We start from the raw sequence: 144179 nt of genomic DNA, 5'->3' as shown, positions 1-144179 counted from the left end.
TAAGTACTGCAGCAGGAGAGAACAAGGAAATAAACTTTACTATCCTTCTATGGATACCCGAATTTCAAGACTATTACTCCCATTATCTTTTCTTCTTTGAAGAGCTGTACTCATGTAAGAAAACTTTGACAGAAGATCACATCTAAAGTAAAAATTTTCAAATTTAAAATGTGATTGTAGGCTTTAAAATTTTTATTATTAATTATGTGTAATTATGGTGTAGACTACTAAATAAGAAAAGCAGTTAGTGAAACAGTTTCTCTTTTGTTAAAAAGCTGCTAGTTATTCACACTTGTTGTAAACATTACTTGGTACTAATAGTCTCTTTTTCAAAATTTTTTTAAATACAATTTAAAATAGTTACACTCCATTTACAGCTATTACAAAATATTGGCTATATTCCCTCTGCTATACAATACATTCTTGCAGCCTATCTTATACCCAGGAGTTTGAATCTCCTACTCTCCCATTCCTATATTGCCCCCTCTCCCTCTCCCCATTGGTAACCACTAGTTTGTTCTCTATATCTGTGAGTCTGCTACTTTTTTGTAATATTCACTGGTTTGCTGTATTTTTTAGATTCTACATATAAGTGATATCATGCAATATTTGTCTTTCTCTGTCTCTGTGTTATTTCACTTAGCATAATGTCCTCCAAGTCCATCCATGTTTTGCAAATAGCAAAATTTTGTTCTTTTTTATGACTGAATAGTATTCCATTGTATATATATATATACCACATCTTCTTTATCCATTCATCTGTTGATGGTCAGTTAGGTTGATTCCATATCTTGGCAATTGTGAATAATGCTACTATGAACATTGGGGTGCATGTATCTTTTTGAATTAGTGTTTTTGTTTTGTCAGATGCTTTGTAATGTATATATTTATATTTTATATATTTATAGATAAACTATTTTTATAAATATATAATTTATATATTTATTTTAAATACTTATATTTATATATACAATCTAGAAGTAATTGAGGTATATTAAGAACCAGAAAATCTAAAAGTGTGACATATTTTGTTTATTCTTTCTAGTTCATATTGGTTTTAAATGATACTGAGATAAATCAATTTAAGTCAGTATCCTTAGCTCAGAGAAGAATCATCAGTTTAATCAGATAATCAAGCTATCAGTTAAATCACTCAGCATGTATTAAATACTGTATATACAAAAATGTGCCTCTAATTAATTTCTATTCTATAGAACTGAATGAAATATTCTATATTTTGAAGATAAGTTAAAGCTACAGCAATGTAAAATAAATTGTGTTGTTACTTAGAAAATAATTCATTTTGTACTTAACATATAGCAATTTCAGGGTTACTATTGGAGGTTAGGCTTTATCAGAGAAATACACAAAAGTAAATTCTCAAGTTTCTTCTTAGAGAAAGGGAAATGCAATTAGGTACCTAGACTACTTCTGCAAAGTCAAAATACTACAGTCTAGAGAAGCTATTATCTTGATAATATTTATGAGAAACACTGTCCACTTTCAATTTACTTAAATTATCCAGGTAAAGTATGGAAGAATCTTTATATGTCTATCAGTATGCTGACACACATGAGACTTCTGACTTCAGATGTACCAAAACAAAAATGAGCAGTTATAATAAATATCCTTCCCTGTTGAATAAGACAGAGCAGTCAAGTGCATTGCCAGTGTGAGATGCATCAAACATGAAAAGTGCCAAAATGTCAGGAAAGGAAAACAAACAAGCACAAGAGCATGAATCAAGGTGATAACAGTAAGTAGCAGGGAGGTTTCCCCAAGTGCTAAAGAACAATTCGGCCTCTGCTGAGGAAAATTCTCAGAGTGATAGCTTATGTGAACCCAGATTTCTATGAAACTGTAGTTCCAAGAGTTTCTCTTCCCATGACCCTTTGACTCCTTATGTCAATTCTTAATAAGGTAAATAATAGCAAGCGTTTTATCTACGGTAAGCTAATACTTTCATGCATCATTTAAATTCATATGAAACACTGTGTTATACATATTATTATTATACTTAGTTTACAGTTGAGGAAACTGAAACTTAGGCTTAGTAACTTGTCCACAGTCCCCTAATAGTTAAGTTGTAGAGATAGAATTCAAACCCGGATACAAATAGCTTCAGAGCTTTTGCCCTAATACACCCTGTTATGTTTCCTTTTTTCACAAAGGAAAAGTTCCTTTTCCTTCTCAGTTCCAAGTACAACTCACTTAAACTATTATAATAAGGAAGGCTCTTAGACTGTAGAATGAGATTCTCTCCTGATGAATCTTTATTTGCAAATATTTTGTGTACTTTCTGTGAAAATTATACAAATTTAAAATCAGAAGCTCAAGGTTTATACCTCTAACATTTACTAACTACTGCTTAGGGCAAGTTTCTTGGTTTTCTGAAGCCGCGATTTCTACAATATAAAAATAACACTCGTCTTAAAAGATAGTATTCAAAAGTAATATTAAATGAAATGGAGTATGAAGAATCTTCATAAACCTATAAATTATTTGATATGAGCTATCAAGTAGAGCTTAGTCCTGACCACTTGGATCTCTCTCCATATACAAGGTGAAAAGAGAAATTGACTCAGTATAGTCTAAAAGAAGACAAAATACCTCGCCTTGTATGTGCTATGATTTCAGGAAAGTCCTTAACAGCTTATCACTTTAAAAATAGGAAAAAAAAAAAACCCTCCAACGAGATAAGTCATACTTATAAATCCATCACACATCTTAAAATATTTGGCTCAAGACAAGTGAAACACAGTTCCTCAATATAGTTAATACCAAACTTACATTTCCCTGATCTATAATGATACCGAGTAGCTGTCATATCGTCATTGGCATTTTGCCTATCTTCTTTTGTAAAGTGTCTGTTCAAGTGTGTTGCACCCTTGTTTTTTGTTTTTTTTTTTTTGCGGTACGCGGGCCTCTCACCACTGCGGCCTCTCCCGTTGCGGAGCACAGACTCCAGACGCGCAGTACCAGTGGCCATGGCTCACGGGCCCAGCCGCTCCGCGGCACATGGGATCCTCCCAGACGGGGCACGAACCCGTGTCCCCTGCATCGGCAGGCGGACTCTCAACCACTGAGCCACCAGGGAAGCCCTCCCTTGAATTTTTAGTACCAAAATAGTAGCTCTTGATAGCAAAATGTCTTGATTGATTTTCATTTTAGTAGTTTATGCCCACCATGGTGTGAGATACCTCACTTCCTAGAAGCATGTTGATGAAAGAAAGAAAAGACCCATTATTCAGATGGTAAAATAGAGAGTCAAAGAAACTTGTAGGCATCTATCTCAACATTTTCTTCTTTCCCCTACTCTTAAATTGAGTTTTACTTTCTACCTTCACCCTATTTTTCTACAAATTATTTCTTAGCAACTCTCAGAGTTATAATTCATACAACAAAGTAAACTATTGTTGTTTTTCCATTTCTGTTTCTGATTTCTATTTTTCAGCTCAAATGGAAGTCCATTGGATTTTTCCACAATAATGCCCTTTTGAAATTTCCAATCAAACATTTTTATTACATGCTTTTTTCTCCAAACGTATCATTCTGGGTTTCCTACCTTGGCTTCCATCAGTAACTTAGACTCTAGAACTCAATCAACTTTCATTTTCTTCATGCCATTATTTATTGGGTATGAGGTTCTACAATTGCTAAAGTTTTTCTTTTATATCTATTCCTTCCTTTCCACTTTGTTACCATGACTTTTTTTCCAGATCCTTGTAACATTATCTTGGACTCTGATTTTTCCCTAATCTATTGCCTTGCTTCTGGAATGTATTTATTATTCTCTCATATTACATGTTTCTATGCAATTAAGTTCCAAGTCACTATTATAATTACATTTTACTTTCTGAAAAACATTAAATGCCAATAGCAAGGGACAGCAAAATTTTTCTTTAGAGTGCCTGATAGTAAATACTTTAAGTTTTGCAGTATGTAATCTGGTCTCCATTACAGCTGCTCAAATCTGCAATTGTGATGCAAAAGCAGTCATAGACAATATCTAAATTAGTGGGCTTGCATATATTCCAGTAAGATTTTTTCACAAAATCAAGAAAGATGGATTTGATCTGTCAGCAAGTGTGCTGACCGCTGCTTGGCATTACTGTAAAAAATTTTTTTTCCACCAAAATATCCTAAAGTAACTTGTTATGGTCTAGACATTTTTCTTGAAATCTCATGTTATATTTTCATATTTAATATATGTTTAAATGCACATTGCATTTCTTTCCAATATATATTTAAAGTTAATTATGATATAGAAAAATATTAATTGAAGCTTATGTGAAATATATAACATTTGGGTCCTTTTATACCCCATAAATTCAGGGATACAGGTATTCCATTTTAAGAAACATTAGCCTGCAGATTACATCTTGACTTTTTAATCCTGTATTTCAGTAATATTCATGCTCTTCCTACACTCTACTAAATACTTCCCTTTCAATCGTAGTTTGCTGATCTGACCTTCAGGTACTCTCTTTTCTCTGTCTGGATCATTGTCATAATCACCTTTACATTGTTTTTTAAGTGTGCTTTGGATGCTTTCTTGTACAAACCCTCTTTGATTCACCCAACCAGAGGTAGATTCATCCACCTCTGAAATCCTATGGACTTTACTTGTATTTCTCTTTTAACATATTATGCAGTAGTCAGTTATTGACATATATTGTTTGTTTGATTAGACTGTGTGATCCTAAGAAGGGCAGGATTTAAGCTCCACAGTGCCTTGTGAAGATTAAGGGGTTCCTAATTGCTTATTTTATGAGGGAAGAAAATAAGGTTTGCTCTGAGAGAAGTGATATCAGCACTGTGGATGCCCTTCCTACCAATAGTGGGATTATCAAGAGGAAAGCCTATTTCTATAGACTCTTTCCTTATTCCTCTTCTTACTTAATCAACATTTATAAAATATCCATAGGATATTAGGCATTATTCTAAACATTAGATTTAATAGGTATGAACAGACTGATGAGGTCTCTATTTTCATAGATGACATTGTGGTGACTGGGTCTTGGTATGGAAGTGAAAATTATACATATATACATAACATCCAGCATTTATATGTATTATAATGAGAAATAATTGATGTTATGCTATAGATAGTGACTAGCTGGGTATCTACTGTTAGATACTGTGTGGGTATCTTATCTGAGGAAAAGACCTGTAAAATAAGGAGGAATGAGATATTCAACATTTTGAAATAAGACGATTCTAAGAAAAGGAAACTGGTGAAAATAAGCATGATACGTTTGAAGGAAAGAAAGAAGACTAGTGTATGTGAAGGTGAGATATACATATGTATGTATGTGTATATATATGTATACATATATTTTTTTTTTCCTGTAAAGGAAGTGATGCTACTGCGCTTTCAGCATCACAGACAGAATGTGCAAAATAGACAATACAGTAATAAGCATGGAACAGTAGTACAGTAAAACATCAAGTTAACAGAGAAGAGGAAGCAACTTTTTCCTCTCTTTAGGTGGCAGGTACACAACACTAGGAAGAACCCTAGGGATAGCCTTGATATGGGAGTACTTGGATTTAGCTGTAGGGAGAAGTGTGATGCAGACCTGGATATAGGAAGAGACAATATTGTGGGCACATAGTTATATAAAAGGGGCATTATCTTTGAATAAGCACTATAGATTGTCAGTATCATAGGTTAGTTCAAGGTTAGGGCACTCAAGAAAGCTCTTTTATGTAGTATACAGCCAGGGAAAAATTCCTTCAAATCTTCCATAGAACCAATTCAGCTCCACTAAGAACAAGAGGAACTGCTTTTTTTTTTTTTTTTTTTTTCCCGCTTCAACTGTAATGTTGACAATTTAAGGTGATTCTAAAGCTATCAAAGCTCCCTGTTGGTGCTCAACACACATCAAATAATAATGAGAGGAAGCTTGAAGGTGACATCCTTTTAATCCAGTTTACAGAGACAAGTTTGTTCTTGCAATAGCACACCATGAAACTTTAATAATTTAATAACTTTGTAAAGAAATAATTTACTTATCTCTAGAGTTCTATCTTTCTCTTTTCCTGACATCTCCTGAGGGACTTTCAGAAAATGTATCCCTATTTTAAAGTTAAAACATGTTCCAAGATGATCCTGTGCAGAGAGTAGTAAGGGTGTTTGCTATGATTATCTCCAGAAGGGAATAGAAGTGTGGGGTTCGTGGTAACCTTTCTTGTCTCAGGAATATGTGCATTTCTTGCTGCCTTTAAGGTCGGCCCAAGAAATAAGGGCAATGATAAATTTTACTGTTATGAGTAAATGGATCAAATGGGAAGAGGATTATTATAAATAACTCCTACAAGAAAGCAGATTTTGTCAGTCTTACAGCTTCAACCCGTCTAGAATTCGTAAGACTGGATGATCTTGCTGCTGAAGGATGTGCTTTTCTAGCCACAGTGGTCTCTACATACACGAGGTGGTAGAGTAAATAAATCTTTCTGAGTATTTGCTCATGAAGGAAAGAAGAGACAAATTGAATATCATACAGATAAAAGGCTGCATACTAAAGATTTTGCTATATTAATATAAAACCATGGAAGCGCAAATCTATGGTTGAGAAGAGATTTCTCTATTTCCCATAAAAGGAAACTAAGGCCCTGGCTTGGTTCCATGGAACTCCAATGACAAGATATATCGTTCCAGGTATATAAATAAATACACACATATGTATATTATCTATTACTATGTATAAAGATATAGAAAGATTTAGTATTTTATAGTAATAGCAATAAAATAAATGGAGGAAATCTTAGTCTACTGTGTTTTTTTTTCTAGTATACGTTTATTATTTTTAAAGTGATGGACACTGTATTAGATGCCCCAAAACAACCAAGATGTCTAAAAACTGGTTTCTGCCCTCAGGGGTTTCATAGTTTACAAAACAGAAAGGTTTGGTAAAACTATATTGTAGAATAAAATGGACTTAATGAATCTCTGAAGAAATTGCCCCAGAAAAACAAATAAACCTGTAGGCAACTGGACCTATATTTTTTGTTTGTTTGTTTTTATGGTTATTGCTTTTTGCGTCCTAAGAAATTTTTGTCTAAAATGTCACAAGGATTTTCTCCTATATTCTCTTCCAGAAGTTGTATAGTTTAGCTGTTAATTTTAGGTATATGATCTATTTCATTGGTATAATATATAAATTCTTATAGCACTGAACAAAAAATACCCAAACTCCACAACTTCTAAAACAAAGACCAAACCCTAAAGGATAACTTTTTTAAGAAGTAGCACTCCTATATCTTAGTGTGTCACAGGTGTAAAGCTTTTTAAATTAAATGTTAATAAATTTTTCAATACTTAAATATATATATATATATACATATATATCATATATAGAGATAGAGAAAAGAAAAGGTCAAGACATTTTTATGTATGGATATCCAATCATTTCAACACTTTTTTTTTTTAACATTGTTATTGGAGTATAGTTGCTTTACAATGGTGTGTTAGTTTCTGCTGTATAACAAAGTGAATCAGCTATACATATACATATATCTCCATATCTTCTTCTTCTTCTGTCTCCCTCCCACCCTCCCTATCCCATCCCTCTAGGTGGACACAAAGCACCAAGCTGATCTCCCTGTGCTATGCAGCTGCTTCCCACTAGCTATCTATTTTACATTTGGTAGTATATATATGTCCATGCCACTCTCTCACTTCGTCCTAGCTTATCCTTCCCCCTCCCCATGTCCTCAAGTCAATTCTCTATGTCTGTGTCTTTATTCCTGTGCTGCCCCTAGGTTCTTCAGAACCATTTTTTTTTTTTTAGATGCCATATATATGTGTTAGCATACAGTATTTGTTTTTCTCTTTCTGACTTACTTCACTCTGTATGATAGACTCTAGGTCCATCCACCTCACTACAAATAACTCAATTTCGTTTCTTTTTATGGCTGAGTAATATTCCATTGTATATATGTGCCACATCTTCTTTGTCCGTTCATCTGTTGATGGACACTTAGGTTGCTTACACGTCCTGGCTATTGTAAATAGAGCTGCAATGAACATTGTCAACACCATTTTATAAAAGGATTACATTTTTCCCTTGAATTATCTTGGCATCTTTTGCAAAACTCTATTAACTATGTAGGGAATTCACAATTTCTTTATACTTCTCTATGTGGGGATATGTAGTCTCCTCCAGGAAGATACACAAGTCTCTATTTTATTTACCTGCTTATGGTCTGGATGGTATCTTTCTCATTTTGGATACGTGATAAAGAATTTTATACCTGAGACTTGCAAAGAGGTTTTATACCTAAGCAATGGAAGTTTGAGTATTTATTTGGTCCAGTGGGGAGAAGGTGGGGGACAGAGCAGATAATTATTGGCATTTGTTTTAATGATTGAGTCTGTCACTATGATATTGTGGATTTCAATGATTAAAAGACTTTAAATTATGTTTGATCACTCAGCAAATCTGTCACTTGTTCATTGCCATGGGGGGCTGATAATTCTGGGTGGCCATCTGGCCCTTATTTCCAATGCCAGGAAGCAGGAACTTGGCTGAGCTGAAGCTAAGAGCATTTTAGTTATAGTAGAAGGAAAACTGGATGTTGCCTTCTCAGTTTGAAGCCATGAATTATACAGTTTCACTTCAGAACTCTGACTGGGAAAATGTTTCATCATTTCATGTCAACTTTGACTTCTCAACTGAGATACTTAAAGCGCTTAGAGCTTATACAGTGAAAGGCAAACTGAATAGCGGTCTGATGTTCTTTTGTCTTTCTTCCCTAAATTTTTAAAAGTCAGTATTTCAAAAGTTGCATATGCATTATATAAATTTCTCATTTGAATGCAAATGAAAATAAGCTCTATTATATCTAGAGGCATTATCCTGGTATCAGTCTTATTAAGATCTTATTTAAAAAAAAAAAAATCCCACAGAAGAGTTCTGTGATTCTAGGTCAACTCAATTGTAATTTGATCCAAAAGTATTAGTCAAGTCCTAATGGTTCTACTGAAAATTTGGATACTCTAGCCCTTTACTTTAATACTATAGCAGCCTAGTATTAAAGACGTCAAGATCATTAGCTTGGAAATTAATTGGAATGCATACGCTTAGTGGCTGTCACAAAACTCAAGGCCATCTTTGCAGTAATGGGACTGTATCGGTTTTTCTACAGTGGATTTTCCAGTGCCCTTTGAGAAGAACTTAGATCCTTAGGTATCATCCTCTGTTCAGAAAACTTAAGTGTTCCACACCGTCAATGAAGTAAAATCTGAACTTTGAGTTTGTCACTTAGATCCATTTATGACTGGCTTCATCATCTCACCTAACCATCTTATTCTCCAAGCCCAAGCTTTACACATTTCACATACTGAAAATCTTAAACAATGTACTGGGATTCTATTGCAGGCCAGCTCATTTCCTTAATTCAGTATCATCCTATGTCTAGTAATACTTTTCCTGCATTGGGTTTATGCGACTAGATCTTAAAAGACCAAATGTTATGACTAACCAAATGGATACTGACCCCAAAATTATTAAGTTCATTTGTTTCAATAGCAAATGATCTATCTCAGTAGTTCACTTTTCTTATAGTATTTATTTTATTCAGCCTCAGCATTTTCATGTGGATATATATGTAATTTTTATCTGGATTTTTTGAGAGCATGATCCATAACTCAGTTATGAATCAGTACCCATCTCAGGACAGATCACAATACAAATATCAGGGTCTTGGATATAGTAGGTACCTACTGCAAGTTTAGTAGAATGCTGAAAAAAGATTATTGATAATTTTCCAACTTGAAAGATCCACACTAGAAATGTTCTATGTACTGCTTCAAACCTAGCTCTTAAATCTTTCTAATTCTAGCCATCAATCATTTCTGAAACTGACAGCCTCCCATTTTAATAACTCAATATTAAGTTCCTCTAAATGAAGTGTATGCATTAATTAGCAACTGATATGTATAACATCTGGCATGGCTTTGTAAGCGATTCAATTTACTGTTAAGGTTCAACACTCTAGAGTCTTAGTACAATAAAAATTCCTCTTGTAAAACACTTCACTGGGTCATGGTTGATAACATAACATTTCCAATCCAGCTCACTCTATCCAAGTGCTCCTTTCCCAGAAATATGTAAAGCTAAACATATGTTATCCTCCCTTTCCAAGCACCAGTGTTAGAGTCAAACACAACTTTATAGATATATTTCAGGTGGCATTTCTATATTGCCTTTTGAAAAAGGGATATCTCATAGGAATCCAAGATCTTGTTTTTTCTCTTGCTATGGACAGACACTCGGCAATTATTCATTCAATAGCAGAGAGGATTGGTGGCATGACAAGTGCCAATTATTGTCAAGGTTATCCATGCGCAGGAGGTTTCAGTAATTGAAATGGAGAGTTTAATTTTAATTGTTTGAACCATTATTTGCAGCATATACATTGTAGGCTATGAGGTTTGTGTACAAGTATTCTTGGAATCAGTTATCATCAGAGCATTGAGTGTTGAACACTCTGAAAAACAATTAGAATGGTGGTGGTAGTTTAAATATGTTGTTCTTTAGAATATTTGAAGGGAAGTTTTTATTGTACATAATGTATCATAAAATATGAAAAACACACAGAAATTCCAGTATCTGAGAATATTCATAAGTGACAGACATAAAGCCTCTTGTTTAGAGTGTAAAAAAAAAATAAACCCTTCTCTTTGGAGATAAGAAAACCTGATTTTTGCATGACCTTTTATAATTTTTTAAACAATAAATAATTAAATAAGGAATCATAGATATTTACAACCCCAAACCTTTTAATATTCAATCAAAAGTATTTTTCATGTGAAGAGGGGGAGGACTAGCTAGAGGGTGGTAGTGTTTGTAGTGAAGTACAAAGCAAATAATATGGTTTTTGTAATCAACGATAGAGTAAGTCAAACTGATCCCTGAACTTCATTTGCAGCCCCCAAGACATGCACACCAATGTACTGAAAAGAACGAAAGAGTCAATGGATTTTCAAGGCAAGTGTTTGCTTATTTATTTATTACAAGATCTATAGCCCCTGGATCAAGAGTTATTGACAAAATTCCAGAATTTACAAATAACCTCATGGGTGACAAAATCAAAGTTGTAAAGAGATTGCTTCTGTTATTTATATGCAGCTGACAATTAGTATATTAATTGATATTATTGCTTACTGGATGACTGACTCTACAATCCATAGAGCTTCTATTTTGCTCAAACTAATATAAACATTGTACTGGTTAACTTAGACCAAAAATATTAATTCTCCCCCAGCCACATAATTCTCATTCATGACATTCTTATATAAAGGTATTACATGGCATATTATTACCTAAAATGGGACAATTTGGATAGCGTTGCTCTGGTTTCTGGTAAAAAGTCACTTTGAGTCATGATGGAAAGAATAACTAAGGGAACTTGAGTTAAAAAGTCAAAAGTGCCTAATTATGTAACTGAGAAATGTACACAATCAAGAAGAACTGAGAAAATAGTGTATAACTTTTATATACATTTGACCCTTGAACAACAAGGGATTGAACTGCATGGGTCCACTTGTACCTGGATATTTTTCAATAAACACATTCTATTACAGTACTACATAATCTGAGATTGGTTGAATCAGAGGATATGAAACCATAGATACAGAGGGCCAACTATAAATTTATAAGTGGATTTTTGACTTTGAGGTGGTCTAACTCCTGTGTTTTTCAAGGATAAACTGTATATTTAAAATAGGTAGCGGCTTCCCTGGTGGCGCAGTGGTTGAGAGTCCGCCTGCCGATGCAGGAGACACGGGTTCGTGACCCGGTCAGGGAAGATCCCACAAGCCGCGGAGCAGCTGGGCCCGTGAGCCATGGCCGCTGAGTCTGTGCGTCTGGAGTCTGTGCTCCGCAACAGGAGAGGCCACAACAGTGAGAGGCCCGCGTACCACCAAAAAAAAAAGGTAGTGTGACTTACTTCTGAAGAGCTTACACATGAGAAGCTAGATAGAAACACAGTTGTCCCTTAGTATCCACTGGGTCTTGGTTTCAGGACCTTCTGCAGATTCAAAAATCCAAGGATCCTCAAGTCCCTTATATAAAATGGCGTATGTAGTATTTGCATATAATCTATGCACATTCTCCCATATACTTTAAATTATCTCTAGATTAGTTATAATACCTCATACAACGTAAGTGCTATGTAAATGGTTGCCAGTGTGTGGCAAATTCAAGTTCTGCTTTTGACACTTTCTGGAATTTTTTTCCGTATATTTTAGATCTGTGTTTGGTTGAATCTGTGAATGCAGAACCCATGGATATAGAGAGCTGGCGGTATATTTTAACAGACCGATTAGTTTTAATGTAAAATATATAAATTGTCATTCACACAATATTAATCTTTATTCTTTGGAAAAACATATAAATATATATATTTTGTACACTTTTTCAAATATTCGATAACAAAATGATTTCCTAACATTTATTTTGCATAAAGAGTTTTTTCTAAACTATTGACTTTTCTCTCACAGAGAATTTTCTGAAACTTTGATCCTTGGTTTTGAAGATAATATATACCTATGGATCTGAGAAAAAAACTTTTTTATTGATACCTAATATTTACTTTATATTTGTGCAAAGCAGACTGATATTTACATTTTCATCCTCCGTTTGGTATTTTCTTCTGGCAATTGTTATACATAACTTCTTGCATTCTTTCGAATTTATCTGAGTAAAGACGTTTCCCAACTAGACTTAAAACTGTTATTTCCAGTCACTTCATCAGATACACATAATAATGCAAAGTGGTGCAGAGTATAATAAAAATATGTATAAAATATTTATCACTTATTGAGTGTATACTATGGGCAAGGTACAATATTAGATGTATATATTTTATGTTGGATTGTTTAATTCTTAAAAGAAAACATTGTGAAATGGATAATAACATCCCCATTTTTTTGACTGGAATGATCAACTGATGCTTAAATGTCTAAACAAATAGTAGGTGCTCAATAAATATTATTTGATATGTGCAATATATGAATGAAGGAATAGATATATAAATGAATGAAGAAATAAGCAAATAATGAACGAATGGATGAATATGTAAGCTTGTTCATAGTACCCACCTAGAATGAAGTGGAATTAGGATTTGGATCTAATCTGTGTGACTACAGAGATCTCAGATTTTCTTTAGAAGAGCTTATCCTATACTTACAGTTGCTTGAAACAGCAGAGACTCTTAATTAAATAAAATAAATACCGACAGATTCTTCAGTTCAAAATTGGCTCTATCACTGTGTGTTACCTTGAGTGAACAATTAATCTGCCCTGAGCTTTTCATGTCATGTGTGTAAGGCTAGCAGCTTTTTAAGAGAATTCAATGAAGTAATTTAAGTAAATTAGTCAAAAAAAATGATATTATTATGTTAATGACTTTGATATGGATTAAACTGTGTTCCAAATGGGACTATAAAAATACTGGATTAGCTGGTAAGAACCATACCCCCAACTTTAGCCCAAAAGAAGTCTTAAAATGTCCAAATTCTCTAGAAATGTACACTCCAGAATAACCTGACTATAAAGAGCAAGGGTTGTATTTGCATGGTTTATGGCTTTCTCCAGTAACACCAAGGACCACATGGGTGAAAAAAGCAAGACTTGTATTTTATGGCTTATTCTAGTAAACTAAATTAGAGCTACTGCCTAGGTGCTGATTTAGATTTCCAAGGGCTTTCTGTTTATTCTTTTATTTTCACTTTCTCCTCTCTTCTTCTTTCCTCTCCCCTTCTCTTCCCTCACCTTCCATCCCCTTGCCTCTTCAACCCTCTCCTTTCTTTTCTTGAATTCGCCAGCTCCAGTGATGGCCGTCTCTACTTTACTTTCTAAGTACCACATTGTTCTTCAGACCTCCCCACAATGAGGGGAACTATTTTTTTCTACAAAATTCCAAAATCTTAAATATTAACCTCTGGCCAAGGTCCTATACTGCACCACTCTTGTCCTGTCCCTTCACTTGGACCACTCTTCATTCTCAATAAAGCTTCAGTTAATCTTTTCCAGTTGTTTCAAATCATTAGCTTCGCTCCCCTTTTACTTACCATTTTATCCAATCTGGGTCAAAGGTTCAAGAAATTTGACAACACTCTTATTCCTTCCTTCAAATCCTCAATTCCTTGACACTCTGCTGCTTTCTTCTTTCTACTCCTGGGTTCTGGTAATGCAGTTTTTATACTCCCTGATCTTAGGCACTGAGTGTTACTGAGGAAATTCACGCTATTATATTTCAGTAGGCTTCCATTATTGCTTGATTTTTTTAAAAAAATATTGTTCTAAAATGACTAGCACATTTCTCAGAGTGACTTGTCTAAGGTTACTCCTCTCGTTTAAACTCCCAACCTTTAAAATCCTGTCCATCTTCATTATTTTTGTTATACATGATATTTATTTCCTTACTTAATACACAAGACATGTATTCACTTTAAAAAACACTTCTCTACGTAAGATAATAGCTCCCATCACCCCCACAAACACATACTCTCATATAATGAGCTGGATTTAGGAATAAATAAAAAGAAGGACACACTTTCTTCTGATCTTTTATGTGCCAAAGCTGGGAGTTGTGTGGGCAGGATCCAATCGTGAGTAAGCAGTTCTTTCTTTCTAATGACTGAAATAGAAGGAAAACCCTGAAACCAACAAACAAATTAAAAAATACTGAGTCTAGACCACAAATGTGATCTGCAGTATAGCAGGTTGCTGAGACAGAGTTTGAACCTGGTCCTCCTTAGCTTTCTCTAGAACGAGAACTTTTACCATGTATCCAGAAAAGCCAATCCACCATTTAAGTGATAATTATATTTATTTCTAGCTGCGTCTTTTTTCAGGAAGGAAACTCAAAGACTGAGGGAGGAACATGGACATTTGTTGTTTTTCATTTCATTACAAATGTAAAAGTGTCAGCGTTAAAAGGCTGAGTTCCGTCACTCACTATGGTGGAGGAAATTAGCTGATTGAAATACTGAAACTGTTTAGGTTTTTTACTGATGAATCAGATCTAGAAAGTAAAGGATATTATGTCCGAAGGAAGACAAGAGCACACTGTCTAGTGAACTCTAAATTAAAGCAAATGATGCTAAGGGAAATATTGTCATGCGTGATTAAAGACTTGAATCTGAACTAGGATTAAATCTTGTGAATAGTAGTATAAGAAAAAGTATCTTGTAACCATGTTGAAGTTCCATGAGAGATGGCTTATATCAACCAGAGCTTGAATGAATCGCAATTTGCCTAAGCCAGAAATTCTCTCACTCGCTGCCTTGATCAGGGCGGGGTCATCTGAAATTGTGCTAAAATAGTATTACAAAAATACATTTATATCTATGTTCTTGTACACAGTCTTTAATCTCCTTAGGATAAATATCTAGAAATTAGATAATTAGGTCAAGAGTTTGCAAAATTTAGACCAACTCCTTCATTTTTAATAGGATAACTTTCTTTTCCTCCTAGTTTATTTAGAAGCTAGAGACATCTGAGGTGAATTTCTTCTATCTTTCTACAGTGCATGTCAGGAACAGTGAAGTCTGTTATCATTTCCTGTTTTCAAGTTGACAAGTTAATCTGCCATAGTATCATGGATACTGACAGAAGACGAGACTCCTGAGTCAGAGAGAAAAGATTTTGTTACTCCCAGCAAGGCAGGAAGCCTGAGCTTGTGCTTACATTCGTTTCTTTTGGCTCCCAAGGCCCGTGGGATGAGGGAGAGAAACCCAGAGGGATGCTATATATACAGTGTGTTTTGGTATATATGTTCTACCACTGAAGGGCACCCAGCTTAGGAAATCCCAAGTTTTAAGGGAGCTGCTAGCAAATCTACCCAATATTTGCCTTAGAAAGAGACATTATCTTTATTATGCTGGTCAGAAAGCAAGTCTTCCCTCTACCTAAGAAAGAGTTAGCATGTCTATCTAATACTTTTGTTTTACAAACATCCTTGAAACAATAGTCCAGAACAAAAGCTCACATAAGACCTGCAGCTTAGAGTTGTCTCCAAACTGTCCATTTTGGGAACGATTTGCTACTTTATATTGCCAAGGGAATTTGACCATTTGAGATTAAATTCTGGGACCAACAGTTAATAGTGTATAATTGTGGTTAAGCTAAACTCATGTCAGAATGTTTATTGCTTTTTTTTTTTCCCCTCATCTGCAAAATGGAGTAATCATAAAATCCAACTCACAGAGTTTTGGTGATAAAAATGAGAAAAGATTTGAAAGTGGTTTTGTAGTGTGCCACAATTGCAACTATATGTTAGGCATCAGTAATAATTATCAGTTGTTTTGTTTAAAACAGACAAAATAAGTCATTAGAAAAATAATAATTTAGAAAAAAATGGTTGTTTTGTTATATATATACATATATATATGCATATATATATAGTTGCTGCCTTATATCTCTGCAGGAGGGTCTCATTATTCCATTTTAAATACATACATTATTCCATGATTCTCTCACAATGTATTCTCAGACTATTGGGTAAGTTGAGCATATTTCTTTCCACTCACTGGTCTATTTCTGCACATATTGTTCACTTTGCCACTAACTAGGAAAATAATAATCATCTAACAATAATATATCTTTGCATTAAAGTTATCTTGTTAAATATCCTTGAATAATGAAGATGTTCTTTACCCTCTCCTCTCCTGCTTTGTACCTGGCACACAGTGGATCATCAATAAATATAAGGCACAAAAATAACTTAGGAAAGTAATTAAAGTCCAGAGTAGACTCAGATTTTATATATGTGTTGCTATATTTCAAAAGTAATAAGAACTAATATGATCTAAAATATACTAACTAGTCCTCATGTACCAGAATAGAAAAAAAATTTAATTCACTCAGAAAACTTAATATATTTTATCTTTCAAGCACTAATTTCTGTTGTGAATTTTATTTCCAGGAAAATCTTTGGAAACCAGATATTCAAAACTGGTTTCTCCTGTTGCCAGTAATCCTCGCCATTCTTTGGTTTGCAGCTGACTAACTCTCATCTCTGCCTCTGTGATCACATGATATTCTAGCCTGTACCTTCACATCATCTTCTTATAAGGACATATTACATATAACATATATGTATTACATATACATATAAGGACATATACATATTACATATGCATATAAGGACATACTCTGTATAACAGTCATATTGGAGTAAGGGCCCACCTTACTCCAGCATGAGTTCATCTTAACTTAAGTAATGTATATCTACAACAATTCTATTTCCAAATAAAGTCACATTCTGAGGTACTGGGAATTAGTAATCTAACATATCTTTTTGGAGGACACATCAACTCACAACAGGGGCAAATAGATGACAGGAATCATATAGTGAAGATTAGCTCTAAATCCCTTTTCAGCAGAAATTTTGGTTACCTTTCCAACCTCTGTTACATTTCTACACCATCCAGCCTTGATTGATAGGGTGGTGTCAACCACATTCCTCACCCAGGATCAGGTCCCTTTCGGTCTACTTGATCAGTAATCAGTGGCATCTGCATTATTATGGGAAACACCATATAGTGAGGCTTTATTGTCCTCAATAGTTTATCTTCAGTAGAGTGTGGGGAATAATTAGGGAAGGACAACTGATGAAGAATTACAACATAACCCTACATGTAGAAAAGAGGGAAAGCTGACTGTGACCCTTGAGTTCCCAGTATTCTCATTGGGCAACAAAATGAACTCTAATTCAGGAGTTTACTGGAATCTTTGCTTCTGTCTCTGAAGTCTTGGTCAGCCACAGCACCCAGAAACATTCTCTTTGCTGCTCAGCCTTTAATCGTTCCTAAGTAACAGTCAGAATTTATTCAGATGGCACGGTAGGCCTCTTGGATTTCTAGTTATTTTATTAAATCTGCAGTAACATAGTCCTCTATTTTTCACAACAAAATTGTTTTGGACCTGAAATCATGTGATAGTACTTATACCTTAATTTGCTTTGATCCATCATATTAAATTGTGCCTCTGTACCCTTTGGTATTAGGTGTGTCTCAAGTATTAGTAAACATTGTTCTCATTCCTAATTTTGAAAGGAATTCTAATATTTCACAAAAAATTACCATGTTTCCTGAGATAATCATAGCCATATTGTATAATCTAAATTTAGATTTCTTTTTTAGTTTGTTTAGTTTACTTATGTTTATTGCAATTACTTATGTGTTTTATACATTTGATTTATTTCTACTAGCCTAATTTGCACTAATTTTGTCCTATTTACTTGCTTTCTTTTGGATTAATTAATGGATCTCTTGTGTGTGTGCGTGTGTTTCTTTCCGTTCAAACTTTCGTGTCTTAAAACAACAAATATTTATTTACTCATAATTGTGTGGATTGGTAACTTGGGCTGAACCCAGCTCCATGTGGTATAACCTAGGCTCACTCAAATAAATTAAGTTTCTTTGTCATTTGGGACCAAAAGAAGTTGAGACTGCAATATTATAGTAGTGATAGGACAAGGTCTTGAACCAGAGTAGTTCTTTCAACCTTGTATAATGACAATAAAAACTAAAACAGCAGAATTTTGTAAAAAGAAAGATAAATCTGGGTTTGTTCTCAAAAACAAATTCAGGCAGCTCTCATCATACCCTACTCTGCTAAATCAAAAGTTCATAATATTTGAGGAATCTCCATATTTTTTTCCATAGTAGCTGCACCAATTTACATTCCCACTAACAGTGTACGAGGGTTCCCTTTTCTCCACATCCTCTCCAATGTCTGCTATTTCTTGCCTTTTTGATGACAGCTCTTCTAATGAGCATGGGGGGATATCTCATTATGGTTTTGATTTGCATTTTCCTGATAATAAGTGATGCTGAACATCTTTTTGTGTGCATTTTGGCTATCTGTATGTCTTCTTAGGAAAAATATCTATTTAGATCCTCTGCCCAGTTTTTAATTGGGTGTTTGTTTTTTTATTCTTGTGTTGCTTGAGTTATTATGTATATTTGAATATTAACCCCTTATTGGACACATGATTTTCAAATATCTTCTCCCATTTGGTAGGTTGCCTTTTCACTTTGTGGATGGTTTTCTTTGCTGTACAGAAGCTTTTTAGTTTGATGGTAGCTCTGTTTGTTTATTTATGCTTTTGTTTTGCTTGCCTAAAGAAAGAGATATATCCAGAAAGATATTGTGAAGACTGATGTCAAAGAGCACACAGCCCATGTTTTCTTATAGGAGTTTTACGGTTTCAGCTCTCACATTTGTCTTTAATCCATTATGAGTTAATTTTTATGTGTGGTATAAGATAGTGGTCTAGTTTCATTCTTTTGCACGTGACTGTTCCATTTTCCCAACACCATTTATTGACCATATTGTCCAGCTATTCCATTTCTGGGTATTTACCCAAAGAATACAAAAATACTAATTCAAAAAGATAAATGCACTCCTATGTTCACTGCAGCATTATTTATAATAGTCCAAATATGGAAACAACCTAAATACCCATCAACAGATGAATAGATAAAGACGATGTGGTATATATATACAATGGAATACACCCAGCTCTAAAAAAAAGTGCAATCTTGTTAGTTGTGACAACATAGATGGAACTTGAGGGTATTATGCTAAGTGAAATAAGTCAAAGACAAATACCATGTGATTTCACTTATATGTAGATTATTAAACAACAATGATGACAACAAAAACAAAATTAATGAACAAACCAAACAAAAACAAACACAGATACAGAGAACAGAGTAGTGGTTACCAAACAGGGAGGATAAAAAGGGTAAAGGGGGTCAGCTGTATGGTGATGGATGGAAACTAAATTTTTTGGTGGTGAGCATGCTGTGGTGTGCACAGAAGTCAAAATATAATGTCGTAGCACATGAAACTTGTATAATGTTATAAACCCATGTTACCTCAATTGAAGAAAAGAAGTTTCTAGTAACATCCTGCACCTCACTTCTTGCTAATTCTACTACATCATTCAGTAACTGTCATCAGTTTTTGAACAGATGAGACTAACAGCACATACACAGTCTAAGCCCGTGCACTCTGGATTTTGCCTGACAGATCCACTTTAAGATCCAGCCTCTAAGAATACATTGCATCTAAAGCGAGCACCACTTGTAAGTGAATATAAAAAAACAAAGATATGTGAAGATGGAGACTTTCTTAAAATAAAACATGCTGGTGAAAATAGTAACTAAGGGAACAGCAATAACAGGAAAACTGTTCAGTACAGTCTATAGATGGTCACCTTAAGGAAATATTCCAATTATTTTGCAACTGATTTGGCTAGGGCACATCCAGAGAGAATGAGTCGACAATTTATCATACTAACTGTTTCTGCCATGTTCCAGGATATTGTTTTGGATTATATCAACTTAAATCTGACAACTCTCTTTGTGCATGTATATATGTTACTATGAAGGGATTTATTATACATGGTAGTTTACTGAAATTTTTGTGTATATGTTCTTCTCTCCAACTGATACTGTAGCACGTAATAATTTCTGTTGGCGGAAGTCTCACTGTAGTGAGACTTCAATAAAATATTTCACATGTGCCTGATATATTGAAAGGACTGATTACATAGTGTTATTTTACGTCAGTATGTGTTATTTTAATTTGACAAGAGTTTTTGATATTTGCTAGGACAGGTTTTCATGTATCAGAACACTCTGAAGAACTACTAGCATTTTCCATCTTTGGAAGAATTCATAAATAAGCTGCCTATTTGCTGACAGTTAAACTGTAAAAGAGATTCCTATGTTGTTGCAAGATTGGACTAAATGGCTTCTAAAAGTTCTTGTAATTCTAAAAGTATCGGATATTTTTTAGATAACATAAAAGCCCAACATGCATTCTAAATGGTACAAGTAGTGAAGAATTTTGCAGTGGGAGAGATGAAGGGAGAGCAGTCCCACCACCTATTTGTTGTTTTAGCTTAAGCTGATGATATCACATCTTTCAATGTCTGCTTTACGGAGTTCCAATTCACCATGCCTTGGAGATGACTCTGGCATAGGTCAATTTCATGTGCCATTTTCTCTCCTATTTTACTCTGATATGATATCATATTTTATGCTAAATTCTCACTTAAAAGAATGATTTTTGTCATTATGTCTTTAAGTTCATAAGTACCTCTTACCAGTTTGAAGTTTGCATTTTCATGTTTTGCCTGTAATTTGGTTATTCAGACAATGACAGACTACTTAAGGAGAAACCAAAAATACGGGTTATATGGCCATACTTAAGGGAAATATTTCAGGTATAGAGTGAACATATACATACTACTATATATAAAATAGATAATCAACAAAGACCTACTGTATAGCAAATGGAACTTTACTCAATATTCTGTAATAACCTATATGGGAAAAGAATCTGAAAAATAATGGGTATATGTATAGCTGAATCACTTTGCTGTACACCTGAAACTAACACAACATTGAAAATCAACTATATTCCTATATAAAATAAAAATTAAAACTAACTGTTTTGAAGAAGTTAGTAAAATTAAGTTCATGCTTTCATTCAGTAAAAGAAACTTAATTGTGCAAATTTTATGTCAATTATGTCATTGCTGAGTTTAAATGTTTGACTCTTGATTTGAAATGAGTCAGTTTAATGTTCTCCTTCTCCCTCTACATAGAACAGATGCAGGGGAAGCTGAGGCTTGTGTTGTCCTGGTGTTGGAGAGGGGACATCCTGCATTGCCTGCTATTCCTTGTCCATCCTGGCCTCTGTTCAGATGTAAAGCAGAAGGCCTTTATCATTGTGCAATGTTGTCTTCTACTGATGTCTGTGGTCCAAGCATCTCTTTGCTCTTCAGATGCATAAATTCTTTTTTTTTTTTTTTTTGCGGTACGCGGGCCTCTCACTGTTGTGGCCTCTCCCGTTGCGGAGCACAGGCTCCGGACGCGCAGGCTCAGCGGCCATGGCTCACGGGCCCAGCCACTCCATGGCATGTGGGATCTTCCCGGACCAGGGCACGAACCCGCGTCCCCTGCATTGGCAGATGGACTGTCAACCACCGCCCCACCAGGGAAACCCCAGATGCATAAATTCTTCATCCCAAATACGAACTTCATTCAAACTAGCCTCCAGGCTAGGGTGGAGGTTGGGAATAGAAATGGTCACCGGGCTTATTCTTAGGACCCCAGTTTCTCATCTAATCACATTTTTACGACTTGTCACTCCAGCAGGTAGAAATTTAAGTCCCTTTGAGTTGGAATTAGCTGCATACCTTTTAGCTTCATTTTCACGTTCTTTTTCTCTTCAGTTGATAAACTTAATTTTGCTTTTCTTTAGGTTTTGACTCCTGAACTTCCCAAGCCAAACCATTTGGAATTCAGAAGAATAAAATACCATTTCTCTTTCAAGTTCCTATCTCGTATAAAATTTTTTAAGTGTAGACTGTAAGACACTTTTTTCTTCCTACAGATTTTACAAAGCCTACTTAAGAGCTCAAAAGCCTAAAATTAGACACTGTTACTCCTCTCTTAGTCTTTGAAACCAGGACAGAAAGAAAACATTTGCTGCCACCTGACTAATGATAAGAGATGTTAGAGTTAAAAGGAATTATCAAGATCAGAAGTTTGATCTAAAATTTTACTTTACTACATCCAAAATATGCAAAATACTAAGCAAAGGATAAGTTTATGACGCAGTATGAAGCTGAACTAGGAAAAGGGAGATTTCGATGACATTTCCAATCATAGAGTTGAAGAGAACAGATAATGAAGTCACTGTCAGTCACAAGGGAAAGGTAGAGGTTAGGACAAAAGACTCAGGTCCATGATGGAAGGATAAAGTTGAGTCGGTTAGACATCAACAAATAGAATTTCATTATTCTGTTATTCTTAGCTGTTTGTTGCAAAAGTAATTTATTACTTTTTTTTAAAGAATTTACAGGAAAAAACAATTTTTCTGCTTCCTTCATTCTAATTGAATCAGCCAATAATTAAATTATGCCAACATTGCCATTTATCCTCTTTTTTCCCACATTTTCCCACCTTTTGTAATATTAATTCAAACACCAGCTTGATAGAGCCAGCATCATCACTTGGTGCAACGTCCCAGTTTGATTGCAAGAAGTTTCTGGATTAAATATTTCTTCTCCTTCTCCCCTTTTCCTGCTCTTCCTCCCTCTTCTTTTCTGCATAAAATTATCATCAGGTTATAAGACTATCTATGGGATTGATAGTCATTCTGAAAAATATAAATATTCTGTTTTGTTGTCGTTGTTGTTTTGCGGTACGCGGGCCTCTCACTGTTGTGGCCTCTCTCGTTGCGGAGCACAGACTCCGGACGCGCAGGCTCAGCAGTCATGGCTCACGGGCCCAGCCGCTCCACGGCACGTGGGATCTTCCCGGACCGGGGCACGCACCCGTGTCCCCTGCATCGGCAGGCGGACTCTCAACCACTGCGCCACCGGGGAAGCCCTGTTTATTTTTTTCTTTTGAGGAAAATGTGAGATAAAGATGATTGCAGGAAGGTTACGCTTTATTACTGTGCTGTCAGGCCTAAAACTGAGACCCAGTATTATGTGTGACCTTGACATCTGGGGAAATGTGGGAAAGTCTGAAATTGCCTGACTTTAAGATCTCCTCTTCATTCTGTTCCCGTGTATAAGATGCCCCAGCAAAACAACACTTCCTACCAAATGGATCAGTTACACTTCCTGTTCATCCCTGAGTGTCAGGTCTCAGCTCCTTCCAACTGGCAGAATGAATCAGACAAGCCAATCACAGCCTCTTGCAAGTATCAGGGATACTTTACTTTCTAGTACAAAGCCTGTCTCCCAGATCACCTTGTCCGCTCTGTTCCCAGGTATAATCCTAGTGTGTTTTGCCGTGTGATATCCTCCTTCTCCAGGCTGTGAGTATATGTGACTAATAAACTGACATGGATTTTTATTTGCCCAGTCAAATGCTGTGCGTTTGGCCATGCTTAAAACCCTAGGGTGGGAAGTCCTCCATCACCAACAGAGGGCAGAGATGATTAAAACAATTACTTTGTTCATTTACTCAAAAACCTATTTAGTGACTCAAGCTGGTTAGGCATTGAGCCAAGTACTTTGTGATGGTATTTAATCCTCCTGACAGCCCTTCATATTGGTGCCATTATGTCCATTTCACAAGTAACAAAACTGTGTTTCAGAGAGGTTAAGTAATTTTTCCAGTTACAGAGAAAGTAAGATCGACCCTAGGTTTCCTTCTAAATTCCATACTCTTTCCATTACCTTACATGACCTCTATTAAAGGTAAGCTTACTTTGTCTAAAAATGCAAGGAAGTGTGGTATAACAAATTTTCCATGAAATAGAAAGAAATGTTTGCCTCTTAAAATGAACAAGTATCTCTTATCCTTGGGTTTCACTTTTCACTGATAATGCACAATTAAAAACTCACAAAAACATATTTTAATGTTACTGATTATAGTAGAAGGAAGCTGCTACACTACGTAAAATATGTATTATCTGTTAGCTTGAGCCTTTGTGCTAGGAACAGGGATACAAAATCTGACTTAAATTACTGGGACATTTCCTTTGATCTTGGACTTTCTTATTTTTCACCAAACTTCTCGAGCAGCTCTATGACAGCCTTGTCCAAATTGTCCGCATTTAGTTCTTTCAAGCATGACTGGTCTCTAACAATTCTGGGTGAAAGATCCAGAGGATGGAAGAGACTTAGGAGCCTCCCTGAGGTTAATATACTAACTGGACTAAAGGTACAAATGCTCTCTCATCCCTAATTCTTCTGTTTTTCATAAAAAGGCTCTGAGCTCTGAAACAAAGTTATCACGGGAAACGATTTACCTCTATCTCCAGGACTTAAAACTCCTTTCCTCACAAAGGATAAACTGAATGAAAACATGGTCTGAGAAAACTCTGTTTACATAGACACTTGTAACTAACGATATTCTTTTTTTTCTTATTTTTTTATAAATCTATCCATTTATTTTTAGCCACGGTGGGTCTTCATTTCTGCGGCTAGCTTTAGTTGTGGCGAGTGGGAGCTACTCTTCATTGTGTTGTGCAGCTTCTCATCACAGTGGCTTCTCTTGTTGCGGAGCACGGGCTCTAGGCGCATGCGTTTCAGTAGTTATGGTACACGGGCTCAATAGTTGTGGCTCGTGGGCTTAGTTGCTCCGTGGCATGTGGGATCTTCCCGGACCAGGGCTCAAACTCGTTTCCCCTTCCTTGGCACGCAAATTCTTAACCACTGCGCCAGCAGGGAAGTCCCATAACTAAGGATATTCTTAACCCATATATTCCACTCCCTAATCTCAATGTCTCTCGTGACTCATAATGTATTGAGTCTGATATGTGACAGACTCTGCATTGGTTGCTATACATATATCACCACTTTTCTGCATTGAATTACATCATCACATTAATTATTTCCATGGGTCAATGAAGAAATCAACGTATAGGTAATGTAAGAATATGCTTAGGTCAGGTTGCTAGTTGTGGAGGAGCCAGGAGTCAAACCCAGGTTGGTCTCTGCAGCCTAGTCTTAAGTCACATTAAGCTTGATTAGACTGATTGATTAGGAAACACCACAGCTTGCTTGCAAGGCAAAAGCTGCTTCTAAATACATTTTTGGTAGAGGCAGGTCTTTTCACTGATTTGCCTGCTGCCTACTTGATCCCTAAAAATGTACTGTTGACTGTTCATAGCTTCAGAGAAAATCACTTTTCCATAAAGGGCCCATTATAGTGTGTCAATGAATGTGATAACCTGTATAATTTACCTCTGGGAAGTATGTAATTAGAAAATTAACCTTTTACTTTTCTCCTGTTAATCAGTTAGAAAAAGCAATGGAAGGATAATACATTAGCAACTGTGTCTACTGTATTATTGTGCTTTTCATTTCCAAGTTGCTTGAAAGGAACAAAATGCTCAGAGCAAGGGTCTGAATGTGTCGAGAAGAAATAGCAGTTTGCACATACAGAAGGACCCACTTCCCATGTCTTTCATATGCCTGTAAAATTTTCTTAAAAAGATGATATATCTTGGGGTAGTATTTTACTCAAATGAGAAAGAAAATTCAGAATTGTCTTTTCACCTCTAAAATCATTCTTGCTTTTCCGAAAGCATAGTGTTTGTATAACGTACATGCTTGTGCTTCATGAAAGGATCCAGAACATGCAAAGTAAGAATGACAGGCCCTCTTACTTGAGTAGGGCCAGCAGCTCTACTGCCAAACCCTATCCTCCCCGATAGATGCTGATTTGCTTTCTCTGTTCTCAGAAGAGCTTGATTCTCTGAACTACAAGCAGAGTCAGCCTCATCAGTTTTGAAAGCTTTGATCAGTTCTAACCCTGGATCTCACAGACACTGAAAAGCAACATTTGTTTTGTGCCTTGAAATTTTTTTTTTTTTTTTGCCCTGCTTACCTTAAAGAATCTATAAAGAGGAAAGCTGATTTCTGTTAAATGTATATCCAACATTGCAGTTGTAATTTTAAGAGAATGTTAAAGTGAAATATTGTTATTCCTACCATCTGCTGTTTTTAAGTGACGAAATTTTCTTTTTTACTAGCAAAATGAAGGTCAAGGCAGCATTCCATATTTTATTCTCAAATTCTCTGTAAAAGTAACTTTTCATATTCTAAAAATATTCTGTAGTTCTTTTACTCAGGAGACACTCTTGAACTTGAAACCTTTATCTTTTCGAGATATTACTTAATCTAAGGTAGTCTGAATAATGTCTCTCAAAAGATTGGGTCCTAAGGCTTGGAGACTCTAAATGTTATATGGAACAAAAGTCTGTACAGATGTGACTAAGTTAAGGGTCTTGAGATGGTGTGCTTACCCTAGATTGTAAAGGTGGTCCTATATGTAATTCAGGGTCTTTATAAGAGAGGGAGATTTGGCACAGAAAGAAGAAGAGAAGGTAATGTGATCACATAGACAGAGATTGCAGTCATGCAGCCACCAACCAAGAAGTGATGGCTGCTGCAGAAGCTGGAAGAGGCAAAAGCTATTATAGATTCTCTCCTAAAGGATTTAGAAATCACACAGCCCTGCTGACACCTTGATCTTTGCTGGCGAAACTGGTTTTGCACTTCTGTAGGAGAATAAACGTGTGCTGTTTTAAGCAACGAAGCATGTCATTATGTGTTATGGCAGCCACAGGAAACTAATACACCATTCCCCCATCACATCAAGGAGTATTCTAGGTGAAATGTGGAGTGACTGTGGCAAACCCCCCAGCCTACATTCTCACACCTCTGCCTTACTTCCCCCTTCTAACTTGAGAAGTCATCTTAAGTCTTTGCAAAATTCACTTTTGCCTTCTCAATGAGGAATTGTGGGATGCATTGTCTTCTATCAATAGGAAAGCTTTCAGCTGGCAAAAATTGTTAGAATTAAGTGAGTTGTTATTTTTAATTTACTTTTCATTTTTTTATTTTTTTTGGCCGCACCACACGGCATGGAGGATATTAGTTCCCTGACCAGGGATGGAACCCAGGGCCCCTGCAGTGGAAGCACAGAGCCCTAACCGCTGGATCGCCAGGGAATTCCCAGATCGGACTGACATATACATGCTACTGTATATAAAATAGATAACTGATAAGAACCTACTGTAGAGCACAGGGAACTCTACTCAATACTCTGTAATGGCCTATATGGGAAAAGAATCTAAAAAAAGGAGTGGGAAAAAAAAAGAATTAAGTGAGTCGTGAAATATGAAGTGGTGTTTCCCAGGTGGAATGATTTAGACAAATATCTCTTTGATGGTTTGAGAATAGATCTTATTATGTATTAGTTGAGATTCTTGCATTCTCCTTTCTTGATTGAATTGTTGTATACCATGTGTCTTAGTGGATTCTCTTAAGAAATGTTAAGTGGAAATGTAAAGGATTACATCTCTTAGGATTTCTCTTTCCTCCCCTTTTAATGATGTTGTTGTTTTTTTGTTTTGTTTTTTCCATTGGCAAGTTAGTGTCCCTATTCTTACTGGGAATCAAATCTTTAAACTAAAGGGCTCTTAATGCTATAAGAGAAACAAAGGATGAGACTTCTCTAAAGATTTATACCATACATTTTGAATATGTTTAAAAAGAAGCAGGTTAAGACAAAATCATTTTGCAGGCATTTCTAAAACATTTCCCTTCTGTTGGATGAGGGATTTTTGTTTCCTCTACAGGTTAATAAGCTGTTGGTTTTGCCACCCTTTATAATGAACTGACAACAGACTCTTCTTAAGAATGGATTTTTTTTTCCAGTTGGTGTTGAATGAACAATAGTGAAAGAGGCTTTTTTGAATGAATGGATATTGAACTAATAAGCTGTTTCTCAGAGATCATCGGTGACTGAGGAATATCTATAGGTAAGCAGCAACTAACTTGTTGAAATATCCCTTAATCTCTTATAATGTCTACAAGAAAATATATTTATTTTTGATCTATATCATGTATTAAATATAAATACTCAGATTTTTATGTCGAAATAGCATTAATTTCACACTAACAAAAGTTCCCTAAAAGATTTTTTTAAATAGTACTACTAAATATAGTGCATTAACAAATTGCCAAAAAGCTAACAGGGAGAAATTTATCAGTTAAATGATAGTGAGGCATATTTATAGCTTTAACTGCTGTATCTATATAGTTTCCTAGCAAAATAGTATATTTCTAATCCTTCTCTCTGTGGTAATATCTCTTTTAGTCTTTGCCTCCATTTTTCTTTTTTTACTTACTTACTATATTACTCTGTGTGTGTTTTAATTAGTGAATGAAATATTTAAATTAGAAATTTCTAGACTGGAGGTAATAAAGGGAAAAATGGGAAAAAACAGTTGGGCTAGAAAAAACAAAGGAGTCGTTTCTCCTCAGAAAAAAAGACTCAGATGGTCGGTATTAAAATATGTCAGTGAATGAAATGGAAGCATCTGGGGTTCATTTTTTATTTGGACACTGATTACAAATGTATGCTTATTTTAACAAGCAGCTTTTAATTTGTGCACTTTTCTGAACATATTATATGTTTTAAGTTTACTTTAAAGTATAAAGAACAAATAAAGTGGCAAAGTAATTAAAATTCTTGCAATGAAGTAAAAGGAAAGTAATTTAAAAGTGAGATAGAATATAAATATACAAACGGGAAATATAAAAATCCTGTGTTTCTCATATTCTTGAGAATTTGTTACCTTTTAAAGGAAAATATTTTACATATTATTTAGCTCAACTACTACATTCTCTTTGGTTTGTTAGGCATATGCTATTGGTTTGGGTAGTTATAATAAATGCACCGTCCTATGAAAAAATAAGTTGGCATATCACTATACTCATTTAAAATTTTTAAGTCTAAAAGTCTGAACTACCAAGAGTTAATTTCAAAATCATCTTTCATTTAGGTAAGCAACACAGAAGCATCTATATTCAAACTTTGGAACAGCAAATGAGTTCCATTCTTTTCCTGGTATTAAATAATTTTACGTAAAACCAGGATTTTTTGTGATAAAATGAATTGAGGGCTTAGGTTAGCATACAGTTTCCAAAGAAAAGGAGTGGAAAATTTTTGCATTGATGATAGGAAATTTTATTAGTGTTAGTATAAACTTGTATTCACATTTCCCAGTTTTTGTATGTATTTAAAATGTGTTCACTTCCCTAAATATTGAATTATATAATATATAATCTGTTTATGCACACACTCTGAGAACAAAAATTTCATAAAATTAGAAGTTTCTAGTTGTGCAGGAAGTCAAGGCTCAGATATATTTAAAGGTATAGTAAAGGTTCTTCAAGTTTCTTTAAGTAGCAAAAATATTTCAGGATTACACCAGAAATTTTAGTGTTAGCTAGCAGATACCTTGACAAGGGGAAATTTAAAAAGGCCCAATGTGGGAAATGGTGGGAGGGTATATAACTTAAGTCTTGGATGAATGTAAAATGGAAAAAATAGAAGAATAGGGGTAAATTTCCATTAAAATAAATGGAGAAAAGTATTTCCATACAGGGGTTAATATATTAATAAGAATTGAAGGATCTGTTAAGTGGAGAATGGAAAGGATGTAGATTAAATGACCTTATACATGGAGAAGTGGGGGCTGATAAAATACACATCAATTGTGCTCTAGTACTTTAGGTCTTCTTCCCTGAGGAGAGTTTGCATCAGTCTGTGTACTTTTGTAAGAAAAAATAATAAGGTATACTGGCTCAAAAGTTTCAGAACTCTCTAGGCATACTCAAGGTTCTTTCTTATATGGATGTTGCTAAATTTACCTGGTACCTTAGTTCTGGTTGCTACAACAGAATATCATAGACTGGGTGGCTTAAATAACATTTATTTTGCACAGTTCTGGAGGCTGGAAGTCCATGATCAAGGTGCCAGCAGATCTAGAGTCTAGCAAGGGCATTCTTCCTGGCTTGCAATTGGCTCTCTTATTACTTGTCCTCATATAGCACAGAGAGAGAGATCTCTCTTGTCTTTCTTCTTATAAGGGCACTAATCCCATTCATGAGGGCTCTACCCACATGACTTAATCATCTTCCAAAGGCACCACCTCCTAATGTCATCATGTTAGGAGATAAGATTTCAACATATGAATTTTTGGGGGGACACAAATATTTCATCCACAACACCTGATAATATAATTATATCAATATTATTATATTTAGTACCTCCCAAATTTAATATTTTTATCTTATAGTCCATCACTCAGTAATAAAATACATTTTGTGTCAGGCTTGGCTCATATATTATGATGGTCAACAAAAGTAAATGGTCTTCAAGCATGTAATGGAGAATCTTATTTAGTCTGAGAGATGAGGAACATGGCATGGTAAAAGTCACTGTTGAGCAGTCTTGCAGAATAATGTGTCACCTAGAAAAACTCTGATTATGCCTGGAAAGAGGGTGATAGTGCTCCAGACAGAGGCAACAGCATATGCAAAAGCAGACTAGATGTATTAGTATATTAAGAGTATTAGACAATGCATGGCACATTTGGAGAACTGAAGAAGTCCAATGGTGCTGGGAAGCAGAAAGCAAGTGGTAGTAACATACGAGGTAAAGGCAGATAATCAGAAGATAAAGTCTTTGTGTGTGTGTGTGTGTGTGTGCGCGTGTGCGTGTGTGTTAATCTCTTTATTCTAAATGCAATGGGAAGCTTTTGAGGTATTTAAACAGGAGATGGCATAATAACATTTTGGAAAATTTACTAGCAAAATGGATTGGAAGATGGTTCATGCAAGGCTACTGAGGTAGTCCAGATAAGAGGTGATGGTAATGTTGGTCTGCAGTGAAGACAGTCATATGGATGAAAATAGGCAAATTCTAGAGAAACAAAGATAAGAAAGTTGTAACACTGTATCCCATAAATTGAGTTAGAAAGAGATTGAATAATTTATAGCTTTCTGGCTTGTGTGTCTTTGAATAAATGCTGAACTATTCAAGAGCTGGTGATTCTGAAATATTATCAGATTTGATGTGGAAGTCCATGACTTACATTTGGGGGAAATGATATCAGTATGCTTTGAAACATTCATGCGAAAATGAGAAAGAAAAGTAAACTAGAGAATAGATTTTGTTTACCGTAAGTCATAACATAAATGGTATTTGAAGCCAGCAGCGAATGAGATTGCTTAAAAGAGTTTACTGTAAGAAGAGTAGAGAGAGCCTCGTATTGAGCCTTAAGGAGTTGTAACCAGAGAAAGAGTAGAGGGGAAAATAAAGACAGTATTGGTCACGGAATGCAAAATCTGAGTCTTTCTGGGAGCAAAGAGTAGAAATGGCAAATGTTGCTAGGAAGTCAGCAAATTAACAATTGAAAAAAATTCTCTCAATTTGGAAAGAATTCTTTCTACAGATGAAGCAAGTTCAGAGAGTTTGGTCTCCTACCTGAGAGAGAGGTGAGATATCAAACACTGAGGACAATGTTTCACGAAGTTTAGCTATGAATGGAGGGAGAAGCAGGGCAGTGATTGAGGGGAAAGTGGGGTGAACTTTTAGGAGGAAGGTGATCCTTTACAAGGAAGGGGTCAAATTGAGAAAGAGGTTGAATACTTAAGGAAGTCTGAATAATCAGTCCTGCAGAGGTCATGAGAAGAAGGGGGAGAGTCACAGATATGGACTTCAGATAGGAAACTATAATCTACTGAAATAAAACAGGGAATTGGAAAAGTCAGGATTTTTAAAGAAGTTGTAAAAGTCAGAAATATTTGTGGATTGTGATAGCGCAAATAGATCAGAGAAATAAAGAAGAATTTCTGAGTCATGTTGAGATTGCATTTGTGCTTGGTAATCATAAATCTAAAGAGGAACAAATCTGCACTTTTGTATGACTTTTTCCAATGGAGCACAGTTATTTTGGTTCTGACTATAATAGATGGAGAATGTAATAGATGGATTTATCTCGTTTAGGAGTTTTGCTGGTTATGGAAAATAAAAAGAGAAACAGGTGTGGTAAATTATGTTACTGACAAGTATAAAACTGGACTTTCTTTTGAATAAGGAGGAAAATAGTGCTGTTTCAAACAAGTGAAGTTGTTTCTACCTTTGTGCATGTAAGGTTTGTAAAGATATAGACAATATGGTCAAGTAAATATAGAAGCTCCATATTGAATGAGAACAAATAAAATTGAGGCAATGTCCACCATTTTGTTTATCCAGAGGATCTACACTGAGCTACTTCAAGGTTGCAGTGCAATGGTTATATATGCTTATGTTATCTTTCATTCTACTATAATCTACTCTGTATTCACATTTTGAGGTGGCCATTCATCAGAGTGCACAGAGCCAATTGTCTGAGTAATTTCTGTCAGACACTGTAGCTCCATCTTACAAGCATTAAATTTGAGGATCAGACAAGACTGTGCAGCTTATCCCTTTCAATCCCCTCATTTTGGAGATAGTGTATTTGAAATTCAAAGAGGTGACATGATAAGGGACAGAGTAGTTAGGAGAGCTATAACTCCAGCTCACATCTCTTTAACCTCAATATTAAGCACTCTCTGTAGTCTTACTTGTCAGTGACATTACAGATTAGTATACTGACATTGCAGAAGATGACCCAGACCAAGGATATCCAAACAAATTAATCTCTGGTTAATTTTACCAAATAACGACCCCACTGTACTCTGAGGTATATCAATCACTAAAATAATACCAGAGATTATTCTATGGCAGTATGGCATGTGATTAAAGAGTAACTCCTAAAAGGGTGGAGGAAAATTTTAAGTATATGTTATTACAAAATATTTATTTGCTTTGGATGGCAGTAAACAGTAAATGCCAATTCTGTCTATTTAACATTTTTCCTCAGACAAATTCAATATAATATTAAGATAGAAAAATGAGCTAATTTATTTATAATTGGAAAATATGACTTTTTGTTAGGAAATTTTTAATTGAATATCATGTCAAAAAAGTCAGCTACAATATGGATGAAGAGAGGTAACGTCTAAAGTTTACAGATAATCTTTACCTACACAGAAGGTAGATGCTGTGTAAAGTAGGAGTATTCATCAACCAACGATATCATGTAATGAACTGAATAAATAAAATCACTTCTGATTTCTATACTCTTTCAGTATCTTACAGAAAGCTTGCCATATCAGAAACCTTGGACTGATACACATTATACATAAAGTTAATTTCATTGACACCCTATGCAATAGCATTGACAAATGCTCTACTGTACACACATCAAAGGGTTGATAGTTGGCACTCTAATTATTTGTAACCATCAACATGAAATCCTCTTGACCAGATTCATGTGCTCTTGTCATAATGGATATGATTTTGATAGTTGACTGAGATAATGTGCCAATGCTGAAATACATAAGTTAAACATATATCACCAACACCTCTCCCCTTAAATTATAATAATATTAATCTTCTCATAGAGTCTCACAGTTCAGATACTGCATACTAATCTCTCCACATAGGTAGAAAATGACCTTACAACAACAACGACCTCATTTACTGTTACTAGCTTCTCTAAAAGCAGGAGGTATATGCTGCTGTAATTCCAGATGTAAAGGGAACAACTTTCCTTAGCTAAAAATTTCAATTAAGATGTTCACTAAGCTTGTGTAATTCATTATCAGTTTTGTTTATTGAAGTATCTCAAGTGCCTATGATGGCTTCCGGCAACTAGGAGGTGGTCAAACAATACTTGTTGAATAAATGAATATGACAGACATAAAAGATGAAACATTGAGAAAAACAAGAAAACCTAAAGGACAAACAATTTTATGTTGTCTCAGACTTTGCTTTGTTATCATCAGCATTTATAGGCACTGAAGAATTTCTTTAAAATATTTTGTTTAAGATTTAAACTGTAAGTGTTTTACATTAGAAATAGTGCATTTATGCCCATTAGCTAAAAGAGAAATGTTTTAAGCAAAGATATATAACAACCATGCATATTGTAAGGGGATTTTACTTTAGTTTGCCATTCGATAATATATCACCCAATGGAAAACGTTATGTGTCATTACAAACTCACCTCAGTATGCTGGGGACTACAGTTGTTTACAGAGTAGAAAGTCAAACAAAGGTTGTAAAAACAAATTAATTAAATGTTTGAATCAGAAAATGCCAAAAAAGAACACTCATTTTTCAAACTTATGAAATCCCAAACCATCCCCAGAGGTGCTCTAGTTAGAACACTATTGGAGCAGCATCAGTATTTCCCAGAGGTTGGTAGCAACTTGCGAACAGTAAATTGTGATGCCAGGGGCAAACATTAATTTTAGATATTCTAATACTTTACACATTTTTAACAAGGAATGCACAGTAATAGGGAAAAGGCATCTTTTCTTCAACATTTAGTGAAGAAATTAAACTGACAGATGTAGAAGATTCTGGAGATGAGTGAGCAGTCAAACAATCAAGTCATGTGTTCATTATATTAAAAATGGGTCCTTTATTAAGAACAGCCACCAAAGCAGTATTATAAGTTAACTTTTTGATTCAATGCAAAAAACTTAGAACATGACATAAGGGTCACCATCAATTGAGAGGTGTTTGTTTGGCAAGTAATATGGTTAAAGTATCAAAATTAACTGGTGTTTCCCCTGCCTAGAATGCTCTTCCCTGAGACACAAACAAAACTCAGCTTTCTTCCTTCACATCTTTTCTTAAATATCACCTTTCAGTGAGGCCTTCCTAGTTACAGTATTTAAAATTTAAATCTACCAGAACCTTAGAATTTCCTATCTCCATCCTCCTTCCCTCATGTGTATTTCCCACTGTCATTTACCACACTATGAATTTAAATTACGTATTTTGTTTCTGTTCTCTTTATTGTCTGTTTTGTACAATGGTCTACCCATTGTAAGTGTTCAATAAATATTTGCTAAATCAATTAATTATTTAATATTTTTCCTGAAATCTATTTGATCTGACATTAATATTGCTGCATAAACTTTTTGTTAATTTTTAAGTTGGCCTCTGCCTCGTATATACTTGTCAATTTGTTTTAAACTTTTCTCTGTTATTAATTCAAATATGCATTTCCCAAATCAGATATAGATTATTTGTTTAACATTTATCTTCCCTGGATGATAAAGAGATGAGTGATGTGTATTGTGTTTACTTTTGTCCAGTGCCTCATATGGTTTCTAGCATACATTTGTAACTAAACAATTTTTAAAAATAAAATTGGTAAATGAATACTTTTTTCAAAATATAAAACTAGGTAACAAACTGAAATGAAGATAGAATAAGCTGTGATTTCAAAATAATAGGAGCTGAATCTTTTCACAGGAAAACAAAATATTAATTATTCAAGTTTTCTTCATTTGGGTATATGCATATAAATAATTATAAAATATATAATTATGTGTGATTTTATATATAAAATCACTCAGAGTGGAAACAAAATAAAGGGTAAATCATTTTAGTGTCTTCAGGAAATACTGAGGAAATGTATAACTTCCATTTTAGTATGTATATTTATTTATATTACTCTGGCTAAGAATTAATTTTTGAAAATATTAAGATTATAAAGATGAAACAATGTATTTTTATTGAAGTTTTATTTTACTTTACAAAACTTATAAATAAGTTTTTTTTTTTTTTTTTTTTTTTTTTTTTTTTTTTTTTGCTGTACGCGGGCCTCTCACTGTTGTGGTCTCTCCCGTTGCGGAGCACAGGCTCCGGACACGCAGACCCAGCATCCATGGCTCACGGGCCCAGCCTCTCCGCGGCATGTGGGATCTTCCCGGACCGGGGCACGAACCCGTGTCCCCTGCATCGGCAGGCGGACTCTCAACCACTGCGCCACCAGGGAAGCCCTATAAATAAGTTTTATTTATATTTTTAATATAAATCCATTTCATAATAAGTTTACTATATCACAGTAGCAAATCATTTACGTTAGCTACTTTTTCCCCAGAAACAGGTAATGCTATTAAGTAAAAGCATGTTAGATGCTGGACATTCACTAAGGCTTCTGTTGAAAAATAGCATGTTACTTTCTTTTAAAATTAAATTTTACAAGTTTAAAAATACTGATGGCTAAATTTCTGCTGAATTGTTTGTCATTTTACCTGTTCTACTTTAAATAATCTTTCTATATGGGAAAAGTTTGCATTCACGGATCATGATTCACATTTTGACAAACAATTAGAGGGGGAAAGGACTCCAGGTAATGTATTAGGGTTATTAAAATACAAATCACCAAAAAAGGCTGATAAAACATAAGCAGCTAAAAATCACAAAAAAATCTCTCTTCATGAATCCTTGTGGCTTTACTACTTCGGTAGATAATCACCATGGTTAAAGCTTTGGAGACAGAATAAGGATAGAGTAAATCATGGAAGATAAATTAAGAAAGTAAAATCCCATTATTATGGATAATACAATTCAGATTACCATGTCAGAAGGGCTGAATAAATTAAAGAAGTTCCATCTTGCTGAGACTTAAAATAATGATTTGCAAAATATCACACAATACTGTTGAAGCTTTGGGCTTCTTCAAAGAAAATTCTGATTTAAAAACCTATACATGTTCCTACAGAGATAACAAAAATGAAAACAATGCAAATCTTGCTGATTTTCTTTTTAAATCTCTGTTATTGGCTTCTATAATTTTGTCTCATATTCTTAGGAATTGAAATAATAAAGATAAAGATCTAAATAAGGTAGCTAAAGATTTTCCCAGAAATGGAAAAGTCTTATTTTATAATTGTTGCTTTATTTTTTTCAGAATTCATAACGGTTCTTATTTAGGTTAGGTGAAAGTGAAATAAATTTTCAATTAAATGAGATGATTGAGTATGTTGTGAGCTGATAATGCTTCCTCTCTAATTTAGAGTCTATCTAGGATTAATCTACTTTCTTTGGGTAAGACATATACAAACTATCCTAGGCATAGCTTGCCTTCTGTTCAAGAAAACTCATCAGTACACTAACTCTGGTTTTTGATAATGTCAGAAGAAATATTTTCCAGAGGCAAGCTTGGAATCTGTCATTTCTATAATGCCAAAGCCTAAAGAGTATTATAGATAATTATTTCTAAAGAGAAAACTTCAGTCCACAATGTTGTTACATATTATATAGGAATATAAAGACATAGGCAAGTGCTCATATTTGCAATTTGTTTTCTCTTCCTCTTCTTCTCTCCTCTCACTCTCTCTTTAATCAAGTCATCTACTTGCCCATCCTTATAGATTAAGCAAAGAAAATTCAGGAAGAAAGTGATAGTAGATTTTCCTTGGTGCCTTTCCATATACTTTTCAAAACACTACATACCTTCTCCCAGGTTAATCCATCTTCCTTTAGGAGGTTGTTCTCTCCACCTTCTAGTTAGGTCTAAGTGGCTTAGAGCATTGTGAAATCTATGTTACTTGTTATATAATGGAGAATTTTAGAAGACTAATATTTTGATATTGTGGAATATAATACAGCAGGGGAAAAGAATAAGGGAGAAATATGTGTACTAGCAAGAATGGAACTCTAAAGTATACCTCTTGATTATATAATTTTATATATATATATATATATATATATATATATGCACAGTTATAAATAATATGTTCACAGCCCGCACAGGTAAACATATCACACCCTCCCCCAATACTAAAACACACATGAGGCTCACTGGTACATATATGTATGTAAACACTAGAAAAAAAAACAGTGATTACCTGGTGGTAACAAGAGTAGAATTGCAGGGGAGTAAGATGGTACAAGAGGACTTTTTTCCTATCTGTAAAGTTTTTATTGTTGATTTTTTTAAACATAATGTACCCATGCATTACCTGCATAATTTACAAAATAAACAGAAGAAAGTGAGAAAGGGATCAGGGAAGAAAGAAAAAAAGAGAGAGTAGGTCAAGATAGATCCATTCAAAATATTGGAAAAAACACTATTATGCAACTTTCTGGTATATAATAGATGCTCAGTAAATTCCTGCTCATATAATAAATGATAGTTTTAAAAGACATATGCCTTTGAGCCTTATAAAAGTGTCATTAATTGCAATTTAATGAGGCAGAATAATCCTATTAAGAAATTAACTGTTCATTTCTCTGCTGTAAGCTTCTTATAAATACTGAAATGTATGTTGCATATACATTCAAAGAGGCTATAAAGCCTTTTTAACAATAGCCATTCTGACTGGTGTGAGGCAATACCTCATTGCAGTGTTGATTTTCATTTCTCTAATAATTAATGATGTTGAGCATCTTTTCATGTGTCTGTTGGCCATCTGTATATCTTCTTTGGAGAAATGTCTCTTTAGGTCTTGTGCCCACTTTTCGATTGGGTTGTTTGTTTTTTTGTTATTGAGTTGTATGAGCTGTTTGCACATTTTGGAAATTATGCCCTTGTTGGTCACATCATTTGCAAATATTTTCTCCCATTCCGTAATTGTCTTTCATTTTGTTTATGGTTTCCTTTGTTGTGCAAACACTTATAAGTTTGATTAGGTCCCATTTATTTATTTTATTTAACAAATGCTGGAGAGGGTGTGGAGAAAAGGAAACTCTCCTACACTGTTGATGGGAATGTAAATTGGTGCAGCCACTATGGAGAACAGTATGGAGATTCTTTAAAAAACTAAAAATAGAATTGCCACATGATCCTGCAATTCCACTCCTGGGCATATATCTGGAGAAAACTCTAATTTGAAAAGATACCCGCAGCCCAGTGTTCATAGAAGCACTATTTACCATAGCCATGACATGGAAGCAACCTAAATGTCCATCAACAGATGAATGGATCAGGAATATGTGGTACATATACACAATGGAATACTACTCAGCCATAAAAAAATAAATGAGACAATGCCATTTGCAGCAACATGGGTGGGCCAAGAGATTATCATACTAAGTGAAGTAAGTTAAAGAGAAAGACAAACACCATATGATATCACTTACATGTGGAATCTAAAATATGATACAAGTGAAGCTATTTATAAAATAGAAATATACTCACAGACATAGAAAACAAATTTATGGTTACCAAAGGGGAAAGGAGTGGGGGAGGGATAAATTAGGAGTTTAGGATTAGCAGATACAAACTACTATATATAAAATAGATAAACAACAAGGTCCTACTATGTTGCACAGGTAACTATATACAATATCCTGTAATAAGTCATAGTGGAAAAGAATATGAAAATTAATATATATATGTAACTGAATCATTTTTCTGTCCACCAGAAACTAACACAACACTGTAAATCAACTATACTTCAATTTGAGAAAAAAGAGGCTATATAAAGCTTTGAATCCTTGAGGTTTTTTTCTGACTAAAAGCCTTTTGATTCTTAAACCCTTTCAGAACCATAATAGCATTAAGAATATTTTATGTCAGCCTGTACTATCTGGAATTGATATTTATAGATTATATGAACCACCTAGACATGTAAACAAAAGTCAGTTCAGAATAATTGAAATAAATGGAGAAATAAATGTATTTGTTATAAAGCAATATGTAATTTAATATGTGAATATTTGCATTACTTTATTAGAAGATGCCATGAACTAATCAGTAGTTAAAACTATTTATGCAAATGAAGACTAATACAAATGTGTTGCAATGGTCACACAAATACTTCAGGAAGTAATAATGCCCTTGGAGATACGATAACTCTGAAAAGTTCTGGATGAAATAAAATCCGTCTTTCATCTGTACACATACATGAAGTTTGCATGCATATAAAGTCATTTTATCTTAAAACCATGAAAAATTAGTATGTATCAATATGTAAAATGGGGTTAGATTGTATGATCAGGTAACTACATTCGAGTTTTCACCTATATACATATCTGTCAAGACACTTAAAATCATAAAGCATGCAAATTAATTCTTCATTAGGTGAAACTGTTCAGTGAATTGTAGAGTGTCTGATATGGTCTTGTCCCACAGAAGGTAATTATCTCACCGATCAGTGTGGCAGTAAATAGCACATTAAAGAAAATATAACCTAGGTATATCATCCTCGTTAATAATCACTGGCATAGACTTTTGGAAGTGATTAGACCAGACTACCTTATATGGAAAGTGGTCTGATAAGAGTGGCTTCTCAAAGATAAGAAAGGTCTGTGTCTTTATTCTAGAGAATGGACTTGAGGACACAGGGAAGGGTAAGGGTAAGCTGGAACAAAGTGAGAGAGTGGCATGGACATATATACACTACCAAATGTAAAACCGATAGCTAGTGGGAAGCAGCTGCATAGCACAGGGAGATCAGCTTGGTGCTTTGTGACCACCTAGAAGGGTGAGATAGGGAGGATTGGAGGGAGACGCCAGAGGGAGGGGATATGGGGATATATGTATACGTACAGCTGATTCACTTTGTGATACAGCAGAAACTAACACACCATTGCAAAGCAATTATACTCCAATAAATATGTTAAAAAAAGTAAAACACGTTTATCACACATACACACACACACACAAGATAAGAAAGGGTAAGGAGCTAGGACACATGGGTTCAGTGATGGGCAGCAGGAATGATACTGCTTTCATGAGTGGTAGGAATCTAGTCCCAGCTCACATGGGGTATATATAAGTGGTAAGATCTTGAAATGAAGCCATCTGTATAAATGTTTGGGAACCCCATGCACAAGTTGGGCACAGATAGATGAATGCTGACCATGCAGCAATGTACTTTTGAGTGTACCTTCTGAAGCTGAGCAAGGATGCTGAGAACAGCAGACATAGTGACTAAGGACCAGATCAGAGCAGTTTCTCTGGATTGTGCAAGCCCAAGTTTTGTTTGCATAGTAAGAAAATAGATTCACCCTACTCTCCATTGTGCTCACAAAATGAGGCTTGAGTCAGTATAGTTTCATTTTAAAAAGCATTGAAATGAGTAACTTTTGGTTAGAGATGTTAGACTGAACACATGCATTTAGCTCTACTCATTTTTGAAATCTCACAATCACAACAAAAAAAGTAATTTTAGAAGCAAAAAATGAAAAAAAAAGGCAAAGGCAAAATGAGAGGGGAAAAAAGCAACATTTCATTTTTGAAATTATAAAAATAGTAGGACAAGTGTCAATTAACTTAACAAATGTAGTTCTAACCTAGAATTGGGGGAGCACCTAGAGGCAACTTTATTTGAATCACAGAATTCTCTGAAATCTCAAAATCAGAAGTCCATATATACATTTTTTTTTCTGGAAAGGAAAATATTTCTGGGAATAAATATTTGGCCAAAATATAATGGGATTTGTTTAAGTCTATGTATTAATATGCTCAGGCTGCCATAACAATATACCATAGACTGGGTAGTATAAGCAATCAAAACTTATTTTATCTCAGTTCTGGAGACAGAAAGTCCAAGATCAAGGTGATAGCAGGGTCAGTGTGTGGCGATAGCTCTGTCCTTGGGTTGCAAACAGTTGCCTTCTCACTATGTCCTCAATGGCAGAAAGAGAGAGAGAGAGAGAGAAGAGCGAGCGACAGAAAGAGAAAGCAAAAGCTATATGGAGAACTCTGGGAAGGATATGAATGTATTGAAAAAAGATCAAAAAACCTTGGATTTACATAGCATCCCTTATGAATATATTTGTCTTTATTAAAGTATACCTTTAATTTCCTATTACTCCTATATCATTCTTTATCACGTACATCCAGATATCCATCCCATTTAAAGGTAATTTTATGGGTTTTGACTGCTTGTAACTACAAATATTAAAACTTCTGTTAAAAACTACTGTCCAAAATGAAATATTGTTGATACTAATACATGGACTGATTTTTTAAATGATAAAGTCTCTTTAAACATTTAAAATGTAATTTTATTTAAGACAAATACATTTTTATGCAAACTTTTTGGAACACATGTTTTATATAAAGTATATCTGCATATGAATTCAAAAATTAATCACAAATTCTAATTGCTTATGAATTTATTATAAGTATGAGATATCTATGAATTAAATAAAATGTAGAACATTTCTATTGAGCAGAAATAGCAGCGTGTCTTTGTAAATGTTAGTTAGAAAATTTGTCTGAAATTAAACAATATGGCTCCGAACAACAATTTGAGATAGGATCAAAATCAAGGGTATAAGCTTTGCATTCATTAAACGATTCCTAGAAGGCTCAGGATGGAAAGCTGGTTTTAAGAAATACTAATCTGATTAGATTCCAGATCATATATTAAATGTGACCTATTTGGCTTCTGCAATCATTAGAGTTCCAACTCTTTGCCTGTCATGATATCAGGAATTTCTTAGTATTTCTTTGGTGTTTTACTTTGTTGTACTCAAATCTGTAAATAAATATTATGTTATACATTAACAATGAAAGAGAAAGTAAAATATTTCTAGTAGTTCACTTGGTGGGACAATTATCAATTTATAAGCTATATCTAAAAAAATCATCCCATATAAAATGTTTAAAAACTAGAAATCTTGACCACTATGTATCTTCTTACATTCTAAGAATGACTTTGATAATATTCACAAAGACTAAATCCAGGTATACCTTACTTTATGCAGAACTATATTTCTGACAATTTACATATGAATCATATCCTATCTTTCACTAAACAACAAAATAAATTCCAAGAGGTTTTATCATGATATGCAATTTATTCTCAGAGGGCTGTATTTCTTAAGACTTAATATTGAGTTCTTATGTACCAAGCAGAGGTCTAGGTCACAATCATCAAAAATCAATTCTGAGTTATTTAATTTATAAAAAGAGTTTATTATAAAGATATTGGTTAGTACCAAGAAATGCAGAATACTGGGAAAACTAGACTCCGAAGATAAGCAGGAATAAAGAAAACTGGAGAGCAGCTAGACTCAGAGACAATGTGACAGCCCAGAACTGGTCCATCAAAGTGGCCATTGCCAGTTTCTCTGATACCCTACGAACTGGATGTTTCTGCTTCTGTTGCCAGATGCCCCTATTCCTTGCTTCAAAGCTTGTGATTCAGTTTGAGGTAGATCAAGAATTAGTTAAATGCATATTTCTTAAGGACAATAAAACCTGGGAAAAACAATGTCTGGCATTTTGGACTTTTACAGCGGAAGACTGTTTTTGCCTCCTACCAACATTCTCTTAATAGGATAGTTCCAAATATACTAGGGGCATTCAGGTACTAGCAGCTATGACAACTGTTTACATTATCTTGTTCCCAGCATCTGAGTTTAGCAATGAATGATTTATAAATTGACACGTGCCCTAAGAGGTCATGATAAAATGAAACCTGCCATTGCTATTACTTGAAAAGTTATTTTCATGTGAATAATCTTGTTTTTATTTCAACTATTGTCTTGATATTTTTTTTCCTATTTTTCATTTAATGATGGATATAGCCATACTCTTTAACATCAGTGCTACAAAAAAGACAATTCTGTTAGGAGCCTTTGTCAGTAGCTGACCACCTACTCCCATATATGCCCAGACAGTTTACACTCATATCTTATTGACTGCCCCACAATTCCTGTCTCTGCTCAACTATGTGGTTCCAGTGACAGTTCTACTCTGACTTGCATGATCTGTTCTCCCACCCCCATGGATTGATCCTAACCATTGACCAAAGCTGAACCAGTGAAGATTCTTTTACAACACGTGTTTCATAACAGAACTGAGGGAGAGGAAGCCCCTGCATAGAATAGGAGGCTCAGGTCCTGTCAATGATGACTGTGGATCCTGTCAAGTTGTCTGAAGTAAAACAGAATACACGCATGCATGAGGTGTGCTCTCCAGAGGAAAGCAGACATGACAGATGGATTGAATAAATCTTGGTGGCATCCTAATCTTTTTGTTCCTCTCCTCCAGACTCTTTCGCTTTTCAACCATTACTTCTATTACAAGTGATACCCTAATATTCTTCCTATAAATTAAGATTCTTACCAAAACAAATTCAATTGAGATTTTGTCACTTGCAACTCAAATGGTATACTATTACTAACATTGAATAACGACTCAAAGCACCTGCTTGACAAGGTTTTTAGGTGGAAAATCTTATTTCTCCATCTTTTTTTTCAGATAGCTTTGCTCCACTCCCCAGGAGAGAGCACTGTTAAGGGGAGATTCTTTTAGGCTCTTTTCCCTTCCTTACTTGATCTATCCCAAGAAAAGAGAAGTAATTTGGTAAGAACATGGCAACTTGAACAATGTTATCTGTGGATGGTAATGCTGCTAAATGCATAAAATCTCTCTCTCTCTCTTTCCCTCTTGGTCTCTCTCTCTCTCTCTCTCCCCCAGTGTCTTGAATCTACAAAAACTCCAAGTTCTCTTCTACTCTTCCCATGTTGGTAGTTACAAAGCACACTTGGAGGTCTCTATTTCTCTAGTTTACTGCCTTTCCAGCGATGAAGTCTGTGAGGTTGGCTGGGTTATGCTTTATAGAATCTGCTTTGCAGAATTCACTCCTCTCAAAGGTAAGTTAAAGGCAAAATTCAATATGGAGGGAACTTCCCAGATTGCTTTAAGTCTCACTTATGTTCTCTAATCTATCCTTTCAAGGAAGCCCTTCACTTGTGTGTGTGTGTTTAATTTTATGTATTTATTTTAATTTCTACTTTATATTGGAGTATAGTTGATTTACAATATTGTGTTAGTTTCAGGTGTACAGAAAAATGATTCTGTTATACATATACATGTATCTCTTCTTTTTCAAATTCTTTTCCCATTTCGGTTATTACAGATTATTGAGTAGAGGTCCCTGTGCTGTACAGTAGGTCCTTGTTGGTTATCTGTTTTAAATACAGCAGTGTGTACATGCCAGTCCCAAACTCCTAATTTACTCCCCCCACCTTTCCCCTTTGGAAACCATAAGTTTGTTTTCTAAGTCTGTGAATCTGTTTCTGTTTTGTAAATAAGTTCAGTTGCTAACCCCAGTGATAAAGCTTACTCCCTGATCCTCATCAGGCTCTTTGGATCTTTCCTCTAATGGCTAAAGCTTAGAATCAGATGGATAGAGGATCAATGAATTGGTATTCCTGGCAATACAACAGTATTAGAGAGGAACCTCTATTATCGGTTTAATATAGACTCACATATATTCAGCATTTCATCCTGTGTTGATATATGTTCCCCTCCATTGGGAATCACATATTTTCTAATAAGAACAGAAAAAAATCTGTCTTTATTCCAAATTTATATGTAAAAAGAACAGGGCATATATTTACTCAGTCACTCATCAGTGATCCAACAAATATTTTCTGAACAATAACTATAACATAAGATCTTTTGTGCTGTGCTAAGAAATGGAAAAAACATATAACCCCACCCTCAGTGTTAGGAGAGTAGCTTATCAACTTTGATCAGAGATTTTTCTTTTCTATCAGATGTTTTTTAGAATACTGGAAGAATGTACTAGACTCAGTAGCTGTGAAAATGTCTGTCTACTTATGATAGCAAATTTCTCTCTCTGGGTACAAAACACTGAATGGTCTTTTGTTTTGTTTCACTTTTATTTTTTAAATTTTTTATTGAAATATAGCTGATTTAAAAAGTTGTTTTACTTTCAGGTATACAGCAAAGAGACTCAGTTATACATATATATATATATATATATATATATATATATATGTGTGTGTGTGTGTGTGTGTGTATATTTTTTTTTTCTTTTTTACATCTCTTCCATTATAGGTTTTACAAGATATTAATAATGGCCTTTAAAATACATTGTATTGAAAGAACTGACAGGTAGGTATTTGATTTGTGTCTTTTCTCTAGCGTGAACTAGATATGTGCCATTGTACAAATCATTTAAACTTTATGGGTTTTGATTTTCTCATCTATACAATGGGAGTAAATTTTATGGTGCAGATTAACTAAGCAAGCATAAGCCACTTGAACATCCATGAAGGCATTCGTGCTATGTGAGATCACACGGGGCAGTGGAGATTGGCAACACAAGCCATGCAACCTCAGCAAGATGACACTATCCCCAAGGGGGTAAAAATTGGTTGTTGAGGGCAAAAACATCGTATTTTATGAATAATGCACAAATAGACATATTGTATATAAAACATCGATGTATAGCTTATCTGTGGTATTAGGATTTTATGGGGGAGGTGATTAGGAGAATAATGTTATAAAAACCTTTTCATCTGGGGTAATAAAAGAAGTGTTGAGAAACATTAATTTAGGGTATAGTCTAGTTTTCTCCCCTAAATGCCTGTAAAACCATGGAAGTATTACTTCTCCTGCTAGGTTCCATTTCTAATGTTTGTTAAATCTTGTGTAATCAAAATTGTTGTACCTACCTCACAGGGTTTTGGTGAAGATCAAATGAAACAATGTGTAAATACTCTGAGGTGCACAAAGTACTATAAATTATCAGATATTATTGACACTTGGCCATAATGGCTAAGAATAAAATACAGTTCTTAAAGAAAAAAAATCTTACTATGTGGGACAGTGCAAATTCCATTTTGCAAATGAAAACTCATTTTTTAAATGAGGTGATGATAGTGACAACCTTGAAATCTGGTCCATCTCCTTGAGTGATTTAGGTATGTTACTAAATGCATTTTAAAAGAAGGTTGCCTGTTTCTCAATTTAGGCAAATAGTAAAGGAAGTAACTTTCTCTTCCCACAGGAACATTAGTTCTTACCTCTCATGTCCTGTGCCCTACCCTCCACTCCTCAAATCACACATTGTCCTTGAACTATGAAATATACAGTGTTACCTAGAATTGTTCCTTCACCTATCTCCTTTCTTCTTTAACCCAGTGAATCTTACTTAATTTAGTTTATTTATTCACTGTTTAAAACTATATATTTAAGACCAATGATGCACTGGATGCCCTACCAGATACTGGACATACAATAGTAAATAGAACAGACAAAATTCCTAAGAGCAGGTGCTGACATTGTTATATTTTATCTTAGAGGAGTGCTCCTGGAAAATAGCAACAATTAAGAAATCCTTCCATATGATCTAGAAATCCCACTCCTGGGCATATATTGAGAGAAAACCACAATTTGAAAAGATACATACACCCCAATGTTCATTGAAGCACTATTTTACAATAGCCAAGACATGGAAGCAAGGTAAACATCCATCAACAGTTGGATGGATAAAGATGTGGTACATATATACAATGGGATATGACTCAGCCATAAAAAAAGAATGAAATAATGCCATATGCAGCAACATGGATGGACCTAGAGATGATCATACTGAGTGAAGTAAGTCAGACTGAGAAAGACAAATATCATATGATATCGCTTATATGTGGAAACAAAAAATGATAGAAATGAACTTATTTACAAAACAGAAATAGATTCAAAGACTTCAAAAACAAACTTATGGTTACCAAAGGTGAAAGAGGGGGGAGGGATGAATTAGGAGGTTGGGATTAACATATACACACTACTATGTATAAAATAATCAACAGGGACCAACTGAATAGCACAGGGAACTCTACTCAATATTCTGTAATAACATAAATGGGAAAAGAATCTGAAAAAAATATGGATATATTTATATGTACAACTGAATCCCTTTGCTGTACACCTGAAACTAATACAACATTGTAAATCAACTAGACTCCAATATAAAATACAAATTAAATTAAATTGAAAAAAAAAAGGAATTCTTCCACTTTTCTCTGTTCTGGAAAAGGCTTACCACAAGGCAGAATCCTTCCCCATGTGACTTACACAATATTCACAGATACCCCTTTTGTTTACCTATGACAAGGCCAGACATGGGCCCTCTTTGCTTCATAAATGTTAGCTGAACTGCTTGTACTCACTGACCAATCTGGAAAAAACACTTACTATATATTGAATTGACCAAACTCTAGTTAAGCAGCTCTCCTTCCCCCAGGCTCCTGAACTTAGACACCCCTCCCACATACTCCTCAGCCGAGCCAGCATACAGCCCTCCTTATGAGCCTTCCTGAGAATAGACTGTCCTCAAATAAAAGTCTCGATCTACTGTCCTATCAGACGATCCTTTCATCCCACTCACTGGTACCCAGTCCTCTCTGAAAGATCACTTCAGTTATGATCAGTGATTAACAGCTTTGCTAGTGTTTTGACCTGCATTTAACAGTTACCTAAACATGTTAAGGTGGTAAAACAGTGAAAACAAGTGCGATTTTAAATTTGGAGATTACAAATTGCAGTTTACACATAAAATCAGTACTTGTGCTGAAGCCAGCAGGAGTAAAGAAGGGAAATTGGTATGGCAGGAATGAAAGTACAGAAAGATGACATTTTCAGTAATCATTTGCAGAGAAAGAGTTAGAATTTGAGTCTACTTCTAAGTTTTTCCTTTTGCAATTTTTTTGAGTTTTCGGAAGAAAATGAACAATTTGAATATAAACCCACATTTACAAAGGAGGTAGAATGCTTTAATATTTCATCTATCTGTACATTTTTAAGATAAACATGATGCAGTAAACTATTAAATACAGACTAAATGAATGACATGTGGAAACTACCTAGTACATAATTCCTTTTCCTTTAATGGAGGTGAGAATTGACGTTTTACCATTTTTCACTGAGATACACGTGTTTCCCTGGACCTCTCTTTCATTCTGAATCTCAATTTCTTTCAACATGAAAAATGGAATGGCAGCAATAAAACTTTTTTTCTCCTTTTTGAGATTTGCAAAACATCTGAGGATAGGAAACCATCTTCTACTATCATGTAAGAACAGGCCAAAAGGACTGGGCAGAAGAGAAAATGTCTGGCATCACAGCCACATTGGTTGCCCCAGATCTCTGCCAGGCCCCTGCGCCAAAGGTGTGGAGAACCCGGGGAAACCAATTCTGGCCAGCATTTTGCAAGCATGCTTGTGTTCTACAGCACAACAAGGCACAGCTGCAGGGAGCAGGGGTGGTACAGCAGGTTGTGAAATGAGATATGGGCTTATGTCAGAGTCATTAAGATTTTCTGATAAATGGGCTGCAAATTAATTGGTGGTTCCACTAATTAATTTATCTGACTTGCTGAAATCCTCAGTCCTGGCTAGGGCTGCTGGCAGAGCAGAATGATACTTCAACATGGAAAGTATTCTTTTTTTCCCCAGATAAAGAATTTGAATTTAGGCTTACTCATTGGTAGAGCTTCTCAAAATACATCAGCAACAAAAAGATTAAATGATGCAAAGTACTTTTTGTCTAGAAATATTTAAGTAATGATTTTTGAAATCAGAAGAGTAATCAAAATGCAAATCCTCATAGGTTTCTGTTGGATGGCATGTGTAATGCCCCAAATGCCATCAGTAGGCCTACATGGAATTTTTGTCATTGTTTCAACAGGCTAAGTATATATCTCTGGTCTAATGGAGAAGGGCCATCCAAATGGCAGGATTAGGAGAAGAATATAGGTAAATATGCTCATCTGCTTCAGAAATGACTTCTGATGTATGTATCTGTATCTATCATCTATCTATCTATATCTATCTACATATATATGCATATAGATTCATGTGTGTGTATGTATATCTTTTTTCTTTTTAAAAATGAAAATATTTTCTTAAGAGAACAAAATGATTCAATTTGTGCCAATATGTCTCATTGGATTGTTATTGTATAAAGAAAAATAAAAAGTGCTTATATTTTAAAACATAACCATGAATCTGCTATGTATACGTGCTTAAAATAATTGTCATTTAATTTAATGTCATTGTAATTTAAAATGTATTTTCTACATTATTTCTTTTTTGTCTTTATAATTTCATTAAAAAGAAAAAGATATATTTTCACAACATCTAGTGCAGAAATATAAGGTAGAATGAAAAGTCCTAAAACCCCACCTTTTCATAGAGACAACCACAATGAACATGTTTTATTAAACAAATATGAAATTGTAACTTACATATTTTGTATATATGTATATATTTATTTTTATGTATTATATACTCTGCTTTTCTTTTTGCTCATCTAGTATTATTTTTATTCATTATCCTGTATCAGTTGATTTACTTATATTTCTTTTTAATGGTTTATATATAGTGCTCCACTTCACAGATGACTATACAATTTTTAATTTGAACCCATTAGTGGACATTTAGGCAGTTTCTAACTTTTTGTTGTTATAAACATTTCTTCATCGATAATCTTAGTACATAACACTTTTATATATGTGTGTGTCATTTCTGTTGAATAAATTGCTAGAAGTGAAATGTTCTGCCAAAATATATGCACATAGTTAATTTGTAGGTTGAGTAATCAACTGTTTTCTTTAACTACTTAAAAATATAGAAGTAATAAACAAAAGCAGTTGAAAGAGGGAAAAGTAATGTTTTGTAAAAAAATTCATATCTCTCATCCAACTTTTATCTAGAAATTCTTATTTTATTACTTATAATTAGACTTCCCTGAATACTGACTTCATTTAAAGATATATATTAAATTATGTTATTATCTCTTGAACACTCTAGAATGAGCTAGTCATCATTATTTGAATGTAGATGTGTTGTACGTGCCAGAAGTTCATGTTTAAGTAAAGGTTTTAAATAATTATTAGACACACAAATGGGAAGATTGGGGAAATTAAAATATATTCTCAACAACTGAATTATTGACCTCATTCCCATTAGGGTTAGCTAATAATGAACAATTTAAAGCAAAAACCAAATTTGGCAAAACAGCTGTAAAAAACTTTAAAAAAAGTCTACATTTGCAAATAATTAATATTGAAAATAGGTTCTACCTTGTGGAAGTATTAACAGCTAGTCTGGAAGAAATGAATGGACATAGAAGCATACCTGCTTTATGTCTTAACATGAGTATCCAATCCATCACTCTCTTATTTGTGCATGGAAGTGTTCTTTTCAGGTCATTCTAAGCTTTGTAGTAAATTATTAAAAGTATTCAAAAATCATATCACTAAGATGTAATCTAGCGAAACTTTTTTGTAATTATGTTCAAGATCAGTACAATCAGAGTTTAACATCATGTATTTGATAGAGAAAGAGCCCATCTTTCTCTCTCTTTGTTCTTTGTCCTTCCTTTATTCTCTATAGCTAGTTACTGGACACCAGCCATCAAAAAATAAATTGACTAATTACTCACAAGTCAGGAGGCATGCATGAGTTTCAGAAGGCTTGCAAGTTGACTGTCTTATTCCCTAATCAAAAGCAGCTGGATGAGGTTTTCCCAGGGGATATTAACTCCTAAATTTTACAAAGTAACACCTGGAGACTTAGCCAATTAGCCTCTACATTTTTCAAGCAGTGCATTGTTTTGAATCTCATCTGTTATTTAAACGACCTAAAGCTTTTATGCCCTTGTGTTGAAAGTTGGTAAATGTGAAAGAGTATCTGAAAGAATTTCTTGTTCATGGATTGTTACTGAAATTCCAGTTTATGGCTGCCCAAAAGTGAAATATTCTTCTCCCAGTGGCTCTTGTTAAGCAGCTAAAAGTTCTATTTACCTGACATAGCTCTTTAGTTCCATGCTCAAAAATCCTTTAATATAATAGAAAATATTGTAATGTTTTAGTTACTTTGAAATCATACAGAACCAGGTTCAAATTTCAGTTCTGTGAATTATTAATAATGCAACCTTGGACAAATTATTCTAACCTCTTTGTGCTTCAGTTTCCTTACTTATAAAAATTGTGCTTAGGACTGTGAAATAAGCTGAAGGAAAAATCACTCTTTTCAATATTACATATAAATAATTATGCTTTAGTCTGGAAATTGAGTTCAAATGATTAATAAATCTGCATAAAGTAATTTATCCATTTCTATTAAGGTATAATATTAAATTGTTTTATCTGAGCTGTAATTTGCAATATACACAATATATATTTAGATAAATGATTTTAATTATACAAAACATCAAAGTCTTCAGTTTCAGCATTTTAAAAGAAATATCCAAATTTGAATACTACTCTATCTTTCTGAATTCAACTCTTTAGTATTATTAGTATTCTCCATTTATTGGGCTTAACACAATGCCTTTGCATATAATAATAAAATCTGTAACATTTATTATGCTTATTTTTAAGCAGACACTGTATGTGATTTATATTTATAACTCACTTTATGAGGTTAGCTACTACTCCTATTCGAATTTTCTAGATGAGAAAATTGAGGAACAGGACAGTTTTGAAACTTACCCCAATTTACAGTTAGTACACATCCAAAGTCAGGATTTGTTCACAGGTAGATTATCTCCCTAGCACATGCCTTTAACCAGCATGCTCTATTACGTACTATTTTTCACTGAATTTTAGAGAATCATATGTTAGCAAGTTGAAACACATCATTTACTATTGGTAACATATTTTCCACTGATTTTAACATGGCTATTTGTGTTGGAAAAGTCGATTTGTGTGTTCTATTTGACCTAAGAAATCAATCAAACAATTAAACATTCCCAATTGAATTGTATTATCAGGTCTTTTTTAATTTTTAATTTAATTTTTATTTTATATTGGAGTATAGTTGATTTACAATGTTGTGTTAGTTTCAGGTGTATAGCAAAGTGATTCAGTTATACATATAAATGTATCCACTCTTTTTCAGATTCTTTTCCCATATAGGTTATTACAGAATATTGAGTAGAGTTCCCTGTGCTGTACAGTAGGTCCTTGTTGATTAATTGAGGAAACAAATCCTTACAATTCATCATTTTTTGTGAAAGGCAGGAGTTTACAAAATGTTTTCCATAAAACCCCAATATTACTGAAGTGATATTGGTTAAAGTTTCCAGGTAAAATAACTGGCCAATTCTGCCCCTTGATTGGGGATCATAAAATAAATTAAAGTCTTTGAGAGGTCTTGCAGAAGAGAAATCTGTTTAATTTGTTCTAACCTAACATTGTCTAAACTTGGTTGAGCAGAAACACTTGAGTAAGTGAGTATCTTGCTTCTTACTGTTCTGCAGAGAATAATTTGAGAAATGCTAGTCTAAGTGACTCATCTTGACAGGGGATTTTTACTCTTTGAGACTTGGTTTGTGTTCTATTTCAATGTTTTTAATACCAGAAGACTCAGTAGCATTTTCTGTTCCCACTTTTCAGCCCATCTTCTAAATCAACGGTTGCAATAATAGTCGGGAGTCCCTGAGATAATTACCCACAAGCTGTTATTTGTTGATGAGTGTGCCCCATCAAATATATAAACATACATGGTCCAATACAAGCAAAATGAGGGCATTTTTATGGCATCAGGATGTACCCAGGCAAATAGATAAAGGAAGTTTCATGAAATAAGGTGGCTGGGAATTATTTAAAAAATACACATTGGCTTCTCAGATGCTCCTAATAATGGATATAGTCATAGGCAAAAATAACCAAAAACTATCCCACCTCTGTTATCCTTTCCTCCAAAAAAAGACATGTCATTCAAGCCTCAGGAATGTGAGTGTTTTCTGAAAGATAGTGATAAACCTAGAGCTTGTGCCTACAAGAAACTCAATAAATATTTGTTGAGTGAATGAAGGAAAGAATGAGACAGACGTTGAAACTCAAAGATAATATTGCTTGAGCAGCTACAGAATCCACAAACAGGCCTGTCTTCATAACGACTCAGTAGGGGACAGCCTATTAATTTTTCCAGAGCTACCTGACTGTGGAACTTTAATTATTATCAGTAATGCTATCTCCTTATAGGAAGCCCAATAGTATATAAGGCCTGGTGGAAAATTTATACTTGTTCTTGTTTTGTGAAAGATTTTCATAAAAGACCATATACCTATGAAGGCATTTTTCTCATTCAGTGTGTTTGCCCTTGTATTTTACGTGCCAATAGTCTGCTTCTTGAAATTACCTCCTTGCTTTCGAGAGCATTATATTTTAGTAATGCTTTAACTTCTCCTCTGTTTTCTTCAGACATTTCACTACAGGCAAATATCAATATATTTGCCCTCTTCCCTTTTTTCCACTTCCTTCCACTCTCCCTTCCACCACCAACACTCTGTTCTTTTTCACTGTCACAATTCCAATTTTTTACTCAAAGAAAGTGGTTGGCAAATGTTTCTCTTAAGCTAAATGTGATTTTTACAGAACACAGACTCTGAAGTTTTTCCAACTTCTGCAGATATTTTCAACTTGAATATTCCACTTACAATTGAACTCATATTCCAAAGAACTCTCCCATTCCAAAGCCACCTTTACATCTACCATCTTGGAACCCCCTTCTGACTCCTTCCAAGGAACCCATTTTCTTCTTATCTTTGAGAAGTTGTTGCTGTTTCCAATTGGAAGAGACAGTCCTGGGTTTGGTGTGTTCTGTTGCCAACCACCTCACAGGCAAAATCCACAGAAGAATCAATTTAAGCTGCAGCTGACCCATTTTGAGAAGCCTGAGCACTACCACTTACCTATTTTCCTGTTATAGGTGGCTGCTGGGATCAAACCTTTTGAAAAACATGTATTCAGTTAAAATGATAATGCCTCATAGTCCTGCTATGCTTGGTAATTACCTAAAATATTAGTAACTACATTTAATAATATTTAAAAGACCTAAATTGGGTTTCTTTTACCTAACCTAAATTTTCCTTGACCCTTTCTCTTACCTCTGCCTTCTAGAATATCTGGAATCTCTCTGTGCTCTTTCAGACTTCCTGGACTAGCTAAAACATAGGGCTTCCTGAAGGATGCTACTTTCACTACATTTCTTTTGAGTAGACACTCTTCATTTTTCTACTACTCATGGGTATAAGTGGCATCAGTAAGTACCCAGGTATACTTCAGGGTCTATTACTATTCCCTGCATATATTTTAAAAAGAAAGAAAAGATTCTACCTCTATAAGATTCTTGCTATTTATTTAGACAATCATCTTGGTCCTCATCCCTGTCATCTGCAATTAACTTGATCACTCTGTCCTAAGTTTGGAAGATTTTGTGATCTATTTCACAGTTCTCTTCCTATTCCAAGTCCTGCCATCAGATATGGTGACGATGTTAATCTGGTGACCTATTTCAAAATCCAGTCTCCTATTGCCTAAGCACTTCAATTCCAATAATTAGGGTAACTTAAAAATAATGATTCTAGGGCTTCCCTGGTGGCGCAGTGGTTGAGAGTCCGCCTGCCGATGCAGGGGACACGGGTTTGTGCCCCGGTCCGGGAAGATCCCACATGCCGTGGAGCGGCTGGGCCCGTGATCCATGGCCGCTGAGCCTGCACGTCCGGAGCCTGTGCTCCGCAACGGGAGGGGCCACAACAGTGAGAGGCCCGCGTACCGCAAAAAGAAAAAAATAAATAATAAATAATGATTCTAATGGAGACAGTTCTAAGGGTGAAAAGGGATGTTATTCAGAATTGCACCAAGATAACATTAAATCATAACTTACTTGGGGAAAAAAAGAGTACATGGTCACTCTCTCAGTAATGATTATTTTCTCTCTACTTCAACTACACACTCCAAAGACCGGAAACTGGAATGTATTATGATCCAATATAAAATAAATATATAGATAAATAAATTAATAAATGATTTGAATATCTGACTACAGCCTCATATCTTCCTATTCTGTAAATTTTAGATCTACTTCAAGGCATCTTGGATAGCATATTGCCAGATTAAGATGTCCAAACTGATTACATCCATCTTTCATTTGGTTCAACATTGTAATCATAATTTGTACTTCCTTTATTTCTCTATTTCATTTATTAAGCCTATTTCGTTTTTACCTTATACTTTCTCCACTTGAGGATTCACTGTGAATCTCTTCAACCAATTCCTTGTCAATATCTTTACTTCCTTTTTCTTGTTTCCTTACCGATATACCCACCTCTCAGAATTTCAACCCTTGATCAATCTACTTCTCATCTTCCTCTTTAGATTTGATTCTCTCTAACACCATCAGATTAAAGAATACTCAAATGTCTTACATCTTTTAAAAATGTCTTTTTTTTCTGAACCCTCTCCAGTGACTACCTTAACTTTCTCCTTTTTTTATAGCCACATTTTCTATTCTTACATATTTACTAACTACGATACACACTCCAGTAGATATACTTACATGGTATTGAAGTCATTTTATGATTAGCTGTTGACTACTTTTCTTTGCCACTCTTTGGAAACTGTGCAGTCTTCCAAGGCAGCAACTAGAGTGTATTCTTATTTATTTCCCCAACATCTATAAGAGTGCTTGGAACACAAGCCAGTAACTAATAAACATGGTTGAGGACATTAATACCTGATTTAATAAATATGTACTGAGGTGATGCAATATGCTTGTGGACATTCTTTCTCCATCACTTTTACATGTAGTATTATCTTCCCCTTGTAATTGTCTTTCTTGTCTATTATCACTTATCTTTCGTTAAGCTTAATCCCAAAGTAGTCTAAGGTAAGTAAAATGACTCTAAAGAGTCCTTGTAATTTGACATACTTTGGGTGATAGTCTGCTTTCTATTCTTTAGATGCACTCTGTGGAAAACCTGTCAGATCCATCCTGTCCAAATGCTATTGGCTTTAATGCAGGCAGATTCTCCATCAGCATTATGACAATACTGTGAAGAATATAAGCAAAGCCCTGTGCCTGTCAATGTTTATATGCCCTAGAAGTAAGCTAAATGTTCTTAATTGCAAGTGTTCCACTTCTAGGACTAAAGAAGAGAATCTAGATGTTAATTTTTCAATAATTACCAATATTATTCATCTTTCCTACAATTATGCTCCATTACCTATATTTAAAGCCAGATTACTGGTATAGCATCCAGTGTTCTTCAATGATCCAATCCGTCCCCTATTTGAACAAAGCAGGTCAGCCAAACCGAACTGGTTCTTTGAGCTCCCTGAGTTCTTCCACGGCTGGCTAAGTTTGTACCTGCTATTTTTCCTTCCTGGAATATTACCACTTAGTCCCCTTGCACTTAGCTATTATTACTTGTCCTTCAATACCCAGCTGAGATATTAAGTCTTCAGAGAAAACTTTACTGCTATTTCCTAGTGGAGTTGAGTATCTTCAACTCTGAACTTCGTCAGCCTCTTGATCTATAGCTACAACATCAACATCATAGAGGTATAATTATTAGCACTCTTTTTTTCAAGTTTTCACAAATCTGTGAGATCCTTGAGGGTAGATGCTATTCTGTTCATTGTGCATAGAGCCACACAAATAGGAATCATAATAAGAGAAGAAACTCTCGTCTCCACACCACAGCTTGGACACTGAAAACCAAAACTGTGCCTTACTAGCTATATCAACCTGACTCTGCTATTACACTGTCCTCATCAGATGGCTTTATTTTTCTGAGAATCACATACCCAAGCAAATGGCTTAATTGTGCATTATAGGAACTTACTGAAATACTCAACAGATATTTTGCACCCTAAAAATTTTAAATAATTTGCCTCACAATGTTTGTCTTATTGGTTTCGCCAAGGAAAAATATGATCTTTTCCCAACCTTAATCAAGGCCCCATTTTGAAAGACTTGTCCCAAATCAAACTTCCACTTCTCAATAAATTCCTTTTCTTCCTTTCTTCCCATGAGACAATGCCAAAATTCTGCAGAGGTGGTGTCTCTCTCTCTCTGGTGGTAATCAATAGACTCAGCTTTGTCCTATCAACAGATTGTTTTTTGATTATTTGAATTAAACTAAATAATACACTTGTTTCACAAAAATGTGGGTTAAATAAGATTTCAGCCTCTTTATAGTATTTCATGCTAAAAACTTAGGTGATAAAACCTTTTATGCTTTTTTGAGGTATCTAAAATAGTCAAACTCAGAGAATCAGAAATACAGTACGGTTGCCAGGGCCTGGGAGGTGAGGGAACCAGAAAAGTATTATTCAATGGGTGAAAATTTTCAGTTAAACTATACAAATAAGTTCTAGAGACATGCTGTACAACACTGTGCCTGTAATTAACACCACAGTATTGTGAGTTTCAAAATTTGTTGACAGGGTAAACCTCATGTTAATTGTTTATATCAAACACACACACACACAAGGACACAGGGAAACTGGGAGGTGTTTGATATGCATATTACCTTAATTTTGGTGAGGGTAACACACCTGTTTGCATATACCTAAATTCATCAAATTGTACACATTAAATATGTGCAGTTCATATATACATTATAAATTAATAAAGATGTTTTAAAAAAGAAAATCATTTTTGGTATTTCAGGGCCATAAAGTTGGATTATTCATAAGCAAAATTCAGTCAACAATCTTGAATACATAACCATTATTCAAAGGCAGGGGCTCAGATTTAGCCAAGAATTAATAGAAGGGAAAGAACATTTATTGGATACCTACTGTGTGTCTCTTGGCTTGATACTTTGCATGAGTGATCTCCTTTTTTTTTTTTTTTTTTTTTTTGCGCTACACGGGACTCTCACTGCTGTGGCCTCTCCCGTTGTGGAGCACAGGCTCCGGACGCGCAGGCTCAGTGGCCATGGCTCATGGGCCCAGCCGCTCCGCGGCATGTGGGATCTCCCCGGACCAGGGCACGAACCCGCGTCCCCTGCATCGGCAGGCGGACTCCCAACCACTGCGCCACCAGGGAAGCCCAAGTGATCTCCTTTTGCTTAGATTTTAAAGATTTCTGCTTATTTAAATCAAACTTGTAAATCATTTTAGACTCTTTCCCAATACTACTTCCAATTGAGGTTAAATGGTTAATATGCATTTAAAATGTAATCAGGCCCAACAATGATTCATTATCTGGTTCAATGGTTCATCGTTTCACTCTCATTATACAGCCAGAAGCTTCATCAGAGAGCCAGGCTGCATCTGTCATAGGAAACAAACTATCATACATAGGTTATGTCCATATCAGCCTTGTATATTTAAACCAGGTTGATTCATCCACATATCAACCACCTGGTGTTAGAAATGATCCATCAAAACACACCATTCTTTGCCATATGAACTCTCTCACATACCTTCCCTTTATCTTTATTTGTGCAAGTCTGGATAAATCTTTCAATTATAATCAGCAAACAAAATATAAGATTAAATAAAAAGTCATTTCTTCTGAAAGAGGTATCTGGGAAATTTTATGGGAGATGTGGGATTTAAACTGGGCTATGAATAAATACAAAGTTGTCTAATTTCTACCTTCATGTGTCTTTGCTTGTATCTTATCTCTCTATTTTTGTCTTTGTACTTATCAGCTCAAGCTTGAATTTGGACTGACAGCTTTCTCTATATAGACCATGTTAGCTACTCTAGCCCCAGTGGTTCAATTCCTAGTACAAGCCTATCTGAACACTTTGGATTGCTTCTTAGCTAGAAAAAGGAATAGGAAATCACACATTTATGTAAACTATGTAATTGAGCACATGTCATTCAATGCTACAGAAAGAAAGTGAAGGAAAGTTGCTTTTCCTCTTCTTTTCCATTCATAGTCCCCAAGACAAAGGAACTCTTCATTTAGGCCATCTACTGCTTAAGATAGACAGGATTGATGGTAAGTTAAAAATGATTTTACCTGTGTCTGACTTACTTCACTCAGTATGATAGTCTCTAGGTCCATCCATTTTGCTGCAAATGGCATTATTTTGTTCTTTTTTATGGATGAGTAATATTCCATTGCATATATGTACCACATGTTCTTTATACAACATATGATATCACTTACATGTGGAATCTAAAAAGAAGGGTACAAATGAGCTTTTTTTATAAAACAGAAGTAGAGTCATGGATGTAGAAAGCAAACTTATGGTTACCAGGGGATAAGGGGAGGAGGGACAAGTTGGGAGTTTGGGACTGACATATACACATAACTATATATAAGATAGAAAACAAATAAGAACCTGCTGTATAGCACAGGGAACTCAATACTCTGTAATGACCCATATGGGAGAAGAATCTAAAAGAGTAGATTGTGTGTATATGTATAAGTGATTCACTTTGCTGTATACCTGAAACTAACACAACATTGTAAACCAACTACACCCCAATAAAAATTAAATAAATAAATAAACTATTCTGAATAATGAAAAAAAATATGATTCTACCTGGGCCATGTCTCAACTGCACAGCCCTCTGCCAAGACTTTTGACCAGGTACCGACATCAAGGTGGCACCACAGCATCAAATGCAGAGCCTGCTCCTCACTGAATCCTTTTCCCAAGGTTGTTTACACTTCATGAGCAAAACTCTATGACACAGAGAAGTTGGGTGGATTCCTTCATTATTGTAGGCTTGAATATTTTGGATTCTTTCATTACTAGAGGCTTGAATATTTTATCTTGCTTAAGAAGTACAAATATGGGACTTCCCTGGTGGCGCAGTGGTTAAGAATCTGCCTGCCAGTGCAGGGGACACAGGTTCAATCCCTGGTCCAGGAAGATCCCACATGCCGTGGAGCAGCTAAGCCTGTGCGCCACAACTACTGAGCCCACGCACGGCAACTACCGAAGCCCGTGTACTCTAGGGCCTGTGTACCACAACTAGAGAAAGCCCGCACACAGCAACAAAGACCCAATGCAGCCAAAAATAAATAATAATAATTTAAAAAGAAGTACGAATATAAGAGAACAGATTGATGGTTGCTTGAGGCAGAGAGTGAGGGGTAGGTAAAATAGGTGAAGGGACTCAGAAGATACAAAGTTTCAGTTATAAAATAAACAAGTCATGGGGATATAACATACAGCATGATGACTATAGTTAATAATACTGTATTGCATACTAGAAAGTTGCTAAGAAAGTAAATCTTAAAAGTTCTCATCACAAGAAAAAAAATGTAACTATGGTTACAGATGATCTCTAGGCTTACTGTGGTGATCATTTCACAATATATGCAAATATTGAATCATTAAGTTGTATGCCTGAAACTAATATAGGTTAATTGACATACAGTCAATTATATTTCAATATAAAATACAAATGTAATAAGAAGACATATCAGCATAGTGTCCTCAGCCATAGCAAGCACTGAAAAACAATCTTTAATTTGCCTGTCCACAGCAGTGTATGTAGACCATTCAGTATGACTGTTGTTTTGTTTCCACCCTATGTTATTTACCAAAATCACCATATTTTGTTGCATTTCAGCCTCATTTTATAAATCAGGAATCTGAATTCTAGGATAATGGGTGACTTTTGCAAATTCAAACAGAAAACCATAAGAGGAATTTGATCCAAACTTATAGACCCAAGGGTATTTCTAGAACCCTGAAGGCATTATTAAAATATGGCATATTTGTGCTCAAAGAGCCACATCTGTATTCACTTCCTGTATTTCATTCAATATGCTTATGAATGTAATGCCCAAATTCTCAAATAAAAGCACTTATGAATTCATCTGAAATTGCTAAACATTTCACAAAGCAAAATCTGAAAAGCATTAATATGCTGAGTATGTTCGTTCTTTGCCTTTAAGGGATCCAATCTGTATTTAAAGGCTGAATTATTTATTATAGTATGGAACCAGGAATTTTTTTTAAAAAAAATCACTCCTGTAAACTGTTCTTATGTATTCAGAACTACAACAAGCCTTTTGCTATTAACCACTCCCTGATTGACAAAGGACTTAGATAGTCTTCAACTAACAAAAATTTCATTTAGACGAACATCAAAATTTGAGCAAACATTTTGAAAACACGTGTATTTTTTGAGTAGTTTTGTACAAGATAACATAGGAAAATGACAAGTCTTTCACCTGTAAGAACACAATACTATTTCTCTTTCTGAACTGAATGGTGGTAAAAAGCCTAAGAAACAGGCACACCCCCCCAAAAGAGAATTTATGGTATCCACCTGCCCAGTCTCAGTATAAGTTAAGGGCTGGAACTGTGGTTTTTGAGGGGAGAAAAGTATAGGGAAAGAGTAAAAAGTTTGCCATCAGGATAGCCTGGCTTCCAATCACCCTGAGCATATCAAAGATTTATTTCTTGTCCACACAAAGTCCATTGTTATTCTCCATGCGGAAACTCATTGTTCCAGGCTGACTGGTCACATAATTTTACGGCGGTACCATGTGGAATGTGTTGTCTCCTATGTCAGTGTAGCAAAGAAAAGAACATTGAAGGGTCCCCCACCTACATTTAAGTGCATCAGTCCAGAACTGGCTCATGTCAGTCACGTCTGTTCCCAACACAGAAATAGTAACTTGACCTTGACTAACTGTAGGAGTGGAAAACTGTAAAACCTCTCTATGTCTGGAAGGAGGGGAAAGCTGGTAAGGTCTCTCTAGCACTAGATATGTGACCAGGGACCTTTTATATAATCTCTCAGAGCTTCTGTTTTCGCATTTGTAAAATAGGGATTCCAGAAGTTATTCCATAAATTTGTTATGAGTTGGAGTTGAATTAACATATGCAGATGTCTGACCTGTGGTCTAGCACACAGTGCAAATTTAAGAAATAATAACTTTCTTCTCTCTATTTTTTTGGCCCTCACTAACCCTATAACAGTTTATTCATTTATATATTTCAAAATGATGCTCCCATTGTGACTGTTCCCATTATTTTCTCTCATTTTTCATCATTTTTATTTTAAAATTAAAAAAAAATTTAAAGTGCTTTCAAATAGAGCAATGCCTTGTATTTTCCCAAGAAATAGAAAAATAAAATTAATAAATTGTTTAATAAGACATTTTAAACTATTCTTTCAGTGAGTCACAGATCTTATTACTGGATGACAAATATAAATATTGTATTATCATAAAATTGTAGATTCACCTGGAGCCTCTGATCATTTTTTTTTTTTTTTTTTTTGGTCCTGGAGAGTTGCCTTGGTTAAATATTGAGGGAAAAGGCAAGTGACATTCAACTTGTAATCATTCTACCTTCCTGAATACTAGTAAATCACTAAATAAAGTTTATTTCTCTCTAAACAAAGAGCTTGATTCTTCTTTTTCTTCTGACATTTAGTATATTCCATTCTCTGCTCCTTGGTGATGGAAGGCCCTTCTGAAGGATTCCCAAGACCATTCGTGAACTTAACAAGGACTGAAGATGAAGGTCTGTAACACCTATTAAGTCCTTATCCTATGCCAAGTTATGCTTCTCATTTTACCTAAGCAGTCTTATTAACCATCATATGAAAAAGCTATTATTATCACCATTTTAAGGATGAGGAAAAGGAGATATAAAGGACTTTAAGTGATGTGTTTATCTCATAAAGCTCATAAATGCAATTAGGAGATTTGACTTCAGGTAAAATTTAGGTTCCTTCTGCCACACTAGAGTTCTCTTATGGACACTAGGTAATTTAACCAACATCACAAAATTAATATGGAACAATACAAAATAAAACTTTGAACTCTGTTAACCTGAAATCATGGCAAAGCAAACATTATACTGGACAAAGTTAAAATAGAGAAGGAAGACTTTATTCAAGGTTATCACAATAGGATAAAGAGACAAGAATGCAGTCTGAACTCAACTCCACTGAAAGGAAAGGTAGGAGAGCTGGGATGGGAGGATCATAGGCCATTTGTGTTTGCAAATTGGCCTTACCCCAAGGAAAAGTAAACTTACAACTTGGAGCAAGGTACCCACCCTCTTACAGAGGTTAGCCTCCTACCTCCCACAGAGAATGGGAAACAGGGACACTTTCTTTCTTGATGATTACATTTCAAAGGAATCCTCCTCATATCCTAGAGAAACCACTCTTGGGTCTTAAAATTGGCAAGAGACTTTAAAAAAAATTGGATCTCAGGGGAGCAGAGAAATAACTTAGGGCATCTAAATTAGATGCCCAAAGAAAAGGGGTGGGATTCTGTGATTAGGCCATTCCTTAAGGGTCAGGATGAGAGAGAGATCAGGGGCTGAGGGGCAGGAAGAAGACTGCCTAGGGTTTAGTTATGCTGAGGGAAACACTAAGGTCCTCTTGGTCACCACTATGCAAAGAATTCTAACAGAGCACTTAATTTGAAGTATAAAAGATGCAGAGTGAGAAAACAAAAATAAACCCTTTTGTTCAGAAGGAATATTTTCTCACTTGTATGCAGTACGTAACATCCGAACTCCTGGGTTTAGCAGCAGTGGCTGTTTCAGCCATGAGTGGGCAGCCTAGAGGGTGGAATAGAGGTTGAATGTTCAGGCAAAGCTTTCCCTTGGAAGATGTTAGTGAAGTAAAGCCCCAGCTGATATGGGGGATGTTAGCTCATGTGGAGGAAGGGCTTATTGGACTGCAAAGAAGAAATGACAGAATTCAGATCTAAAGCCAAATCAAGCTATAGCAGTGTTACAACTACCCCAGACTCAGTGGCACCAAAGCACAGCTATTTTATTTTGCTCGTGGATTTGGTAGGTCAAATATTCAGACAGGACACAGCAGGAATTACTTGTCTGTACTCCAGGAGATGTGAAGGCTGAGCTGGGAAGACAGTAGATTGGACTAAGGGACCCACTTCCAAGATGGCTCCTTCATTCACATGTCTGCTCCTTAATGAGCTAGCTACGAGGCTGCTCTCAGCTGGCACTGTCAGCCAGGATACCTACAGGTGGCCTCTTCAGTGTAGCAGCCTCTAAATGGTTGGACTTCTTACCTGGCACCTCAGTGTTCTTATGTGCTGCTCAGTGAACAAGGTGGAAGCTGCATATTCTTTTATGATCTAGCCTCTGAAGTCATACATAGTGACATTTCTGTTGTCCTCTATTGGTTGACTTAATAAGAAACTTACCCAGAATCAAGGTGGGGAGGGTGGGGGACATCCTTCCTCGCAAGAGAGGAATGTCCAAGATTTGGGAGCCATATTTAAAGCTAGTTTTTAAAAAGATGAAACTGAGGCAATTTTGGAACTGTAGAAATCCAAACTAAAGACCAAAGTGTTGAAAGGGAGACCTCATTGAAAGATTGTTGCATAGCACAGGGAGATCAGCTCGGTGCTTTGTGACCGCCTGGAGGGGTGGGATAGGGAGGGTGGGAGGGAGGGAGACGCAAGAGGGGAGAGATATGGGAACATATGTATATGTGTAACTGATTCACTTTGTTATAAAGCAGAAACTAACACACCTTTGTAAAGCAATTATACTACAATAAAGATGTAAAATAATAATAATTATGCCAAGTGAAAGAAGCCAGAGCCTCTACTTAAAAAAAAAAAAAAAAAAAAGACTACATGAAAGATTGTGGTATATTGTGTCATAAAGCAGAGTCCAAAGATCTTGAGACCATGATAAGTTGATCATGAACACACCTGGTGTTTCCCTGTTTCTTTGGTGTGGATGAACACCTTTGAAGATTTCAAAACTTATTCTCTAGGTTTTGGATCTCACCTTCTTAAATAGTGGTGATACTGGTGATATCCTGTAAAAAAGTTTTGGAAACAAGGGTTTCAATCTTGGCCTTGGGCACGATATTGTACCTTCCTGAGACTTTCTGTATTTTTTTAAAAGAGTATATTAAAATCTCTCTAAATGTGCTGCTATAGGTTTAAGATAATCTTGTTATATAAGACTTAACACCATGCGGGATGCATAATATACCTAAAACAAACGTGTATTCTTTGGTCGAATATGTATCTAGACTTTTTTGTTTGTGGCAGCTGACCCAATGAATGTTGGGTTGGATATAATAGAGGATAATGTCTTCTGAAGAGGATGGATGGTGCAACTGTCCTGGGAAGGAATGGGGAAAAGAGAGGAACTTATTTAATGGTTTCCAATTCTGATGGTAAATTCGAATTTCCTGGAAAACTTGTAAAAGAAATACATATTCCTAAGCTTCACTCTAGACTTACTGAATCAGAATTTGGTCATATGATGCTCAGAATGCTGTAGTTTTCAATTAGGTCTTCAGTTAATTCTAATATAGCCAGGCTGAGTGGCAGCAGTCTGAGAGGCATCGCCAAATATGTTACATTATGCCATAAAAACTCACCTGGGCTGTAGCCATAGATGCATTTTTTCCCCCAGAAATGGTAATTGTGATCAATCACTAAACAAAGTGTTAGATGACATCTGTCAACTCAGGATACATGAATGGTAAAAGTAATTATCACCTTTCTGACTTTGTTTTTAGCAGCAAGAAAATTAATTTAAAACAACTTCTTTCTTTATGTTGATCAACATCCTGGCACTCTGCCTGCCTAAAATCAAGGTTACAAATATGTAAATAGAGAAACTTAAAAGTTATTCTGTGGCATTTCAGAAGTTTAATAATGTAAAATATGTTCATAAAAATAATTCAAATGTGCTCTTAATATATACTGCTGACTTAGAGGTTGCCATTGATTTTTTCTGAATGTGTGCAGATACCTGGTCAGTTATTATTATTTACTACATTGGCATTTGTCTAAGGTGCTTGAATCATACAACATATATCTAATTTGGGGAGAAGGGGGGAGCCTCAGCGAAAGTTTTCTTCTTTCCAATTCTACCTGCCAAAATTAAACATTATCCTCCATTTCTACAAACCCAACAGAACAGATAAATTAGAAAGAGGGAGAGACTACCAGATGTCTGAAGATGTGATGAAAGGCTGTTTATAGCTTTTCTCATAAATATTAAAGACCTCCTTCAGCTACTTCTACTCTCAAGTCTAAATGACTCTAGCAGATTCTGAAAGGTTTATCTGCATCGGAGTTACCACCTATAGTTTGATTTCAACAGGATATTAGTGAGCTACCACCTGAGAGGGTTTCTAGGAACCAAAGATGGGTGAAACCCCTGCCTCATGTCACACCAAGCTTGCTGTGCTTCTTTCCAGAGGAGGAACTGTGGTCTCTTACTGTGAAATACTCTGGGAAGTGGGTCTTAAAATTTTAGAGTCTAACAATTTATTATCTGTTTAATAACAGAGTGAAAAACAGCACTATTCTCTCCATCCCAACCTACCCATTCTTCCTCCAACTAGGCTTTAAATACTCGATTCTTCAATACAAGACAATACAGGTTTTTTTGAACACTGTCAAAGGCATGTTTTTCTCTCAACCATGATGATACAGAAAGCGAACCGATCAACCTCATGAAAACGAAATCCAGATTACAAGCATGTGCTAGCTATTTGTTCACAGAAAAGTCTTTGAAGCATTTTCTGTGTATCAGGATGTGTTTTGTCATATCAATATACAGAAATCTGCTGAGAATGGGGATTATTGTTCATACTTTGAGAAGGGAGATAATTGAATAAGATTTTCCCATAAATCTAAAAAAGCAAAAAAATTAGCCAATCCTTTATGCAAATATGTACACATACAGAAAAAAAAATTTTTTCTCAGGCTTTCACAGGGCCATAGAGTCCATTTTTTAAAATAAAAGTGTCTAGAACCACTCGGCCTCATATTCAGAGAAAAACTTAAAGTAGAAGAAAATTTTCTGAATTCCTAATTCAGAGGACTTACCACACTTTTGAAAATGGTAGTCTAGAATTATCGGACCACAAGATATTAGACAGAGAAACCTATAATCACACATCAAGTGAAATAAAATAGATTACATAAAGCATCTCTTACCATGCTTTAATGGGAAAATATATTTAGCTGATCACTATTACTCCATTAATCCACTCATTCATTTACATAAATGGCTATATACACACAACAGCAGAATTTGTTTAGCGATGTAATCAATCTTGAAATCACACTCCCTACCTTCTTTTACAGAAAAACAAATAAAACAAAAGTCATCCTGCTTTTGGAATGTCCCTCAGTCTGTCCTGTACCCTTGACAGTGCTATTATCTAATGCTTTCCCACGTTTAGCATCCATTATTATCAAATGATATGTTACAAGAAATTCTAATGTATACAGCAGAACCAGAGAATATTTTGTTGGTATAAATTATTTCATGTTTAATTCAGTTTCGGTTTCCAATTTATTTCTCAATTTTGTTTTTCATGGCACAGTGTTGAGAAATTCTTGATTTACACAGATAAATAATTGCAGATGATTTTTAAACAATTCTATGTACTATCAAACTTCCAATTAAATTGTTCTGGAAGCTTGACAAAATAGCAGTGATGTTTTTCAAAATTAAATCACTACCTTACCAGTATTTAACTAGTACTTGCTCTTTAATTGAATCTGAAAATGTTCCTTTGCCAACAGAGATGTTCATTGTTTGAGAAGAGCTTTATTTTTTATTTTTTTGCGGTACGCGGGCCTCTTACCGCTGTGGCCCCTCCCGCTGCGGAGCACAGGCTCCGGACGCGCAGGCTCAGCGGCCATGGCTCATGGGCCCAGCCGCTCCGCGGCATGTGGGATCCTCCCGGAACGGGGCACGAACCCGCGTCCCTTGCATCGGCAGGCAGACTCTCAACCACTGCGCCACCAGGGAAGCCCCAAGAAGAGTTTTCTTTTAAATGTATCTTGTAACTTAGAAATCTTTCAAAAAATCATCAAATTAGATGTGGCTTCACCTATTAAATAATCATTCAGTATTTCAAAATAGTCACATTTATCTTTCCTTAAGTGATGAAATCAGATGTTAAGTTTCAGTTTTAATGCTGACAATTTAATGCTGACAATTAGCTACATTTAAAAGTAGGTGACTCTGTGAATGTGAGTTGGATTTATTTAGATTAATATTAGGAGCAAAATATGCAAGCTCCATAAACAATGTATAGAGTTGAACTGCTAACATTTAAAATGCCATTTGAAATTCTCATATCATAAACTTTCATAGAAACATACAACAGATTCCAGTAAAAAAAAAGGACTCCAACTAGGATTACAAGTAACTCTAAACAAAATAAAATTAAAATCTTCTGCCCTAAAACTTAAATAAAAATACACTTAATGATGATATTTTATGACAATATTTTCCAGCAACTTTCTTAACTGGTGTTATTTTTCTATGAAACATATAATGATAGCTTACACATAATAAAAGTTTCATAGTTTTTCTCTCATGCTGTTCAGATTCTCAATACAAATATCATCACAGTTTTGACACCTTACTTGACAATATTTTTTAAATGCCAGACACTTAAGAAGACTGTTTCTTTTTTTTTCATACTCACTTTTTGTTAATCTTCTATTAAAATAAACACCTGAAAAATGAAGAGAACAGCTACATTGGAAACCTCTTCTACCTGCTGTGTGAAGATTTCAAATATTCTTAGCCTTTAAATTAATGTCTCAAGTGTTTGGATTCATATTTTTGAGTTATTTTCTATACTCTTTTTAGGATATTGTACTAATTGTATCTTCACAGATTTTTTTGTGCTTTTAACATGTTTATAACAATGTCAATAACACTGCCTTGATAAATTATTCTCTGAGACTTACGAGCTTCTTCCTAAGTGTCAGGTGGCACCTTGCCTTTAACAATATTGTATGTGCATTTTTACAGTCAGATTTTAATTCTGTTTGCCTAAAATATTTGATAATATTGAGTTAATGCTGAAAGAAGCTGAGAGTCTTCTTTCAAAACACATTTAGTTGTGTTTTGAATGATTTGGAATTTAACCACTATTTATTAAAATTTTACTACAGAAAAACATTAAAGATCCACATAAATTCTATTATCATAAAAAGTAAATCCCAATGCAAAAATAATCTGTGATATCTAGAAATCGGATATTCTAGAGTTCAAGTGATTATGTGTAAGTTTTAATACATTGTTTTACTTCATTTACTTTTATCAATGTGGTTGATATTAAGAAATTGGTTGGTACTAATATTTGATATTTAACTTTGAGTCTGATCAAATCTCATAATTAAATGGTCTTTGAAATTTTTTTCTATTTTCAATCATACAACTATTTCTAATTTTAAGAGTAATTATTCTATTGCACCAAAAATGAGCATATGTTTTGTATGGGGGTCTGGATATATATGCATGCATAAAACAAGAAACAGTACAAAATTATAAGTGCTGTCTTGTTACATGCTGTTGCCACAAAAAAACTGCATCTTACCTGTTATTGATCTCATAAAATGTACTGGTTTTCCATGCTAAGAACTTATTCCAGCAAAAACAACTGAATATTTCCTGATACATCTTAAACATGAAGACATTAAGATTTGAATGAAAATCTGAAGAATGGATATAATTTGTAAATCAGAGAGAATCAGGATAGGTTCTTCATGTAAGGAAAATAATTCACTAAATTTTTTAAAGGTAGAACTGAGTATATTGTGTTGGGTCAGAGGTGTCTGGGGGTGAGGGTGTGGTGAAGGAGACCAGTTTGTCTATAATGAAAACTTTAGGGGATTAATAAATGCTAATGGTGGAGGTATAAAGTGGAGCAATATTCCTGAGAACTCTGACTGCCTGCCTGTAGTTCTTAATTTTCAGTTAGAATACTGCCAGTTGAGAGCCCTTAAAAGATTTGTGGTGCAGAATTAAATTAAATTAAATTAAATTAAGTTAAATTAAGTATAAATTAATTCCTTCAAAATATTTAGTCTAGTTTAGAGAATGTGATAAATTATTTTTTAAATTTTTTAATTGAAATATCGTTGTTTTATAATGTATTAATTTCTGCTGAATGTATATACATGTATATACATTCTTTTCCATTATGATTTATCATAGAATATTGAATATATTTCCCTATGCTATACAGTTGGACCTTGTCGTTTAGCCATTCTATATGTAACAGTTTGCTTCTGCTAACCCCAAATTCCCACTCCATCCCTCTTCTGCTCCCCAAGAAAGTGATAAATGTCAGACAGCAGTGTGGATTCAGGAAAAGGGACCAAGCCAGAGGTGAGATGACAATGCCTTGGTGAGGGTGTTGGCACAGAGACAAGGAAAGAAGCAAAGAGCAAATCAGAGATGCTGTCCTAGATGTACCATTTTTTTTTATGTCATCCTATTTTCACATGACTTTTGAATGTCCTTCAGACTTGAGAGCATTATCTTTTGTGTGAATGACAACAACAACAAAACACTACACAATTAGGCAATGTGGTCTACACACTTATTTCATCAACTTGGGCAAATCGACTGTGCTAATGATTTGTATCAACAGACACTAGGAAATGGTTGCCTCCTATGTCCAGATCTCAGTTCACACTTCTACATGACGGGTTCAAAACCTACCTTCTTCCTTCTACACCTGAAAGGAATTCCATTAAAGCTTTGGGTCAGAAGGAAAAGATGAGCTATCAACATACCACAGTTTTTGACAGCTTTTCCATTTGTATATGCCTTTCAATCAATTTTAAATCAGAGAGACAATAAAGCAAACCTCTTTCAGCTTTCAATTTGCCTCTGCAGTGGTGGGTGCCCTGTCTGATGTTTACAGTTCACAGTCTCATAATAATAGATGATTTTAGCACCTTGCTTCTCTCTATACATTTTTCTAACACCTTCAGCAATTTCATTAGAGTTGTTTTTTAAGATGACAATTAGAAGAAAATGAAAGGCTCAAGAAGCCATCTGAAGCACAACAAAAAGGAAATGTAATCTAACTTTGGAAAAACTGATTTTTAAAAATTCTGCTTCTTTCTGACAATTTCATTTATTTTCTACTCAAAAAATTCCAGGTAAACTTTAGAGGGCCTTTTACATTTTCTGCAACCACTCTACAGAGAAGACATTCTCCAGCACATTTCCTGTGAGTAATCTTTCCCCCCTCACCCTATATTTACCATTCAAAAAATAACACTCCACCAAATAACTCTACCTTATTTGTTTGCCCCAAATGACTTTTACTTGGATTTATCTAGTTCATCATCCTAGTTCCACTGTCATTCTATAAAACTGATTAGAAGTGTATCTAAGCTCTATTGCCATTTAAAAGAAAATTAGGTTGGCATAACAAGGATCTTATTATAAAGACATTTTGTCAGTAAAATATTTTGTTTAAAGCAGTCTCTTTCAACACCCCATGAAACATAATAAAATGTAGCAGGTTTGAATTTTTTCTTCAAGTGAAGAATAATTTCTTATGGTAAAAATATATGCTAAAAATAACCTACATTTAATTGGCTTGAAAACCTGATAGGCTTACTGTCTCTCAAAATTCTCCCTTGTATGAATGTAGGTGGCATCATGGTGAACAAATATGGAAGGAAACAGATGATTATCAATCAGTAGGTAATAATATCACATTTGAATACATAAATCACAACCATATGTTGGGAAAATTATAATGGCAAGCAAACATTTTTTTTCATCTAATTAGAACTTTGTAGAAATCAGACCACACTTAAGAATCCATGTGCCATTTTGGGTGCTGGTTTTAATGAGTTATTTTCTAATTACAAGTGATGGAACACCTACTGAATATAGTTTAGGAAAAAACTTCATTGGCTCTTAAAAAGGTGAGCCCCAGGGCTCAACTTGATTGCCAAGTTCTAGGTTAACAATGTCACAGTGCAACTTTCTCTCCAGACCTCAACTATACTAATTTCTACTGATCCCCATTCTCTACAGTTTCTCCTCCTGTGGCAGCAATAGCAGACCATTCAAGCAGTAACTCACATCCTTTTAGCTCAGCAATTCCTTCAGAAAATGGATTTCTCTATCTCAAAGTTTATATAATTATCACTGGGAAACCTGACTGGCTCTGCTTGAATGGATTACCATAGACATAGAAAGGGATCCTCTTTGGGTCAGCTTGAGCCTGCATGATTGACAGCTCCCTGTTGTCTTTCTAGAGCACTTCTCTCTCCAGAGCCTGAAGAAGATGAGAAAAACATTACGGTCGAAAAAACCAGAGCTTCCACCATCTGCAGAACTTTTATAAACAAGCAGTACTCATATGGGTGTGCATTTCTGGTAAAGTAGCAGGAATAGTATGGCCACATACATAAATAACCCAGGGAAGAAAAAAATTGGGAATAATATGATAGATTTCTTCATGTATGCAATCATTTAATAAATATTTATAAGCTATTATATAGCAGATTCTAGGCTAAGTACAAAGAATATAATGCCACAAATAGGGGAAAAAAATAATCATTGCCCTTTTGAAGGACCAAAAGGAGGGAACATTACAATTGTTCTGCAGAGTTTATACGGTAGAATTAGAAAGCAGTGGGTGTGAGATATAGGAAGATAGACTTTCATTTATTCTTGGGAAATGTGTTTCAACAGTAACAGATGTTCTCCCCAGACATAGAATATATGGCATTTTTCTGGTCCTCCAAAAGCTATGACTTCTCTCTGATTCCATTCTGTGACTTCTCCCTGAAGTTCAGTATGTATCACCAGCACTCCTAGATGAACACTTTTTTTTCCTAGTAATCTGATTCTATCTCCAAGTTTAAAACTTATCTAAATGTTGACTTGAATTCCAATTCCATTTTTCCTAATTATCTAAGAAAATCTTCATTCAGATACTATTACATAAAAGCCAATGTGTTCAGAATTAAACAGTGTTTTCTTCCCTGTTTCTTGCTCCTAAAATCCCTCTTCCATCAATGGCATCATATTCACCCTGACTCAGATTTCTCATTTTCATCTTCATATCTTTCCTTTTCCTGAATTTGTTATTATTACTCAATAAATCAAGAACCACTGATATTTTTAGTCATGATTTATACATTCATGAAAACCAGAATCACATGACTACCTTCCTTTTCATGTGCCAGATTAATATTAAAGACATTATTTTAGGTTAAGTGACAGATTTTTATAATTACAAATTATAATTGTTTAAAACAAGGGCTTATTTGTCTAATAGTGTAGCCCATGGAAGGAGGCTTTGAATAAACATCAATGAATGCTTTGATTCTAAAATTATAAAAATTAATAACATTCATAAACAACCATTCCTGGATCTTACAGTTATCTCTTTAACATATTATAGATAAATTGAAGATAACTGGTCAAATCTCTAGACCAAATCATGGTGGAATTTAATACCATATCAGCTGGCTTCTTTTGATATGCAGTCTTCCTGAAAATTCTCATCTTCACCAATGTGTCTTGGCATATGTTTTAGAATTTTTGTGCTGATGTTCATGAATTGTTACCACAACTTAAACAAGGATGTGCATTTATATCATGATTTGTTCTACATGCAAAGATTGTTTCCTTTGAAGTGTTTTGTTTCCAGTAACTTCAACAATGATCTTCATTCTCTCAGACATTCAGTTGTTCATTATGCTAACTCTAAATTTTCTTTGTTATTAAAATAGTTCTGATTTACTACAACAAGGTTCTGCTCAGCATTCCTTTTCTTTACGTATGAGATAGGCATTATATACAAGCAAGTTATAAATAACTTATTCATCTCTATATTAAAACATATATAATATTTCTTCCTGAAATCTAATTTAAATCTAGAGTTCTCTCAACAGCGGTACCGCTTAGAATTGCCTAGTAATCCTTTTAATATCAATACAGTATAAAGAGAAATGATGATGGAGCTGATGACGAGGACCATAGTAGCTCATCCTCACTGAGGGTTTCATATGTGCCAGGCTCTATGCTTTTCATGAATTAAATAATTTAATCCTTACCATGACACTAAAAGATAGATCATTATCTCATTATTCAGATGAGAAAACTGATGGAGGAAAGGTATTAACGAACTTATTCAATATCACAAGACTAAAAAGCGGAAGTGGGATTTGAACCCAGGCAACCCACTTCCAGACTCAATCCAGGCTCCATCATTGAGTGGTCACATACCAAGAACTTAGCATACATTATCTCAAGCATTCAGGAGTTTTACAAAGTATAAGTAGCATTCTTAGGAAAAAAATCATATTTCCTTGGTAGAACAGAAATTGTGAGGAGGACATGGGGTTCAAATTCAGTTATGTCTGAATCTAATGTCTTGGGTCTTGATCACTATGTTATATTTCAAGTGAATGCAGTAATAGCATTTTGGGCAACTTGGAAAAATGCAAAAATTGTGATTAATGAAGAATAAAATATAACTTGAAGACAGTTAATGCATAATAGTATGCAAATTGTTAAATTACTTTCTCTATAATGTTCTCCCCAAACAGAAATGCAAATATTGTCCTCATTAATATTAACTTAGTCTAAGACAGTTTTAGTTTACTAAATCTATTATTTATTTTTTTTCCTTACTGTTAAATGCCTCTATCATTAGTGCTGTGGGAAAGAAAAGGCCTCCAAATCATGGCAAATGTTATGGTAATGAGAATTTTGTAGAGTGGGCTGAAGGGGCAAAATTCCCATTTTTTTCTCCATATACTTTTATTAAGGGCTTACTTTTCTATGTCTATAATTGTTATAAAATACATTTTGTGTTAAGAAATACAAAACAGTTTAGAGTGTTTGGGGTTATCAGATGCAAACTATTACATCTAGAATGCATAAGCAACAAGGTCCTCCTGTATAGCACAGGGAACTATATTCAATATCCTGTGATTCAAAATGACTGAATCATTTTGCTATACAGCAAAAATTAGCATAACATTTTAAATCAACTATACTTCAATTTAAAAATTTTTTAATTAAAAAAAATTTTATAGGGACTAATCCCATCGCTAGTCTGTGCCTAAATAATACCTTTTAACAATGCATGACGATAAGTTAGAACACATAATGGCCTCCCCAAGATATCAAGTTCTAATCCCTCTAATTTGTAAATGTTATCTTATTTGGATAAAGGATCTTTGCAAACGTGAGTTAAGGATAGTGAGAAGAAGAAACTACCCTGGATTACTTGGCAGAAAGTAATGTGAAGATGCAGGCAGATACTGTAGTAATGTGAGCTCAAGCCAAGGAAGTCTAGAAACTACTAAACACTAGAAAAGGCAGAAACAGAATTTCCTTTAGAGACTCTGTAGAGATTGTGGTCTTACCTTGATTTTGGACTTCTAGCCTCTAGAACTGTGAAAGAATAAATTTATGTTATTTTAAGCCACCAAATTTATGGTAGTTGTTACAGCAGTCTCAGGAAATAAATACAGTGCTTAAATATCACTTAAATGGTCAAAAGGAATAGTAGAAAGAAAAGAGAGCAGATGGCAGCAAAGATAGGTAGTAAAATAGATGTTCAGATTGGATTCTCTGTGTATCTATTTTGACTTGGAACCCAAAACAACAGGTGAAAACTCCCTACATATTCTAATGTGAAATGCTTGTCATCTCAGCAGTTCTTGCAAAGAGATGGTCAAAAACCAAGAAATAGAGAAAATGGTTTCTGATAATAGTTTGATATAGAATCAGCCCAATCTTTCATTAAGGACATATTAGGAGAACTATGACATATAAATTTACAGCATAGAAGCAGGTATGAATGGTCAGTGGGGGGACAAAATAAAGGATTGCCTTTTTCTGATAATACCCAGCATATCCCACTTGTTTGACATAATTGTTGAAATGATGGTATGGGAGGAAGATTAACCCACCATCTGGCTATCAATGTTCTATGTTATGACTATACCAATGGAAGTGAATATTCCAAGAAAAGAGGTACTTATACTGCACTGAAGTTTTATATGCAGCCTTCCTGATATCCTGTCATCTGCTGATGTAAACAAGAGCTGTCCAGATTTATTCTGCAGTAGAGAGCACTGGATTTAAGAATCCAAACTAAATTTCTTTTACCCTTTCTTTCTACTTCTTATTCTGGAGGCTCATAGTAAGGAGTCACTGTAAAGTATTCACTATAAATTGTGTCTATCAATCTATGTCTGTCCATCTATTATCTATCTATCATCTATCTATCTATCTATCATTTATCTATCTACTACTATCATTTGTCTACCTCTATCTGTATCCTTCTCTCTTCCCTTTTCTCTCCTCCAACCACTTTCCTTTTGACTATGTATAGAGAAGTTTGCAACTGGACAAGATGGCTTTAATGTTCTCTCAGCTTGACTAAATTTTAGACAGGCTTCTTCCTAACTCTGGCTCCTGATCTCCCTTTTCCTAGACTGTTTTATTTGTAATTGTAAGATTGTTCTCTATTACTCTGAGATGCAAATTTTTTTAAAGCCTCGTTTTTACAACCCAGAAATGTCTTTCTCTAGGACCTGGGGGTCATCCATTTGAAATGTAATCATCTAGGCAGATAAAGCCTCTATCTCCTATCCTCTGTGGGTAAGCAGGAGCCTAACTTGGGTAGATGCCTCACTCCAAGTAGTAAAACTACCTCCTGCCATGAAGATAGGAGAAAGTTGATTTTTCCTATGGATAAAGCCAATTAGCAAATATGGATGTGTCTAAGAACTTCCAACCCTACCTTCATAAAAATGCTCCTGCCCTTTGTTTCAGAGGAGTTTAATTCAGGCTGAATTCTGAACTCATCCCTCTCCTCTATTGCAAGAGCCTTGAATAAAGTCTTTCTTGCCTGTTTAATATTGTCTGGTGCAACTTCTTTTGTTTTGACACAATACAGAAAGAAGCCAAGTAGTTACCTAGGTAGGTGTTTTGTGTTTTTGGTAAGTGCAGTCTATTTTGTAACTATGAGGGAAGAAAGTAGAAGCTGAAGGCATGGGTAATAATTTAAAAAATTTCTGAGCCTAAGTAACAACATATTTTCTTGAAAACCCCACTTAAGGTTCTGCTTATATATCAGCTTTTAAAAGACAGTTTATTTATTTATTTTTTTTTTTGGTGAAAGCAGAAATTTTGTTCATTTAGTAGTTTACTTATTTAAAAAAAGGTCAAGACCCAGAGTGACCATCTTGAAATTTTGGTTAACAATGTAATATAACCATACTTTTTGCTCCCCAGTGAAGACCAATTTAGTAATGTTATAAAACAACTGGGAATGACTTCATCATCTTTCAAGATGGGAAAGAATGACAAATATATGGATCAATAATTCACATCACAGATGGTAGGAATTTTCCAGGCTTTGTGAAGGCACCATGTACATCTTTTGACCTCTGCCCTGTTTTAGCCTCATCCTTTAAAATAAAAGTTCATTTAAAAAATATTATAGAATTAAGAGAACTCTAGTCATGGAAAGGACGTTAGAGATAATGTAGTCTCAATACTTTCCTGGTAAGAAAGTTGAGCTTCATAATGTATAAGTGACTTGACACAGATCACGTTACTAATGGAGTCATGTAGTCTTTGGACTGGATTCCGTTATATTTCACTTCTGCCTCTGCAGAATGCAGAGTCCACTGCATTTTGAATTTTAATCTCCCTTTGTATGTCAGTTTACTAATTCGTTATTTCACTATGTTTAGTCTTATTTTGGGTTGTCTTTAATATATTTACATTGTTTTGATATTTATGTAGCTACAGTCAAAGGCAGCATTTGTGAATCAGACCATTTTCACACTGTCCTACACTATTGAAGAGTACAGTGTTTGCAATTAAACAGCTGCCTTGTTTCAGCCCAGAGGCAGCTAAACTTCTGTGATGACTAAGATGATCCCTGTTTATGTGACTTGTAATCAATTTGTAATATTGGTTGAGTGCAATGAGACATTTGCATGAAAGCCCCAGATAGGGCACTGCTGTGCCCGGAGGCTGGGATTTGCAGGCAGTCCTCTGAAAGCGTCTTGTCGGCAGGAAATACAAATGAGGGTATTTTCCTCAACAGCAGAAATTAAACTGCAGCAAATCTTGTTTACGCAGTTATATTTTAAGACAACAGCACTCAAAATGTCAGTCATGATTAATCATTATTATTATGATTGTCATCTTCAATCTATGGTTCTCTTTCCACTACCCTGAAAAATAAACCTAAAAAAAGACAGGATACATGTTTATAATTCTGAAAAAGTATGATTAATGTCCTGAGGTCTGCAAGTGGAATAAGACCAAATGGTAAAACTTATCTTCATATTTGATAAATTATAGCTCTGTATATAGTAACATGATATTCTTAAGCCTCAGTTTTCTCATCTGTAAAATGGAGATAATAAAAAAAAGTCTCATCTAAATCACTGGATTTGTGACCAGCATGTAATATAGTATAGCTGAAAAAATATAAGCTATGAAAATATTATTGGTAGTATTATGAATATGTCTCTGAAATGGCTAAATTATGACAGTCCTAGAAGTGGAAAATACAATTAATCATCCTTTAAGTAAGAAAGTATTGACATCGGCATTAAAGTGCATATATTACAATGATTATTCAGGTTTGAAAATATTGGATTCTTTTTATTCTATTTGGATTGTTAGATCTATTTTATACAGGTTGAGTAACCCTTTAGATTTGTTGCTAGACTGCACTGTTTGGTGTGCTAAGCCTTAATAATTTCTCTTTATATATTAATGTCTCTGTGTGTGGGGGGAGAGTGTGTGCGTGTGTGTTAAAATGGTGGTTTTATATTTATTTAAACGGTTCTCAGATTTGGAAATACTCAGCAGTTTATTTGGTTTACCTTTTCAATTAATGTAGGAAATCCCAGCACTTACTTATAACATTTATTGATCATTTACTATGTTTCATGTTACATTATATTCTGACTTCTACTTAAATTTTTTCAGGAACCAAATATTATTATTTCCATAGTAGTACTATTCATTTGCAATTCAGAGAAAGCGTTTATTTCTGAAACCCAATACATATCCTAACACATGTTTTATAATGGTTGGATGAATCCACTGTGGATTCAATAACAATTTAAACAAAATAAAAGAAAGAAGGAAAGAAAGATTTATTTGGATTTAAATGAGAGTATTATGTCTGGACTGATCCTGCAAATCTGAATGAGTCAGAGCTAGAAAACCATAATTAACATATTTTCCCTTATTAGACCAAAAGAAAAGCAAAACAAAATTTAATTTTTTATAACAAAGGGGACTTTTCCAGGCAGTTATGCATTCCCTCGTACTCCGAATGCTACATCCCAGTACCTGTGCCCCCGTACGATGACTGTTTCCTGTGTCACTGTACTATGACTTTCCAAAGGCCTTAATTGGTTCATAAATTGTGTGAGAGCTAAGAAGTTTCACAGAACCAGGGAGTCTGGCAGCACAGGGTGTCACTTATGCCCCACATTGTGGTGATTGTTCAGGAAAGAATTAAAAGAGCCAAAAGGAAATCAACTAATTTTCAATTCCTACCTTATCTGTATTGAAAAATGAAATGCTTTTTTTCCCCACACCAGAGAAGCCATATTATGGTCTTAAAGTTCAGGATTCTACAGTCAGTCTATGAGTGGATGTAATGAGATTCTAAGTTGTGAAAGGTGCAGGATATGAGCTCTTTTGATCCCATTAGAATTTGAGAGGTTTAGCTTTCCAGCTCAGACCTAAGAGAGCCAGGGTTTCTTTCCCTTGCTCGGCTGAGAACTTGACTGACACTGGCAAATTTCTTCCTGTAGCTATCAGTTTGGCTTTCTTAGACTTTCCTTTGTCTTAACCTTTCTTAGCCTTATCCACTAGACATTCACATATTTTATGAGGGCAGAGTCATATGGACCTTGCTTATCATTATATCCTTGGGCTCTAACATAGTGCTGAGCACTGAAGATATGTACATTTGAATAAATGAACGGATTAACTTAATATCCAGTACAATCAATTGGATGTTAATAGGAGGGAGGAAATGAGGACACTCAACATTTAGGTCAAATTGAACTGAAAGATTTGAAGCATATGAGAGGGAAAAGGCCTTAGCTATGTGAATATGGAAGTCTTAGATTGGAAGACCTAATAATTTGCGCTCCAAAACAGAAGCCTTCTGAGAATGAAAGAGGTTGCTTTCTGGGTCAGACACTGGAACAGGAGTCATAAAGCATGACAGTTTGGGGTAAACCAAGAATTATGGGTACTCTAGATATAGAAGAATTCATTTGTGTCCAAAAGAAGGGGTAGAGCCCTTAAATTTTTATTGAGTATTGATTCTATACAAGGCTCTGTTCAGTATTGTTACATAGAATTTGTTAAATTCCAATAAAATCAAAAGGGCTTAACCAAGATCTTTTCTCATTGACAAACTATGAATCACAAACTGTTCAATAAAAGCTTACCTTCTGCAAAGAAAAACTATCAACTAGGCGATAAGTGAGAGGATTAATTTCAGACATACTCATAGGTCTGATGCATAGTCCCCAGACTCATAGGTCAATATGATCATTCCAGGAAGCATTACAACATAATTTGAGGCTCAAACTTTCAAACTGAAGTAAACATAATCATCATAACCTTAAAATTTTGACACCAACTATGTTCATTCTTTAATTTTTTATCCTCTGGAAATAAATTCAAAATGAATCTCAAGAATAATTTATTTTTTATTGATATAAAAAATATATACACCTGCAAACTATTCTATAGCTTGCAGTAGGAATTTTCTCATTGTTGAAATTTATGCTGTTTATTTTCTTGATAATATAATAGAAAATGGATCTACGTATACAGTTCTTACTGAGGCCCTAATACGTAGGGGAAAAAAAGCCACTGAAAATATTTAAAGCATTTTAAAAAATATTGAACGGACAACTAAAGTTAGGCATGTGTGGCATCTACAAATGTACCTCTAGTACCACTTTGTTGGGTCCTTGAGGGGAAGGGTGATATAAGATTCACCATTTCATGCGCTAGCTTTTCTTCAGTTTGAATTAGTGTTTTTTTCCCAGAGCATAAGGTGGTTTTTCTCTTGGTGTTTCATTGACAGTACTGGTTGATGTCTGTTTTCCTAGTTTAATTTTCAACAGTGTCACTTTTTAGAAGATAAATTAAATGATACCCCCTACCAGAGCCTGTCAACTAGTGGACAGACAATAAATGACGGTGGCATGAATTAATAACTACATGTCACATAGAAACTCTGTTCTATGTCAATAGTCTTCAAATAGTATTCTTTTATCAGTAAAAGAATTCTTTTATCAGAAAAAGTCCACACTTTTGGGATAGTGCTAATAATCCACAAGACATAGTCCTCCAAATAACTCATTCCATACATGATGGATGGTGGGTTTCTATTAAATTAGGATGCCTCCCAAATCAGTAAGAAGTATCCCTCATATTAATTCAATGAGAATTATAAAAATGCTATATCAATTTGTGCTAGTTTGGTCAAATTAAGAAGTGAGTTCCCAAACTGATGAGTAAGAAGGCAGTGGTGATGATTGTTGTGGGTATTAGAAAAAGAAAAGTTGAAGAGGATGAATTTGTTTGATTGACATCTAGGTTGCCTGGGACTTTCTAATCATAAGAAGAAAAATATTTTCATCAACTTGACAGATTTATGTCATTAGGAGATTTAGATGCTGAGATTGATAACAAAAATCTCTTCTGATCTTCCAGTTCCCCTTACCCAGATACTCTATCTACCTTTTGACTTTCATTTTGAATCTCTCATTGCCTTCTCTTCTCAAGAAAGGTGGCACTGGCCAGCAAGCAGATATGGCATATTGGTTCAATTGGCTGATTTCCAAGTAAAAATGAATCAATGGCCATTCTAGTAGAAAACTTTCTTTTGAGAGATTAGTGCAGATCATTACGCCAGACCTTAATGCTGCCCAAATTAAAGAAAGACCCTGAAGCTAGATCCTAGAAAATTAGATCTTAGATCATTTTAAATGAATCAAAATGTAGAATCTTGGAACTTTAAGTCTCAAACTGATTTTGGCCTCCTTCACTTTGGCCACTGCGAGAATGAAGAGAAAGAGGGGAAGCAAACGAGCCTATTTGGCACTGCATAATTGAGGATGGCTCAAAATAGTTTTCCTAGTGGCCTGAAAAAAGTGTAGATTTCACATCCTGGAAATAGCCACCTCTGTGTGGCAATTGGGCCCTTGGCCCATTACTGAAGAAAAATGCGTTTGTATAGACTCACTTCTTGTGCTTTGCTAGTCCTTACACTGTAGGTATAAGAGGTATTATTCCCCATTTGCTATCTTCCCCAATCAGTCAACAAAAATACAATCTCAGACTAAAGCTTTTTTTTCTTAACTTTCTATTTCCACATCAAAACTATATACAATTTCTGTGGAACAGTTAGTTCTTCTGACATTCAGTGACTAAGATGCTCGTATTTTGGTATTGCCTATCTGGAATGAAAAAGTAGGTCATGAAGTAAGTGGGATTTCTATTTTCTTCCTTAGGATAATCTCATCAGTAGACCCGCCTGGAAACTAACTTTTAGAAATCTGTCTCCAAAAGTCTTATTTAAATGCTGAGGGAAATTTTTGTTACTGTTTTTTATGTAAGTCCATTTTTTAAAAACAATAGTATATCTGAGAATCTCTCCTACTGAGGCATTGTGTAAAAGTTGTTGCGTTTCAAGCCTAGGGTCAGAATGGATAATGTTAGCAAGAAAGCCATGGGCAGGGAACCCTAGCATCCCATCCCAGGCTAGGTGTGTGGGTGTTAATTATATGACTGCTTTCTGCTCTCTGGGGAGGACCACCTCGCCTCTCCCAGGCAAAGGCACAACATTGGGTAAAGAATCCAAAGCTCTTTCTTATTATTCTCTGGTTTCACTGACCTTATTTCTCTTCCAGGAACACACTGTGCTTATTTCTGCCTTCAGGATTTTGCAATTGCTGTCTCCTCTCCTGGAATGTTCTGCTTCCAGAACATTGCAAATTAGCAGCATCCTACCATTCAATTATTACCTCAAATGTCACCTCCTCTGGATTTTGGTTTATTCATGGACTAATCTCTCTGCAAAATTATCTTACTGATTTTGTATCAGTCAACAAATATATCTTGAGGGGCATCTTTCTAGCACTGTTCAATATTTCCAGAATACAAAGATGAAAGAAATAATCATAATGGTGTCTGTGCCATCAAGGAACTCAAATTGTATACATATGATAAGCATGTGAACAAATAAAGAACTGGAGGGGAATGCTATGTGCTAAGAAAAGCATCAACCGTAACTAACCCTAGAGTACACAGTAATTGAGGATGCTCCTTTAACTAAGTTGGGGCAAACTCATGACGAGATTGTGTTTAAACTTGGATCTAGGTCTGTGATGATCTTGGAAATAAGCACTGCAAGCAGAAGGCACACGAAGTACAAAGGACTGGCATAATTGTGAAAGAGAATGAAAACGGGTGAAGGAGTGAAGGGAGGTGAATTCTGAGTGGTTGATAGAAGCTACATGGGGTGAGCCTTTGAGAATATTGTCAGGGATTTGAATTTCATCCAAGTTCAATGGGAAGCAAATGAATATTTTTTAAAAAGGGAGTGACAAGATGCTATTTAACATATTTTTGAACAATCCCTCTGGCGCTTTCCATGGAGAATGATTAGAAGAGTGGTACATTAGGAAAATCAATGCTAGATTTGTTGTAGCAACATATAAACTCTACTATTTCAGTGGTTTAACACAACCAAGTCTTAATTTCTCATTCAAGTAAAGAAGGAAAGTGGGAGACTTTGATTTGATGAATTAGCAAAGATATGGCCTTCCTGTCATCTTATCATATGGCTATAAGTTTACCACAAAAGAATACTTCAGACAGGAAGTGACATATAGTATCTTCTCACAGTTCTATTTGCTAGAACTCAATCACATATCCAACCAAACTGCAACAGTGCTAGAAAATATAGGGAAGCAATTGATATTCTGTGAGCACTAACTGGACACGGCCGAGAAAGGGAACACAATGTAGGCAAGAAACATGCTAGAAGGAAGTTTTGGAGTGAGAATAAATGAGCTGGAAGAAAAGACATTATGATCAGAGAGTGCTATATTTGAAATGGGTCAGGTTTTTTTGTTTGTTTGTTTGTTTTGGTGAAGTACATATGACAATAGGAGTGGATTCCTAAGGAGGAAAATATCATTACTAAAGATAAAAATTGAGAAGCCATCTATTGAATGTGAAGTTTCCTATGCTTATGAAAAGCAATATATATTTCCCAAACAATCATTTTCTCTATATCTTTATTTTTACTTTACCTTACTCTGATTGGCAATACTCTTTCTTTTCATCCTGATTCAGTTAAATTTTGTTCTATAAGTGAGAAGGCTATTTTCCCCTAACTCCTCTGTAGAATCTTTAAGAGTTTTCTCTATACCCTTCATGACCATCCATCGTTTGCCCACCTCCCCCCCTCCCCCCCCCCAGTTATTTCTGTGTTGGAGTATCATACTAACTTGTTACTTTCTGGAAAACAAATTATTTTCCTTCCTTTCTTCCTCTCTCTTCTTTCCACATTTTTTAATTTATTGTCTATCATGAGCCAGTTATATGCTGCAAGAAAAAAACTCTGAACTGAGTGTAGGAACGCTCCACTCATTTTAATTCTGCCTCAGTTTTTATGTTTATCCACCCAACAATATTCAAGAGATATTTATTAAACTCTTATTCTGGGCAAGATTCTGAGAGAAGAGTTGGGGCTAAAAAGAGTCACTAGAAGCAGCCACACAGCACAGGGAGATCAGGTCGGTGCTTTGTGACCACATAGAGGGGTGGGATAGGGAGGGTGGGAGGGAGACGCAAGAGGGAGGAGATATGGGGATATATGTATATGTATAGCTGATTCAATTTGTTATGCAGCAGAAACTAACACACCACTGTCAAGCAATTATACTCCAATAAAGATGTTTAAAAAAAAGAAAAAGAGTAAATTATGTAAAGGTAAATCTCCTTTGTAGAACATTTGGCTTATCTGTCATCTCAGTATACACAGGTAAAGCCTCTTTCTACTTGGTTACTGTGTATGACTTCTGGTTATACATCAGTATTATGGGTAAACACCAGGACTGATCATTTGTTTTACTTACTGTTCTCTGTATTCACTCTTCTCTATTTCCTCAGAGAGAAAGAAACAACTGTAATTTGTAAAATTTATATGCGTAATAAAAGGAACAAAGCTTTTCTCTACTTATTAAAATATTTTTTTAAATCCTAAAAAAAAAAGAGTCACTAGAAAGACATGATTTTTCCCCTTATTGAGCTTACATTCAATTAGAAGGGAGGGGGATGGAAAACAGAAAAACAAAACCATAATATTAACCTTCCGTTGGTCACTTGTTGAAAATCACCTGGAGTTGTTAAGAGACACCAACGAAATATTTGTAGGTTGTAAAATGGTTTACAAATATAAAGTAGATTTTTGTTGTTTGACTTTTGATGACTTGTATTTTGCTCTCTCTGTATAACCCTATGAGTTTTGAGGATTATTTTAAGCAATATGAGGCAGTCGACTCAGCTAGATGTGGTTTCCTTTTTTCGGTGGTCCTTAACCCATTATCAAGCTGTGGACTTATTGCCCATAACAGGAGAATGGCCTCACTTTTAATAGGTCCAAACAACATTGACTCACTCACAATTCTGCTTCATATTTAGCAATTTTAACCTTTCTGGGTTTCAAATCATCTGTTCAGAAAATGAGATGACTTGCAATTTATTTTCCTCTTGTGTAAATCCAGGGTTTGTAATTTCTGAGACCTGTGGGTGAGATGCCGTGCATATATACCAGGAGTTATTAATAAAGTATGAGTGTTCACGGTGAAGTCACTGAGAAGTGACAGGAGCCAGGGAGTTCATTATTCTTATTTTGTCTCCAGCAATGGGAGTTTGAAATTGGATTTTTTAAAATATTTACAATAGTACTCCTCTTTATATATTTTGTCTAATATTTTGGCTTCCTTAGTTTTTCTGTATATATGCTCCAAAATATAAGACAATAAAACATCAAATTTTATTTCAGTAGAAGCTAGAAAGTTGTAAAAACAAAAATAGACCTTTTAGGAAAATATACTACACTTTTCACGTGAAGCAAAGGTTTTTAGCTCGTTTCTTTGCCTGACTCCTATTAAACCCTTTACCCCATGTCAATTTTATATTCAGTCAGGGTACACCAAAGATCAGGTAAACCAAGAATTGCCATGCTTTGCTCACCAACAGTCATATATGACCCTTATTTACTCCTAGAAATTTCTCTCAACTACATATGCTTACCTGGACAGAAAAGGCCTGAACTGGCACTAGGTCTGGTGGAACTGAATGGTGAAGCATCTTAGTCTGCCCCTGCTGGGCTTTGCTTTTTTGTCATTCCCTTTACAAGATTGAACAGAGTTCTGGGTCTGACACCTCTATCTGGGCCCCCTGCCTCCCACACATCTCCTTAAGAAACTCTTCTCCACTAAGAAATCAGCTCCTTATCTCATATATATATATATATATATATATATATATATATATATATATATATATATATATATATATATATAAATAACTGAACTGCTGTGCTGTACACCTGAAACTAACATGATAATGTAAATCAACTATACTTCAATTTAAAAAAATTAAAATTAAAATTCTTTTAAAAAAGAAATCAGCTTCCTTTTCTCATTTGTCACAAAAGCTGCAAGCAGCTTTTGACTAATTCAGTTCAGAGAGGTTTTGTTGTTGCTGTTACTGCCGCTGTTTGTAATAACCTTTTTCATATTATTTTATACATATATGTGTAAATTTGTATATAATATTGATATATATCAGTATATATTATGTTATCATTATTATATTGCATATATTATTATATACTTATATATGATTATAGGTACTAAGGATATAAAAATATATATACTCTTCATTAATCCTTATTATTTTACACTATTTTCTTTACCATCTTTATTCTATTTGTCTTCCTCTTTAATCTTTGGTCTAGTCGTAATTAGCATAAGAAGCATTCCAGATAAGTTCTTGCTTAAAAACAAAGAGGGGACACGGTATTATTTTCCCCCTTTGGGTTCAGGTGACATATCTCCTGAGAGAGTGACTTAATTTCTTTAGTTAAAGGATGGCTATGAAGATCAAAAGGGTCAATCTAAGTTCTTAGGAAGCCAGTTAAATTATAAGTGATGTGATTCCTTCAAGAAAATATGAGTTCTGTACAGCTTTGTAACTCAAGAAAACTGTTAGAATAATGATAGTGCCACCTTGACTCAAAAGAAACATGGGAGTGCAGGTTTTGAAAAGTTTTGGAGAATGATGTTGTTTTCTTCTCTGAAAATTCAGTCTCTGTATGTGAGAATATATGCGTTTGTGTGGTCTAAACATTTTGCTCAAGGATAAGAAAATTTCTGTTTCATGAAAATCTAAGAGCAGGCTCCAGAAAGTATAAATGCAAGTAGAATGTCCATGTGAATAGTGGGTCAAATAAATTGATGTTAATTTAGATACAGTAAATAAATCATATGGTAATGTAGAAAACAAGAATATTATCCACTAATAGAACTAAACATAGAAACAGATCAATGACTTTCAGAGAACTTTTTCAGTATTTTGAAATATAGGTTTGATTAATTTGAGGAAATTCATCAGAGTAACTAAAAGTCTAAGATTGCTAACACTAAACCCAGGTAATAAAAATAAACATTTCTATTATAATCCTCTTCAAAGTAAAGAACAAATAATTAAAATCCTCTGTGCCAGGCATTGTTATTCCATTTAATCTTCAGAACAAAGCTATTGAGCAGTTATAATTAGTTGTAATTTATAGATGCAGAAATTAAGCTAAGGTAGGTGAATTAACTTGCCAAAGGTCATACAGAAATGAATAAAATTTAATACTAAAAGTTGTTCTGTCCAAAATGCATACTGTTGCTACTATATAAGAATATATTTAAATTTTTAAATGTAATTATAAGAACCATTTGATTTTTTCAAATAACTAGCTTGGCAATTCTCACCATTCAAGTTTTATTTATAGGGAGAGATTGTGTTAATATTGCTGTTATATATTATGTTATTAAAGAAGTGTTAAATTAAGTACTTTCATTTAGGAAACCATTTTTAAAAACATAAATGTTATTTTATTTCTAATTATGAGTTGCTCTCATTATGCTTATTGTAAAAAAATTTGAAAATGATGAGAAGGAAAAATATTTCCAATAATTTTTACTCAGCAATAATTAGTGCAAAGCTCTTAAAAATATATATTTTCTAATTTTAATGCAACAAAAGAGCTATCATATACACAGTCCATTTTTCACTTAGCAAAACATAATTTACTTGAGATATTTTTCTGAAATATTTTATTTTATATTATGAGTATGTAATAATTTAATGAATAGATTATACTTGCAATTTTATATAACAATAATATAATTGCTCTTATGCAAAGAAACAATTAGAATAAAGTTGCTTGAGGGTTGGGGACTTTCTTCACTGATTTATTGCTGTACTGTCAGTGTGTGTTACCTGACACATAATATATGCTCAATAATCATTCTTAAAATAATAAGTACATTTAATTAATTAATCTTACTACACAATCTAAAAAATTCTATAGGATAATTTGAAGTGGAATTGCTGAGTCAAAGCATATGCATATTTATAATATTTATTTTATTCATATTGAACATTTGCCTTCCAGAAATATTGTGTTAGTTTTTGCTCAAATGACTAAAATACAGGATGCCTATTTTCTTTGGCACTCACTGTATTGAGTGTTATTATTCCATCTTGACTTTGTAAATACACTTTTTGCAGAAGTGACCCATTAGTCCCTCAACCTTAAGTGACTGCTCCCTTAATGGCAACCCTCTCTAGAAGATTCTGTCCTTTGAGGGGTCTGTGTTGTAAAGAATTTAACCTTGCCAATAAAGAAGTATGGGCTTTGCCCTTGGTTTGTGAGAGAGAATCTCTAAGACCCTGGAGAGTCATGTTCGATAGTTGTGCCTTTTTTTGCCTGGGGTCCTTGAGTCAGTCAGATAATAAAATATGATTCAAGGTAGGGACTTTGAATCTTGTAATATCAGCTCAGTCTCCTAAGGAGCTGGAAACTGAGATCAGCCTTATGGGCTGTCAATTATGCCAATATGATGGAGCCCTAATAAAAACTTTGGACACCAAAGGTCAAGTAAGCTTCCATAGTTGTCAATATTCCATGTATATTGTCACACATTATTTCCAAGAGGATTTAATGCTATCCTAGACTCCATGAGGAGAGGACAACTGGGAGCTCCATGTTTAGAATTCTCCTGGGCTTTGCCCCAAACATTTCTTCTCATGGCTGATTTTAATTTGTATCCTTTCCCCCTAATAAACCATTAACTGAGTCTAACAGCTCTGAGTGAATATGTTTTATAGTTATTGAATATGAGGGTGGTTTCAGGAAAGCCCTGAACTTGTAACAGGTATTAGAAGTGAGGGTGGTCTTGTGAACTGTTCCCTAACTTTGCAGTTTACTTCTTTTGCAGTTGATGTCCAAAGTGCAATTCAATGGAAAAAACTGACTCACTGATACATGTGGTTTGGGAAGAAGAAGGATGACAAAGAGGGGAATCATGAAGCTTTGAGTCCTAGACTCTGCCCTATGTGCTTCATCCTTTGACTGATTTTAATCTCTATTCTTTAGCTATAATAAATGGTTAACTGGTGAGTGTAACAACTTTCAGTGAGCCTGAATGATCAAACCTGTGGGTGGTTCTCAGGACCTTATAAATTCAGAGTCAGAAGTGACGGCAGTTTTGTAGGCTTTGCACATTTTAAACTTCCCTGGGTATCTGAAACTTCTTTTTCTCTTTTTTCACTTATCAGTCCTGGGTTACATTAGGAACCCTTAGAATTTCTGTATACTCAGCTCAAAGCTTTGTAAAGCAGTGAGTCTGTTAAAACCCTAAATTATCCTGTTATGGACACATTTCTTTTCTGCTGAGGCCCTAACAACTGCAACAATTTCAGTCTTTCTTTTTTAATTGAACGCATATAATTAAGAATCAATGTTGGTATGTGTAATAGGTATACTATTTAGTTTATAAAAAAGTTGTGTAGTTCTCTACCTCTAGTTTTATTTTGTACTGCAATATCCCTTTTGTGTATATTCACCCGCAAACACACATGCATGGGTGTGTGGATGTATATATATAAATCCTGCAATATCCATTTAATTGAATGCTCTGGAGACGCTTCTACCCTTTTCCAGGGCTTTTATTACTTTATACATTGTAATTTTATAATTTTTTTTAAACTTTTACAATGCATGGATTTCTTCATTAATACTAATTTGAAAATATCTTGCAAATTTATGAGAATTTATTTACCTTGATGCCTTTTAATATATACGTATATGGGGCTTCCCTGGTGGCACAGTGGTTGAGAGTCCGCCTGCTGATGCAGGGGATACGGGTTCGTGCCCCAGTCTGGGAAGATCCCACATGCCGCGGAGCGGCTGGGCCCGTGAGCCATGGCCGCTGAGCCTGCGCGTCCAGAGCCTGTGCTCCGCGATGGGAGAGGCCACAACAGTGAGAGGCCCACCTACCGCAAAAATAAATAAATAAATATATATATATATATATATATATATATATATATATGCATATAAACACATATACAAACATATTTAAAATTAAAAACCATTAGGATTTGGAGAGAACTTACAGGTTATACTATTAAAGTTTCCAACCAGAACAGGTATAAATTACAATTTTCCTCAAATTTACTCGCATCATTCAATGATGCTTAGCATAATGCTTCATAGAAGTTTTAAATACATGTTGATAAATTAATTTCTAGACATTTATATTTTGACTGATATTTTTATGGATATTTATTCAAAAACATTTCTGGGATATAAAAATATTCATTCTTGCATACTTATAACCAAATTCTTATTAGATTGCCTTATTGTTTTAATTACTTTCAGTTTGTTCTTTATATTCTATTCACATTTTAAAAAATATATCTCCTCCTTTTAAACATGACTATTTTTCCTCATTTGAATTTTACTGACATAGCTTTCAGAATGATGATAAGTAAGGGTGGTATCGGTCGGCATCCTTGTCTTATCCTCGTTTTAAAAAGAATGCCTCGTGTTTCAATACTATCATGTTTAACATTGATTTAAAATAGATATTTTACATTGTTAAAGAACTACCTAACATATTTTACCAAGGAATGTTGGGTTTTATGAACAGTTCTTTTACTATTCACTGAGATAAGCCTGTGACTTTCCTCCTTTGACTTATTCATAGGACATATTACATTCAGAGATGATACTAACATTAAAGAAAACTATTTATTGAGTGCTTAATATGAGCTAGACATTGGGCTAAGTGCTAATTCATTAATATTAAATCATTTTGGCATTTCTGAAAGTGTTGTTTCTGTTCTATTTTAATATCAGACTGTGTTATACACTTATTTTATTTAGAATTATTTTCATTTCTTCACAGAGTAGGAAGTTAAATATTGAGTTTTTTCTCAGAATTATTTTAAAAACTAGAAAAATATTTTGTTATATATTGACCTTAAAATAGTTTTTTACATGTCCATAGCCTTAATATCCTGTCTTTTCCACTGACTGCCTTCATTTGTCATATACTTATTTGTAAAATTTATTTAACTGAGGAAATGTGTTATACAGGATAATCCAGTGCAGCAAGCATGACTAGGTGTTAGCATGGAAATCAGGGGGCCTTCTGCAGAATAATTCCTAAGAAAAATTGAGGCTCACCAGTTTAATTATCTGCTTTCAGTTTTTCCCTACACACTAACACCAGCGGCCCCCAATTTTTATATATTTAAAAAGAAAAAATAAACAAAAAGCTGGGGTTTTTTTCATTGCTTTTTTTAACCTCCATGAATTTTTTTGACTTTAATATATGACCACCACTGGTTCATCACAATAGTGCTAGTGGTAGCAGAGTTGCTCCTGTTAGCAGACGTGGTAGCACATTAGAAAAAGGAGTGGGAGCTCTGTGGTCCCTGTGTCGGCACTAGTGACAGCAGTGGCAGTGCATCATCAGTGCAGGCATGCACCTCTGGACAGGGGTCGCTGCCCTTCACCTCAGACACTGACTGTTCCACTGGCTATGTCAGTGTCTTTGTTGGGCATTGGTAGCACCTCTGTCATATTTCACCCTATCAAACAATGGAAAACTCATGGGCATAAATGATCTGAACAAATAAGGAAGAACTGCTGATTATCAAAATAATGAGTTTGAATGGACTCATCAGAAACCACTTAAAGACTCCCTAATATATCTGAGAGTGTAGGAAAGAGATACAGTCACATACATGCTCTTGTGTGGCTGTAATGCTTCATTTATTATCCCTAGGTTTCTGTGTTCAGAGAAAAGCAAGTCATAGGTTGAAACTTCCAAACTTTTTGGTTGTTCCCATCTCTACTGACAAAAGGCCTAAAAGAGATAGATATATTTAACTGAAAGGGCTTTGGACCATACAATTGTGAATATTTGAATGTGACTTTTTTTTAAAATTGCTTATCTATTTTATACATATTAGTGTATATACATCAATCCCAATCTCCCAATTCATCCCACCACCCCCCTGCTTCCCCACTTTCCCTGCTTGGTGTCCATACATTTGTTCTCTACATCTGTGTCTCTATTTCTGCCTCGCAAACAAGTTCATCTGTACCATTTTTCTAAATTCAACATATATGTGTTAATATACGATATTTGTTTTTCTCTTTCTGACTTACTTCACTCTGTATGACAGTCTCTACGTCCATCTGTGTCCCTACAAATGACCCAATTTTGTTCCTTTTTATGGCTGAGTAATGTCCATTGTATACATGTACCACATCTTTTCTATCTATTCATCTGTGGATGGGCATTTAGGTTGCTTCCATGACCTTGCTATTGTAGTGCTGCAATGAACATTGGGGTGCATGGATCTTTCTGAATTATGGTTTTCTCTGAGTATATGCCCAGTAGTGGGATTGTTGGGTCATATGGTAATTCTGTTTTTAGTTTTTTAAGGAACCTCCATACTGTTCTCCATAGTGGCTGTATCAATTTACATTCCCATCAACAGTGAAAGACGGTTCCCTTTTCTGTACACCCTCTCCAGCATTTGTTGTTTGTAGATTTTCTGATGATGCCCATTCTAACCAGAGTGAAATGATACTTCATTGTAGTTTTGATTTGCATTTCTCTAATAATTAGTGATATTGAGCAGACTTTCAAGTGTCTCTTGGCCATCTGTATGTCTTCTTTGGAGAAATGTCTAGGTAGGTCTTCTACCCATTTTTTGATTGGGTTGTTTGTTTTTTTACTGTTGAGCTGCATGGGCTGTTTATATATTTTGGAGATTAATCCTTTGTCCATTGATTCATTTGCAAATATTTTCTCCCATTTTGAGGGTTGTCTTTTCATCTTGTTTATAGGTTCCTTTGCTGTGCAAAAGCTTTGAAGTTTCATTAGGTCCCATTTGTTTATTTTTGTTTTTATTTCCATTACTCTATGAGGTGGGTCAACAAAGATCTTGCTGTGACATGTCAAAAAGTGTTCTACCTATGTTCTCCTCTAAGAGTTCCATAGTGTCTGGTCTTAAATTTAGGTCTTTAATCCATCCTGAGCCTAATTTTGTGTATGGTATTAGGGAGTGCTCTAATTTCATTCTTTTACATGTAGCTGTCCAGCTTTCCCAGCACCATGTATTGAAGAGACTGTCTTTTCTACATTGTATATCCTTGCCTCCATTGTCATAGATTAGTTGACCATAGGTGTGTGGGTTTATCTCTGGGCTTTCCATCCCGTTCCATTGATCTATATTTCTGTTTTGTGCCAGCACCATATTGTCTTGACCACTGCAATTCTGTAGTATAGTCTGAAGTCAGGGAGTCTCTTTCCTCCAGCTCCATTTTTTTCCCTCAAGATTGCTTTGGCTATTCGGGGTCTTTTGTGTCTCCACACAAATTTTAAGATTTTTTTGTTCTAATTCTGTAAAAAATGCCATTGGTAATTTGATAGGGATTGCAGTGAATCTATAGATTACTTTGCGTAGTATAGTCATTTTCACAATATCAATTCTTCCAATCCAAGAACATGGTATATCTCTCCATTTGTTTGTGTAATTTTTGATTTCTTTTATCAGTGTCTTATCATTGTCTGAGTACCTTGTCTTTTACCTTCTTAGGTAGGTTTACTCCTAGGTATTTTATTCTTTCTGTTGCAATGGTGAATGGAATTGTTATCTTAATTTTTCTTTCTGATATTTTGTTGTTAGTGTATAGGAATGAAAGAGTTTTCTGTGCATTAATTTTGTATCCTGCAACTTTACCAAATTCATTGATTAGCTCTAGTAGTTTTCTGGTGGCATCTTTAGGATTCTCTATGTATAGTATCATGTCATCTGCAAACAGGGACAGTTTTACTTCTTCTTTTCCAATTTGTATACATTTTATTTCTTTTTTCTTCTCTGATTGGTGTGCCTGGGACTTCTAAAACTATGCTGAACAATAGTGGTGAGACTGGACATCTTTGTGTTGTTCCTGACCTGAGAGGAAATGCTTTCAGTTTTTCACCATTGAGAATGATGTTTGTGGTGGGTTTGTCATATATGGCCTTTATTATGTTGAGGTAATTTCCCTCTATGCCTACTTTCTGGGGGGTTTTATCATAAATGGTGTTGAATTTTGTCAAAAGCTTTTTCTGCATCTATTAAGATGATCATATGATCTTTCTCCTTCAATTTGTTAATATGGTGTACCACATTGATTGATTTGCGTATATCAAAGAATCCTTGCATCCCTGGGATAAATCCTACTTGGTCATGGTATATGATCCTTTTAATGTTTTGTTGGATTCTGTTTGCTACTATTTTGTTGATGATTTTTGCATGTATATTCATCAGTGGTATTGGTCTGTAATTTTCTTTTTTTTATAGTATCTTTGTCTGGTTTTGGTAGCAGGGTGTTGGTGAGCTCATAGAATGAGTTTGGGAGTGTTCCTCCATCGGCAATTTTTTGGAAGAGTTTAAGAAGGATGGGTGTTAGCACTTCTCTAAAAGTTTGATAGAATTCACCTCTGAAGCCCTCCACCCTGGACTTCTGTTTGATGGAAGATTTTTAATAATAGTTTCAATTTCATTACATGTGATTGGTTTGTTCATATTATCTATTTCTTCCTGGTTCAGTCTTGGAAGGTTATACCTTTCTAAGAATTAGTCCATTTCTTCCATGTTGTTCATTTTATTGGCATAGAGTTGCTTGTAGTAGTCTCTTATGATGCTTTGTATTTCTGTGGTGTCCATTGTAACTTCTCCTTTTTCATTTCTAATTTTATTGATTTGACTCCTCTCCCTCTTTTTCTTGATGACTCTGGCTAATGGTTTATAAATTTTGTTTATCTTCTCAAAGAAGCAGCCTTTAGTTTTATTGTTCTTTGCTGTTGTTTTCCTTGTTTCTATTTCATTTATTTCTGCTCTGATCTTTATGATTTCTTTCCTTCTGCTAACTTTGGGTTTTGTTTGTTCTTCTTTCTCTAGCGTTCCTTTAGGTGTAGGGTAAGATTGTGTATTTGAGATTTTTCTTGTTTCTTGAGGTAGGATTGCATTGCTATAAACTTCCTCTTAGACATGCTTTTGCTGCATCCCATAGATTTTTGTTCATTGTGTTTTCATTGTCATTTGTCTCTAGGTACTTTTTTATTTCCTCTTTGATTTCTTCAGTGGTCTCTTGGTTATTTAGTAATGTATTGTTTAGCCTCCATGTGTTTGTGTTTTTTACATTTTTTTCCCTGTAATTTACTTCTAATCTCACAGCATTGTGGTTGGAAAAGATGCTTGATATGATTTCAATTTTCTTAAATTTACCAAGGCTTGATTTGTGACCCAAGATATGATCTATCCTGGAGAATGTTCCCTGTGCACTTGAGAAGAAAGTGTAATCTGCTGTTTTTGGATGGAATGTCATATATATATATCAATTAAATCTATCTGGTCTATTGTGCCATTTAAAGTTTGTGTTTCCTTACTAATTTTCTGTATGGATGATCTGTCCATTGGTGTAAGTGAGGTGTTAAAGTCCCCCACTACTATTGTGTTACTGTCGATTTCCTCTTTTATAGCTGTTAGCATTTGCCTTATGTATTGAGGTGCTCCTATGTTGGGTGCATATATGTTTATAATTGTTATATCTTCTTGGATTGATCCTTTGATCACTATGTAGTGTCCTTCCTTGTCTTTTGTAACATTCTTTATTTTTAAGTCTATTTTATCTGATATGAGTATTGCTACTCCAGCTTTCTTTTGATTTCCATTTACATGGAATATCTTTTTCCATCCCCTCACTTTCAGTCTGCATGTGTCCCTTGGTCTGATGTGGGTCTTTTGTAGACTGCTTATGTATGTGTCTTGTTTTTGTATCCATTCAATGAGCCTATGTCTTTTGGTTGGAGCATTTAATCCATTTACATTTAAGGTAATCATCGATAGGTATGTTCCTATTACCATTTTCTTAATTGTTTTGGGCTTGTTTTTGTAGGTCCTCTTTTTCTCTTGTGTTTCCCACTTAGAGAAGTTCCTTTAGCATTTGTTGTAGAACTGGCATGGTGGTGCTGAGTTCTCTTAGCTTTTGCTGGGTAGAGTAATCTTGGTTGTAGGTTCTTTCCTTTCATCACTTTAAATATATTGTGCCACTCCCTTCTGGCTTGTAGAGTTTCTGCTATGAAATCAGCTGTTAACCTTATGGACGTTCCCTTGTATGTTATTTGTCATTTTTCCTTTGTTGCTTTTAATAATTTTTCTTTGTTTTTAATTTTTGTCAGTTTGATTACTATGTGTCTTGGCGTGTTTCTCCTTGGGTTTATCCTACTTGGGACTCTCTATGCTTCTGGGACCTGGGTGGCTATGTCCTTTCCCATGTTAGGGAAATTTTTGACTATAGTCTCTTCAAATATTTTTTCTGGTCCTTTCTCCCTCTATTCTCCTTCTAGGACCCCTATAATGTTAATGTTGGTGTGTTTAATGTTGTCCCAGATTTCTCTTAGGCTGTCTTCATTTCTTTTCATTCTTTTTTCTTTATTCTGTTCTGTGGCAGTGTGTTCCACCATTCTTCTTCCAGGCCACTTCTCCGTTCTTCTGCCTCAGTTTTTCTGCTATTGATTCCTTCTAGTGTAGTTTTCATTTCAGTTATTGTATTGTTCATCCCTGTTTGTTCTTTAATTATTCTAGGTGTTTGTTCTTTAATTCTTCTATGTCTTTGTTAAACATTTCTTGCATCTTCTCGATCTTTGACTCCATTTTTTTCCCGAGGTCTTGGATCATCTTCACTATCATTCTGAATTCTTTTTCTGGAAGGTTGCCTATCTCCACTTCATTTAGTTGTTTTTCTGGGGTTTTATCTTGTTCCTTCATCTCGTACATAGTCCTCTGCCTTTTCATATTGTCTATCTTTCTGTGAATGTGGTTTTCATTCCACAGGCTGCAGGATTTTAGTTCTTTTTGCTTCTGTTGTCTGCCCTCTGGTGGATGAGGCTATCTAAGATGTTTGTGCAAGCTTCCTGATGGGAGGGACTGGTGGTGGGTACAGCTGGGTGTTTCTCTGGTGGGCAGAGCTCAGTAAAACTTTAATCCACTTGTCTGTTGATGGGTGGAGCTGAGTTCCCTCCCTGTTGGTTGTTTGGCCTGAGGTGACTTAGCACTGGAGCCTACAGGCTCTTTGCTGTGGCTAATGGCAGACTCAGGGAAGGCTCAGGCCAAGGAGTACTTCCCAGAACTTCTGCTGCCAGTGTCCTTGTCCCTGCAGTGAGCCACAGCCACCCCGCACCTCTGCAGGAGATCCTCCAACACTAGCATGTAGGTCTGGTTCAGTCTCCTATGGGGTCACTGTTCCTTCCCCTTTCATCTTGATGCACAGATTACTTTGTGTGTGTCCTCCAAGCATTTCCCCCAGTCCTGTCAAAGTCCTGCAATCAAATCTCACTAGGCTTCAAATTCTGATTCTCTAGGAATTCCTCCTCCTATTGCCAGACTTCCTGGTTGGGAAACCAGACGTGGGCCTCAGAACCTTCACTCCAGTGGGTGGACTTCTATGATATAATTGTTCTCCAGTTTGTGAGTCACCCATCCAACAGTTATAGGATTTGATTTTATTGTGATTGTGCCCTTCTTACTGTCTCACTGTGGCTTCTCCTTTGTCTTCGGTTGTGGGGTATCTTTTTTGGTGAGTTCCAGTGTCTTCCTGTCAATGATTTTTCAGCAGTTAGTTGTGATTCCTGTGCTCTTACAAGGGGGAGTGAGCGCACGTCCTTCTCCTCCACCATCTTGAACCAGTCTCCAAATTTGACTTTAAAACAGGATAAATACTACACACATGCACACCTGTGTGTGTGTACACAGGCCCAGCAGAGGCTAGAATTCAAAGAATTTATAGTACTTAGAATTGGAGAGAAATGATTATACAAAAATATCCTGTTAGATGTTCACTAAAAAACTGAAGTTTCTTTTTTTAATGATATTTAGAAGTAAATATCCATAGAAAAGAAAAAACTTAAAAGAAGATTGAATCTAATGAATACAGGCCTCCCTTAGGCATTTTTGCACAATTCCAGTTAGAGAGAACGAACATAAATAACAGTCAACTTTAGGTTTTCTGTCTTATTTTTAAAAAGTAAAAATTCTTCTCAATGCCTCATTTGGCTAATAATATGTAGAATCTGAACCTCTAAAATTATCTGATTCGATGATTGGAAAGATCTAACAATTAGTTGGAATATGGTGAAAATGGCAATTCCTGAATTAAATAGATAGTTGATAGAGATAGATAGATATAGATAGATAGATAGATAGATAGTAAGAAGTTAATAGATAGATAAATCTATAAATAAAGCCATGCAATGTTTTATCCCATTATTTTAAATACATCATAAGAATGCGAAATCCTAGAGATGACAAACTTAGCCAAGTAACAACTGTATGAATATTTCTGAAGTATAAAAGCAACAACTTGAAAAGAAGTTTCTCAGTGTTGTGCAAATGCTCAGGATGTGCACATTGAAAACTTAAGACATCATACCAATTCTGCTAATAACTGTGAGGAAAAGATCTTGGCTTTGTATTATAGTTCGGGGACGGGGTCTTGAGACCCCTATTAAACCTCAGTTTCCTAATCTGATCAATGGGGCGGATCACCTCACGACTTTTGTGAGAATTAATTCAGATCATGTGAGGAAAACCCAATGACAAGACAAAGGCATGTAACATAATAAACACTCAACAAAGCATAGCTAGTGAAATACACCAAAATATGAATTTGGGTGCCCTGCCTTTCAACTCCTCTCTCTATAAGCTTAGTTCTATAAAATCAAGAGATCAAACTAAGGCTCTTAGAATACTAACTGCCGTTCCTTGTAATTATTAAATACTGGTTTTTTTTAATTAGAATATTCTTGGGCAAAAGGCTATTGTGTATATGTGTATGTATGCCTGTGTGTATGTCTCTCAAGTAAGCAATAGAGGGTGAAAAAGGGGGCCTGGATTTTGGAAAGAAATTCATAGGACATAAGCTGAGCAAATATTGCTTACTCTATTGATCCACACGTACTGCTGTTTATAATTGTGATAGGGCTTATTTTACCTCTGTTGTTGCAAGTTAAAATTTATAAGTGAAAGTTGGGCCAGAAAAAAACTGAATGTATTAATGATGTGTGTGGCGTAAAGATTTTATTGTTTTACTTTTGATTACAAATGAACCGAGATGATGTATCACAGAATCTTTGAGTTGCAAAGAATCTTAGCAACTGTTTTCAACCCAATTGCCTATTCCCTACTTTTCTATTTAAAATATTTTTTGTGAATATTCCTTACCCTATAATGGCCAGGTATTAATAAGTGATGAATGCACTAAATAGTGATATCCTTAAGTAGATTACATAAGAAAGAACAGCATTGTAGATAAGCAAAATAGAGGAAGAAAATTTTCAAAAGAGGGCTTTATTGCTGGAATGAGGATTGTTAAAATCCACAGCTAAAGAAACGTATAGTTTTGTTCGTTTTTTATAGTTAGCATCTTTATCTTGGGATTTCTGAAAAATGATACATATTAAACATAAGCTGGGATTTTCAATATCCAATTAACTTTGAATACAAGTTGGCCTATGAAAAACAGAGTCTATTTAGCCTAGCTTTAAATATATCCATTTTTTAGTACAGAATTAAAGAATTCTGACATTTCTTAGTCAATGATGACCCTCACTTGACAATGTTATTATCTGTACATGAATGTGGCTATTAAGTCTGAATTATCTCAAACTTTTCAACTGACTATGGGTAGAATATTCTGTTAGCTTTCTGTTAGAAATGGATATATTAAGAGAAACTGAAAAAAATACAAAGAAATAAATTGCTTTTCCTATGACCTGTCTGGTACCCAAGCATAAAAAGAACCATCCATTTCAATTCAGTTCAGTTCAATTCAATTCAGCTTGATTCAATTTGATTCTATTCAAAGTGACTTGATTTATTCAACAAATATTTCTAGAAAGGTGTAAAAGAGTTAAAAAAAGAATCTCTTGGCTTCTCGAGAGTTATAGTTAAATACCACTAGGACTCGAAGAAGTTTACCTTCCATCTAACCCAATTTGGGAAGACCTCTTAGAATAGGTGACATTAAAAATGAGTTTTGAAGAAAGGGTAGTGCTGACAGAGGTAAATATGGGAGACAAATCATTGTTGGCAAACAATCAGTTAAAGTAAAGCCCTAATTCTAGAAGAGTTGGGAAGTTCAGAGATGGAACTTAGACCTCTAGGTATGGGAAAGAGGAGCGTGCCTGAGGAAAGAAAATTCATGAGGCCTCAATTTTGGTGGGTCAAGGTCCAGATAAGTAGTTATACTTAGTTCTGGAGACTGTCATGAGAAGAAGAGGGATGTGAAATTGCTGTGAAAAAAGAAAATAATGCTAGAGATAGAGGAATGATTAAGTGGAAGTGTCCACGAGACAGTATGTGAGCTTAAAACATTGGTCCAGGCTAGACGATGAAAGGCCTGGCATTGACCCTTCACAGCTTTTTGCACATTGGATCTCTGGACTGTTTTCCTTCCAAGCATTCATTTGTGCTGCTTCTCCATCCTGCCAAACCTACAATCAACCAATCTTTCAAATCCCAACATTTCCACCTCTGCCACATTTACTCGTTATTACTACCTTGTATGGCACACAGTTACATATCAGGTATTCAGTAAATATGTTTGATTAATAATTTAAATTCCTCCTCACAAAGTTTCAGCATCCACAGCTTGTGCTGCACAACTTCCAATGAACTTTGATTGTTTTATTTTTGCTTGCTTTAGATCTCAGAAAGTTATCCAAGTTTAAGTTGGTGCTATGGACTCAATTGTGACCCCCAAATGTCATATATTGAAAACATAATCCCCAATGTGATGGCATCTGGAGATAGGGCCTTTGGAAGGTAATTAGGTTGATATGAGGTCATGAAGTCATGGGGTCCTTATGATGGGATCAATGGAATTCAGTTTCTTTATAAGAAGAACTAGAGACCGGGTCAGTATGTCTCTCTCTCTCTCTCTCTCTCTCTCTCTCTCTCTCTCTCTCTCCCCCTCCCTCCCTCCCTCTCTCTCCCTTCCTTTGACAAATGAGTATATATCAAGAAGGTAGCCTTCTGTTTCTCTTCACTATATGAAGATACAGCAAGAAGCCAGGAAGATGACTTTCACCAAAACACATGCTGGCATCACGATCTTGGACTTCTCAGACTCCAGAACTGTGGAAAGTAAATATCCTTTGTGTAAAGCCAAGTAGTGTATACTATTTTGTTATAGCAGCCTGAGATAAGACAGGTGGGGATTATGTTTTCTGCCTCTAACTATTGTCCTTCCTTTCCATGTCCTTTCAGAGTTTTGGACAGGTAATGCTGAGGTGATAAGCCCATAGAGAAATCTATACTATACTGGATAATATTCTTTAGGGATTGTTTTGAATTGATAATATGATATAGTAGCTTTAAAACTTTTTGAAAAATGAAAAATCAAAACAAATTAACCACAACCTTACTATTGACGTATTGTTGCAAATACCTGTTTTAATTAATTTGTGTTGCCTAATACTGTTCTATGACATAGATATACAATATTTATTCATTCTAGCAACTCTGAACCTTTGATTTTTTTCTAGTAATATTTTTGCCATTATTAACATTGCTGCTATAAAAGATCTTAAAAATCTCTACCATAGAACATATGCAAGGTTTTCCTTAGAGTATATATTTTAAAATAAAATTGTTAGGACATTATGTATGGTTATTCAACTTTACTAGAAAATTGCACATTTTTACCCTCATGGTTTCGGCAATTAAATTTCCACATCAGTGAAAGGATATTCTAGGTGCTTGGATCAACATTGTACTACTAGACTTATTTTGACAAACTGATGAGTGTAAAATGATATCTCATTGTGGTTATAAGTTGCAATTTCCTCATTGATGAGGTTGTCAATATTTTTTATGTATATTGGTTGTTTAGGTTTCTTCCTCTGTGGATTGTTTTCTCGAGTACCTTGTTTTAATTTTTCTTAATGCCACAAAGCAATTGTTTTTACACTTTGGGTCCTATTTATTGTCCATTCATGTGTGTTCTGAATACCTTCTTCCATATCATGGATTGCCTTTTCACACTATTTTTGGTGGCTCTGTATCCACATGTAATTTTAATTTGTAGAATTTGAAAAATTTTGTGGTTCATAATTTTTGTGTGTAACACAAACAACAGGAAATCATAAAGATAATCCCTTTTTTCAATCCACAGAATTCAAACAGGAGACTGCCATTATTTTCATAACCTAAATGAGAAGTCTTCTTGTCTTACATAGAGATAACAAGAGTTATCTCTATATAATTAGTCCCAAATGATTAATATACGTAATGTACTACATCCTGATTGAGATCTGTGGAAAAAGTTATTTCCATGGTAGAGGGAAGTAGTTTTCTATGTTCAGTGACTTCAGCTATAGAGCTATGATAAACTTGGTATATTAGTTACCTACGATTACATAGCAAATTGCCATAAAACCTAGGAGCTTAAAAAAATGTATTTTCTCATGATTTCCCTGGGTCAGAAACCTGGCATGGCTTAGTAGGGTGTCTCTGTCTTCAGGTGTCTTAGAAGTAGCAGTTAAACTGTCGACTGAGGTTGTGATTCCATGTGAAAGCTATTCCCGTCATAATCCATTTTTAAGTTCACTCATGGTGTCGTTGGCAAGATTTAGTTTTTCCCTGATTATGTGACTAAAAGCCTCAGTTTCTCCTAGACTGTTGGCTGAAGGCTCCCTCAGTTCCTTCCCCGCTGGGCCTTTCCATAAAGCAGCTCACACCATGGCAGCTGGTTTCCTTAGGGCAAGCAAGTGAGTGAGAACATCTAAAATGGAAGCCACCGTCTTTTGCTAACCTCATTTCAGAAGCAGCATCTCATCACTTTCACAGTATTACATGTGTTAGAGTGAATTACTAGGTCCAGCCCATGCTTAACAGGAAGAGATTATACAAAGGCATGAATACCAGGAGGTACAGATCACTGGGAACCATCTCAGAGGCTACCTGCAATACCTGGCTTGGACCTACATGCTTAATCATGGGCCTAATCATGCCTAAATCTGAATCTGCATCTTGGGTTGTACCATATTTTGGTTGGTTATGTGTTACAAGTAATCAAAGCAGTAATGATGGTCTCTGGATTAAACTGAGGCAGCTCTATGGAGAAAGAAATTCATTTTATTTTTTTAAAGGTAGAAAAGACCTTTGTGTTACAATGTTTGAGGGAAAAAATGGGAAGTCTTTTAACACAGTGGCTCTTCCTACTAGTAGATGTGGTCTCTTCCAACTGGTTAGTCAGATTCAATTATTCAAATCCTCCCTTAATGGAAAGAGGCAGGAAGAGAGAGTTGGGGAAGAGGAACAGTGCAGTGTAAGCAGTTCCTCTTGTACAAGTTAGCATTTCCAAAATGCTAGCAGGTGTCATACTAAAGTAAGTGCATGAGTGTGGATGGGGAGGATAATTGATGTTGCTTATGTAATGTGTTTTAAGAAATGTAGAAACTGGCTCATTTAAAATATCTTACTCACTAGGCCTAACCTATGCAAGGACTTCAGCTTCAACTTGTATCAGAGCCTCTGTGGAAAAAGTATTACCCTGTTTATATTGACTTTCAGAACAAAGTTTCCACATTAGTGGAAAACAAGTATCCCAGAGAACTTTCAGCTGGAAAGAGATAAAAGCAGGGTTTTCAAAAGGAAAAAAGAAGGACAGAAAGAGTTATGGCAGACGTTAGGGTGCAGACAGTTATGGCTGTGATTAGAAATGAAAAAAAAAAGGGATGTTAAAAAGGATATTCATTGTTGTGAACAAAAATATCTTTCCTATGGTTATATACTACAGATAATGTTGACAACATTTTCTCATTCTTATGTTCATGCCCCTTTGTTATTTGATTTTGTAGCTTTCAGACAAAAAGGCAGAGTTTATTTCTTCACCCCTTGAATGTGAGTGGGTCTTACTTAAAACAACAGAGTGTGCAGAAAGTGAAAGTGTACATTTTGGCCTTGCCTCAAGAAGCCCTATAGCATTTGTTCATATTCCCATGAAACCTGCCACTTCCATGTGAATAAGTCTGGGTTAACCTGCTATATGAAGACAGACACATGGGCCAGTCAACACTTTCCCCAGTCAAACAGATTTCCAACCACCAGATAAGTGAGTGAGGTCTTCCTGGATCGTCCAACCACCAGTAGACCTACCAGCTCCCTGCAAACATGTGAGTAAGCCTAGTAGAGTTTAGCTGAATCATTCCAAACTTTAAAAAAATCCTAGCCTATTCACAGAATTGTGAGTTACATAGAGTTATTGTTTTAACCCACACCTTTTTTGGAGTAGTTTCTATGCAGTAGAGGCTAATTGGACATCTATCAAACTTATATACTATTTTACCATTGGCTGGTCTTAGTTTTGTATCCTAACTCTTGTAATAGTCCTTTCCTGCATGCTACAGGTATATATTCTAAGTACTATAGAAATGCCCTTAGTCAAGATTATTCACAATTATGAGCCTCATTTCCTTGAGAAGTAAGGAAGATAGAATAAGCCACTTTTTGTTTCTCCATCTTAGACGCAGAGTATGTTGAGTTCCTTGCCCAAGGTAATTTATTCATATGGAGTCCTGCCAAAATATGGGATTTGCAGAATGTTAATATCCTTCAAGGTCTTAGTGGCATAAACATTACCTGCCCTTTGATTAATTTTACATTTCTAAATAGCTATCATTTTTATTTGCAGGAACCCATAGTTCTGTAGAGCCTAATAATACGCCCATGATTACTCAGATTCTCATCTTTACCTCACTGGGTCCCAAATGTTGCAGTACATTGGAATCAACTGGGCATCTTTAATAAAAAATACTGACATCTGTGTCCCAACCCTAGACATTCAGATTTAAATGGCATGGAGTTCAGTCTGGGCATTGGAAGTCTTAAAATCTCCTCATGTGTTTCTAATGTATACCAAAGCTTAGACTCCACTGCCTTTAGCTCAGTCTTGACCTCTGCAACCCAGCTGTATCATCAGACCATTGACAAGGGAAAGAGATGGCTTTAGAGTTATAAGTATGTATATGTTTCACTCTTAGGATAAATTACCCCTATGTTTTTAAAAATTTACTACCTCATTTGAATATTCTTGGGTATTTAGATTAAATAGACTGCAAAGGAAGCAGCTATCTACACCATAATGCTCTCTCTCTTCTGTAAAACATTTAATTAATGACCACCCTTTTCATCCATCACGGAATGCTACAGTCTCATCCACATGGGAAGGTGGGTCACCTCCCTTAGCCACCAGAACTTGACATAGCATTCGCAATTAATGGCACCAAAGAAACTGAAGGAAATATATCTTTCTGCTTAATAAAGAGTTCCTGCTGTTCTATCCATTTGTTTGCCTAAATATTTTTCAGTCCAAAGCCATCTCTAGCAATGAACCTCTAGTTGACATCCAGCATTTCAACAATTGCTACTGGATTTTTGATGCTTTTTAATTTGTACAGCTACATTAGTCAGTGGGAAGCTTTTTGATTTTAACTGTTTCTGAAAGATACATCGTGTCCTTTTCCTTTAATTGGATTAAAACTTTTTTTGGCTAAAAGGTGTGTATAATAGTACCAAAAATATAAAATATTATCATAAACTGATGTTTAATAGTTCTGTGCACAGATGACATTCTTTAGGAATATTTGTGTACCACATCTCCTTATATGCCTGTGAACTAAATGGTGTAGGTGCCTTCTTTCCAAATATTTGTCAATCAAACCACAGTAAAGTAGTGTGCCCCAATATGAAATAACATGAATGTACATATAAGTCCATGCCACTGTATAGTTGATTCACTTTGTTATAAAGCAGAAACTACCACACCATTGTAAAGCAATTATACTCCAATAAAGATGTTAAAAAATGATAACATGAATGTATCCTTGTTTTCAATGGATCTGGTTATAAGAATAAAATTTAGCTATTTTTACTTCTCTAGTTATTCTGAACTTCAGTTAGCTTGGACTATATTAATCAGACTGACCCAAGGAGCCAATGAAGGATTCAATTCCACCAGAAGATGAACAAATTATAGATAAGGGCAATTATTGTATGTAAAAGCTACTAAGGAAGCTAATAAAAACGTGGCATCTTTTCTTTCTTCATAGACTTTGCAAATTGAGTAGGATATTCCTCACTCTTCTGCTCCAATTTCTGTTTGAGAAGCTCTAATATATGGATTTGATTAGACAAAAAGGTAGCAAAATTATATGGCAGGTGGAAAGACAGTCCTTTTATAGAATTCTTTTTCTTTGCTGACTTTCCATGTTGTCCCAGAGACTTCAAGATATCTTGCCCTTTTAGTTTAAAGTTTATAGCAATTTCTAGTACTATGCACATGACATTTTATAGAAGATAACTCCTCAATGTCTTCCCACTGAAAACATGAATTGTCTTCATATTACTTCAGCTTCTGGTTCCCCATTATTAGAGTCTGCTCTCATCTCTCAATGTGCCAGAGCCTCTCTCTCAGACATACCCCTGCTCCCATAGCACCGTGTGCAATTCTCTGCTGTAGATGGCATTTATCACTCAATGGGTATGTTGTAGGTAGAACTTTGACCCCCATGATCTTTGCCCCTTGGTGTAAACCCATGAACATTTCACGTTACATGAAAAGGGAATTTGCCAACATAATTAAGGTTACAACCATTAAGATCTTAAAATTATCCTGAATTTTCTACATTAGCTCAGTCTAATCACACGAACCCTTAAAAACAGAAGTTTCTCTGGAGGCAGAGAGATGCAACAGAAGAGGAATCAGGAAGAATCAAGCAAGAGAAGGATGATGTGAACCACTGATAGCTTGAAGGCAGAGAAGGCAACAGAATGAGGAACATATGTTGCCTAAGAAGCTGAGAGGTCTCTGACCTAACAGGCAGCAAGGACATAGGGACCATAGTCCTACAACCACCAGGAACTGAATTTCATCAACAACCTAAAGGAGCTTGGAAGCAGAATCTCCCTCAGAGCCTCCAGATAAGAGCACAGGCCAGCTAGCTGACACCTTGATTTTGGCTTTGTGAGACTCTATGCAGGGTACCCAGTCAAGCCCACCCAGATTTCCGACACACAGAGATTTTAGAAAATAAATTTGTGGTGTTTTAAAATGCTAAGATTGTGCCAACTTTTCACAGCAGAAATAGAAAATTAACACTAAATGAGATGTGACTTTCTGTGGATCCCAGTAAGCCAGGCATCTTACACTTATGGTCTTATAATAATTACATATATTTCTCCTGTTATACAGTGCCAGCTCTGTGTTATTATTAATGCTTCCTTAGAATATCATTTTATTATTATTATGTTTTAATGCTTACTATCTATTTACTGAATGAGAGCCAGATCCAAGTCTTTTATTTGACTTCTGCGATCAAAATCCTTTCCTTTTTTATTAGTAAGAAAGGTTTCCTGTTGACCTGTGTGAAATATAAAGGGAAAATGATGTGGGACTACACTGTGGAGAATAAAAATACATCAACACCAAGGAAAGCAGAGAGAAGAGAACCCATATCCTTGGTGACATAGTTTGAGCTGATGGATTAAGCCACAACATCTAGCCTTTTGGCCACTTGCACCAAAAATTGTTCCTTTATTTTCAAGATCATTTGCATTAGTTTTCCTGTGCCATACAATACAAATTTTTAATTGTGACATGTATATATATAACTCATTTTAAATAGGACTAAGTAAACTTGCAGCACACAATCACCAAATCACCTTTACACTAAGTATTACTGTGGTCCACATGTGTGTTATGTTGATTATGTCTTTGCTTTTCTGGTACCTCATAAATGCCTTGAAGTCAGAAACCATGTCTAATGCACATCATGAATGTTATTGAGACTGCACTTGAATAAATCATTGAGAACAGTTAGATAGAGAAGTAAAATAAAGTAATAATTTAAGGGACTGTTTTCCTCCCATGAAGACATCAAGCCCTTTATATCAATTTTAGTTGCGGTATTAGATATAAAGTAAGACCTAATAGTCACACAAATTTGATGATACAAATAGAAACAAAATGAAGTTAGCTTTATTGTGTGTTTGTAAATTTTAGTTCCCTTTTTGCTTGTGTTTAGTGTGTTGAAGTTGATGAATAAAATGCTACTTGGTTAGTGGTTTTCTATATCAAGCAAAACATCACCATGTTAGTCCTCATGGATAACTTAATGCAATCACATGTATCTGGATACCAGATTAATTTTTTTCAGAATCTATTTCAAAGCATTCAGAATACCACCTTGAAAAGAATAGTCAGTGCTACCTTTCACTTGAATTCATGGGCCAGATGTGTATTGGGCCTAAAATTTATTGAAGAATATACTTGAATAATTCAACCTATAAAGAAAATTGAAAGACCTGAATCCATTTTTACATAAGCATTTTGAAATTGTATCATTTTCATGAAAATAAAGATGTGACTAACTCTTTTCAGGAAACTGGGTTTGAGGACAAACCTATCTGGCCTATTTTTATGTACTGCCTGCATTTGCCATTTGTTTTTACTTCAGCTGTTGCTTGGTTGTAGAGAATAAGGTGGATCCAATGTACGCTGTTCTAGTGGAGTTGGTAAAAATACATCAATACCTATTTATTGAAATGCTCAGAGCCATACTATGATTTAACATACAGCTGTATTGATTCTTGAGAAGGTTTCCAGGGAGTAATTTGGATCCTCACTCACTAACAACAAAGTTTAAACAATCAGAGAAAAGCACCAAGAGGTATACTGTACAGTGTTAAATATCCTATCCCTGCAAAGGAATGAACTCCATGGCTTCTTGGGTTCTAAATAACTGGGTGGTGATGTATGAAGTTTTTGTAATGGAATAACTAAATTTTTGTTGGCTAGGATATCAAGTGATTGTCCATTCTTTTTGAAAAAATCCTTAGTGTTTTTTTAAACATAAAGTAGAATATATTTTACTCTTTCACATGTATAACAAGCATAAGTTTTAAACATTTAGATAAATGCAATTTACTCTGCCAGTAATATTGAGCATTTTCCACTTCTGAGCAGATGATCTTATCTGAAAGAATGCTTTTCTCCTAGGCATAATTTCTTTTCTCTCCTGAATTCTACCAATCTGTCAATGATTCTTTGTTTAAAACATCACAGCTCATGACCATAGCCATGGCTGTCACAGATAGAGGTCTGTGACCAATTAGATTTCACTAAACCATGCCTTTAGATATATGACTCAATTCTGTTTTTTGAGGCAATGGTTCTTTTGACTATATTGATAATGTCATCTTCATCTTTGAATTGTAAAGCCAGTAGATGTTACGCAAGTTAATTTTCCTCCTCCTGCTCTTAGGCAGGTAAAATTCTAAGCGCTTCATCTGGAAAATGTTCTATTCTCCTTTTAAATATTTTAAAGAAACAGGCCTCACAACTTTAACTTATATGTGATTTAAGTATTTTTCACTAGTGGTGATCAATAGATTCTTTCATATATCTTACCAAAATCTCTTCCATGACTGTTTCTTTTCTTTGACATTTTGGAAATAAAACATAATAAAAAGGTTTTGCTTCAAGTCGCCATTCAGAACTTTATATTTTAGGTGAAATTATGTTTCTCTTTTTCATTTTCCGGGTATAAAGCCATATTTCCTAATGCTTATAAATGTGTCATATTGATTTTATAAAAGTTAAACATAGAAGTGTCAGCGGAAAATATGTTTGAGTATTTGGTTTCTGTCTATAAGGAATAAAATTATTATCATAAATAAGACTATCACCTTTATTATAGTGCCTTAAAGTCTAAAACGGGATTTCTTTTCAAATGAACTCACCTAGATCTTTCCTACTCTTCTCTCACAGTTATCATTATTACATTTTTTAATAAGGAAAGGATAGTGGGGAATATAATAGCAGAAGTAATAGCTGAATTAAGAAAGATTTTATATCCTTAGGAGTAAATTTAAGGTTTAATCCAATCTAACCATTCATTCATCCAAGGGATTAGTAGAGAAGGGGGAAAATTAAACATTTATTTTAATCTGATCAAAAGAAAATAGGGCTTCCCTGGTGGCGCAGTGGTTGAGAGTTCGCCTGCCGATGCAGGGGACACAGGTTCCTGCCCCGGTCCGGGAAGATCCCACATGCCGCGGAGCGGCTGGGCCCGTGAGCCATGGCCACTGGGCCTGCGCGTCCGGAGCCTGTGCTCCGCAACAGGAGAGGCCACAACAGTGAGATGCCCGCGTACCGCAAAAAAAAATAAATAAAAAAGAAAAAAAAAGAAAATAGATAGTTAAATGGGGTTTGGGCTGAATAGAGACATCTTGCTTTATTTTAGTTTTAAACATTTAAAATTGAGAAAGAGTCATCTTCCCATTAATGACTGGAGTTGAAGTAAGTCTGATTGCAGAGGGTTTTTTTTCCCTACCTTTGTTTGCTTCAGTTACATTTGCCTCCTTCTAGAACCTGTGAATAGATGAAGGAAGGGAAGATGACTCTACAGAGAGAATAGAATCCTTTAAAGCTTTCAAGATTAATTTATGGAAGTATACAAGTTTAATATTTTGCTGAGTAATGTTTAAAAGAAAATATAATACGGAGCTTTTTTCAATTGAATAATATAAATTCTGTTCCATTATTTGCTCTTACAACTTATTTATTTTGTAGCCAGTGTGTCTTCTCTTTCTTCCATAGTTTCTCCCAGTTGCTATATTTGGCAAGATTTTCCTTATCTCTTTTAAAACTTTCTTTTTCTTTCTTTCTTTCTTCCTTCCTTCCTTCCTTCCTTCCTTCCTTCCTTCCTTCCTTCCTTCCTTCCTTCCTTTCTTTCTTTCTTTCTTCTTTCTTTCTTTCTTTCTTTCTTTTTTCTTTCTTTCTCTTTCTCCCTTTCACTCTTTGTAATTCAGGAAGTTACTGCCTTCAGTTTTCCTGTTTAAATCTCAATCTGTTTTGTTTTCCAGTTTGTCAGGACTATCTAGTGCTGGGTGTGTGACATAATAGATGAAGAGGTGAAACTTAGGAGAATAAAGAAGAACTAGAAGACTCTTGATAGGAGACTAGACTTAGTCCATACAGGCTACTATGACAAAAATATCAGAGATTGGGTGGCTTAAATAATGAACACATATTTCTCCCAGTCCTGGAGTCTAAGAAGTCTAAGATCAAAATGCCAGCAGATTCAATTCCTAGGGAGGGCCCCTTTCCTGGTTCATAAATGGTTGTCTTCTTGTTTGACTTCACATGGTGGAAAGGGCAAGGGAGCTTTCTGGAGTCCCTTAATAAAGGCACTAATCCCATATATGAGGGCTCCATTCTCATGACCTAATTGGCTTCTAAAGGCCCTGCCTCCAAATACCATCACATTGATGGTTGGATTTCAAAATATAAATTTTGGGGTAAACAAACATTCAACCTACTGCATAAGGATAGAAATTTATCCTAGTAGGACAAACCCAGAAATATACTCTGTACTGACAGTTTTAGCATGCAAAAAGTCATTATCATTATTATTGTTGTTGTTGTTGTTGTCATTGGCATTGCTGTGATCATGGTATTTATTATTTTAATGGACAAAAATTATTTACATAATGTTGCTCATTGAATTTTAACAACTCAGGACAGTCAAGGGGAAGGAGGTCATAATTATTTTCCTGCAGCTGAGAAAACCATAGGTCAGAGGGTTTAACAAATGGCAATTTCAGAAATGAATGTTATGTAGATACAAATAAGTCAGATCCAGGAAATATGCTATATATAGGCACATCTTAGGAATGTGGACAAAGCCAACCTCTTTAAAGGTATATCATTAAGCATGAGGTACAAAAATCTCCCAGAAAAAGATAAGATTTTGAATCAGGGACAAGGCAGAGAGTAAAGGGGAATAAGGTTATGGTCCTGAGAGCAAAATTCTAAGATAGATGTATATTTAGGACAAAGGTCAATTCTAGCTAGTCCAATATTTTAGCATAGAGTTGGTGCTATATATTTATTTTAGGCATTTAGTTAAGTATCCTGTAACTCCATAGAAGGGAATAATGTGGGTAAGGAATTTGGGTAGATCCTAACTATGTCCTTGAAAGCAGATCTTTATCCATCTAACTTCTGTGGAGTAATTATCTTATTTTCCTGTGTTGCTGATGTGACTGTAATTTGAAAAGGTACCTTCCTGAAATTGAGATGGGTTACAACTCTCACTGTTTTCTGTCTGTCATTCATTTCTTTTCTCATAAGATGTCAACATGAATTACTGCTCTTCAGCTGAGTCAACACTGTTGACTTTACAGAGTGTTGTCAAACTTTCCTGTGCCTCTTAATCACTTTGAGGGGGGGCTGTAAAAATACATTATGAGAGGCCCGTCTCCAAGAGTTTTAGATTTAGCAAATGGAGGCTAAAAACTTGCATTTCTAACAGTTCCAGAGTGACACTGATGCAGCTGATCTTAGGCTACATTTCAAGAACTACCACTCAAAGAAACTAGCGTCAAGTCAGTTGCATTTATATTATATGAAATTAGTACTTCAATGCAAAAGTAATGGTATTTCTAGTCATTCTGTGGCTTTGAATACAGTAGTATGCAAAGCAAGTGGAAAATTTCTGTACTTTTTTCCCAAACTAGCTTTACTAGAAAGGATCTTCTAGATAGTCACTAAATATATTCACTTGGAAATATATAACAAAAAATTAAGCTTTAATGAATGAAAACTACATTTTTCCAAGCATTTCATGGCTCAGCTGTTGACAACTTATTTTTTAATGCTTAATAATTCATCTCTGAAATATTCATGAGATCCATAGTTTCCTAAAGAGATATGGTGATTATTATTCAAAGGCAGCATAGTGATGAATAATATCTTATAAAAGCCAATTACATAATAAGTCAAAGAATGTTGGCCATTTATATTAGGGCATATATTTCATGTCCCTTAAACTATCTTAATTATCATTTTTCTCTGCTGGACATTTGATAAGAACTGAGGAGTACATAATTGGAGATTAAATTCTATCTGGTATCTGAAGAACAGATTTTCTGTTACTGCTGATTAAAGATGAAACACTCTATCTTAAGAACTGGTAGCAGAGTTGATAGTCTGTTGTTAAACCCTACAGAGCATATCTAGTATTCTTATTATACTAACATAATTCAGAAATATTATGTGATAATATAATTTTAAAAATTGATCTGTGTTTTGTTGTGTCTTAAAGATGGGACAGAGGAATAATATTTTTTCCTAGACTGGTAGCAACTTGCATCTATAATTTTTTTCTTTTTTTAACTTTTTTTTTTAAGAATCAATTTTATTTATTTATGGTTTCATGGGTTATTGGTTCATTCCATCTCTGAGTTTGTATTGCCACCAAGGCGATCTATTACCATAAGACAGTCGTATCACTTTGTAGTCATCCACATTGATGTCTCAGTCAGACTCCTCAGTCGTGACTCTGCAGAGCTTTTCCTATGAAAATATATTGGTTAGGGGCTTCCCTGGTGGCACAGTGGTTAAGAATCTGCCTGCCAATGCAGGGGACATGGGTTCCAGCCCTGGTCCAGGAAGATCCCATATGCCGTGGAGCAACTAAGCCCATGAGCCACAACTACTGAGCCTGCGTACTGCAACTACTGAAGGCCACACACCTAGAGCCGGTGCTCCACAACAAGAGAAACCACCACAATGAGAAGCCCACTCACTGCAACAAAGAGTAGTCCCCGCTCTCTGCAACTAAAGAAAAGCCCTTGCACAACAATGAAGACCCAATGCAGCCAAAAAAAAAATAAATAAATAGATAGATACATAAATAAAATACATTGGTTAAAAACAGCCTTTTATCCAGACTAGGTGTATGATTTCAGGTTATATGACAAATTTGGAAAGCATTAATTATACTTTTCTAATCGCTGAGGATTAATATCTAGGTAGTTCACTTTAGACACAGAGCGCCGAATGAGAGGCAACCTCCTGAAACAAGAATGTGTAGCTCTCAGTGGAGACTGCCTGACACATCTCACAGCAACAGCATCACCAGCCATAGTCACATCACCCAGATCATTTTAATGATACCAAACTTTAAGGCAGGAAAAGAAGCCATGCACAGCATGATTCTGGAAATTGCTGTCTTTTTAATCAAAAGAAATTATAACTCCATAGAGACTTTTATCTCTAGAATTAAATGTGCTGCTGAAGTTTTATATCTCTGTAATACTACAAAGGAATATTCTTGCCATCTTACTGATGGATTTACAGTAGCTAAGTCAGATTCACAAGTAGCTGTCATTAACTCCAAGAAGATGATTTGGCTTCAAATATATGCGTATCCTCTTTAATTTATATACCTTAAACCCTCACTAGTCCAACCCCTCATAAAAGGCCAAAGTAATTCACATGAAAGATATCTGCTTATCTTACCAAAGAGGTTTTTTATTCATCTTCTTCTTGATTATGTTTCTAAAGCCACACTGGCCTTCCCTTTTCTATAAGGAACTATCTCTAGTGCTTCCTTAGTGCCTTGGTGCTTTCTGTAGCTTATGCCTGGACAGATCCCAAATGCCTTCATGGCTGACACCTTTTTGTCCTTTTTTCTCAGTTCAAATGTCCCTTTGATGTCCCTTCTTTGGTTTACGTATCTAACATCCATATTCTCTCCCAGTCATTTCCATCCGTATCAGTTATCTATTGATGTGTGATAGGCCACTTTAAAATTTAGAAGATTAAACCAGCAGCTATTCATCATTTCCCACAAATCTATGGACAATTCTATGGATTTGGGGATGAGTAATTCTAATCATCAAGGCCAGGCAGGTTCAGCTGATCTCAGCTAGGTTCTTTCCTGCATCAAGTGGTGAATTGGTTGGGGACTGACTATTCTAGGATGACTTCACTCACATATCTGGTGGTTCGCTGGCTGATGCATGGGTTAATGCTGGTGTCAGGCTCATATATTCCTCATTATCCAGCAGGTTTTGCCAGGCTTGTTTTAAAAGAGCTAGTGGAAGCACATGCGAGGTTCTGAGACCCATTCACAGAAGTGGCACACTGTCACTTCCATCACAGCCTTCTGCCAAAACAAGTCACAAAGCCAACCCAGAGTCAAAAGGTGACAAAATGACCATACTTGCTGATGGGAGGAACTACAAGTCATATCACAAAGAGTGTTGATATATGGAGAGCTAGAGAATTGGGACAATTTTTGTATAAAATCTATCACATTACCTTATGGTATTTTCCTCATAACTTTTAACATCTCTGAAGTTATGGCTTTTGTCTTTTAATTTGTTAATTATTTTCTTCTTCACACGAATTTGAGCTCCATGAGGAGATGAACCTTAATCGACTTTTTTATTATCCTTGTATATAAGGGTCTAAAATATTGTTTACTAAATGATTATTCAAATTTGTAATGATAAAATAGATGAATGGGTTCACTGGCATTATATATCTCAAATCTTTCTCAATGTCTATTTTTCTTTGATCAATAAGTTAAAGGATACTCAGGCCTGCCTCAAAAAAGAAATTCTCCACACACTAGAGTCTTATAGAAACTGATGAAATATACTCAGAAAGGAAATGCAAATATATATGTTTCACATTATCTTCCTAAGAAGATTGCTGTTGGCATCTTACCTTATTTTCATTATGTGTCTGAGCAAAAGTTTCTTTTTTGCCTCATATAACTGCCACCTTTCAGAATTCAAGAAAAGGATGAAGAGGTCCCCAGGTCATGAACAGCAATATGTAACCTAGACATGGCAGCCAGGAAAAATCTTCAAAGCTTTGTCTGCCAAGGAGGCAGCAGTTCAGGATGAGCCAGCAATGTGAGAAACTTAGACATTATTTCTTTTTCTGCATCTGTGTGGGAAAAGAGAAAAGGCACTGCTATATTCGAGAGCCAACAGTGTGCAAAGTACTTTTTTAGGTGCTTTACAGAGTTCATTTCCCTCTCACAATAAAAACTGTTCCTATACCAACTTTGAAGATATGGCACTAAGAAAAGTTAAGTAATTTGCCAGACTATTTAGCTTGAAAGGAGTCGAAGGGGAATGGAATCCCAAGACCTCCTCTTCCACCATGTTCCAGAACTATTAAAAATAGAAATAGCGGGGGCACCCTTAGTGGCACAGTGGTTGAGAGTCCGCCTGCCGATGCAGGGGACATGGGTTCGTGCCTCGGTCCGGGAGGATCCCACATGCCGCGGAGCGGCTGGGCCCGTGAGCCATGGCCACTGGGCCTGCGCGTCCGGAGCCTGTGCTTCGCAGCGGGAGAGTCCACAGCAGTGAGAGGCCCACGTACTGCAAAAAAAAAAAAAAAAAAAAAAAAAAAAAAAAAAAAAAATAGAAATAGCAAACTATATAAATAGAATATTAATTTGTTTCTTTTCAGAGAAGAATAATCTTTTAATGGAATTAACTAAAAAGGCTAGACACAGATAGATAACAGCCTGTCCTAAGATACACAGAGTCAAATGAGTTTTAAAAGTATAGGTATCTGAAACAATAGGATCAGGATGAAACATGATTGTTACTGAAAGTGGGGTCCAGCTTCTCACCACTCAAAAGCCAATAAAGAGGCAAGTTGGTGGAAAGGAAAGTTTGCTTTATTTTGGAGGTCAGAATCCTGGGGATGGGGGGCAAACGGCAGACTCCTGTCCAAAGGCCGACTTCCTGCAACTGACAGTCAGTGGGCAAGAGCTTTTATGGGTGGCAGGAGGAGGTTACATGTAGAAACAGCATAGTGAGCTCTGACAGTCATCTTGAAATTGGTCATTGGTGGTCTGATCAGCATCATCCTGATTGTTTTAATTACAGTGAATCTTCAGTTCCAGGGTCGGTTTGTTCCCATTTCCTTGAGGCCAATTCTCGGAATTGTGGCAGCTTATGTCATGGCTACAGTCTGGTCATAATGTAATTAACTTCTTCCACCTGGTGGGGTTTCAGTATCTATGAGACAGCTCACAGGCTATGGCTCAGAATATTATCTGTAGCCCTTGAGGAGGAACTAAAAGTCCCTGACTCAGCTTAATGACTAAACTATTATTATTTAGTCTTTCCTTTTCTTTGCTTCTGCATTTTCTCACTTCTCAGATTCAACTTATTCTTTGGCTAAAGATTTTCCACAGACAAAAGGCAGGATGAGAACATGGGAGGGAGGGGGACAAGAGCCATAGGGTCCTGCTCTGTTTCATGATTAGTGATAGAATTAACCACAATACCTGGTAATCATAATACAGGGTATTCAAAATCTGAAACCCCATGTTTTAAGGTAAAGTGCCCAAGAAAAAATACTGTTTTTGACAGTGATAATGAAAACAAGATAAATAAGGAATAAAGGGGTCACTGAGAACTTAGGCATCACAGTCTAAAGGAAACACAGACATGACAATATATTATGATGTTGTTCGAAATGAAAGGGCTTCCCTGGTGGCGCAGTGGTTGAGAGTCCGCCTGCCAATGCAGGGGACACAGGTTCGTGCCCCGGTCCGGGAAGATCCCACATGCCGCGGAGCGGCTGGGCCCGTGAGCCATGGCCGCTGAGCCTGCGCGTCCACAGCCTGTGCTCCGCAGCGGGAGAGGCCACAACAGTGAGAGGCCCACGTACCACAAAATAAATAAATAAATAAAAATAAAATAAAATGCCTGGTACAATATCCAGCACAAAAGAGGTATTCAACATATATTAATCAATTAATCCCTGCCCTGCCCTAGGAATGGAAGACACATAGGTTATGAGGAATGTTTCTCTGAGTTCATGACCACTTTGGCCAGCTGGGTCAAGTGTTAAAGATCTGGCTGTGCCTTTATCTACAGACAATACAAAGATGTCCTGTCTGGGCCAGATGACCCTTCCTCCCTCTTGGCTGGGCTTTCTTACATAAGAAAGTGTGCATGGTTTAACCAGTTAGAAAAGCATTTCCCCCCAACAGGAAAATGAGTTATCCTCATTGTCTGCTTGGATTCTTGCATGACAACTTTCAAGGACAATTTTTATCCTCTTAAGTGTCAGTAAAATCATAAAAAGAAAAAAATAAAACCTGGAGAAAGCCTAAAATCTTAAAAGAATTCTGGTCAAAGGAAATTGCTACAAATTTAAAGAGGACAATTATAAATGTGGAGAGTATACTGAGGTAAAAGCCATATTAATTGTGTCATCCTGTCTGAGGGTTTTCAGAAATGCAAAGTACTGTCTCAGTTTATCACCTACTGAAGGGATGTTAACTAGTATATCCTATCTTGAGTGGAGGTTTTAAACTACTCTTATAAGGTGACTTTTTAAAAAAACTTCATATTCTCAATCAAAAAAATAAAAATTAGATAATTATTAAGGTTCAAAGGCATACTTCAATTTGTAAATATAAGATTTTTAAGAATTTTTAGCTTCCCAGATTCTCTATTAAAACCATTCATTGTTTCCTCCCAAGTGATTATCAATAAAACCTTTGAAATAAATAAATAAATAAATCAGAAAAAAAGCATACTGTGCTTACTTTAGAGACAGGAAGAAACAGGAATTAAGTAATTCATCCTGATTTCTGAGATGTTAAAATGTAGGTAAAACATTAGAATTAGTGAAATGGGGCATATGAAAATCACCAGACTCCCTGTTTGGTACACAGTACACTCTGTATTACTTGATAAAACTGAATTATACTTCATAGGGTTTTTGGAGGAAGTAGAAGTCTTCAGCTGCAGTTTTCAAAGAGAAAAATGAAAGCAGACTGAGTTACTAGCATTAGAATCAAGGAAACTGACACCTTGACTCTAAGCGTATACCTAAAGCTTGACTGCTTAACTACAGAGAGAGCAGAATAATACAATTTCTCTCAACCTGTTACCAATCCCTCACAAACATCTATGAAAGAGAATATATGTGTGTGTGTGTGTATATATATATATATATATATATGTATGTATACACACACACACACACACACATATACACATATTTCAAGGGCAGACTCACTACAGTTCCAAGGACCTAATATAAGGCTCAATAAGGATTCATTGTTTGAAAGCATAAGGGTCACATTCAAAGACAGAGTTAGGCCTAGATTTTGGGTGGGGCTTGATAGAGATTTTGGTAGGCCATGACAAGGTTTAAAGCAATGAAACCTTGGTGGCATGCATGATTTTATTTTACTTAGTTTTGCCTTGATAGGGTAGCTATGGATGTGACTTACCTGGAAAACCCTAAGAGTGGACAGCTGAGGATAGTAGCTCTAGATTAGATCTCACTCTATTTCTTAAGACTGAGATCGATACAAGAAGAGTCTTTGAGATTCATCACATGTCTTGAGTAGGAATGTAAGTTCCACTTGAAGAACAAGTGAAAGCAGCCTGCAAAGAGGCACACTGTTATTTTATCCTCCCGGGAGCTCATTTTTAACTGATAGAAAGACTGCTGCCATCAGAAATTTATTGAAATATACAAAATGTTTAATATAAAATTTAGAAAACCCAGGGATTCCTGGAAGCATATGTTAATTGTTAATGCAAGAGGAGAAAGATATATTGCATTACCTGGAAAGATAATGTACAGTACACTCAAGTATCAAAAATTGTCTTGTATTGGCAAAAATCCTCAAATGTATACCGCCAGGCAAGGGAGAGAGAGAGAAAGAGAGAGAGAGAGAGATCGATCCTTGATGCTGAACAGTTAGGCAGGAAGATGAATGAGTGCCGGACATCAACACATTTCTGTCCTGCCACTTGAGACTTGTACAATGTACTAGGACTGTTATTTTAAAAATGTGTTGATACAATTCTTGTTGTCTTAAAACTTGATTAAGTTGGATACTTACAAATATCTTCTGGAAGAAATTTAAGCAGAGGAGATAGGTTTCACTTCTGTGTTTTTACAGAAGAGGGAAAGAAAATAACCATGCATTAGTGGTTGAAATTTAACCAGAACAAGAACTCTAAACAACAACAATAACATGAAAATATAAGCTTCTTGAAATTTTGGAAATCTTGCCGAGAGATTTTCACTTTCCACCAGAATTGAGATAGGCAATTGAGATGATTTATATAAATTACAAAACACAAGATGTTACCAGTACCATCTAGATTTACACAGGATGAATTTTTGGCTCTCTTTCTACAAATAACTAAAGATAGATGACAGATAGATAGATGATAGATAGAGAGATAGATAGATAGATAGATAGATAGATAGAGATGATAGATAACTGTTGCTTTACAGATACACTGGATCTTAGATACAGGGTTCTTAAATACTGATGAAGTTTAACGATAATACTTGGATGGCTTCAATTTTCTTTTATAAATATGTAGCCTTCCTCATGTAATTTAGAGACAGAAGGGCTAGATAGTTGACTTTTACATTCTACCAGTTTTGATATAGTTAAATAAGAGAAATCATCAAGAATGTAAATTAAATCATTCAACATGAAGGAAACAAACACATATTAAACCCCTACATTATGCCAGGCCATTTACTAATCCTAGACGTAGCATGGTGAACCAAACAAACAGGGCCCTTGACTTCATGAAGCTTGCAGTGTAGTGAGGAAGAAATAATTAACTACATTCATTTTTCTTTAAGTTGTAAGAAAAAAAAGTGCAGTGTATAATTATACAGTGTATATTTAGCTTATATGATATTGAAATCTAATCTGGGATGGGCTGATGTGTATTTTGCCTAAGGAATGCTGAGATAAGTAGAAAAAATTGAGGTGTGGTGGGTGCCCAGCAGCCCTGCCCAGATACCCCTTAAAAATTAAGAACTTATTTCCCAAGCTGTTGGAAGTGCTGCCAGAAGTCAGATCTCATGTCTCATCCTTCTTTGGAAATTATATCAGCTGAAGAACACTGCTTCACTCAAGTTCACACCTCCTCCCAGGGGCAGCCCACTCTGATGAATGATCAGCTTAGGACTATAAAGACCCAGTAGCTCACCCCAACATGGCACAGATCTGAAGGGCCATTCCAGCTCCAAATATTCCCTTGGGGTTGGCTGAGGCCTTTTCCTATCTATAAAAGGTGGAACCAATGGTAACATTTACATATATTATTCATAAGATTATTGGTATTGCAACTAAGGACAGAAGTGTCCAGCTTCTATAATGAAGGAAAAACTAAAATTTTATTATCATAACTCTTGCTATTAATCTATCTAAATCTTCTAAAACTTATTTACATACATTGAGTTTCCCTGGCCTAATATGATAGCCACATCTGAACACTTGACTGTGATTCGTCCAAATTGAAATGAACTTGTCCACTATGTTTCTCAGGGGAAATAGCTCAATAATTTTTATATTGTTTATATGTTGAAATTATAATATTTTGAAAAACTTAATTAAATATATAATTAATTTCATCTTCTTTCTTTTAATTTTTAAAATAATGAATACTAGAAAATTTAAAATTATGTATGTTTTAGCATTATATTTCTATTGGAGAGCACAGGTCTATACAAAGACTCGATTTTAATGTCTTGAAGTCAGCAAGTCTAGAGAATTTGAGGAACAACAATCAAAAGTAGGTGGTAGGCTGTTTGAAATTGAGTTTTATAAGAGGTCTGTGAAATAAAACTTGTGAACATTAGAGTAAGTTTTTGAGATAGATTAAGAAAAATGGTAATTCTATATAAGGCGGTCAGTGAATGAGGATGTTGGATGATTTAACTATTTAAAATCTGGAGTCTTGAAAAATTATGATTTACATAGAAATGTCAGGATGTAAAATGCTTCATAAATATGGAGAGAGAGACAACATCAGCAAATGACAGCAACAAATAGGACTTGTGGGTTGTCACGTGCACATACACACACACACACACACCCCATGTCTATTTATAAGGAGCGAGAGGGATGTCCTTCTTCAGTTTTGGAATAGACTATAGAGGTGAAGTTTTTATACGAGGGGGAATAATGTTTTGAAAGTGACACAAACCCAATCTTCTATCTCTTCTATCTCTGAGGTACAGAGTTGAAGAAATACAAACAAGCCTCATCTTCAGGGAGAATAGGAAAAGGAGTGTCTTTACAGACCAGCCGTATTTCAGTAAAGGGGTAAAAGGCACAAATTCTCAGAAACTATTAATACAATTGCTATCCTGAGTAGATGATCACAAAGTCCTGGCAGAAAGATTTGAGATGGTAGAGAACTGGATCTGAGTAGGAGATGCATAGAGTAGTATGAGGATAAGCAACTGAGTTTGATAATGGAGAGACTCTGGCTTCTGACAATGACTAATATAAACAAGAATGTGAGAATGGAATTAATCCAGGGAGTCTCTAAGTAGAAAGTGAGCCACAAGACCTCATGCTGTGGTTCAATCAACTTTCCTTAGTGGTATGATATACTGTATGACAGTATATCTCAAATTGTAAGTTTTAAGAAGGCAGCTCCTGGGGTTTTAGTATCATATAAGAGCACTAACTGACATGTAGTATAGCTATACATTTACTAGTCAGCATTTTGATTTCTCAGGAGGAAATATCTCTTAGTGTTTATAAGTTGTAGACTCAGACATAATTGGTTTCAGATCATGATTTCTTGTACTATTTCTGTTTTAGTTACCAGCTATGTGGGCTTGAGCAAGTTGCTTGAACTCTCCAAGTCTTTTTTCCTTAATAAAATGGAGATACGAATAGTATGTCTTTCATCAATTCTTGCGAAGGTTAAATAAGCTAATTTATAAAAAACAGCACTTAACAAAGTGTCTGGCACAGTGCAAGAAAACAATAGTACTAGGACTATTATAACTGTCTCCTTAAACTCAAAAGAGCAAATTCTAACTTACCTTATCCATTTCGACCTTGTCATTCCAGACTTGAAAAATGCATTTATTTTTTTTCCTATTAGGCAGGAATGTTACGGAGAAAGTAATTTAGTCTCTCCATTGGCCCCCAGGAGGTCTAACCTTAATATAAGTATTTGTGCAACAGAAAAATTATTCATTCTGAACCTATCTCTTATCATCTTTCCCACAGTTTCCCTGACTACATCTTCCTATTACTTTCAAAACTGTATGAAGACTTGTGAATTTTTCATTATCACATGTTTTAGCTAAATGTAAATTCTGGATAATCTGTATACCAGAAATGACTTAAGAGTTTTATAAATGAACAAAATCCATTGGACTCAATCATAAGTCAGATATTTAGAGAGAGAAAAATATGCTTAATGGGACCCAATGGTCTATTGTTTTAAATGGACAGACTTTAAAAATAGTTGATCAGTTATGTTTCTTTGTAAAAAATCAGTGACTCCAAGTCAATTTCGCATAAATTTGATATTACTGCACATGGTGAATGTTATTTAAATAGGTGATTTCTCTCTAGACTATGATTGACTTTATTTTAGTGTAGAATATTGTAGTAAGACACCTTTCATTACAGTTCAGGTTTTTATTGTTTTCACAATTTGAATTCAAGTTTGAGTGATTTAACACTATCATTAACACTCATCTTTACTTTTTGTTTTGGTGTGTGGCTTTCTTTCTTAACATGCCGTATTCCCACATCACAAAATACTTTTACTCTGGCTTTTATGTCTCTTAAAAACCTGATAACAATGCTAGCAGTCTATTGTATATTAATTATTGTGTACTTGGTTAAATATAAAGCAACATCTTTTTTAACTTTCAAGCAGTGAACCTTCTAATACCAAAATGCAAAATGTATTTGAATAGCAATTTTAGATCCAAAATTTTTCCTGAAAACACTGATAGAAGTGAAATACAGGCACACCTCATTTTATCGCACTTTGCCGATACTGTAAGGTTTTTTTTTTTTTTTTTTTTTCAGAATGAAGGTCTATGGCAACCCTACATTAAGCAAATCTATCAAGGCCATTTTTCCACTAGCGTTTGCTCTCTTCTTATTTCTGTGCCACATTTTGGTAATTTTCACAATATTTCAAAATGTTTCATTATATTTGTTATGGTGATCTGTGAATAGTGATCTTTGATGTTACTATTGTAATTGTTTTGGGGCATCACAAACCTGGCACAAGATGGCAAAGTTAACCAATAAATGTGTGTATTCTGACTGCATCACTGGCTGGCCGTTCCCCCATCTCTCTCCTTCTCCTCAGGCCTCCCTATTCCCTGAGACACAACAATATTGAAATCAGGCCAATTAATAACTCTACAATAGCCTCTAAGTTTTCCAGGGAAAGGACGAGTCACACATCTCTCACTTTAAACCAAAAGCTAGAAATAATTGAACTTAGTGAGGAAGTCATGTCAAAAGCCAAGATAGCTGAAAGCTGGGCCTCTTGCACCAAACAGTTAGCCAAGTAGTGAATGCAAAGGAAACATTCTCAAATGAAATGGAAAGTGCTACTCCAGTGACCACATGAGTGATAAGAAAGGGAAACAGCCTTATTGCTGATATGGAGAAAGTTTTAGTGGTCTGGATAGAAGATCAAACCAGCCACCATATTTGCTTAAGCCAAAGACTAATCCAGAGCTAAGGCCCTAACCCTCTTAAATTCTATGAAAGCTGAAGGAGGTAAGGAAGCTGCAGAAGAAAAGTTTCAAGCTAGCAGAGATTGGTTTACATGAGGTTGAAGGAAAGAAGCCATCTCCATAACATAAAAGTACAAGGTACAGCAGCAAGTGCTGATGCAGAAGCTGTAGCAAGTTATCCAGAAAATCTAGCTCAGATAATACATGAAAGTGGCTACACTAAACAACAGATTTTCAATGTTGATGAAATCACTTTCTATTGGAAGAAGATGCCATCTGGGCTTTCATAGCTGGAGAGGAGAAGTCAATGCTTGATTTCAAAGTTTCAAAGGTCAGATAGGCTGTCTCCTATTAGAGGCTCATGGAGCTAGTGACTTGAAGTTGAAGCCAATACTCATTTACCATTCCCCAAATCCTAAGACCTTAAGAATTACACTAAATCTACTCTACCTGTGTTCTATAAGTTGAACATCAAAGCCTAGAAGACAGCACATTTGTTTACAACATTGTTTACTGACTATTTTAAGCCCATTGTTGAGACCTACTGCTCAGAAAAAAAGACTCAAAGTATTACTTCTCATTGTCACTGCACCTGGTCAGTCAAGAGCTCTGATGGAGATATACAATGAGATTAATATTGTTTCCATGCCTGCTAACACAACATCCATTCTGCAGCCCATCAATCAAGGAGGAATTTCCATTTTCAAGTCTTATTATTTAAGAAATACATTTGAGAAGGCTTTAGCTGCCATAAATAGAGATTCCTCTGATGGATCTGGGCAAAGTAAATTGAAAACCTTCAAGTAACGACTTATTATTCCAGATGCCTTTAAGAGCACTAGTGATTCATGGGAAGATATCCAAATATCAACATTAACAGGAATTTGGACGAAATGGATTCCAAACTTTATAAATGACTTTAAGGGGTTCAAAACTTCAGTGGAGGAAGTCACTGCAGATATAGTGGAAATAACAAGAGAACTAGAGCCTGAAGATGTGTCTGAATTGCTACACTCTCATGATAAAACTTTAATGAATGTGGACTTGCTTTCTATGGATGAGCAAAGAAAGTAGTTTCTTGAGATAACGTTTATTCCTGGAAAAGATGCCGTGAAGATTTGAAATGACAACAAAGAATTTAGAATATTACATAAACTTAGTTGATAAAGTAGCCACAAGGTTTGAGAGCATTAACTTTAATTTTTAAAGAAGTCCTATTGTGGGTAAAATGCAATCAAACAACACTGCAAGTGCCAGAGAAATCATCAATGAAAGGAAGAGTCAATCAATGTGGCAAACTTCATTGTTGTCTATTTTAAGAAATTCCCACAGCCACCCTGCCCTTCAGCAACCACCACTCTGATCAGTCAGCAGCCATCAACACTGAGACAAGACCCTCCACCAGCAAAGGATTATGACTTGTTGAAGGGTCAGAAGACGGTTAGCATTTTTTAGCAATAAACTATTTTTTAAATTAAGGTGTGTACATTGTTTTTTTGGATATTATGCTACTGCACACCTAATAGACTACAGTATAGTGTAAACACAATTTTATATACACTGGGAAACTGGCTTTATTGCAATATTTGCTTTATTGTAGTGGTCTGGAAACCAAACCTGCAATGTCTCCAAGATATGCCTGTAAATGGTCTAAAACTACAATCGTTCAGTTCTAGTTTAAATTTTTATTTCAGTTTCTTCCATAAAGCTACTCACTGAATTAATTCAAATAACTTAATAGATATAAGCTTGGCAGCTATGATAGCCTGGGTAAGTATAGGATCTACAGCTGAAAACACATCGTTTTTTGCTTTTTAGCAGCAAGGTAATCTTGAGTAATGTACATAATTTAATTTGAGTCCAGATTTTTGCCCATTTGTTTATTAATATACCAGATGGGGTAATGGATCATACTTCAAAGAGTTCTTGTGAGAGAAAAAAAAGTCAAATATGAAACTGGTTAGAAATAGATGCCCAACAAACGGCACTACCTTTTTCTTTACCTCCTTTGATCTATAAAGTGCCTATTTTATACTCTGTCTCTTTGACCTATGGAGTGCCTATTGTAAATTTTGTTGTTTTGATACTTGTAATAGTACTGAATCATATTGATTACGATGATCACATTTTTTAACATCTACTATGAGCTGTTGAAAACAATCCAACAGATTCATTTTGTCACCATACTAGAGAACTATGTGAGATCACCTGGTCTTTGAAAATTTTAATACTAATTTGTCTGGAATGGCTCAGGAAGTGTTTTTGCATAAAATCTAGCTGTGGATTTTGGGAGATAATTCTGGGATTTCTGAACATTTTCTGAACAAAGGGCACTGATCAGTCATAGTGTTTACATCTGGGTCAGAGAGCAGATTATTTTATTCCATGATGGTAAAGTCGCCTTCCTTTCTCTAGAGGAGATTTGCTTACATTCCAGGGTAATGAAGGTAATGTCTTCCTCCCATACAAAAGTAAGGCAGGTTTGCTAGTAGCCCTTTCCAAGCTCAGTGTTCCTCACCTGTGAAACAGACACACCTCGAAGAGCAGCATCCACCTGCGTCATCTATCACCTCTCAGCAGAAGTTGGGAGGAAAGGGGAAACAATGAAGCTTTTGCTCTGTGTTGTGCTGTGAGAAATAAATGATCAAAATCAACTTTGGCTTATTGTATCTTTACCAACCAAATTTATGGAAGCATGACAAACCAGTATAGTGACTTACAGATTACGTGGCTACTTGATTTCACATGGGTTAGATGACTTAGCTGCTTTTTGAATATTCTCAGCTATTCACATTTCCTCTGAAGGTTGGGGCTGAACATCAAATTCTATTTTTAGAATTTGTGTTCCAAACAACCCTTGGTGTAATGCGTTCAATTTATTGGAAACCTGGAACTATGGGTAGTCTACCCTAAAGACAAAATTCACAAAAGTATAGGGAAAAAGTTACAGTCCAATGGGGGAGAGCAAGGAAACAGTCTAAATTACAGTTCCAGTGCTGAGGTTTATAAATTATTTCATCCTGGCCTGGCTTACATCATAAACTTTGGAGACATTATAAGATTAAAGTTTTCAAAGTGCTTTATAAATAAAATTCCATTGGAATAAAAAGTAGTTTTGTTGTTGTCATTACGATTATTATTATTACATTATCATCATTATTATTACATAGGTTCATGAATTTTGGGTGGTACTGAGACTTTAGTAAAGTTAGCAAAATTTAAAGTTGAAGATAATGGGCTTGCCAAATCAAGTATTTCTTATTAAGCCAATAACATTATTTGTTTAAATAAAAGTAGAATTTATGATACATGATAACCATAATCAAGGACCTGTACTGATACCCAAAATATTTAGTGATTGCCTAGTCTGTATTGGGTATTATCATTCTCATACACTTTAATAGATAAAATCCAATCAGATTAATAATTATTGAGCATTAACCACCAGTAATCTCCTGGGTTAGACTATGTGAGGGAATTTGAGATAAGTAACTCATAGCTCCTCAAGGAGCTTATTGTATAAGCACCAAATGTATCAAGCACGAAACATATATATCACCAAAATATCAATCACCAAAAGAGAAGAAGGTGTAAGAAAATAAAAACACTGAAGAGCAGTGGAGCTTTTGTAAAGTTTTATTTGCTAATAAAAACTGAACACCTACTGTAAACCAGATTCTGTGGTAAGTTATTTTAACATATTAATTCTAATTTTTACATCAATAATAAAACATAATTATTACTATATATTTCATAAATAAGGAAACTGAGATTCAGACAGGTAAGTCAACAAGAAGTAGTCTGCATTTTAATCCATGTTCATCTGGTTCAGATCCACTATAGTGTATACCTGCACTGCAATCTATTTAGAGTTGTGTGTAGGTTCATCAGAAATGTTGGTTCTGCATGGATGAACTACGGTGATTAAGCATGCCTGTGCAAGAAATCCTAAAAGAGTTGAGTATACAATAACATTTTAGGTATGAACCAGCCAAGAAAATAAAACTGATATGTAAAAAGCCATAAGACCAAAGGTAGCAGCTTTCCTTGTTCACCATTGAAGCCCTGGAGAGAGTATATCCATATCTATAGCTACATCTATATGTATATCTACATCTACAACTATATCCACAACTATAACTGTATCTATATCTATCTATATCTACATCTGCAACTATACCTACAACTATATATACATGTACACCTATGTCTAATTTATGAAAAATTCAATTAAAAAGGCCAACATCAGGTGATGATAGTTTTACTAGAAAAACTTTGTTTTTATTTATGTTTGTCAATGTTCGTTTCTTTTGTCTCTTCATGTTAGATAAGCACATAGCTTTCATTTCACTCATTGTTTTTGTATACCCACAGAATTTTAGTGATCATTTTGTAACGCTAAGATATTGATAGATGTTGAATAAAAAACCATAGTCTTAAAACGAATCATTAGAATTTATTTTTAAAATGAACAAAATAAGAAAATGACTAAATATTATCAAAAGTTGCATGTTGATAAAAGCCACTTTATTTTCCTTCTTTTAGTAAACGTATAAGTAGAACTATTCTTATTAAAAGCAAGAGAGACATTGTTTCCTTCTTTTATTTCTTGCTCTGAGTGATGACAAAGAAATCATTTAATATCTTTTATCTCCACCATTCTTATCTATAAAATGACCTGTGCTATTTCACTAGATAATTACATGAGTCAGCTTGGAGAGTAGATGAATGTACTTTGTAAATCATAAAGCACTAAAAAAAGTATGGATTCTTACTGTGTTCTCTTTTAAGTCCAATTTATGGTTGTAAGGTTACATTTATAGGTATGTAGTAGCTCTAGGCAAGATTAAATTATGATTTCTGATAATTAAATGTAACTGCTCCAGAATAGAATGAGATGAAAGAAATCTATCAGAACAATCAAGAGAGGTCTGTCTTTCTAAATATGTCATGCTTGATTTTATATGATGATTATTTTACAAACTTCAAAAAATATCATTGACGGTATGTCCCAAGGCCAACTTAACAAAGAAAATATGAACATAAATCAGGTAGTAGGAAAAGTAATTTCCGTTGCAGAGCATAGAATTGGTCAATATAAGACAGGAAATAGGAACTTGTCCAGATCTGGTATAGTTTTGACAAGATATAAAATTTTATATCTTCTTAAATTAACATCAATATTATCTCTGGAAAGTATAAGCCCTGGGAGCAACTTATATCTTGTAATGTATGTACTCAGTGGAGTACTGTGTATAGTGAGGAGAGTCCAAAAATTGTGTGTAATTCAATATAGTATGTGATATAATCAAATTTATATCTATTTGAGATTTTTTGTTGCTGTTGTTAAGCATTTGCCAGACTTTTTACTAGCAAAAAACAGTCCTGTGGATAAAAGAAATTCAAAATTTTATTTTTTCTGCTAACCATGGTTTGCTCTTTATTTGGGGAATCTTTAGTTGTTTTGTTGCGCTCTTCTAGTACAACTTATATTTTCTCTAGATTTAATATAATTGCATTAAAAAAAAGATTCAGTCAGCATTCCCATCATGTCAAATTTGAAATGTGTTTCATCGATATGTTCCATCTTTAGAGAGATACAGAAAAATCTCATATATATAATCTCTGAATTGTTCCAAAGGATGTCAACATTACTGGCATAGTTGATGTTCTGTCTCCAGTAAAATATTCAAGTTGTGGGCGATTCATAACCAAAGAGTTCTTTTGGATTTTAGCCAAAAGTCTTCCTTGTATACCTTTTCATTACCAATCATGTTATCACCATTATCGTATGTTTGCCCCCAATAATCTGTTAAATTATTTAAAGAAGATTGAAATGTTTTTTTTAAAATGTAATTAAATAATGTTAAATATTTTTATACCAAATAATGGCAATGCTAGTGTTCAGTGACCAGCTAGCTGCTGATGTAGAGAAAGAACTAGAATCACACTTCTCACATATTATGTCTAGACATATTTACACACACACAGACTTTTAAAGGCAGTATGAATTGTTTAATATGGCAAAATATTCTTCAGGCACCATGTGAAGATGGTGTTAATTCTTATGTAACTTTATAACCATGAGTTAGAACCCAAATAGAAGCAACAGTATGGGTGCTCAGTCATGTTAGGAAATGTTACATTACTTGAAATAACCTGTTGTATCCATCGATCTGTGCTGACAGGTTAATCAATTTGGTTTTGACTTAAAAGCTTCTGCTTTTCAAATCCTCACCACATTCTGAAGCATCACTTTTGGACATGAGTAATCTGTAATTTGTGAGACTTTTGAAAGCACAGGTCTTTCCTGTTCAATATCTGTTTCAATATCTACCATGTTCAAAACCCTGAGTGAGATGGACAGATGAAAAATGTGGATCTGTGTATGACTAGTAGTTTTTCTGCAGAGTGACAATTGAACTGAGATTCAGGCTGTATCCAACTTCATTAGTAGTCACACAGAAAATGGTTAGAACATTCCAGCCAGACTAGGATTCCATCTGGTTTTCAATTTCAAGCCTTTACTACTTAGCCTTTTACTACTTAGCCAAGACGATAACATTAATGTTACTTCAATGTAATATCACACAATTACTCCACTTGTTCCTCACAACAATTCTGTAAATTGGCTAGAGTAGAAATTAACATTCACCTTAAACAGAAGGGGAGAGTGTGGTTTAGAAAATTAAGAAATTTGTCCAAGGCAACTGACTAGTAAGTGGCAAAACTGGAATTAAAGCTGAGGACATTTAATATTGAGACATAGCAGCACTATTTACAATAGCCAAGACATAGAAGCAACCTAAAGGTCCATCGACAGATAAATGGATAAAGATGCGGAACATATATACACATTGGAATATTACTCAGCCATAAAAAAGAATGAGATAATGCCATTTGCAGTAACATAGATGGACTTAGAGATTATCATACTAAGTGAAGTCAGACAGAGAAAGACAAATATCTTATGATATCACTTATATGTGGAATCTAAAAAGAGGATACAAATGAACTTACTTACAAAACAGAAATAGACTCACAGATATAGAAAACAAACTTATGGTTACCAAAGGGGAAAGGGGGGTATAAATTAGGAGTTGGGATTAAAACATACAGACTACTATATATAAAACAGATAAACAACAAGGATCTACTATATAGCACAGGGAACTATACTCAATATCTTCTAATAACCTATAATGGTTATTACAAGAAGATATATATATATATATATATATAAAACTGAATCACTTTGCTGTACACCTGAAATTAACACATTGTAAATCAACTATATTTCAATAAAAATAAGTAAATAAATAAAATTTTAAAATAAAAATAAATAAAACGGAAGCATAACAACAACATTTACTACATTATGTTGTATCCATAACTTATGGCAAAAAAAAGCTCAGTTGGGGAAATCAGGAAATGATGAAGACATCTAGTATTTATTTTGAGTCTTGAAAAATAGATAGTATTTCTTCAGTGGAGATATACTTGAGATATATGTTAAAAATACAACAAATAATGCAAGCAAAGCCACTCTACAAGTAAGTAGAACCTGTGGCAGGCAGGGAGAAGTCTATGTGTGTAGGGAGAAAAAGGTAGAATATGAGGGTTTATGAGATAAGCTGGGGTAAATTAAAATTTAAAAATAAGTTCTAAAAATCAAAATAATTGACAAAACTCTCAACTAGAATATTTCACTCTGCAAGAGTGAAAAAAGACCAAATGGCTCAGAAATTCCTTGTGGACGTGTGGGTTGATAAGACGTCGGTTGTGGTAGTTAATATTTGTGTAAATTTATGAAAATTTCAATACTGTGTGAAGCTTACTCAGTATCATTCTTATAAACATGATTTTAAAAACTCAGTAATTTAAGTGTAGCAAAGTCAAATATACACTCTGACTGAAGACCATGAGGCTTTATGCCCTCATTAGGTGCATAGTTAGTGTCCACGAACAGCTTCACAGAAGTATTCTGATCTGGTAAAAAGAACATTAACTTCGGTTTTTAAGTCACAGCTTTTATAATTATCACATGGAATCGTGAATAAAGTATTTAACCTTCTTTGGCCTCAATTGCTTCTTCTGTAAGACAGGGATTAGTATGCCTTCACTGCAAGGTCGGTGGTCAGGATAGGATGAAGTAATATACTTCCCTTGGCCAGTACTTACTTGTGAAGCATGATCTTCAGATGTATAACATGCTTACCTGTGGTTTGTTTCCATATTACACATTATCTTAGGTGCTGTAGTATGCAACTGAGGATGAATCGACAAAGCTCACAGTATGAATTCCTATCAATAGATGACTCACTATTTCTTTGATTTTTATTTTCAAACTTCTAAAATGGAAAGATTGTATACATTAAAGTGAGAAAAATATAGTCTTTCCAGACAAGAAAGCTTAAGAATTTGAGTAAATCTTCATACTTTCCACTAAGAAACGAGGTATTCATGTAGATCATCTTTCATAAGATTTAACTTCCAAGAAATAGTGATGAATAGCTGTACCTTGGAGAATATAGCCATAAGATAGAATATATGTATATATATTCACTAGAGAGCCACTCAAATATTTATGCACCAAGAGTATAAAATTTTCAAAGAATCTGTCTCTCTTGTAAGCAATCTTGTCTACTGTCTTTTTCTTCATTTTTTATTCCTTACTACAATGATACCTATCTTAATACTGCAAATTTGTTTAATGTCGAAAGACTATTTTTCCCCTGATAATATGGCAAGCTAATGGATTTTTCGAGAAAGATAAATATAAAATGTCAACAATAGATAAATATTGTACATATTCAAAGAGATTGTCTCACCAGAGTTCTGATCTATATCTGTTAATATCGCACTTTAAATATGAAAACCTGTTTCTTTTAGAAAATCAGGTTATATGTGAGTTCAGATGACAATGTCACTAGCAGTTTTGTGTTGCTATGCATGGAAGTCAATGTTTTCTATTACAATAGTAAAATGTGCATCTATATTATGAATAAAATACATTTAGCTCCAGGCAGGGCTAATATAACTGGAACAATTTCCATTCATTGGCATATGAAATTCCTTTCTTCAAAGCAAATATAAATTAACTCAGTCATTCAGTAGGCATATATTTGGTGTCTGTTCTATCCTAGGCACAGAAATGGCAATATGAAGGAAACAATCTCTGTCAGTGTTTGAACTGATTCTACCTGTTGCACAGGTATTGTGATAACGTACTTGCATGATTAATCCAAGTATATGTTTCATAGTCTGTCAATTTCTAGAAGAAAATGTGAGCACAGCCAACTTGGGTATTATGAACATGGATTCCTACTTCTAAAACTAACACCATCTTGTAAAGAGCAGGGTTGGGACAGGAACCAGTTTCCTTATTTAGTCCACTCTTTCTGAAATTCTTGAGGCTTCCTAATATTTTCAGTTATCTGAGTTCTTGGAGAGACTAGTTTTATGCCCCCATCTTGTTTCTTTTTCCTTGTTTTTACTGCACAGTAATAAAGGCTCCTAGAGAAGATGACAGTATGCATTTTAGCATCTCTCTTCCTACTCCAGAACCTATGCTCCAGAGAAGAGCTGAAGAATAGGGACTTTAGCCATGGAGAGAATTGGATTTGCTACCCATTGAAGGCACTGCCTCAGTTGACCTCTGTTATAACAGATCTCACTGTCTTTCTCCTCTGCATCATCCCTGCTTGGTCCCAGTCTACCTCAATGCTATTATATTTATATTAATCTATCAAAAATGTTGAGGCCATTGTTAAGATTCTAACCTATTTTGAGAAGGATACAAGATAACCAATATTTTATCTTGTAGAAGCACAAAATACTGTAAAGACTTACTTACTGAAGACTAATTCCATGATGTCCAGGAAATCTTCATTAAAAAAGTGACCTTGGGCTTTAAGTCAATAGGTGTGTCTCAATAACTAGGCCTTATATCCCAATAGGCATTGATCTAAAAAGAGCGCATTTTGACATTGCTGTGTAATTTTGGCCAAGGTAAGCATAAAGAACTCTGAAGCTGTCATTCAAGCTAATGAGCTAGCTTGCCATAGTTTCGTGGATATGGGTAGAAGACTCTTGACTCCTGAGTTGAAGATTATTAGCAACTTATTACTCACAGCAATACTGAGCACAGGATGATTATTTTCACATTAGTTCCCTGAAGCCCATTTCCAACAGAACTGCATTAGAGAAGGGGATCCTGACTTGAGGGAACCTGAACCCTTTATAACAGATAGTGAGCATGTTTGATTTTGCCTGCAGAAAAATATTATCTTTCTTATACTGGACAGTTGAGCATGTCTGCCCATTTCTCTGGAGGAAAATGTTAACTTTACCTCCTAAAGATGTTTTGCTATGCAAATATATTTGAAAAGATAGCCTCAAACAAAGGAGAAGACTACCTTTTTTGCAAGACATACAGAAATGCAAAAGATTGTAGGGTTCAGAACCACTCCAAAATGTGCCACTTTTGCATGAGAAATAGTTTGAGGTAAAGACAATCGAGACCCTGTTGGTTCAACAGAAACTCACCTTAACTACCTAGAAAAATTTAAATTGGGGATTTTTCTTCTCAAAAAAGTTATTACTGGAGATAACTTTTATCTAAGTAGCCCCATCAATATAGCATGGCAAATATCTAATCACTTAACATCTTCTCTTCTCCCTTTCATCCTGTGTATGACCTTCCTGTCCTTGGAAGCCCCAAGCCCCTATTCCATTCCTTAGCTCAGGGTAGCATATGTACCTCATTTTACCTTCTTGTCTCTGACCCTCTCACATTTGTGGGGTTCCCGTACATACAAAATTAAATTTTTATTTCTCCTGTTAATCTGTCTCATGTCAATTTAATTCTTAGACCAGCAAGAAGAATTTAGAAGGATAGAGGAAAGTTTTCTTTCTCCCCAACAAGACCAAACTAATCTTAAAATATTAGAACAAAACTACTTTAAAGATTAAAACAAGATTTCTTCATGTATTATTCCTAAAGATTAACATAAAGTTTCCTCTAGAATTCTTTAGGGGGAGGTGACTCATTATTTCATGAGACAGATGATTGCATTGTTGCAATATTTATCAAAATCTAGTTTGCAAAGATTCAATCTTCTGTTGATAACAACAATTACATTTTTAAAACAGTTATGCTATCGTTTTGATTCATATTAAGCTTATAGTCCCCTATATTCTTAAATGATTTTTTTCTTAACATCCACTGCAATTAAACAGCATCTCCTCCATTCTTTTTATATGAAATCTATTTTTTGAGCCAAAGCACAGAATTTGATATTAATTCTTATTTATTTCATCTCAGAAGGTTAATTTGCTGATCACTAACTTTAGTTCTATGAAGGAAAAAAAGTGTCTTTCCTCCTGGATTCAAGAGATTTTGCTAGTTACTGCAATAATGAAAATTTCACCAAGTGTTCATGGGAAGTCATAGGTAGAATTTTCCAGTTCATTTGATTGTCAAAGATGATTCTTGTCTACAACAAAAATTTTTTAAAACTAAAAAGACCTTTCTTTCATGGGAGGTATTACCTTACTTGATAAAAATGAAAACTTGACTTGGAAAATATCTGCTTTTTTTTAAAACTCTGTAGTCAAATAATTGCATTTAGAATATGTTAATATCAGCCATGTTGCATTTACATTCACAAGAATTGTTTCATGCAGAAAAAAATGTTATGTTCTAAATAAAATTCAGGTTGGACAAGACAATCCTTGCTTAAACTACAAAAACAAAAAAAAACAAAGGGAATATTTGAAACTTTCCCACCAGATTTACAGTTAAATTATTTTATTTGGACAAATTTTGGTTAAGTAGTTTTCAGAATATTTCACTGAAAATAGTTTGTTTCTTTATTTTTAATCTGAGTAATGATATTTAAGTCCTTATTAATTACATGGCAATATTTTTCCTCCTCTCTTCCTGCTTTACTGGTTAACAATTGGACACTGAGAAGAAAGATAATTACGATTTTAATTTTCAAAATTGCTTTAGAATTCAAACATTTTTGATATTTACCTAGTATGATGATGATGAACATGATGATGAAGATTTGCTTTCAATCCACACTTAAAACATGAAAGAGGATTGAATCCACACTATCTTCAGAAAGTCAGTGGTATTTCTGTTCCATAGATAAGTTCATTTGTGTCAAATTTTAGATTCCACAGATAAGTGATATCATATGGTATTCGTCTTTCTCTTTCTGACTTGCTTCACTTAGTATGATCATCTCTAGGTGCATCCTTGTAGCTGAAGACGGCATGATTTCATTCTTTTTTATGGCTGAGAACTCCACAATTTTTTCTCCCCTTCTAGCTAAGACAGAGCCTACCACTAAGGTAGGCGTGTGATGAAATGACAGACCCTCAATCAGACTAAGTCCCTAAATGTACACATGGAGGAGCAACGTTCGTACTACTTATCCTGTACTCCTGCTGACCAGGAATATCTAACCTGGAATGCTACATGAGTGCAGAATAAACTTTGAGTTTGAGCTATAATATATTTGGAGTTTGTTATTGTTGTTGCCTTCACAGCATAGCATCCCATAACTAGTATCTTGGTTAGGAATAGATTAAAATTGGCCTGTGTGTGAACTTGTAGAATCCATTATGCAATGTCATTTTGTAAGATTTAACACATTCTGATTTCAATATAGAATATACAATGAAAAGGAAAAATAGGGCTTTTAAATTTTAACATAATAAATATTTGCTGTTTAATGTGAACACGGTTTTGTGCTAAATACTACAAGTATCTACTATATAAAACAATTACTACCATCAAGATACTGCCCTCAAGAATAAAAGCATGGGGGCTTCCCTGGTGGCGCAGTGGCTGAGAGTCCGCCTGCCGATGCAGGGGACGCGGGTTCGTGCCCCGGTCCGGGAAGATCCCACATGCCACGGAGCGGCTGGGCCCGTGAGCCATGGCCGCTGAGCCTGTGCGTCCGGAGCCTGTACTCCGCAACGGGAGAGGCCACAACAGTGAGAGGCCCGTGTACCGCAAAAAATAAGTAAATAAATAAAATTAAAAAAAGAATAAAAGCACGGTTCATACATGTTCCACTTATATATTAAAAAGAACCTATCACTTATGGGAGCTAAATTATTGTTATTAATTTTGAACCATTGAATAAAGGCTTCTAGGCAGGAATCAATAGGAAACCAACAATAAATGCTATGGTAGTTCAGAGAGAAGAGATTACCTTCAAGTGGGCAGTAAAAAAGGATTCAAAGAGGAGGTGAGATTTTATTGAGTATATCAGTTGATAGATAGATGATAGATAGATAAATAGACAGATAGATAGATCGGGATAGGAGATAGATACGTAGATGTCACAAAAGCCCACACATTTAGAGAGGTATGGAGAAATACCAGTTTGGATAGTAGGAGAGAGATAGAAATAAGAGTAAACTTAATAAGGCAGCAAAAACACCATCCTGACCAGACTTGTGGGTTCACACAGATAAGTCACCAGAAACTGGGATGAACTGATGCTTAGTGCTAGTCAGATGCTAGTGGAGTCGCTTATGCAGTTTGCTACGGATATTTGCATTTATTGTGTAGGTAATAAGGAAGGTATTAAGATAATCCAAATATATTTAAAAATCGAGGTAAATTATTCCAAAGTGCCTATTTTGAATTAAAAGTTTAGAAATAAATTGAGATTTTCTTCCTTGAGTCTTTTGAATTTTCAGTGGCTATTGTGTTTTGGTAAATCGCCATCAAAGGGTATTCCATAGAAAAACTTTGAGATTTGATAGAATAAAACCCTCAGAATCAAATGTTCAAGTGCTTTCATAAAGAAGTAGAATAGGGCCCTAATCATTTTCAAACTCCTGGAAGCACTCTACCGTTGTTTTCCTTTTATGCTTTCTGAAAAGTGCACAACAATTTTGCTTTCCTTTAAAAGAGGCGTTAAGAAGAGCATTAAGTTTCTATTTATCTGTCAGTCATGTCCTTTTGTTTAGGTGAATGCTTTCAGACTGCCCAGCGGAAATCTGTTCACAATAGTGACAAATTGATAAGAGCTTTGTTTTGTTTTTTCTCCTTGTTACTTTTCTCCTGTACATGTTCATCCATCAGAACGTCTAATCTCATTCAAAAACTACCAGCTTCACTATCCCTTAATAATTAGTACCACCACCCCTATAATAATGACAATAATATCATTAATAATAATATTAATAGTGGGAGCTTAATTTTCCTTCATAAGTATTTTCAAGCAAATATTATTTTACAAAGCTAATTTTCAACTTGAATTCTGGGGGCAAACAAATGGCAATCTATGAAAAGTAGAGTGAAATACTGATAGAATAACAACTGAAATCATGTTAGGTAACATACAACGGTCATGACAGAGGTGGAAGATTTAGATATCTGAAAAGGTGAAAGGAGATAGTAATATCTGAGGTTTCTGATTATAGTAAAAAAATTCCCTCTGTCTTTCTCTTAGAAAAAGAATTAAGGTACTACAAAATTTTCTTACTTCCAAACTGAGTTATGAGAACAGACTCAAAATGACTTTGCAAGGATACCAAGCATAAGTGAACTCGACGAGAAAAGAGTAATGTCTCAGGCATGTTTCAAAGTTCACTTACAAAGTGAGCAGGCACTTTAAAAAACACTCACCCTTTTTGTGAACAGGATTTTTGTGCCACTGTCAAAAGAAGAAAAAAAGGAAATCAAGCAAGATCTACTTTAAAAAGATATACAACAGTTTCTATGGATGTGAAACCTTATGGAGGTTTTTCAACTGTGTTATACTTGTCATTATTAAGTGAGAGTTTGAAAAACAGCCACATAAATATGGCCCATGAAGAATGGCATAAGCAAAGCACACTTGGGTTAACAAAATTCTAGGCTTGTTAGGCTTGTGGAAGATTGGGAAGGTCAGACTACAGGCACAGTGAAAGATTCAGACGGGTTGCAGCAAGTAGAAGCAGAGACTCAATAGATGGCACTCTTCCCCTGCTTTGAGTGCAGTTTGCTCAGACTTCCAGATCTCCAGACCAGGTAAGCTGGATCCTCTTCCTTCCCTCTTCAGCTTTTATCTCCAATCACTCAACTATATTTGACTTGGTGACTCAGCCACAGAAAACTAACAAACTTAAGAATGTCTTAATATGCCATTCTCTCTTTGATCTCTACTCCTTTTTAAAATGTGTTCTCTCAGACTGGGACATGCCCTCCCTTCTCCATCTCACCATTTTCTCATCACCTGGAGCAGCATCTCTACTGCTGAGCCTTCTTCTATACTTCCCCCACATCATCAAGTGCCCTGCCTTTGCATTTTCTCGCCCTCCCATAATATCACGCATGTACCAGAGCTCTCAGCTGTGAATATTATGCATACTATTCATTGTGTCTTTCTCCTCCATGGGAAGAGGAACTCCTTAAGGAGGGACCATTGCCACATAATAAGCATTTAAAATATTTGCTGAATGGATCAATGAACCTAAACATTATATCTTTTCTAACTTCTTTTTATATATTAATCATATTATATAAGAAAACAGTTCTGGATGCTTTATCTGCATGGCCAATACCCAGCTCTGTTTTACTTTCTGGTTTGTTACCTTTAAGGTTTATTTTTACTGCCCCCTTACTTTTGTTTTGTGGAGGTTTTTTTGCTCCTTCTGTTTGTTCTTTTGTTGCCATTTTAATTCGAAAATTGTTGTAAGTCTGAGTATGTATGACGTTTGTTAGAAATTGGTTTTTTTAACCATTCTTTTAGATTAATTTTTACTCTTAAGGTCAAAATAGAAAGTATAAAAAATATTTAGATATTATACTAAGTTTTGCAGGCTATAAAGTTTAACTTTTAGACTCAAACACCTAAGGTTGAATTCTGGCTCCATTCAAACCCTATTATATGACTTGAACATGTGTTATTCAATTCAATTCAACTCAATTCAATAAACATTTATTGAATGATTATGCTATCACAGGGCCCAACAGTAAGGCCAGGTAAGAAACATGGGATTGGCAATAATATCTATAGAAGAGCAGATATTAAATTTACACTTGTTTTACTGCACACAATTAGCACACCCCACAGATTAAAGTAGGGAAAATAGAAAAGGGGCTAACCAACCAACCACCCCAAAGAGATGTCCGAGAAGAGGTGTCTCAGCACAAGTGCAATCTCTTGTCTGGCAATGGGTCTGGTGATGCGTGTGTGGTGGGAAGTCGCCTTCTGTTCTAAGGGGGCCTCTGGCATCATCCATCTGGAATAGCTCTCAGCTGTGGAAAGTCAGGTCCTCCAGCAAAGAGCCTTCAAGGCTCTCGACTAAGTGGTCTCACTTTAAGGAGTGCGTCAGTAGGGCATTACGCTAATCCCCGGCGGGGGGGGGGGGGGGCTTGTTCTTATCATTTGCTCCTTCTGTTCCAGTGAAGTCTTTCTACCAATGTTGCCAAACAAATTTCTTATCTAAAGTAACACTCCTAATTTATCACTCTAAAACCCTCCCAATTCTATACCAGACACTTCAAAACAACTAATGTGGACGTTAATATTGGCTACTGTGACTCCGTTTTGAAATATTTAACATAGCTGAAGTCCTATGAGTTTCGCACAAGATGAGTAGGACTCAAAACCCCAAAGAAATCACATCATAACAGGTTATTGTGAACAAAACTGTTTGCTAAGTAAGTGGGGTAAAACTCTGAACAGACGCAGGCTTTGTCCTCATAGCAATAACAGCCCTGCAGGAAACATTCTTTAACCACATACTGCAGGGGGTCTATTCTCTCATCTAAAAGAATGGGGGCCACAAAACTTACCTTACTGAAAAAGATAAGTGAGATGATGTGTATGAAATTTCTCCTCATAGTGCCTGGCAAACTCAAGGTGTTTCGTGAATGATAGGTTCTTTGTCTGATTTCAACTAAAGATAATATAAGGTAGTAGGGTAACCTTATCCTGTGAAGTTGCACCAAACCAGTTTGGTTCTTCAGTGATGCTTTAGAAAATATGTGTACATAAATCAACTAAAATTTAAGTGAAAGTCCTCTGGGAAAATAATTCAAAGCCTGATTTCAGAATCTAATTTTTTTGTTCGATTGCCGGTCACCTTAGATGGCTTAGCTATCCTACTTATTATTCAAGTTTTTATACTAATATTTCAGAGGAAGAAGTTATTCCCTACTCCTAAGTTCTGGCTGGTCTAAGAATTAAATTGACATGAGGCATATTAGTAGGAGTAAATCAAACAAAAGTTTAATAACATGTATACATGAGAGCGACCCAGGAAAACCGAGTAGCTAACCCAAATGGCCCAAGCCCTGATCTTGTATACGACCTTCAGCAAAAGACAAAGGAGGATGTTGCTGCAGGTAGTGGTGTGGGACTTTAAAGGTAAGGAAGGTAATTCACATGGAGATGGAAAAACAAATGTTTGCTAAACAGTGTTTGCTGGGACACTGATCTCTAAGACTTGTTGAGTTTCCTCCACCCCTCTTAGCCCATATTCTTTGCAGATATCTCTGGTGACAACTCGAAATCTTTATCTAAATACCTTAGGCAGCTTAGGGGAGATAAAAAGAAAGATTTCCTGAGTCTTCTATTTCTTAAAAATAATCAGCTTTAATTAATCCTCATGTCAAAGAGACACATTTTGGGGTGACAAATTTCGCTCCGCGACAGTCCTGACTTTGAAATTTCTCCAAGAAGTTTTACTATCAGAAGCTGAACTCCTAATCTAGAAAAATGGTACAGATGAACCAGTTTTCAGGGCAGAAATAGAGACACAGATGTAGAGAACAAATATATGGACACCAAGGGGGGAAAGCTGGGGGTGGTGGTGGTGGTGGGATGAACTGGGAGATTGGGATTGACATGTATACACTAATATGTATAACATAGATAACTAATAAGAACCTGCTGTATAAAAAATAAATAAAATAAAATTCAAAAAAAGAAGCTGAATTCCTAGATTGTTCCATCTCATTGAACTAGTCTCTTAGTCCTGACAATACAGCAGTCTAGCTAAATTCATTTTAGGAGGTAGTGATACAGGGGTCTCGAAGTTAGGTTTATAAGGTGCAAGCAATCAGATAATTAATAAGAGGCATTTCTATGGAGACAAAATAAAAACAAAGGTTAAAGTTTAGAACAAATTATAAACTCAGTATCTGAGTCCTGAGAGCTACTATTAGAGAAAATTTCTAGATATCAGGCTCAAAACATTTTCAGATAGAGTGAGGGCAGGCAGTGACAATCTGACAGATTTTCCTGGTTTGTAGTTTGAATGACTCCGATGATGACTTTGGGTATTCAGGTAAACTTTCTGAGTGGCTTACACAGCAGCGGGCATGAAGTTTGTCTAAATACGAGCTGTTTGTGAAGATCTGTCTTAAGTTTATAACAAGTTGTTCAGATACATTCCATGTTTTCCTGAACCATTTTTTAAATTATGGCCATTCTTAAAGTTAATCATTGTATTTCTTTGCATCTACCTTTTAATTTTGTCTTTCCATAGGTACCAATAAATCAGCTGTTCGTTTG

Source organism: Delphinus delphis, chromosome 8 (assembly GCF_949987515.2).
Source record: "Delphinus delphis chromosome 8, mDelDel1.2, whole genome shotgun sequence".
Taxonomy (NCBI): Eukaryota; Metazoa; Chordata; class Mammalia; order Artiodactyla; family Delphinidae; genus Delphinus; species Delphinus delphis.
The sequence above is the reverse complement of the archived record's forward strand: the minus strand, read 5'-3'. Positions refer to the sequence as shown.